General features: G+C 46.8%; 1 protein-coding gene and 1 non-coding gene across 9 annotated transcripts; one reads left to right on the top strand and one right to left on the bottom strand.

Annotated features, from left to right (window-relative positions):
- Positions 1-26,396: 26,396 nt before the first annotated feature.
- Bcl9 (BCL9 transcription coactivator) lies at positions 26,397-132,765 on the bottom strand. 8 transcript variants are annotated; one of them, XM_045138129.1, is made up of 11 exons: positions 132,639-132,720; positions 56,546-56,808; positions 47,644-47,778; positions 45,350-45,431; positions 39,155-39,467; positions 37,892-38,208; positions 36,355-36,544; positions 35,206-35,305; positions 31,198-33,439; positions 29,899-30,159; positions 26,397-28,701 (listed from the first exon to the last, which is right to left on the bottom strand). In XM_045138129.1, exons 5-11 carry the CDS (start codon positions 39,205-39,207, stop codon positions 27,587-27,589), a joined length of 4,278 nt encoding a protein of 1,425 aa, XP_044994064.1. In that variant the 5' UTR covers positions 39,208-39,467; positions 45,350-45,431; positions 47,644-47,778; positions 56,546-56,808; positions 132,639-132,720; the 3' UTR covers positions 26,397-27,586. The 8 variants fall into 8 exon arrangements, with proteins under 8 accessions (XP_044994064.1, XP_044994068.1, XP_044994063.1 ...); XM_045138133.1 differs by lacking the exon at positions 56,546-56,808 and having other exon boundaries at positions 26,397-28,665; positions 132,639-132,765; XM_045138128.1 differs by lacking the exon at positions 56,546-56,808 and having other exon boundaries at positions 132,639-132,764.
- On the top strand, positions 86,004-86,110 carry LOC123456096. Its single transcript, XR_006634317.1, has one exon. It is a non-coding gene; the product is annotated as a U6 spliceosomal RNA (small nuclear RNA).
- Positions 132,766-136,327: the final 3,562 nt, after the last annotated feature.

Below are 136,327 nucleotides of genomic sequence, written 5' to 3'. Positions count from 1 at the left end.
GCCAGGGAAGAGTGCCATGCCTTCCTGGAACCGCTTCGTATCAAGGCTGCCATGGGCAAGGTTGCCCGCTCCAGAAGAGAGTCTTCCCTCCTTCCTTCCAGTTAATCCTTCCCGCAAGTACCCTGGCAGAACTGCCTTACTTGAACCCAGATTCCCATCAAGTTGATACTAGGAATTCACTATTGCAAAATGCTAATAAAACTCAGAAAAGCAAACCTACAAGTCGACCTTCCGGGGTACAGCTGTATCCTGCTGAGTATAGGGCTGAAGGAACCCGTGTCCGCATCCCGCACAGATAGATACCTAGACGTCCCTGTGTAGTGTGGCACCATTCACGCTCACCCAGAAACGGTGCCAGCCTAGACGTCTACCAGAAAACGTGGCACACATACACAATGAGGTTTAGTTAGCCATAAAAAAAGAACAAAATTCGGCTGTAGAGATGGCTTAGCAGTTAAGCGCTTGCCTGTGAAGCCTAAGGACCCCAGTTCGAGGCTTGATTCCCCAGGACCCACGTTAGCCAGATGCACAAGGGGGCGCACGTGTCTGGAGTTTGTTTGCAGTGGCTGGTGGCCCTGGCGCGCCCATTCTGTGTCTATCTGCCTCTTTCTCTTTCTGTCTGTCGCTCTCAAATAAATAAAAATAAACAAACAAAAAAAAGAACAAAATTGTGTTTTCAGGAAATTTATCCAAAACAAGCCAAATAATACATTTTCTCTTGAATGTGTTCCTAGATTATATCTTTATATATAGGTAGATATAGAGATAAAATGGAAGTAGAAAGGGAATTCATGGGGCTGAAGAGATGACTTAGCACTTAAGGTGCTTGCCTGCAAAGCCAAAGGACCCCAGGTTTGATTTCCCAGGACTCACTTAAGCCAGATGCACAAGGTGGTGCATGCATTTACAGTGGCTGTATGCCCTGGCATGCCCATTTTCTCTCTCTCTCTTTCTCCCCTCTCCTTTGCTTTGCCTCTTTCTCTCTTTCAAATAAATGATTTTTTTTAAAAAAGAAAGGGGATTCATGGGAGGGTGGGAGGATAGGAGAGTTAATGAGGGGAAAATATAATGAAATTTCACAGTATCATTGAATGAAAATAACTTTACGGAACCTATTATTTTACCATGAATATACATGAACACGTGTGTGTTTGTGTGTAGGTCAGAAGATAATTTCAGGTGCCTCCACCCTTTTTGAGAAAGGTCTCTCATTTGACTAGAACTCATCAAATTAGGCTAGATTGGTTGGGCATTGAGCCTCAGAGATCCACCTTTCTGACACTCCAGCAGTGGGAATCAAAGACATGCCACATGGTTGGCTTTTAAAAGAAAACTTTACTGACAATATTTATACATGCATAGTAATATTTTGATCATCTTCTCTTGTCCCCCCACAACACCTCCACATTAAATCCTCTCTTCCCTCCAACCAGTCCTTCTACCATTTTGATTTTTTTTTTCTCCCTCCTTCACCATCAACGATGACATGGACGGGCCCAGCATAGTACAGTTAGCAACGGCCACTATGAGGTCATGAATGCAGTGTCCACTTCATGTCCAGGAGACAGCATTCCAGAACACTCCTCCCCAAACTGTGGCTCTTACCTTCTTTCTTCCCTATGATCCATAATGTTCCCTGAGCTTTGTAGGGTGTGACAGCCATGTCTCATTTAGTTATGAACACTCAACTGTAACTTCCTTTCAGCACTTTCACAAGTTTTGAGTCTCCCCAGTAGTTAACCAACATCAGAAGAAAAAAGAAATCTTCTCTGAGCTGGGCATGGTGGTGCACACCTTTAATCCCAGCACTCGGGAGGAGGCAGGAGGATCGCCATGAGTTCAAGGCCACCCTGAGACTACATAGTGAAACTCAGCTTGAGCTAGAGTGAGACCCCACCTCGAAAAACAAAACAAAACAAAACAAAATGAATCTTCTCTGACTAAAGGAGAAAGCAGCACCAATCTGTGGACCTCAACAGAAATATTTAGAGGACACCTTGATGGAGACAGCAAACGTATCTACTTAGCCAGATGATAACAGTAGCTTCTCACTTAGGGTCTATGACCTAACCGGCCACCTTGTGCATCTGGCTAGGCTTTCAGTACCAGGCATGCACAGACGCCCGCTCATGGAGCAGACAGACCTTAAATCCAAGCAGGAAGCAGTTGGTTACCTCGTAACAAACGTGCCACTACTGCACCGGTTTGCACCTCTTGCCTGGCTGGCGGGTTGTGTAGCTCTTAGGACCCCCTCTCTACTGGTTAAAACTGTCAATGGCTTTTCTCTCCCCGCAGCCCGCAAAGCACTCTCGAGCACTGGGACAGCTAGCCAGCAGGGAGGCGGCTGCCAGCCTGATTTCTCAGCGTCCCACAACTAAAGCTCACCCAGCCGCTTATTTCTTCAGTCTGTTTACACCTCTCCCTCCTCCGGTTTCAGCGTCTTCCTGCCTGCCTTCTACTCAGATGGTTGCTGTGTTTAGTTCACTAAGAAGCTAAGACAGATGAAAACTTCCACATCCATCTGGCATCAAATCTGACCAAGTGGTATCACAGGCTCTTCCTGCCCCCTCCCCTCTTCCTTCCCTCCCTCTTCTCCTTCTTCCTTCCTTCCTCTAAGAATGCGCCAGTCCTAATTATGTTCGAGGCCGACTTTCCAGCTTTCCGTGATTTCCACACTTGTGTTTCTGCTGTGCGAGTTTCCCGTTCCATCGATTCCCGTCGTTGACATACAAGTCTGCTGTAAAGTCTCCTGTCTTCAATTTTCTCCACAGCTTTCAACTGTGCCATTTTTGTCTTCTCTTTGCAACAAAATTCCACAAAAAAGGTTGCCATGTCTGAAGCTCCCCTTTCTTGCTCTTTCTTTCTTTTTTAAGTATACTTTATTGGGGCTAGAGAGATGGCTGGGTGGCTAAGCGCTTACCTGTGAAGCCTAAGGACCCCCGTTTGAGGCTCCTTTCCCCAGGACCCATATAAGCCCAGATGCACAAGGGGGCGCATGTGTCTGGAGTTCATTTGCAGTGGCTGGAGGCCCTGGTGCACCCATTCTCTCTCTGTGACTCTCTCTCTCTGTCTGTCTGTTGCTCTCATAAATAAATAAAACTAAGCAAACAAAAAAGATTAAAATATACACACAAACACACACAAACACATACATATACTTTATTTATTTAAGAGAGAGAGAGAGAATGGACACACCAGGGCCTCCAGCCACTGCAAACAAACTCCAGATACATGTACCTTGTGCATCTGGCTTACATGGGATCTGAAGAATTGAACCTGGGTCCTTAAGCTTCACAGGCCAGTGCCTTAACTGCTAAGCCATCTTTCCAGCTCTTTAATGATTCTCTTTCTTTCTTTCTTTTCTTTTTTTTTTTTTTTTTGGTTTTTCTGAGGTAGGGTCTCACTCCAGCCCAGGCTGACCTGGAATTCACTCTGCAGTCTCACGGTGGCCTCGAACTCACGGCGCTCCTCCTACCTCTGCCTCCCGAGTGCTGGGATTAAAGGCATGCGCCATCACGCCTGGCTCTCTAAGGATTCTTAAGAGCGCTGTTAATAAGAGGGGGAGGGCTAACCTAAAGCTAATTATGTGTATTAATAAAGAATTTTTAATGTAGAAAACGATGTCTAGAGGGCACCTCTCCTCCTTCCCCTCTGATAGCTGTAGAAGGGCAGAGCAGGTAGGTGACTCATCCAGGCCTCGTGGCTTGCCTTACAGAGTCCTTGGCTCCGCAGTCAGTGGAATGAAATGGCTGTCATTAGACAAGACCAGTGACAAGTTGTTTTCCTGGAGAGTTTAAAGGGACAGCAAGGAGACAGAAATCCAACTTGGAGAAGGAGGAAGAGGAGAGTTCCCAGCTCACCCACTCCAGTCCTCCAAGCACAGGACCAGCCACGCAGACCCGTTGGCATCCTTGCGAGAAGCCCTTTCCTCATCTGGGGTCCTCTCAGGCATGGCCAGACAGCTCCAGAGCCACACTGGAAGTTGCGAGGGAGGAAGGGCAAGCTGGCCAGTGCTGGGGAAGGATCGTTCTTCTGCTGGAGCCGGAGCTGCGGAGCCCCGTGCAAGTCCCTTCAGCTGCCCTGGGGAGCCCGCTGTGTTCAGACCCTGCCCTCTAGTGGCCAAGGGACCTTGCAGGCCTGACCCTCCCAGTCACCCAGGAACCTGGTCCCTGTCTAAGGCTAGCTGCAGAGAGCTGAGAAAAGGTCTTCATTAAAAGGCGGTTTTCCAGGCTGGGCATGGTGATGCATGTCTTTAATCCCAGAGGCAGAGGTCTGAGGATTGCTGTGAGTTCGAGGCCACCCTGAGACTATATAATGAATCCCAGGTCAGCCTGGGATAGAGCGAGACCCTGTCTCAAAAAACCAACCAACTCAACAAACAAACAAACAAACAAACAAACAAACAAACAAACAAAAGGACTGGAGGGATGGCTTAGCGGTTAAGGCACTTGCCTGCAAAGCCAAAGGACCCAGGCTCAACTTCCCAGGATCCATGTAAGCCAGACGCACAAGGTGGTGCACGTGTCTGAAGTTCATTTGCAGCGGTTGGAGGCCCTAGTGTGCCCATTCTCATTCTCTCCCCCACTCCTTCCTTGCTCTCAAATAAATAAATAAAAATAGAATATTTAAAAGGCAGTTTCCTCCTTTCTCTACCTGACTTCTGACTTGTGTACTGTCTTCTGGAGAAAAGGGCAGGGGTGGGGGATAGTTTCACTGTGTCTGAGGCAAAGGTACAAAGTAACCCTTGAAGACCTGAACTTGAGAGGGACGGGCATCACATCAAGCTGTGAACTTGAGAGGGACGGGCATCACATCAAGCTGTGAACTTGAGAGGGACGGGCATCACATCAAGCTGTGAACTTGAGAGGGACGGGCATCACATCAAGCTGTGAACTTGAGAGGGACGGGCATCACATCAAGCTGGGCCCAAGGCCTGCCACTGTAGGTTCCGTCTGCATAACTCTGGACAAGTCTGCTAACTTCCTGTTAATAAATATGTATAGGGCTGGGGCATAACTCAGTAGTGGAGCATGCACTGAGCACACGCAAGGCCTAGGGCTTGATGCCTAACATGATAGTGCTGCAGAGATAGCTTAGCGGTTAAGCCCTTGCCTGTGAAGCCTAAGGACCCCGGTTCGAGGCTCGGTTCCCCAGGACCCACGTTGGCCAGATGCACAAGGGGGCGCACGCGTCTGGAGTTCGTTTGCAGTGGCCGGAGGCCCTGGTGCACCCATTTTCCCTGCCTCTTTCTCTCTGTCTGTTGCTCTCAAATAAAAAAAGAAAAATTGGAAAAAAAATACGTATGTTGTGCTTGTCTGTATTCGTAAATTGGGACTCTAATACAACATCTCCCTCTCAGAATAGCCCTAGGAGTTGCATGGTTAGGATAGTTAGGGTGTATAAAGCTCTCCCTATATGACAAGTGCTAAGTAAGGAAGTCCCAGAGGAGCTTCTAACATCAACCTCCCTGAGCTCTTCAGGGTCTTGGTGACCAGTGCGTGGTGACCGAAGGTTACACTGTCCTAGGATCGCTTGTGCCACGTGAGGTGGTTCAAGAAGCACCTGCCGGGCTGGAGAGATGGCTTAGCGGTTAAGCGCTTGCCTGTGAAGCCTAACGACCCGGGTTCAAGGCTCGATTCCCCAGGACCCATGTTAGCCAGTTGCACAAGGGGGCGCACGCATCTGGAGTTCTTTTGCAGTGGCTGGAGGCCCTGGTGCGCCCACTCTCTCTTTCTCTCTCTCCGCCTCTTTCTCTCTCTGTCGCTCTCAAATAAATAAAAAATAAAATAAAGGGCTGGAGAGATGGCTTAGCGGTTAAGCGCTTGCCGAAGAAGTCTAAGGACCCCAGTTCAAGGCTCGATTCCCCAGGACCCGCGTTAGCCAGATGCACAAGGGGGCGCACGCGTCTGGAGTTCGTTTGCAGTGGCTGGAAGCCCTGGCGCGCCCATTCTCTCTCTCTCCCTCTATCTGTCTTTCTCTCTGTGCCTGTCGCTCTCAAATAAATAAATAATTAATTAAAATAAAATAAAATAAAATAAAATAAAATAAAATAAAATAAAATAAAATAAAATAAGCCTTGCTTGGGCTTAAAACCCAGGAATCTGACTTCCGGGCTTCCTACTTTTCTCTGGCTCCTTGAGCAACTCTTCTGGTGTCGCAGAGTATCTAACGTGTTGCAGGCAGTGATGCTATTGGCTGGGGTTGGGGGGTGGGTAGGTGTTGAGCAAAGCAACTGTGAAAGTGTCTGGAAATAAATAAATCTGGGATCCGTCACTTCTTGAAGTTAGGGCTGAGAGAAAGTAGAGCCATGTGCCCAGAGCTTGAGTTGTTCCTTATAACAACAGAGTTTTAATTTATTTTAATTTTAATTTAATTTATTTTTAATTATTTTATTTTTGTTTTTTGAGGTAGGGTCTCACCCTAGCTCAGGCTGACCTGGAATTCACTATGTAGTCTCGGGGTGGCCTCAAACTCATGGTGATCCTCCTACCTCTGCCTCCAGAGTGCTGGGATTAAAGGCATGTGCCATCACGCCTGGCTTAATTTTTTAAATTATTTTTATTTCTTTTTAAAAATATTTTATTTTTGGGCTGGAGAGATGGCTTAGCGGTTAAGCGCTTGCCTGTGAAGCCTAAGGATCCCAGTTCGAGGCTCAGTTCCCCAGGTCCCACGTTAGCCAGATGCACAGGGGGGCGCACGCATCTGGAGTTCGTTTGCAGAGGCTGGAAGCCCTGGCGCACCCATTCTCTCTCTCTCTCTCTCTATCTGTCTTTCTCTCTGAGTCTGTCACTCTCAAATAAATAAATAAAAATTTAAAAAAACTAAAAATATTTTATTTTTATTTGAGAAATACAGAAATAGGCAGGTAGAGAGAGAGAATGAGCATGCCAGGGCCTCCAGCCACTGCTAAGAAACTCCAGACACATATGCCACCATGTTCATCTGGCTTACGTGGGTCCTGGGGAATCAAACCTGGGTCCTTTGGCATTTCAGACAAGTGCCTTAATTACTAAGCCATCTCTCCAGGCCAACAGCAGGAGAGTTTTAGAGAACACAAGTACATACTTTGACATCAGAGGTCTGGCTTCCGTGACCTGGCAACGGAAGTGTGCCAGGAAGTTGAACTGGGGTCTCCAAAGCTGTTTATATTGGCAAGCAAGAAGGGGTTTTTTCTCTAAGCAGTCTTTTCACCGAGGACAATCTGGATTTGAAGGTCTGGAAGGTAAGAGAAATACGTGAGGAAACAGCCTGGGATAACTGCAAAGGACAGTATTATTTATTCATCAGAGAATTAATTTGGAAGGAGGCAGACTGTGGAAAAAAAAAAACAGCAAAGCTTTCAACTCTGGGCACTGTGGCCTCTGAAACCCAGCAAGGTTTCCGAGGCTTGCCAAGGCCTGGCCTGGGAGCCGCCTATGGAAGGCGGCTGGGCATGCTCAGAGACCTGCTGCTGAGCTCAGGAGGAGCTGATTGAGTGTGTAATTAAGGGGAGGGTCGCTTGCCACGAGGAAGTAGAACTTGATGGGGTCAAACCAGCTGGGCTTGTGGGAAATGAGAGGGCAGCTCCCCCCACCCCCACTATTAGTAAGCGAAGCCAGATGGATCGAGGTAGATCAGAGGCCCTGTAGGGAGGACAGCATTGCAGGTCAAGAATCTGAAGGAGCGATCGCTCCTAGGTCCACTTAGAAAGGACCCCGCGGCTCAGCTACAGGGGTAAGGAAACTTTCCGGAGCAGTGGGGAGACCCCCGGGGACTGGAGATCAGAGAGGCTGCAGGATGGAGACGTGGTGGCTTCTGGAGGGTGGTTGAGGACATCCAGTGTGTCTTGCTGTGCCACCCTGACGGCGGGGACCGGGGGACAACCGCTCGGAGGGAAAGGGTCTTCTTGGAGCGTGTGGGGGAATTAGGAAAGCTTTCATCATATAGTCTTCCTCCATTGATCTGTGGACAAGATGAGTAATGGATAAGCTGGTTACTGAAGCAATTAGGTATGCCCTGAATTTGGTTGAATGATTGTAGCCCAGATGCCTCGTGTACGAGTCTGTTTCTCAGACACCTGGCTCTTTCTTGCCATTCAGATCTCAGATTCAAAAAGCTCTCTCTCTCTGTCTCCCTCTCTCTCTTTCTCTCTGGAGCATTTGCTTATGTGTCTATGTGCATGTTTAATTTAGTGTTTATTTATTTAGTTAGTTAGTTAGTTTTTTCGAGGTAGGGTCTCGCTCTATCCCAGGCTGACCTGGAATTCACTCTGTAGTCTCAGGGTGGCCTCGAACTCACGGCGATCCTCCTACCTCTGCCTCCCGAGTGCCGGCGTTGAAGGCATGCGCCGCCACGCCCGGCTAGTATTTATTTTTTACAGCTGTAGAATTCCACTGGTGAAGCACATGGACTCCAGACAGGCTACGTAGGCTGATGTTCCATCCCTAAGGATCTGTGTGACCCCGAGGAAGTGACATAACTTGCCTGCGCTTTAGTACACTTTATAAACAGGGATAATAACCGTGTCTACCACACAAGGCGTTGTGAGCGATTCCTGTCGTGTGGTAAGCAGTCAGTAAATATTTGCCATCAGTTATTTAATTTTTTTTTATTATACTACCTTCTCGGTAATAAGCAGAGCACGTCATGTCACTTGTTCATCTCTGTGTTGACTGTGTGTAGGTATAGATCATGACCTGGCACTGAGTAGGGGACTCAGCGTGTATTTATAGGGTGAACTTGATGAATAACAGTAGTTAGGTTAGTGGCCCATTGGTCTTCAGGGAGGAGTTCCACATCGTCTCAAAGGTCTCCTCCCTGTTGCACATGTTTTTCTCAGTATTTACATAAAATATAATTTAATAAAGATACAGAATGGAGACTGACCACATTTGCTCTAGACATAAAACTGGGAGAGGGCTGGAGAGATGGCTCAGCAGTTGAGGTGCTTGCCTGCAAAGCCTAACAACCGGGGTCCAATTTGCTAGTGCCCATGTAAGCCAGATGCGCAAGGTGGCACATGCATCTGGAGTTCATTTGCAGTGGCTACAGACCCTGGCATGCCCCTTTTCTCTCCCTGTCTTTCCCTACCTCTGTCTGCTTGCAAATATAAATAAATAAATATTTTAAAAACTGGGAGAGCTCTTTTCCTAGAAGACAGGATGAGTGAGTTCATCTGTAATACATGTATTCGACATGCCAGTTTGGGAGCCTGGTCTAGAAAATAAAACAACAAAGATTAACGTAGGGTTTTCAGGTTAGGTCCACACAGTCAGCTGCCCAGGAATTTTGGCAAGCAGTTCGTGTGGTATGAACCGACGTGATGACACGGGTCTCATAGTTCTAATTCTCATAAATGCACTACGGCGGTCCTGGTACCCAGAGTGGAGGATATGACGGTCCTATCTCACCCTGTACACCCGAGCTCACCCGCAGAGAGCCGTGCTCAGATGTGAGGCCAGGTTTGCTGGGCGAGCTGCCCAAGAGAAGCCCATCATCTAGAGCCGGGGATCAAAGGGACCGAGGGCCAACCAAACCTATCAGATGTTTGATTTATGTGGGCCCCGAGGACCACACTCAGACAAGTGTCTACAAGTCACAGGGATGTAAAGACCTGAGATCAGAAGGGGAGCGTCTTTGAAATGATCAGAGCCCCGGTGCAGGTGAACTGGGCTGCCTCCGAGGGCTCATGTCACTGGGGGATTGGGAACTGGCGCTGGCACCTAGCTAGGGGATGGCAAGGGGGGTGGCGTGTCACACCCTGGCCAGTTTCTGGTAGCCTGAGAATGTGGCTATGTGATCTCACAGCATCTCTTCATTCCCAGTGGACTGGCTGAGTCAGATGCCGCCTTCACTTTGCTTTTCATGTGGTCAGGGACAAGGTTTGGTCCTCTAATTTGATGATTCTGAACTTGAAAGGAAGGAGGAGGGTCGTGTTTGAGAATCTGGTGACCCTGCTTTGACCCAATTAAAAGTGCTGCGGGTGGCCCCGCCTGGGGCCGCAGAGGCTTAGGGACTAGAGGGAACGAATAGGAGCAAGGGGGGTGGCGGGGGGCAACACCTTCCCCCCTGTCTTGCCAACCTATCTGAGAATTTCTGCTGAAGTTTCTTTCTTTCTTGGAAGGCTTTACAGTGTTACGTCTCAGCAGCCAGGAGAGCAACAAGAGAGTTTCTCTGTCTCTCTCTTTTCAAGGTAGGGTCTCTCTCTCTCTCTCTAGCTCAGGCTGACCTGGAGTTCACTATGTAGTCTCAGGCTGGCCTCGAACTCATAGTGATGCTCCTACCTTTGCCTCCTGAATGCTGGGATTAACGGCATGTGCCACCATGCTCAGCTGTGTTCCTAATTTGAAAGAAGGAACTTTTGGGTCTAGCTAGAACCTTTAAGGACTTCCCAGCCAGGGCATCTTATGGATTTTTGATTTTACTCTCTCCCCCAGTGCAGCCATGTTAGAGCTGGATTTTTTTTTTTTTTCATTGCAAGCTCTGAGGTGATGTTCAAAAATGCACTCAACAAGCCAAGCCTGGTGGTGCATGCCTTTAATCTCAGCACTCAGAAGGCAGAGGTAGGAGGATGCTCGGGAGGCAGAGGAAGGAGGATCACTGTGAGTTCAAGGCCACACGGAGACTACAGAGTGAATTTCAGGTCAGCCTGAGCTAGAGTGAGACCCTACCTCAAAAAAACAAAACAAAACAAAAAACACACTCAACAGCTCGCACGGAGCATATGCACTGGTGTTACCTGACTTCAGCTGCTGAGCCCAGCTTCATTCAGCATTGCTACCAGCTATTTGACAATGACAGAACCCAACTAGGCGCAATTCAAGTTGACGCATCTTGCCTTCCGTGGGAAGGACAGCAGCTCTGGGGGAAGGCTGCCATTGTGGAGAAGTTGTCTAGCCTTCGGTTCCAGAAAATTCAGCACAGCATCACAGTGCAGGACCTGCAGCCCACAGCAGGCAGCCGTGCCCTCGGCGCGGTCGGCCAGCTCGACGCCGATGAAGATCCCATCACGGGTTCCCGCCAGATGCGCCTATTGAAGACCATCCGTGATGCTGGGGTCTGCGCCAACGACGTGTTCAGGCTTGCCCTCCCCTTAGCCAGTTCCTCACACTGTTTCCTCCTCCCTCCTCTTTCCAGTAGCATCGCACTCCTCCAGATGCTCCAAAAACCATACGCAAATGAGCAAGGCCAAGGCAGGCATGGGTGCGGTGCCCTCCTGCTTCTGAGCTGTTGTGCGTGATGTCTGGATGCTAGGCTAGCCGCATCTGACCGGAGAAGTTTGTGCTGCACCAATGCATGCGTTGGAAAAACACGTCATGCAAAAGGCTGTCATTTTCTTTTCTTTCTTTTTTTTTTTTTAATCTACTGACAAGTTGCTCTCGTAACCCAAAGGAGTGAGGGAGAAAGCAAGCTGCCTCACCGCCCCGATATTAATTTGTTCAGATGTTTCATATGCCTCACGGTACAATAAAACCACGAAAATTTTCTTAACAACAAAACAACTTACAGTTGTCATGTCAGATAATAATCGGTGAGAAATTAGGAGACCTTTATATTTCTAGTCTCGAACCAAAATTCTGAGGCAAATATGACCCCAGTTTCCCCAGTGGGAGCTGGGGAAAGATGGCTCAGTGGCTATAGAGGCCTGCTTTCAAAGCCTGCCGGCCCAGGTTTTATTCCCCAGTATCCCTGTAAAGCCAGATGCACACAAAAACAGTCAGTCTAGAGTTACTAGCAGTGCTGAGAGGCCCTAGCATGACCATACACACACACCTTCTCTCTAATAAAAATATTAAAAGAAAGAAAAAAAACTTGGGTTGGAGAGATGGCTTAGTGGTTAACGTGTTTGCCTGCAAAGCCAAAGGATCCCAGTTCAATTCTCCAAGACCCACATACGCCAGATGCACAAGGGGGCGCATGCATCTGGAGTTCATTTGCAGTGGCTAGAGGCCCTAGCATGCCTATTCTTTCTCTCTACCTCTTTCTCGCTCAATAAATAAATAAATAAAATATCTTTAAAGACAAGGTGATTTCAGGAGCAAGGGCTTGCAAAATTTATAATTAACAGTTAACAATTGAGTTAACTTCCAATTACCTATAAAAGAAATCTGAAACAAATTTTCCTACTACAAAGTACAGATCAGTGAAGCCTATTGTGTGTGTGTATGTGTGTGTGTGTGTATTTCGAGGTAGGGTCTCACTCTAGCTCAGGCTGACCTGAAATTCACTATGTGGTCTCAGGCTGGCCTTGAACTCACAGTGATCCTCCTACCTCTGCCTCCCCAGTGTTGGGATGAAAGGTATGCATGTGGCAAACTTACAATATTTTAACTACTTTGAAGACAGTTCCTTGCACACACTGAGTTGAATACTAACACTAAGTAGCCAAAGCTCAGCAGAAATACTGCAGACATTATCTATGGCATCAAAGTACTATTTTTTTCAGTTTCTTAAAAGTACAAGTATGAACGAAAGGAAATTGTATACCTGTCCCAGTGCTTAATTGATCAGTGATCAGTGACTACTTTAAAAATTTTTGTTTATTTTAATTTATTTATTTGAGAGCGACAGAGAGAGAAAGAGGGAGAGAGAGAGAATGGGTGCACCAGGGCCTCCAGCCACTGCAAATGAACTCCAGATGCATGTGCGCCCTTGTGCATCTGGCTAACGTGGGTCCTGGGGAATCAAGCCTCAAACCGGGGTCCTTAGGTTTCACAGGCAAGCGCTTAACAGCTAAGCCATCTCTCTAGCCCCAGTGACTACTTTAGAGTAAACATGAAGGATAAATAAATTATGTATTCAGACCCAACACAGGAAAAAAGTTACCTGTAGAGGGATTAATTAATGAGGAAATGGATACTTTGAGCTAGATAATAGGTAGACAAATAAGTGATTACATAGGTACATGTAAATATTTAATAAATTACTGAATTGATGTCAATTGCTGATTGGCTCTAAGCATAACAGTCTTAGAAGAAAACATAAGCAGAAGCCATGACATTTTGGTAATGATTTGGTAATGGTATTTGGTAATGATTTCTTGGATTGACACCAAAAGTACAGGCAAGAGAATTTAAAAAAAAAAAAAAAGTGGGCTGGAGAGATGGCGTAGCGGTTAAGCGCTTGCCTGTGAAGCCTAAGGACCCCGGTTCGAGGCTCGGTTCCCTAGGTCCCACGTTAGCCAGATGCATAAGGGGGCACACGCGTCTGGAGTTCGTTTGCAGAGGCTGGAGGCCCTGGCGCGCCCATTCGTGCACTCTCTCTCTCTCTCACTCTCTTGCTCTCTCTGTCACTCTCAAATAAAAACAAACAAACAAACAAACAAAAAGACATTAAAAAAAAGCGTTTGTTAGACTTCATTGAAAAAAAGGAAAACTTGGGCTGAAGAGATGGCCTAGCAGTTAAGGCACTTGTGGGCGAAGCCAAAGGACCCAGATTCAATTCCCCATTACCCACATAAGCCAGATGCACAAGGTGACCCATGCATCTGGAGTTTGTTCACAGTGATTGGAGGTGCTGGTGCGCCCATTCTCTCTCTTTCTCTCTCTCTCTCTGTCTCTTAAATAAATAAATAAAGTACTCAGAAACATTAAAAAAAAAAAAACTTTCTTGCATCAAAGATAAAGTCAGCACAGTGAAAAGGTGCCATGAAATATGAGAAGATATTTGCAAGTCGCACGTCCGATAAGAGACCGAGTTGAGAGTACGTAATAAACTCCTGCAGCCCGGCGATAACAAATCTCGTTATCAGAGAAATGCAAACTGGGGTGACAGGGAGAATCCATCTCAGGCCCTTAGGATGAAGGAAAAGTGACACATTTCATTGGGATGGATTGTTAAACAAAACCAACTGAATATAAAATGAAATAAAAATAAGTGCTGACGAGGGTGTGGAGAAACTATGCCTTTGTATATTTCTTTGGGAATGTAAAACGTTGCAGCCACCATGGGAAAACAGTATGTGGCATGGCAATTCTTCCACAAGCTAAGCACAGAATTCTCATGACACTCACTCATCCTACTTCTGGGCATATGCACAAAAGAAGTAAAAGCAGGGACCCGAACCTATGTTTTTTTTAAAAAAATATTTATTTATTTATTTATTTGATAGAGAAAGAGGGAGGGAGAGAGAGGGAGAATGAATGGGTATACCAGGGCGACCAGCCACTGCAAATGAACTCCAGACGCGTGCACCCCTTGTGCATCCTGGGGAATCGAACCTGGGTCCTTTGGCTTTGCAAGCAAACGCCTTAACCACTAAGCCATCCCTCCAGGCCCCTCATTTCTATTTTGATGTTATCACTTTTTTCCTCCTATGATGTTGATCTTTTTCTTTTTTTTTATTTTTATTTTTATTTTTATTTATTTATTTGAGAGCAACAGACAGAGAAGGAGGCAGAGAGAGAGAGAGAGAGAGAATGGGCGCGCCAGGGCTACCAGCCACTGCAAATGAACTCCAGACACGTGTGCCCCCTTGTGCATCTGGCTAACGTGGGACCTGGGGAACCGAGCCTCGAACCGGGGTCCTTAGGCTTCACAGGCAAGCGCTTAACCGCTAAGCCATCTCTCCAGCCCGATCTTTTTCTTTTTTGATTTGTTTATTTTTATTTATTTGAGAGTGACAGACAGAGGGAGAAAGAGGAAGAGAGAGAGAGAGAGAGGAGAGTGGGTGCGCCAGGGCTTCCAGCCACTGCAAAGAAACTGCAGATGTGTGTGCCCCCTTGTGCATCTGGCTAACGTGGGTCCTGGGGAATTGAGCCTTGAACTGGGATCCTTAGGCTTCACAGGCAAGCGCTTAACCGCTAAGCCACCTCTCCAGCCCTTTTTTTATTTTTATTTTTATTTATTTATTTGAGAGCGACAGAGGGAGAAAGAGGCAGAGAGAGAGAGAGGCTATGATGTAGATCTTGTATAGGTAGTGTCAGCCACTGTGAGGTCATGAATACGAATACCAAGGTCACTTTCAAACACATATTTTTAAAAATTTCATATTTATTTATTTATTATTTATTTGAGAGTGAGAAAGAGGGAGAGAGAGAGAGATTGAGGGGATGGGTGCACCAGGGCCTCTGGCTGTTGCAACTGAAATCCAAACATATGATCCACCTTGTGCATCTAGCTTACGTGGATCCTGGGGAATCAAACTTGGATCCTTTGGCTTCACAGGCAACTGCCTTAAGCATTAAACCATCTCTCCAGCCCATCAAACATATTTTCATACCCATGTTTATAGCAGCATTATTCATAGTAGCCGAAAGGAAGAAAAAAACATAAGCATTTGTTAACATTGAATGGATATTCAAGTATATATCATATAATAAAGTATTATTTTGCCTTAAATATGGAATATAATTGTAGGGCTGGAGAGATGGCTTAGCAGTTAAGGTGCTTGCCTGTGAAGCCTAAGGACGCAGGTTCAATTCCCCAGTACCCATCTATACCAGATGCACATGGTGGCACGTGCATCTGGAGTTTGTTTGCCCTGAGGTGCCCATTCTGTCTCTCTCTCTCCCTCACTCTCACTCAATTAAATATATAAAATATTTTTTTTTAAAAGGAATATAATTGTGACACGTCTTCAACACAAACGAACCCTCAAATTGCTGAGTGAAACAGGCCACTCGCAAAAGGACAAATGTTACACAATCGCATTTGGAGAAGTTCCTAGAATATCAGAGTAACGGAGACAAGGTAGAAAGGCCGTGTGCCGGGGGTGGGGACGAGGAACGGCTGCTGTGGATGGACATGGAGGGTCGGGTTCGCATCCAGGGAAAGCCCTAGAGACAGCAATGACAGCTGCACAGCACTGTGGAGGTTCTGAGTGCACGTCTCCCCACGCACACGCCTCCAACATGGGTGAGGTGCTCAGTACTTGTCTCCCACGCACATGCCTCCAACACGGGTGAGGTGCTCAGTACTTGTCTCCCACGCACATGCCTCCAACACGGGTGAGGTGCTCAGTACTTGTCTCCCCACGCACACGCCTCCAACATGGGTGAGGTGCTCAGTACATGTCTCCCCACGCACACACCTCCAACACGGGTGAGGTGCTCAGTACTTGTCTCCCCACGCACACACCTCCAACACGGGTGAGGTGCTCAGTACAGGGTGTCTCTACACACACACTCCTCCAACACGGGTGAGGTGCTCAGTAAATGTCTCCCCATGCACATGCCTCCAACACGGGTGAGGTGTTCAGTACACGGCGTCTCCCCACGCACATGCCTCCAACACGGGTGAAGTGCTTAGTACACATCTCCACACGCACACGCCTCCAACACGGGTGAGGTGCTCAGTATAGGGCGTCTCCACATGCACACACCTCCAACACGGGTGAGGTGTTTAGTACATGTCTCCCCATGCACATGCCTCCAACACGGGTGAAGTGTTCAGTACATGTCTCCACACACACACGCCTCCAACACGGGTGAGGCGTTCAGTACACGGCGTCTCCACACACACACGCCTCCAAAACAGGTAAAGTGATAGATTTTATGTCATGAAACTTTTCTTTTTAAGCACAAAGCCAACAAGTGGTTGAAAAAAATGCTGCCTCCAGTGACATTATTCTGGGTCTTTTTGTCACCTGAATGAAAATTGTAATTTTAAAATTTAAAAATTTTATTTATTTGTTTGATTGATTTATTTTTGGCTTTCTGAGGTAATGTCTCGCTCTAGCCCAGGCAGACCTGGAATTCACTATGTAGTCTCAAAGAGGCCTTGAACTCACGGTGATTCTCCCACCTCTGTCTTCCAAGTGCTGGAATTAAAGGTGTGCGCCACCACACCTGGCTATAGCTTTGCTTTTGATACACACATTGCAGAAACTGTTAGAACAAGTTACAGAGGGCATTAAGATTATGAAACAATAGATCAAAATGGACATTGAGATGAAACAGGTCTAACAAGAATTCTGAATACCTTCTGAAAAAAAAAAGAAGATTACATAATTAGGACTAATGCTTTCTCTTCATGAAAAAGATCTTGGTGTACCCTTGGGTGCAATAGTGGCATGTCAGTTATGGGGGTAACCAACTGCTGTCTGATTTACATGAGGTATGCTCAGTGGGAGGGAATTCATGAGAACCAAGTCAGAAGCCTATGGCTTGGAAGGTCATAGACCTTCAAGGGAAGCTTCCACTGTTTGGCTAAATGGAGATGGTAGGCCAGAAGCTTTCTAAGCCCACTGATTACTGGTGCTCTCAATTTTGGTTCTAGAAGCTTCTTTTTACAAATGGTGACAAATACCAGGGAGACCCAAGATTCATCAAAGCGATGAAGAAGAGAACGCCCTGGGCTTGGCACTGAATGAGCATCTGTCACACCCACCAGCACCCAGGGAACGTTGCAGACAAAGTTGTGGACAAAATGCAAATGCTATTCTCCCGGCTAGCCAGAGAATCATCTCTATGGAAATGGCAGCAGACACTGAGGAGACTCAAAAGTCATCAAAGTAGGGCTGGGGAAATGGCTTAGCAGTTTAGGCGTTTACCTGCAAAGCCTAAGGACCCTGGTTCAATTCCCCAGGACCCACATAAGCCAGATGCACAAGGTGGCACATGCGTCTGAAGTTAGTTTGCAGTGGCTAGAGGCCCTGGCACGCCCATATTCTCTTTCTGTCTATCTGCCTCTTCCTCTCTCTCTCGGTCTCTCAAATAAATAAATAAATACATAAATTTTTTTTTTAAATTTTATTTATTTATTTATTTGAGAGTGACAGACACAGAGAGAAAGACAGATAGAGGGAGAGAGAGAATGGACGCGCCAGGGCTTCCAGCCTCTGCAAACGAACTCCAGACGCGTGCGCCCCCTTGTGCATCTGGCTAACGTGGGACCTGGGGAACCGAGCCTCGAACCGGGGTCCTTAGGCTTCACAGGCAAGCGCTTAACCGCTAAGCCATCTCTCCAGCCCCATAAAATATTTTTTTAAAAAAAGAGCCAAAGCAGAAAATAAGAGACTGTTGAGAGATCAACATTAAAGGAGACTCTACTACACCCTCTAAAGCTCAGGAAACCTGGCAGAAGAGGGGGTGGGAAGAATCTAAGAGCCACAGCATACGTAGGCATATTCTGGGGCACTGTTCTTCCCCACACGAATGGACTGGCATACTCATGAGCACTGTTCTGAACCCATCAACATTTTGACATGGGGGACTGAGGAGGTATCTGAGGAGATGAGGTGGGGAAGAAGGGGCATAAAGAAAAAAACAGATAAAAGGATGGGAACATGATCAAATTAGTAGATGCTCCTATATTAAAGTTCTCAATAAAAATAATAATTAAGCCAGGCTTGGCGACACACACCTTTAAAACTTGGGAGGCAGAGGTAGGAGGATCACTGTGAGTTGGAGGCCCCCCCTGAGCCTACATAGTGAATTCCAGGTTAGCCTGCACTAGAGTGAAACCTTACCTCAAGAAACCAAAATAAATAAATAAAATAATAATAATAATAAAATAATTAAGCCAGGCATGGCGATGCACGCCTTTAATCCCAGCACTCGGGACGCAGAGGTAGGAGGACTGCCGAGAGTTCAAGGCCACCCTGAGACTCCATAGTGAATTCCAAGTCAGCCTGAGATCGAGTGAGACCCTACCACAAAAAAAAAAAAAAAATCCTTTTCTTAGCTTAGCCTTTGGGACTCTTACTTTCCCCCACCCCTCCCTTTTCAATTTCAGATTCTGTTCTTAGTTGGTCATCGGTTTACCTGTCTCGACCTGTGCTCATTCCCACGTCCATTTCCGTATTCGCGTCACTTCACGGCATGTCTTTTACCCATGGCTTTATTACAGGATCCGCTCCACGCACCACGATCACCATGAAATCTTCTTTGGCAACCCAAGCTCACGCTGGTCCTTTCTTTTCTCTCACCCCCTTAATAAATAGTTACCGATCTTTCCCAGGCGCCGACACTGTGCTCGATGCTGGTGAACACGTGGGAAGCAACGCTGGGCTCCTGACTCAAAGAGAGGGCAGGGCGTGCCACCCGCCGGGTGGGCACAAACAGATCCTGGGGTGCAGACGATGGCGATGGGGGTGTGTGCTGGGAATAGGTGTTTTGTGGGGGAACCAGAGAAGGCCTCTTTGAGGGGGTGTCGCATAGCGCTTTCCTCTGAGCTGGAACATTCCCTCTAGCAGGGAGGAGGAGGAAGGAGGCTCAGGAGGGCAACGAGTCTGGAGGAACCGAAGTTTAGGTCACTGGAGCTCTCCCCAAGGCCATGAAAGCAGAAACGATCACAGGGGGAGAGGCTCTGACCAGCTGAGCTGCCCACAAAACAGGCAGTTTCGAGCTGGAGAGATGGCTTAGCGGTTAAGCGCTCGCCTGTGAAGCCTAAGGACCCCGGTTCGAGGCTCGGTTCCCCAGGTCCCACGTTAGCCAGATGCACAAGGGGGCGCACGTGTCTGGAGTTCGTTTGCAGAGGCTGGAAGCCCTGGCGCGCCCATTCTCTCTCTCTCTCTCTCCCTCTATCTGTCTTTCTCTCTGTGTCTGTTGCTCTCAAGTAAATAAATAAAAAAATGAACAAAAATATTTAAAAAAATAACAAAAAAACAGGCAGTTTCCCTAACTCCTCTATGCTGGCATGGGCTTTTCCACGACGCAACTGCCTTTGAGTCACCCCAAAGAGAACAAACTAATCTTCATAGCAGTGGTTGACGTTTCCAGAGTGGCATTTAATTATTTATCCACTGCAATGTGTTAAAAGTACATATAGAGCTGTATAAATAAATATGTGTTTGTAAAAAAAAAAAAAAAAAAGCACTAATGGCTCAACTACTGACAGCTATAGTCTAGGGAACTTTACCAAAGCCTAAGAGACCTGCTGCAGTGCAGAATGCAAAATAATTCATGGCAATCCAGTCTCGTGCCACCAATGCATCTTGGCTGAATGCAACGTGATGATTCAATCTCTAGCAAGGTACTGGGCCTAGCCTGACTGCATTGGACCAAGAATGGAAGAGCCCGGAGCCAGTGCTCTGGAGCCCTTGTAACATGGCAGAACACAGTTTTTGCATCACTGATTGATCGTATAGGGATGGACAGGAGTCTCCAGGGGAAAGGGCGCCCTGGGGAGCTGTAGAGTTTCTATGTGGTATGAAGAAAACGAAAGCTTGGGCTGGGGAAATGGCTTAGCAGTTAAGGTGTTTGCCTGTGAAGCCTGAGGACCACGGTTCGATTCCCCAGGACTCATGTAAGCCAGGTGCACAAGAGGGCGCAGGCATCTGGAGTTTGTTTGCAGTGGCTGGAGGCCCTGGCACGCCCATTCTCTCTCTCTCTCTGCCTCTTTCTCTCTCTCTCTCTCAGATAAATAAATAAAATACATTAAAGAAAAAGAAAAAGAAAGCTCCTGGAAGCTTGGTAAAGATGAGAAATAAACATAGGCTCCCAGGAGAATTTAACAGAAAGAACTTTTGCTGTAGAAAGTAAATAAATAAAATCTTGAGAACTTGAATGTACTGTTCACACTTACTGTATTTATCTAACGTCGAGTATTGTGAGTCCTCCCTATCCTCTCCCTGCGCTTCAGCCTTTCAAGAAAGCAAGAGGGCAGCTAGTGCCCAGCTGTGGGCAGGAGGCTGCTTCCCAAGTACGTTTTCCCTCCCTAAAGAACCTTTTGTAAAATATAGAGGATCAGGACTGGAGAGATGGCTTAGTGGTTAAGGCACTTTCCCACAAAGCCTAAGGACCCAGGTTCGATTCCCCAGTGCCCACATAAGCCAGATGCACAAGGGGGCACATGCATCTGGAGTTTGTTTACAGTGGCTAGCAGCCCTGGTGTACCCATTCTCTCTCCCTCTTTATGGGCCCCCCAACTCTCTCTCTCTCTCAAATAAATAAAAATTTTAAAAATATACCAGGCGTGGTGGCGCACACCTTTAATCCCAGCACTCGGGTGGCAGAGGTAGGAGATTGTCATGAGTTCAAGGCCACCCAGATACATGGTTAAGTCCAGGTCAGCCTGGGCCAGAGTGCGCCTCTACCTTGAAAAACAAAACAAAACAAAAAAATAAAAATAAAAAAATATATATAAAGGACTAAATCTTGTAGAGTTTCTCATAAAAGCATGCAGTCAGTTGCCCAGATCCTCAACAGTACCATTGAGCCCAGCCTGCAGGCAAAGATTTGTACTTTTGTAATGGGGCTGGGTTTCTCCAACCCATTCTTTGGAATCTTATGGCCCCTCATAAGTGCTTGGGCTCTGAAGAGGCATCTTGCAAGGGAAAGCCTAGTTCTTTTGTGTTTGGTGTGAATAAATAATAAACTTCCATGCTTGTACTATGCACAGGGAAATGATCTCTGGACCTTTGCTGTCTTCTTATGATCACACACACTCGCCTTCCTGCTCCGGTAGCATGGTTGCCAAGCACAATTAAGCATCAAGCCAGGAAGCTGACCGCTGAAGTGTGGTCACTCACCTATAGGCAGAAAACAGAGTCAGGTCTGTTTAATAGTAACCCAGCTAAACCGTGTCAGACAGAGAAGACAATCTTTCTTACGGTCATCATAGTGTGACTCCCTTTTAACGTAATTTTCTTGTTTAACTCCTTCACATATGAAATGTCTACAAACTTGGTTTTGTGCCTTATAAACTATTTGTTTTAAATGTGTTATTAAAAGTTGATCAACAGCCGGGCGTGGCGGCACACGCCTTTAATCCCAGCACTCAGGAGGTAGAGGTAGGAGGACCGCCATGAGTTCGAGGTCACCCTGAGACTCCATAGTGAATTCCAGGTCAGCCTGAGCTAGAGTGAGGAGACATTACCTTGGAAAACCAAAAAAAAAAAAAAAAAAAAAAGAAAAGAAAAGAAAAAAGAAAGAAAGAAAGAAAAGAAGATTCTATGAGCTTAAAGCAAGAGTTTGTGACTATGAAAAATTATTTTTAAAAATTAGAGAAATGAAAATAGCAGTAAAGGTTCAAGTTGTCTGAAGAAATAAGCAATAGGAGCCAGAGAGATTGCTTAGTGGTTAAATGCTTGCAAAGTTTGATGGCCCAGGTTTGATTCTCCAGTACCCATATAAAGCCAGATGCAGAAAGTGGCATAAGCATCTGGAGTTCGTTTGCAGTGGTAAGAGGCCCTTGGAGTGCCAATTCTTTCTCTCTCTCTGTGCTTGCAAATAAATAATAAATAACATTAAAAAAAGAAATAAGAAGTAGGATGCTTTGAAAATCAGAAGAGATGAGCTTAAGGATTTTGTCAAATAATCAAGTGTTTACAAGCAAGTTCTCTGAGGTTTCCTGACCCTACCTCCAGCCTGTCTCCACCGTAGCACTCATCTTTCTAAAAAGCCATCTGGATCGCTTTATTTATTATTTATGTGTTTGATTTTTGTGATACTAGGGATCAGACCGAGGGTCTTGATCATCTAGGCAAGTGACTGTTCTACCATTGGGTAAACATCCTCGACCCTTAAAACTTGGAAACTCCATCTCCTCAGAGGGCCACATCGGGTTCTATAGGTGATCTGACATGCTTTTTAAGTGTGCCTTTTCCACTTTGGCCTCCCTTCACAGCTGATCTTGTTCTCCAGGTCCTTGATCTTCCCACTTTGCTTTACCACTGTGTTCCAGGAAACTCCCCTCCTCCAAGAGTTCATTCAAAGACTACCTGCTTCTGAAATCTCTCTGAAACTTCCTTCTTGATGGCTTGTTTCCAGTTCTGTTTGCACTTGTACTGCAGTAACCATTCCATTGCGTTGTAATAGATCTAGCCACCTGTCCCTTCATCCCAGGCTGAGCACAGCCCTTGACACACACTAGGTGCTCTGTCAATGTTGACACACAGTAGGAACGCTACCAGTACTGGCTGAGTAAACGGGCCTTTGGGTTATGTACAGCCTTCATCTTTCAGCACTTTGAAAGTCCTCAGGAAAGGAGGAAAGAATTGACTAAAGCATACGCAGTTGACCCGACACAGAGGCTGCTGTCCCCAGCCTGCCCCAGCAGCCGGTAGGGAGAAAGTGATGTAGAGAGCAGGATCCTGCACCCCTCGGCAGCTACTGTGAATTTCTCTTGGTCAAAACAGCCAGAATCACGTAATTAATCTGTGGACCTCAGTGAAAACAAAATATAAAGATGGATACCCACAGCCAAAAAATTAAGAATTTCTTTTAAAATGTGTCAATGTGCATGTGTGTATGAGTATTCCTTATGCCCGGGCCTGTAGCTGCTACAAATGAATAGCTTGACGTGGGTGGCTGGAGAATTTAACCCAGGCCATGAGGCTTAGCAAGCAAGGTCCTCTATCCACAGAGCTATCTTCCCAGCTCCCCTCCCCTAATTAAGGGCTTCTACCAGTGACAGCAGACCTGAACTATACCAGAGTCCTGTCTGACTGTACATGCGGTATATCCCCAAAGACAGCCCTGACAAAGTTACAACCAGAGAAGTAGGGGAGAGTAGGAGTGGTGTATCAAGTTAAAAAAAAATCAAAATTTTAATTTTTATTTATTTATTTATTTGAGACAGAGAGAAGGAAAGAGAGAGAAGAGAGAGAATGGGCACACCAGGGCCTCTAGCCACTGCAAACAACCTCCATCTGCATGTGCCACCATGTGCATCTGGCTTATGTGGGACCTGGAGAATCGAACCTGGGTCCTTAGTTTTCACAGTCAAGTACCTTAACTGCTAAGCCACTCCTCTAGCCCTGGACCAAGTTTTTTAAAAGTAGTTTTACAACATTGAAGTTGTTTGAAAATTTACCTTGGTGGGTGGGCTCAGGGGTAGATCACCTGCCTAGCAAGCGTGAGGATTTGGTCCCTAGCTCTGTAGATGATGACAATAGTCATAATAATAGTTAACAAAATAATATTTAATTTTCCTCATGCCACACCCTATATAAATGACTAAAATTACATATATTCCATTTATTACTGCAGATTGCCTTGTTTGATTTCACATTGTTTCAGAGAAAAATGCACATACTCCAACACACTCCTTAAGGAATAGTTCTCTGCAGCGGGGCGTGGTGGCGCACGCCTTTAATTCCAGCACTTGGGAGGCACAGGTAGGAGAATTGCCATGAGTTCGAGGCCTCTCTGAGACTACATAGTGAATTCCAGGTCAGCCTAAGCTAGAGTGAGACCCTACCTTGAAAAACAAAAAAACAAAAACCAAAAAAAAAAAAAGAGTTCTCTGGCCCTGTCCACACCACTTGCCCCTGAACTGAATGCAGTAGCAGTCCTCATTTCATTTTCTACATTCAATCCCAAATCATGCTAGCGTGTGTGTATGTGGGGGGGGGGGTATTGAAAACTGCCTTAGCATTTACAGGATCAAATGACTGTGACATATCTTTGTCATGGGTATTTAAAACAAAATCTTGCATCATTAGTTCTCCGTATCATCACATTCAGCGAAGTCCAAGTCTCAAAACGTGATTTTATAATGAGCCTAATAAATTAGAAATCATTATAGTTCAACCCCAAATAAACTTGGCTTATTAGAGATCATTCTGATGAAATGCTGCTGGCGTATTCTGATATATGGAATGTTTATGACGCGTCCTTTTTAAAAATATATATATAATTTATTTGCAAGCATAGACTGAGAACAGGTACGCCAGGGCCTCTTGACACTGCCAACAAACTCAGGATGCGTTGTGCCACTTGGTGCATCTGGTTTTACGTCGAATCTGGGCTGTCAGGCTTTGCAAGCAAGCGCCCTCAACCGCTGAGCCATCTTTCCAGCCTTATGACAGGTCTTTTTTAAAAAATCTGCATTTGAAGCTGGGCATGGTGGCACACGTCTTTAATCTCAGCACTCAGGAGGCAGAGGTGGAAGGATCACCGTGAGTTCGAGGCCACCCTCAGACTACATAGTGAATTCCAGGTCAGCCTGAGCTAGAGTGAGACCCTACTTCAAGAAACCAAACAAAAAAAACCCCTCCTTTTGAAATGGGAATGCCGACATGCACCGCTGCAAGTTATCCAGCAGGGGTCGCTGGAGAGGAGTGCCACATCCCAGGCACCTGCCTAGCAGGCATGACTGCCTCCCTAAGGGGCACCCATCTCTCACTGGCCCTCCAGGTGGGTATCTGCTTCCATTCCCTGCCTGGGAGAGTTAGCAGTGACACCACACCATTAGTCCTACAGGGAGTCAGCAGCCCCACAAGCCAGACAGATGCCAATTTTCTTAAGGCTTTCATCTCATGCTCCCCAAACTTGCCTGTTACTCCATTCTCGTCTATATAATTCAAAGTCAGACACACAGAAAACCAAGGAAGATGGCTAATTCTATGAAACACAGACATTTTGCCAGGCTGATTTACGTACGACGTAAAATTTTCACCACTCAGCAGCAATACAACAGACCTGATTAAGCCACTCCTTAAAACTTGTGAGTTTTGCCATCTCATTTATAAGATACAATCGCCACATAGGTCATAGGGCCGCCCAAACACGACAGGGCACACAGCATCTGAGGCGACTGAGAGAGTGAACACACTAGGGCTCATTTACACCTCTCTGTTGCCCGAGGCTCCCGCGTTACTGAGAAGCAGGACCCAAGGATGAAGATGGCCAGCCGGGCAGCTCTCCGCGGCACTTGGGGGACAGTGCAATGGGCAGCGCTGCCGTGGGTGTCCGCAGATGACAGGCACCTGAAGTTCCAGCCCGGGCTGTCCCCTGAGGACCATCCTGCCAAGGCCACCCACTGAGCTCAAAGGGTCTCCACCTCAACAAGCACATTTTACAACAGGAAAAACACTGCAGCCAGTCCCTCAGATGCGTGACATGCGTGTCACACGCTGATGTGCTGAGAGGCATGTGCAGTGGGAAAGGAACTGATCAGACTGAGCAGGGCCAGCAGAGGTGACAGAGGGCAGGCCAGGGAAGACAGAGAGGCACTGGGGATCAGTAGAAACTCGGCCTCGTAGCTGTAATATTTTTACTGTAGTGAGATCTAGGAACACTTCATAGCTTATTTGAATGGCTTTAAAAATCTATGCACCTTGGCTTTTATGATTACTTTTAACAAAAGTTCCTAATGAGTGAGGCTGGAGAGATTGCTCAGCAATTAATGAGCTTGCCTGCAAAGCCTGAGGACCCAGGTCCGATTCCCCAGTACTCACGTAAAGCCAGATGTACAAGATGGTGCATGCATCTGAAGTTCATTTGCAGTGGCTAGAGGCCCCGGAGCACCCATTCTTCCTCTCAAATAATTTTTTCAAGTTCCTAATGAAGACCATTAATTGCTCTAGAGGTCAAGGTCAGCAATGGGACTACAGCTGCTGTTCTGCTCCTGACTCCAACACTTAGGGTGCCCTCCAGAAGGGGCAGTGCTACAGGGCAAGAAAGATGCTCATTTGAAAAGGCCTGTAGCTCTCCTTGCCCCTCAGGGGACTCCAACGCTGGGTCACATGGCAACCAGTAGATGCAATACTAAAAGAACAGGAATCCCAATGAACAAAAATGGCAAGGCAATTTTGTAAGAAACAATATATTTTATTTTTCTGACACCACAGCTCTGGTGAGTGGTTTTGTACCAAATTTAATGAAGGTTACACAGAACGTCTTACGCATGGGAGAGGGAGGAAGGGGAAGGAACCACAGAATTTAAAACAAAACAAGATCCTGGGTAGCTTTTAGCATCTGTTCCATTCCCACATGGTAAAACTCACTTGGGAATTCCTAAGAAAAGGAGAACAGAAAACAAGGGGTGCAGAAAGAGTACACCAGGAAAGGACAGGGTTGAGGGACAGGACTCTGCGCTCAGGAGAGGTTTTGCCTTTGAGCGTGTCCCCCCAGGGGACACCGGGTATTGCAGCTGCCAAAGGGAAGGGAGGAGAGGGAAGCAGAGGTCACCAGTGAGGGTCACAAGGGAGAGGACCACACTTAACTAAGGGGACTAGAAGAGGGGAAGGAGAGAAAACCGTGGTGATGGGTTTGTATACTGGGAGACAGACCGTGCTGAAGAGCACTTGAACTGGGGGCGGGGAAAAAAAAAAAGTCCTAAACTTCAGTATTTTTAAAAGAAAAATTTCCCCCCTCCCCCCACCCCTCGCTGAACTTAGTTCCTTTTTTTGTGCTTTTCATTAATACTCTGCTCTGAGGTCGTAGTTTGGTTTTTCTATACACTGGAGTTGAAAGAAAATAGTCCAAAGGTCTGAAGATGGATTTTCCACCTGAAGTAAACAGCCCAGCCTTCCTGTTCTCCTCTTGCCCCAAAGACTAGAGTCTCTGCTAAAATCCCTTTTACAATATAGTACAGTACACACGGAGAAATAAAGCCCAACTCAAGAACAAAACCGAAAAGAATCCTGGGAGAAGCCAGTCCAAGGACGTAAACATACAGAGAACGGTGCAACACGTGACAGATGGCAATTTCAAAACACGGCTACGGATTCCCAAAAGTAGGTGCCATCATGGGATACTCAAGTCCACAAAAATAATTTTTAAAAAATAAATCTTAAAAAAAACACACCTGTTGATTAAATGGGTAATTTGTGTTCTGGTAAATCCATACATTCTCGAGTTCCCTCCTCCCCCAAGCAGCCCTCCGGCCTGTTCTCCTATTGCATGTCCAACAGTGAGGACTCAGGCAGCGCCCCAAAGCAGCCCTCAGGACCTAGAATCTCATCTTGACGAGGATCGGCACATCCAGTCTTAGCAGCTTAAAACATCATGTTTCCTGGGTTGCCAGGTCCTTGGCTGAATCCCCCCATGCCCACGTCAGCAGCCATGCCCCGGGGCCTCATCTGTGGGGGGATCATGATGTTCTGTTGGGGTCCCATCATGCCCTGCATGGACATCATCATGCCTGGAGAGCCTACCGGCCCAGGATGGGTATAGAGCCCAGCTGGCCCTCGATCCTTGCCAGGAATCATGCCCACGGCAGCAGCTGGATTGGTCATCAGGGTGGGCTGCCCGGGCATTGTAGATTGTGCTGGTGACATCATCCGATGGTGAGGTCCCATCATGCCTTGCTGGAGAAAGGCTGGTGGTCTCATTGGGCTGTGACCTGGCATGGATGGGGCTGTACCAAGAGGGATGTCTGGAGTTCCTACTGGCCCTGGACCTCCCATGCCAGGTAATGCCAGTCCCATCCTGGGCGCTTGATCGCTCATCATGCCCTGCATGTGGGAAAAGCCGGGTCCAGGACCCTGTGGCTGTTTCCGGCCTGGGACCTCGCCTCGAGGGAAATACTGCAGCGTCTGGCTGGGCTTCTCTGACGGGATAATGCGGGAGAGGTCGAACTCGGGTATTCCTGTGGCTCCAGGTCGGATGACCTCCTGCAGGTCGGGGTCTGTAAACACTGAAGGCATGCTGTTCCCCAGGACGGTGAAGGAGTCAGGCGCCCCAGGGCCTCCAGGCTTGCAAAGTGCTGCATCTGCTGAACTTTGGGGCAGGTTGCTGGGGCGGCCAAGGGGGCCTTCTGGGAAACCCATTCCTCCTGGGAAATTGCCTTGTCCCCCACTGGGGCCATTGTGAGGGAATGGCACCTGCTGGGGAGGAGACTGCACTGGAGGGAAACCCTGGGGGAAGCCCATCCGTCCTTGAGGTGCCATCGGGGGCTCCTGGGATGCATGCCCCATGATAGGATTGTGTGACATCAGGCCGGGCCCCATCGGGACCCCGTGAGGAGGTATGTTGGGTCCCATGGCATTCGGAGAGGGCATCTGGTTGGAGTGAGAAAGTGGCTGGGTCATTCCCATTGGGCTGAGGGTTGGCATCGGAACCACGGGGTTTGGACCTGAAATTCGAGGATTCTGTGTATTAATGCCCATTCCTAGAAAAAATAAAGATATCAAAGAGATCAACTCAACCAACATCAACTCACAAAGCAATAATAAATTAACTTAACAGAAAATTATTAGGCGTCAAATATATGCTAAGCTGGGAAGACATACAATACACTGGTCCTGTCACCGGAAAGACTGTCCCACACTGAGGGGCATGTATGCCAAGGGCCGTGCAAGACACTGTGTCAGTGAACCTTCAAGCGTGTGACACACTGCTTGGAAGACAGCAAGAGGGAAATCTCTCTGAAAAGTTCTAAGTTAATTTGCAAATGGTAGTTGTCTTCACTGGAGACATTTAATATACAAGAAAAGAATTTGCCTAAATAACTCGAGTATGGTTCTTTTTGAGGGAGAGGGTTAATTGGTTCTGTAAGTCCAAATACCACAAATGTTAGCAATGAGAACAAACAGGTCTCCTTTTTAACAGGCAGCATTTTCTACTATCTTGTACAGGGAGCATTTGAAACTCCAGGGTACAGCAAACGCTAACTTTCAGTGGAAAGGGAAGGGGCCCGCACTGCAGCGTGCGTACAGGCGCACGCACATCTGTTCTCCCCACGGAGTCAAAATCAAGTCTGGTAGGGACGGGGCTGGCGGCTAATGCACATAACGCATTCCTAACGATCAAAAGAAAGGCGGAGCCAGACACCCAGGGCTGGAAGTCATGGTCTCTTGATGGCCACCAGCCTACATCATTGCTGCTAGTGGAGCGAGGTGGGCAGGACTGAGCTTAGGGCTGAAAGTGCACCCAAGTGGCAGTGAAGGGGAGAGATGTTTATTATCTCTCTAGTCCTGAAGAAAAGGCTCCTCTAGGAAAGGGGGGCTTGCTTCTGACTGACGTCCTGCAGCTACCTGTGGCCGGAGGCTGTCTTTCTAGGAAAACACTTGAGCAACTTGGAAGCGAGACACTGTCATCAGCACATTAGAAAGAAGTGGCATTAAGTACTACTAGAGGAGACCCAAAATAAAATAAACCTCTACAAGCCGCCACCACCAGACAAACCAGCCAACCAACAAAACCACGCTGCTCCCCACAGACACTCACTAGTAGAGGCCCGTCAATTCCACGGCAACTCGCTCACATTTCCGTTTCTTAACCTCCTACGGGCCCAGGTCTACAGCCACTGAGAAGTGCCCTCCCCGAAACCTTTCTGTCTTGTCCGGTTCCAGTCCCACCTTCTCACCTGGCATATTATTCATTGACGGCAAGTTGGGAGAGCGAGCTGGAGGGGAGTCGTCATCAGAGCTGGCCACAGTCTTGATGGCATCATGGTACAGTGGGGTTGAGCTGGGCATTGCAAACTTAGACATTCGAGACATCATAATGGACAGAGGGTTTTGGGAGAGGGTTGGCTCCGGAGGCATGGTGTACGGTGTGCTAGAGGGAAGACTTCCCGGAATATTCACAGAGGCAGGCTGGCTGGCTGCAGGAGGTGGGGGGCCACCTAAAAGAACAAAAGCAGGCAGGGAATTAGATGCCTTCGGAAGGCGACTGAGTCCCATGACTATGAAGGAACAAAGCAGGAACGAGATGGACGAGCAGGATGGTGCTATCAGTGCCGGGACAGGAGTCATCAATCTTGCAGTCGGGCCCTCGTGTGTGCAGAGAATGCACTGTGATAGCGACAGATCGGTAGACGTGAGGAAAAACACGCCAACGACACGTCATGGAAGGCACGGTTTGGAGACAAGCGTTTCGCTAGAGTGGGTAGTTAAGTGAACCTTTTCCCGCAGCCAATCATAACTTAGAATTCGACTTTTTAGCATGCTACCAAGTCAGCTCCAACCTGGGGTCGAATGGTATTGCTGCACACAAACTCTTAAATAATTTCCTCAACGAGACGTTTGAGCTAAAAAGCTAGAAAGGGACTTGCTACTGCACTCCACTGTGTTAGTGGCCACTATCCCATGGAGACAGACATTTTGGCCTGGCAGCATAAATCTGTCTGATTCCAGTCCTCAAATGGAGCTGACAGTAACCTCGTAGTTAAGACCTCAGTGACCACCTCTGGTCCCATTCAGAGCCTCCTGTCTCATCAGGAAACACTACAACAAACAGCAGTGGATGAGTAAGGATGGCACTCTACCAAGGAGGCTTGGTAACTGCCTCTGGCTGACATCTATTTATAGGAACACCCCAAGATAAGAGCAGGCTTCCCAGTGCTCTGCTTAGGTTATATTCAGAGTATTGTCACCAATTGAGGTCCTCTGAGCTGGGTGGGTCTGGTACTTTGGGAAGCCACGAGTGTCCACTGTTCCTTCCCAGCTTGGGCTCACTGTGCAAAAGGTAAATGACTCAGACCACGGCGCCATCTTTCCCATTTTCCCACCTTACAACAGTTCTGTTGAATCCATATTCTTTGCCGGGAAGGAAGACTTATGCGTAACTGTGGAAGTAATGGAAATTAAGACACCTTTCCACAAAAAGGCTCTCTGGTAGTCCTCTGCTCCAAGAGTGACCACAAGGAGGCAAGCACACTTACCCGACTCTACGCTCCCCAGCAGAGCTGGGGAGGCCATGGTGAGGGGCGCTTTATGGTTTGGAGGAATCCCAGGACTCTGCAGGGGAGGCTTGGGAGAGGAGGTCCAGCCGGGGGACGGGGCGGGGAGCGACGGAGACTTGAGGTGGACTGGCGAAGCAGCAGCAGAGCCCAGGACAGGAGGGGACTTAATGGACGCAGCAGCAGCTGGGCCCGCCAGCATGCCAGCCAGCTGCGACGGAGTCTGGGGGGACTTGAGGTTCCCGGAGGGTGAGCCCAGCATCGGGGACTGGACCTGGTGCATCGTGGGCGATTTCAGAGGGTTCATGCCTGGGGAGTGCACCTGGCTGCCGGTCACAGAGATATCCAGCGGCTTCCGCCCCAGGCCGCGCTGGACGGGGGGAGCCGTGTTGAGGCTAGTGGGGTTACTGGAGGGGTTGAGAGGTAGTGGTGGCATGTGGCTGAGCCGGCTGTTAGTCCTTTGGTCGGGCCCAATTGGTTCTCTGAGATTCCGCAAGCCACTGTTGCTGCCCGGACCCTGAGACGTGGGAAGGAACGGCCGGGGGCCCGCGCCGAGCTCCTGCTGCGGGTACTCCCCGAAGGGCAGGGGCACCATCTTCTGCTGGGCAGGCAGCATCTCGGAGCTCCCCGGGCGCAGCTTCATCATCTCCTCAGGGCCCGCCGCGGCCTCTCTCAGCTTTTGAGGTATCATCTGAGAGCTGGACCCCATGCTGACGTTGAGACTGACGTCTCCCTTCAGCCCACCCGGAACCATTCCGAACTCAAGCTCCCGACCAGGCCCTATCTGGGGAGGCATGCCTTTTGGGAAGTCACCCCTGGAAGGACTCAGAGGACCCTCAACTGGTATCCGAGGGAAGATGGGGTTACTCCCAGGCTCCATGTGGCGCTGGGAACCAGGGAGCATCCTGTTCATCTCCACGCCGGGCCGGACACCCTCCATGCTCATGCCCGGCGGGAGGCCCAGCTGCTTCTCCGCCAGCTGCTGCTGAAACATCTCTTCCGACAAGCCCTGCGGGTTTGGGAAGCGCTCCCCTCGGCCAGGGCCACTGAAGACGCCTTGACCAGGAGGGAAATTTCGACCATCGGGGATTTTTGGCACATCGTCTGGCCAACCGACTCCAGAAAGACCTGGTCTAGATGCTGGGTTGGGCACATTTGGCCCCTCCATTTCAGAGTTTATCATTCCTGCGAACCCAGGGAGGCGCATCTGGGTCCCTGGCATGTTGGGGTGGGGGGCCATTCCCCTCGGGGGCAGAGAATGTGAAAGGTTGATACCGTCAGAAAATGGTTCTGCAGCCCCGGGGGCCCAGCCTTCGCTAGGAGCCATCTGGTAGGGGGGCGGGGGCCCTCGGACCACTCCCCGTGGCCCGTGCTGATGGACCATCATCTCCTGCAGGGAGCACTGCTGGACCACCACCTGCTCCTGCTTCCTCCTCTTCTCTTCGTAAAACTCTTGCTGCAGCTTCAGCCAAGCTATCTGCTCGGGAGTCATGTGGTCCAGGTGGTCAGGGCCCATGGGCCCCGGCTGCGAGCTCATGTTGGGTGGAACCATCTCCTCGGGAGAAAAGGGCACGTCCCGATGCCCCTGAGGGCCAAATGGAGCTCCCACATCTGTCCGGGGCCCAGCTCCTTTACCTAGGCTTTGGGATTGAGCCATCATGGCCTGGATTGGCCCTTCTGCTTTCTTCTGAGGTCCATCTAACACCCCAGTATTTGGCTGGGGACCCCCCGTCTGTCCCGCTGTGAATTCCTTCTCGTCAGGGAAGAGCATGCGCTGGATGTCTCTGAGAGTTTGTAAGGAGCGCTCTCGGTGCTCCAGCTGCTCCTGAGACAGGCCATCGGGGTTCTCTCCCAGTGTGGGGGGCTCACCACTGGACACTGGTGGAGGTGGGGGGGCTTTGGGATCTGCTGAAGAGCTATTGCTCCCCTGGGAGACAGGAGTCACTGCTCGGTTGTTGGGCGTCGAGTTTGGCCCAGTACCATCTGGGGGCAGAGGTGTGGAGCTGGCAGGACTGCCCACGGAAGGGACCAGTTTATTTTCTACCCCAGGACTATCCTGGTCCAGGGGGCGCGGGGGTGCGGCAGGCTTGGGTGCTGGTGCCTGAATGGGTGGAGTTGGCTGCAGTCTGGTGTTCTGGGAAGGATTCTGGTCCTGGTTGGCTGGAGCCGGAGGCTGCTGTGGGAGAGGTTTCGGATCATTCCGAAGGGCAGATATCTGTGTGTTCTGAAAATAAACAAGATTTCTTTTTTAAAAAAAAATCACTGGCAAGTTGAGCAGAAGGGCAATTTAAAAAGCAAGATACGTTATAAAGGTCTCGTTCCAGCTCATAAATCCATACCAAACCTGTTTACATATAGTCCTTCTTTGGACATAAGAGACATTTTGAGTCTTTTTTTTTTTTTTTTTTTTTTTGTAACTCTTACTGTCAAAGAGCATCCTCTTTTCCTTGCTGCAGATTAGGGTTAGCTAACTCTACCAGCATGCCAGGCGACAGCCTCGCTGCCACAGTGAGTACACCTGAGAATCTACATCGAGGAACAGGGTTGATGTCACATGTCTACTGTGTGTTTTTGATTAAGGGAAAGATTCATTTCTTGGTAGGGGGGAGGTTATACCAAACACCTTTTCCTTATCCCTGGAAGTACCACTGGCTATGCAGACTTCTGTCAATCCAGAAGTCTGAGGGTTCCAGCTGAGAGACGAGGTACCGGGCCCTGGCAGCCTTTCACCCAACCAGCCGCAGGCAGTGCAAGGCTGCTGTCCCACGCTCCCTCTGGTATCTGTTTTGAGTCTACGATCACCAATTCCATATTTGACAAGTCTGTACGTTGAACTGTAGTACGATCGTCTGCAGGCAGGAGGCGTCCGTGGAGAAATCGGAGGCTATCGAGCTTGTGGTGCCTTTTGATCAGCTCTTTCCGACAGACAGCAGGCTGCCCTTTACTTTTTGCTTTTTGAGGTAGGATCTCACTCCAGCCCAGGCCAGGTTGCCTTTTTTAATAGGCTGGATGATTGCTAATTACTGTTTATTATGTACTCTGCTCCCCTATGTCCTCGGCAAGAGGACACTCACCTGCAGTAAGGCCATGTGGACACTGTGAGGATTTGGAAGAGTGCACACGCGTACCGAGTTTCAACCCTGGCACGGCTGAGTTTTTTTTTTAATTTATTTATTTGAGAGAGAAAGAGAAAGAGAGAGAGAGAGAGAGAGAATATATGAATGAATATGGGTGTGCCAGGGCTCTTGCCAATGAACTCCAGATGCACGTGCCACCTTGTGCATCTGGCTTCATGTGGGTACTGAGGAATTGAAGCTGGGTCCTTTGCCTTTGTTGGCAAGTGCCTTAACCGCTAAGCCATCTCTCCAGCCCACAGCTGAGACTTCAGATGTCACCTGTTTTCTCTCAATTTGTAATGTCAGTCACTTACTGTTGCTTAAAATCTCCCAGTGACCACCCATCCTGGTCTCTGAGTTCAGGTTCCCTGAGAGCAGCTGCTGCAAACAGCCCCGGATGCATGTGTCGCCCTGTGCACCTGGCTCAGGTACTGGGGAATTGAACCCAGGGGCGTCAGGCTTCAAACAAGTGCCTTTAACTGCTGAGCCACCTCTCTCTTCAGCCCTCTAGTGCAATTCATATCTTAGGTGCTGATAATCCAGGTAAGAATTAGGTAACTCCACTGTGATTTTGAAAGTATCGGGTGGGTCACAGCATCCAGCGTCCTCACGCTGAACTGAGCGGTCATCCTTTCCCCGTGTCCCCAGACACTGCAGTTCTGGTGTGGACCGTCCTGTGTTCTTCAGCTGCCCCAGTCACCCAGCACTCTGGAAGAAGAGCCTAGTGTGCTGTGACACACCCAAGACCCCACAATGCCAATGCCAGCAGTAGGTTAAATACCCAGATGGCTCCTGTCAACGTAATTGTTCACCTCCCCTCCTCTGCAGTCACCACAGAGCCCCGAGGCCACTGCCCCAGTTCTGAACAACGTACCAGAGGGGCTGTGCTTCTCTCTGTCTTGCTGTTGGAGATGTTCTGGATGTGGAAAGAGACGATTGTTTCAACCTGGCCCTTCAGTACGGCTTCTGCGGCTCTGCAAAGACAGAAGAGTCAGGACACACCGGGTCCCGTCCCGCCAGCCCCAGAACAGCCTTCTAAGGGAATGGAGGAGAATTAAAAAAAAAAAAACACCAGGAATGCTGAATGAGAAGAAATCAAAAGAAACACTTCATTATTTATGCTCATCATTTACTATCAAATGTCTGAAGTTAAAACAGCCATTAATAAATTTCCACAGAGGTGTTAAAAATATAAAAACCAGCTAGGTGTGGTGGCGCACACCTTTAATCTCAGCACTTGGGAGGCAGAGGTAGGAGGATCGCCATGAGTTCGAGGCCACCCTGAGACTCCATAGTGAATTACAGGTCAGCCTGGGCTAGAGTGTGACCCTACCTCAAAAAACAAAACAAAACAAAACAATAATAAATAAAAATAAAAATAAAAACCAGTCAGGTATGGTGGCTCACGCCTTTAATCCCAGCACTCAGTTGGCAGAGGTAGGAGGATCATTGTGAGTTCAAGGTCACCCTGAGACTACATAGCGAATTCTAGGTCAGCTTGGACTACAGTGAGACCTTACCTTAAAAACAAAAAACAAAACAAACACAAAAAAAAAGAAAGAAAGAAAAATAATCCAATTGAGTGTTAGATGTTTTATAGAAAATGCTTATCAAACTCCAAATGGGAAAGGCAAATATGAAATTTCAACAACACCTAGAGGCAGATCCATGGTTTTCCCTGTGAGAAGAGGAGCGTCAAGTAAAGTAAGGCACTTCTGATTCATCTATCCACTTGGCACAAAAGGCAAAATGCTCATAGCTATCTACATGAATTCTAAAGATTTTTTCATTTCAGTTCTATTTTCTCATTATTTTCATATTGACATTTACTACTTGTAGCATTTAAAAAGGAATACACACATTGCTATGTGCTTAAAAAGAGGTATCTATGTTTACTCGTGTAAGCACAGAGTTTGTCTGCAGAAAACCACGGGACATTCTCAGAAGCCGCTGTTTGGAATGAGAGCTTAGGTCCAAACACACACGATCCACACTCAAAGTGAAGACAGGGTAACCGACTTACTTATTGGCCATCTCAGTAGAAAACACATACACCACTTTGGCTGGAGTCTTCTGAGCAGGTATGGGATCTGGAGCAGTAGTCTGGCCATGAGAGGGGGTGGAAGACCGGGGGGCTGCAGCAGTGGATGGGGTCATGGAGTGTGGTGTGTGCTGGGCATCCTGGGACTTTATATGGTCTGCAGAATTACATTCTACAAGAATGAAAAGACTCATTGTCATAGAAAGAGTAAGATCCCCACCCTTTGTTTCTGCCAGTATTTATAGCAGCAACACAACACAAATCCATTGGAGAATTTCGTAGAGGAAGAGCCTTGCTAATAAGTTTCTTCTACTCATAAATTCCAAATACTTTATTTTCCCTTAACTACTTGTAATACAGTACTCCGGCCCGCTTCTTTTCTGCTTAGAATACATATCCTTTAGACATTATAGGTGTCCCTTCTTCCTGGCAACCTTCTGAAACCTGGACATCATGGGCTGGCCCAGCTGACTGATTTTATGCTTCTCTGAGTCTTCTATTTTGGCAGTTATCAAATATTTTGCGTATTGACCTGCTTTCTAGATGCACTCAAATTCTTTTTTTTTTGGTTTTCTGAGGTAGGGTCTCACACTAGCTCAGGCTGACCTGGAATTCACTCTGTACTCTCGGGGTGGCCTCGAACTCACGGCGAGCCTCCTACCTCTGCCTCCCAAGTGCTGGGATTAAAGGCGTGTGCCACCACACCTGGCCCAAGTTCTTAAGGATGAAAATTGCTTGTCTTTCACCCGACACCCCTGGAACCCAGCAGAGGGCTGCCATTCATGATGGGCCTCCCAGAAACAGCCGAGGAAGGCCGCAGGGAGGCTGGAGGGGAGCAAGCGTCCAGAGTCTCATTTCTACATGGGTGGGGGACCACCTTTTCACTCCTTGCATACTAGCTTCGCATTCTGGTCTACTCTTAGGACTTTCTTGCGGCGGGGTTAGAGGCTTATACTAGGAAGACGGCAGTCTAAAAGTCCATGCCATATCCCCTTTTCTGGCTCACACTATTTCTGTGCCTGCCAAATTTCTACCAAGTCTGCTGGCCAGTCACTCTTGCCATATTGAAATGAGCTGTGATACATGTAGACTAGTGTCTTGTGTCCACAAGTCTGGCCAATGGCAACCAGGCAACACAAAGCCCAAGCCTTGGAGGCCTGCTCAAGCGGTGCGAATACCAGCGAAACTGCACCCGTGTGCCATGGGCAGAGGTGAACTGAGGCTCCTGGCTTGACGCACAAACCTAAGGCAGGCATGCCTAAGAATGCGGCCAGGCCTGTCCAACATTCAACCGAAACACGCGCACACGCACGTTGAAGAGTGGGAATCCTCAACAAGGTGTTCCGGACACTCTTCAGGACCATGATGGACAGGAGCAGTCCATCATAAACTATGAGGTTCCTGAACGTGACACCTTCTCTCCCCACTTAGCTGAGGACAGCCTCTAAGCCTACCAATCAGAAGACTTCCCTAGGACACACCTATTTCCCTCTGAATCTCAAAGATTGGATAGACATACCTTTAATGTCAGAGTCATCGCTTGGAGTCCCGGGATCTCTCTGATCACAGGAGTCGGCGGAAACGCTTCGCTCCCTTCTCCCCTTGCCCTTGGCACCACTTCCTGCCCCATTCTTCAGCCCCATGCTCCCACCTGGGCCGGGGAGGGCTTTAGGGGTGGGGCCCCCACTCTTGGAGTCACAGGGGGATGGCTGGGATTGGCTGGCTGAGCCCCCCGGTTTACCCTGATTGGAGAATTTGGAGTCCAGCTGGGGGTTTCCAGATGGGGACATCACTGTAGGGGGACGGACCATCACCTCCTGCTTTGACTTAGGGCTACTAGAAGAAACAAGTAACAAAGGGCGATCAGGCACCAGATGGGGCTGGTCACTACAAATTAGCAGTTTCTATTATGGGTTCAAGGAGACCCTGCAGACTAAACAGCCTCCCCCACACGGCACTTCAGCCACTGGCTTCTCCCTCCACCCAGGAGCCCATCTCAGAGCTATCAACAGACAGGAAGATCAAGCAGAATGGCCTCCAGGTCTCAGGAACCCTAGAGTCACATGGGGACCTATCTCTAGGGCTTCTGTCAATAAAGGAGCCGGTTTCTATGTACACAGAGAAGTGACTCTCACACTAAGACTAGCTCCGAGTAAACAAACAGACATGTTAAGATCAAAATACTACCCACTCCCAGGCTGATGACAAGGAACAGCTGTAATGAAAGCCTCACTTCCCTGCTGGAAACTGCAAGCAGGCCCGAGTGAGCAGGAAAACCTGCTGGTGCCGGTCAGGTTGGAGAGGTCCTCCAGGACCCGAATCCCTCCCCGCCCGCTCGAAGCCTAACACCAAAGCTGGGCGGGCCACGCGCTGCCCCAGGGGAGCGGGAACATTAGTTGCACCTAACAGTCTGGGTCAAACAGGAAAAGCTTCATGTGGTTGTCAGGAGCAGGTGGGTTTAGTTCCAGGTCTGGGCCTCAGGCCTCAGCTACTGACCTGATTACCCAGCTGGGCAGACTGCATTGGTGGGTCTTTAAGGTCCTTTTGCTTGGGCTTTGCAAAGGAGGGGGGCAGTAAAGGCGGGCAGACAGGGAATGGTGGCTCCGAGAAACACCCAGGTAAGGTACAACGGGAGCTTTCACCCTCAGCCCCTCTTCCTTCCCCAGGTGCTCGGGTCTGCTTGCAAGTCCACAGCCTGTCCTGCAGCGAGCATGCGGTGTACCTGCGCTGTGGCACCTCCTCCCCCGGGGACATGGTGGGTGGGCGAGGCCCTGGCCCTTACCTCTGTGTGCTTCCTGACGGGGAGTTCCTCACTTTAGGGTTACTGGAATGCATTGATTGAAATCCTGAGCTTGCAGTCACAGACAGGGACAGGCTCACCGAGTTCCTCTCGGGCTGCAGCACGCGTTGCTGCTGGAGGCAGCGGCAGTGGCCCACTGCTCACTTGGCGCGCCCCTTAGCGCTGGCCGCCTGTATGTCTTTTTCCTCCTCGTTTTCCTCTGCTGTGGAAGTGGGTCCTTTCCCCTCGCAGCTCCCGCATTCTCTGGGTGTGTGCCTCCAGCTGCCAAAGGAAAATCTCGCATCTCCAGGGCACACTAGGGGGAAAAGGCCGTGCAAAATTAAATAAATAAACAAATAAGACAAAAAGTTGAGAGCAAAAGCAAAGACATGCAACAGCAGCGAGGTGAGAGCATTAGCTAACGCAACATGGTGACAGCCAGATCACCCCTCCACTTCCCTCAGGGTTAAAGGACACAGAAGACAAGGGAGACTCGGTGCACTGGCCACCGGCACTCAGACAGCCAAGGGGGACTTAACGCTTTCCGCCCGGCGTCGGAGCCTCCCGCCTGCAGCACGTTACTAGGACTCTGGGTGCAGAGAAAAGCAATTTCGTCTTCAACCCTCTATTCTTTCTCCCTTGAACTTTCTACTTCTGAATATGAAGTGCTCAAAACTGTGTGGGTTCCCCCATGAAAAACAATGCTTTTGATCTTTGGTGGTTAAGCTCTGGGGGCAAACAGCAACAATATAAATAAATAAATACTCCCCAACTTCAAACCATGAAGCAAATGATCTATGCTTGTATATGCTCAGGGTCTCAAGGGTGAGGGGGGTCAGAGAGATAATTTTGAAAACAAATACTGAACTAATACCAAATACAATCAGTTCTGCCCCTTCCTTGATTTCCACGATCTTTCTATTAAATTATACCGTTTCTGTCTGTGCTCTCACTGCTTATTGACAGGGACTGCAGGTGGGCAAGCATGGCAATGATTGGAATTTTGAAGGTAAAATAACAGCTTGGAAGGCTAAAGTATTTTTTTGAGTTAATCTGCAAGGCTGATTTGAAGCCAAAAGGTCAGGAAAAATATCCCTAAACCTTGTCAGAGAACAAATGAGGCAGCCTTTTATTTTGGGGAAGCCTAGCCTAGTTCCGGAAGAACCAAAGTATATCGAAGTCACTGCTTCCTCCCTGGGATTCCCGATTCCCAGACTCTTTTGTGTCTCCACCCCACCCCCTTTTTTTCTACCTTCGGGGCATCTCACTGACAAGGAACAGGGAGGAAGGAGAAGATGATTGGCTGGCAAGATTAGTAGGTATGGAAAGAGAACGTGGCTCCAGGGTTACAGTTACATTCGGAGAGCCTCGAGAGCTGGACTAACATTGGAAGGGCCAGTCAGTCATGTTCTAAGTTCTGGCAATGTGAAGCTAGCCCTGCTGAGTGTTAAGTGGCATTGTTAAGTGTTAAATCTCTCCATTCAGAAATGTGCAATAGTCCCAACTGAAAGGAATTTATGGAGCTTCTGAGTGCATATAATTACACTGTTTCCTTTTAATAAGGAAGACCAAAAAAACAAAAAAGAGTAAGAATGAAACTTTATAGAATGTTCTTAAGCTGACTTCAGGAGAAAGCATTCTAAAGAACATTTTGGGCTGGGAAGCTTGTAGTTTCACTCCCCTCCACCTTTTAGTATTTTTTTTCTTCATAGTTTCAACTGAAATGGATTGTGGTTATCACATTCAACATGGAAGACCATAGACTATTCTGTAACTTCTGTCTAAACACCAGGAATCACTGGTAAAATGAAAGCTGCAACTAAATCCCGCATGGATAAGCACTGGAAGCCAACTCTTCAGCGAGGAAACCAGCTGACACCTGTGCAGCCATCTTGCCCTCCCCCTGTGCTTTCTGTCTGCGTTATGCATTCAGTGCTCAACCACGGCTCAAGTGAGAGATCCTGCGTTTCCTTCCCTGCGAAGCCTGTTCTTTGAAGACAAGAGCCTTGTTTTCAGGCTCTCTGGAACACTCAGCATGACGTGCTAAGGAGAGTCAGGTCCTCCGTGACTCGCCAGCTTCTCAGAGAACGGAAACACCTGCCACGTGCCTGCTCTCCTTCCAAAGAAATGCAAAGCATATTACAAATATCAAAGTGCTGCATTAATCTGCCAGGCACTTATGATGCACTGGTAGCAAAGATTATTTCCAATAATAATGCTATGAACATAAAACACTTTTATTTTCTACTCATACTTTCTTACTCTCATTACTTGCCTGACCTTGATGGACAGGTATTTTCCACACGAATGAACAGAGCACACAGGGCACAAATGGCTTCTCCGGCCAATCAGAACGCTCAGACCCCCAGCTCTTTTCCCTAAGTCCCCTCCCCCCCACCCCTCATGTTGCAGATGGAGACACAGCCCAGAAGTTGAAAGGAGAGTGAGGCCTCACCCAGGGACTGGGAATAAAATCCAGGCTTTCAAGGTCTAATCCCAGAGAGGTGTTGAAGAGATCACGAGATCACACCTTGTGTACCTGGCTTTACACAGGTACTAGGGAATTGAACCTGGGTCCTTAGGCTTTGCAGGCAAGTGCCTTAACCAGTACATCATCTCTCCAGCACAGTAATAAGTTTTTAAAATTATTAAATCCGGCTTTTAGCTTTCCTGAGACTGAGAACCAGGCAAAAACCCTGTCAAGTGTCTGGTGGTAGTTCCAAAGAACCAGCCCTGGCACTTCCGCAGGTGTACCTGGAAGCTTGCCCTGGAGGACATGGAAAGAGCTTCCTCCCAACAGAACAAGGTTTCGCGACTCTACATCTCCTTGCATGCTTTGTCTTCTCAAGTAAAGCTTGGCGTGTTCGCTGAGTGCTGGGCAGGCGCTGTTCTAAGCACTGTGCACACGTGGTAACACGTCCACAGCAACCTCACAAGGCGCCTAGGACCGGCCCTACGCCAGGGATGAGGAAACCCAGGCCAGGCTCCGGCAGCAGGAGGGCTGGTGCCTGCCGACACCATGGACCCCAGGTCAGCACTCGCCACGCTGGCTGGTAGAGAAGGGAGTTAGTCCCTAGGCAGTGCGTGACAGGACACACTGGCGTCCCTTCCTGAGTGCTAACACGACTTCCCAGCAAGCTCCATGCTTTCTGCAGGGACCACGTCTGCCCTCCCTCTTCTTTGAGGTTTGTCTCTGTTTTATTTTGGGGGATAGGGTCTCACTATGTAGCCTTGGCTGGAGGGGAACTTGCTCTGTAAACCAAGGTGGGCTCACACTTGTGACTCTTCTAACTCTGCCTTCCACAGTGCTGGGATTCCAGTTTGAGGTCTTGTCTAGTACCAATGACAAGCATGGATCAAGTAGGCAGAATCGCCCCATCACTTAACCTGCAAACCTCTTTCCATCGGTACATCTTCTCTCCTGCTTTATTACTGCTGAAATAAACAACCCCCCAAAGTCCACTTTTGTCCAGAGTTCATGTCTTCCAGCCTGCTGAGGGCTCTCCTCTGCCCTCTATCTCCTTGTGTCTTATCAGATCTTGCCATTCAGCCTTCAGACCCACTGCAGTGTCTTCCAGCATTCAAAACAAAACTTAGCCTCCCACGTCCCCAGAGAGCCAAGTCTCTCTGGAGAGGCGCAAAGACGGTGCTCACCGCTTCGCCCGGCCCTGTGGAACCGCACCTCGCTCCATCCTCTAAATCCTGCCCACGCTCCCTTCCTTCCTGAAACGGCCCGCTTCTGGTTTTGGCTTATGTGTTTCCTCTGAGCTGCTTCTCGGCTCAATCTCGAACATTCTGACATCCTCAGGACCCTACCCTGGCTCTTCTTCTCTCCGCTTCAAATGACTCCCTCTGGGGCAGCAACTCCCAGATTCCCCTGCCTGGCTCCGCTTGGGCTCTGCAAGCCTGTATACACAACTGCAAGAAGCCACCTCCCTCGACGGCTCAAACCTGACAGGTTAGAACATGAATTTTCTTCTCAGTATAGACTGTCTCCCAAAAATGTTTTTTTTTTTTTTTTCCCTTCTCATTTTCCACATCTTAACAAATGCCTTTTATCCACTAGTGGCTCATGCCAAAGATTGGGGAGTCATTCTTGATGCTTCTTTCCCTAACTGCAGACCCTCCCTTGTCGAGTTTGAATATTTTTGTTGAAAGAAGTCACAGCTTAAGTATTTCTTCTTCTGAGGGGAAGGATCCCTTACTGCCACCAACCTACTCGAAATTCTCCATTACTCTCTTCAGAGCATCCTAGGTTTCTCCTCCATAATTTTTCTGTTTTCTGATTGTATGTATGAGTATATGATGATTTATCTGTGCAACACCCGTCTTTTTCACTGGACGATAATTTCCATGAAGGTAAGGAACAAGAATGACTTACCCATCCTTAAAGTCCTAGCTCTCACTACAGAACCTAGAACATAGTATTTGCACCAGAAGCAAATCTGTGACTAGCCAAAGAAAATGCAATCAGTAGGTTCAAGACATTCCCCCCCCCCCCACGCACACACTCTCATGATCATAACAAGAGTGAAGACAGGGAATCAACCTGAGCATGTATCCATGGCTGAATGGATGAAGAAATTGGCATGAATTACATGTAAAGAAAGAAAGAGAGCAGAGAGATGGCTCAGCAGTTAAAGGTGCTTGCGGGCAAACCCCCGATGACCCGGGTTTGAATCCCCCAGTATCCACGTGAAGCCAGATGCACAAGTGGTGCACAAATCTGGAGTCTATCTGCAGTGGCAAGAGGCCCTCATGTGCCCATTCTTTCTCTTCTCTCTCTGCTTGCAAATAATAATTTTTTTACATTTATTTATTTACGAGAGAGAGAAAGAGAGAGCGAGTGAGAGGGAGAATATGAGAACACCAAGGCCTTCTAACCACAATAAACAAATTCTAGATTCAAGTGCCACCTTGTATACCTGGCTTTACATAGTTATGAGGGAATTGAACCTGGTCCTTAGGCTTTGCAGGCAAGTGCCTTAACCACTACATCATCTTTCCAGCACAGTAATAATTTTTTAAATTTAATTTTATTTATCTATTTGAGAGAGTGAGGGAGAATGAGACAGAGAGAGAAGCAGCACACCAGGGCCTCCAGCCACTGCAAACGAACTCCAGATGCATGTACCACCTTGTGCATCTGGCTTACGTGGGTCCTGGGGAATCGAACCAAGGTCCTTTGGCTTTGCAGGCCAGTACCTTAACTGCTAAGCCATCTCTCCAGTCTGTAATAATTAAAAAAAAAAAAAAAAAAGCCTGAACCAGAGTGAGACCCTACCTCAAAAAAAAAAAAAAAAAAAAAAAAAAAAACAAAACAGGAAGGGCTCATGATGCCCACGGCTTCCTGAGGATCTCCTGGAAGTTACTTGTTGCTGGGGGACGCAGAGATTTTTTTTTCTTTTTTATCTGTTTTTGGAGGTAGGGTCTCACTCTAGCTCAGGCTAAGCTGGAACTCACGGCAATCCTCCTACCTCTGCCTCTCAAGTACTGGGACTCAAGGTGTGCACCACCACAGAGATATTTTCTTCCGTGGTGTAGCCACTGGTAAGTTGACAGTTCCCCACCCATGCACCTATCGGCAACTTTAAATAGACCCATTAGGTTCCTGCCCCTCCCCCAAAAATAAAGACATGAAAGTAAGAGAGGAAACGAGCTGGAAAGAGGAAGAAGATCAGCAGGAGTGGGAGAAGATATGAGAGGGTAAGGGGGAGGGGGTGTCCAGAAACAAAGAAACACACACACACATACTACTTAGCCTTAAAAAAGAACGAGGCTGGAGAGATGGCTTAGTAGCTAAGGCGCTTGCCTTTGAAGCCTAAGGACCCAGGTTTAGCTCCCAAGAGCCCGCACAAGGTGGGGTATGTGTCTGGAGCTCGTTTGCAGTGGCCACAGGCCCTGACATGCCCATTCTCTCTCTCTCTCATTACAAAAAACAAAAGAATGAAATTCTGTCACTTAAAAGCACAGATGAACCCGAAGGACATTCAATACAATAAGGTAGGCGCAGAAAGGGCAACCTCATAGGATCTCACTTTATGCGGAATGTTAAGCAGTTGAACTTTCAGCTGCAGGTAAGAGAACGGTGGACGGCAGGGGCGGGGACGGCGAGTCGAGTGACATGAGGAGAATCTAGAGCGAAAGCTTTTCTCCAAGCGCGGGGCCCGGAGCGCTGGCTTCCACGGTTCTACTCACCAGAACCCCAAGGGTCACGACACTGCAGTATTCATCCTGGAGCCGGGGAGTCCACGAGTCCCCTTCTCAAAGGTCACCTCACCTAGAAGAGGACAACGTGAGGGGAAACATCAACAGAATCCACTTGACAGTCACTGAGCTTCTTAAGAGAGAAGCTGGTCTCCCAGTCGCTCTCCAGTATCAGTTTAAGAAGGGGGTTGTCATCTCCCACGGAAATCGAAGCAGCTCCCAACTGTTAAAGGATAGACACGCAATCTGTAGATATTTCAAGGCCCTTGTGGTTTTCTTTCCTCCTCAAATGCACATTTTATTTTCAGAGGCTGGAGAAATAAATACTAAGTGCAAAATAAAATCAATTTCTCTACTTTTGAAATTTCTGGGCATTTAGGAGGAAAAATAAAAAACCCTCTCGTTTTTGCTTTTGCCCACTATGTAATACAGAGAACCAAGCGAGGCCTGTAAGGTGAAGATCATTCACAGCTCTTCCCTCCTCTTCACCATAAGGACATGACAACAACCAGCAAGAAAACTCATTCTCAACTACTCTTGCAGGAGCTTAGGGCTGAACAACCTGGCCAGGTATTAATGCCTACTGTGTGCAAAGTGACGTGTTGCGATGAGCGAGACGGGTCATAATGCCTACTGTGTGCAAAGTGACGTATTGCAATGAGCGAGACGGGTCAGGCAGAACTACTTCCAACATCAGTCCTAGCAAACACTGAGCATCCCCCTTTGCCCACAATCTCTACTTTTGCAATTAGGAAGAAGATCTAAGTTCCAGATTGTCTTAGGGCCAAATTACTACTTACAAGATTAACAAGGTTTGAAGTAAATTCAGAAATTAATTTGACCAAGCTCAGAACCAAAATTCCAAGTTAAACTCTTCCAGTGATGCTTGCCTACTTCCCTACTCTAAGAAGTCAAGTTTATTACAACGATGTCATGTTTAACAAATTTCATTTCTAGGCTGTGACCACTACTCCATAAAAGGCATAGTAGCAGACTTAGCATGTGGAACTAAAAAGCCTCCGGATTCCATTCCTAGCTCGTTCTAATGTCTGGCATGCCAACCACTGAGCGGCTCCTCCAAGTACACAACAGGGGGAAGCCGGTCATTCTCCAGCATGTGCAGAAAAACAAGCGATTCAATGGACGTGCACAGAAAACCTTGGTCCACACAATGTTAATGCCATAGTAACTCTCAGGGCACACCGTATCTACTGTCCTTCCATCACTGACAGACTTTAAGGTGACAAATAAAAATTCCTATCAAGCTAAAGAATTCTGACAAAATTCAAGCAAGCAAAAATTAATTTCAACTACCGTTACTTGGAATAATGGCTACCAAAGTGACGCTTCACACAAATGCCCCTTTCCCATCACCTTCTCCGTGACTGAATCACCTGCCACGCGTTGCAGGGTCCTCTAGCACAGTACTCTCAACACTGTTATACTGCTTACAAAATGGCAGCATTGTTTCTGTTGTTGTTTACTTTTATTTCTTTATTTGAGAGTGACAGACAGAGAGAGAAATAGGCAGATAGAGAGGGAGGGAGAATGGGCGCGCCAGGGCCTCCAGCCACTGCAAACGAACTCCAGAGGCGTGCGCCCCCTTGTGCATCTGGCTAACGTGGGACCTGGGGAACCAAGCCTTGAACCGGGGTTCTTAGGCTTCACAGGCAGGCGCTTAACCGCTAAGTTATCTCTCAGCATTGTTTCGAATAGGCAACTTCTTGAGGACAATGCCAATCATCTGAGCACCTGACACTAGGTAGAATCGGCAAATAGTTGAGCCACGATGATAATGACCTTGGGGCCGGGCGCACTGCTACCATTAATGGTGACATTAACAAATACCAGTTTAATTCTCACTATTTGCTTTTCTCCTCAGGCTTCTTTTTTGTTTGTTTGGGGTTTTTCTTTTTTTGGTTTTTCGAGGTAGGGTCTCCCTCTAGCCCAGGCTGACCTGGAATTCACTAGGTAGACTAGATAGTCTCAGGGTGGCCTTGGACTCATGGAGATCCTCCTACCTTTGCCTCCCAAGTGCTGGGATTAAAGGCGTGCGCCACCACGCCTAGCTTCTCCTTAGTCTTCTTAGGTGAGTTATGCTCATAGAAAAATATAGGTAACTGCACTTGTAGTTTTGACTTGCATTTGATTTGATGACTTTTATTTTGGGAACTGCTAGAATAATGCAGTTTTACCTTCCAATAAACTGTACAGAAACAATGATACAACACATTCAGGCCAGGCTTGAATCAGAAGTCATGGGCTTATCATGAAATTTTCTTTACCTTCCAAGATGTCCAATTTGCTTTCTCTTCTACATTGGGGCGCAGAAGAGCTTTCAGAGAATAATCACTGCTACCCAACCACAAGGGAATTTTTAAGCCAAAGTAGAGTGATGGCAGTTAGTCTCACATTCAGTCCTACAATGACAAGAAAGGAAAAGTTCATATGCAAATTCCATCTGGCTCAAAAGGAAAAATTAAAAAAAAAAACACCAAAAAACCATTCCCCACAATGCTCTGTAACCAAAGGAATATTTGGAAGAAGACATAACAAGAAAGCAGTTAGGTCAAAAATGGAGAAGGGGCTGCAGAGATGGCTTGGCAGTTGATGTGTTTGCCTGCAAAGCCAAAGGACCCAGTTCAATTCCCCAGGACCCATGTAAGCCAAACGCACAAGGTGGTACATGCATCTGGAGTTCGTCTGCAGCAGCTGGAAGCCCTGGTATACCCATTCTCCTTCCCTCCCTCCCTCCCTCTCTGCCTCTCTTGAATAAACAAATAAATAATTTTTTAAAAACGGAGTAGGCAAAATCTACAAAAACTTAAAAAGACCAAGTGGGTGTCAGGGGCCTTGCAACCCAAATCCACAGAGGAGTGTCCATGTCAACAGCCACTAGGGGACTCTGAAAAGCCAAACCCACCAGGCATAAACACCCCATGTGAGTGTTTGTTTTAAACTTTTTTCACGATCAAGAATTGCTATCCACAGGTCACAAAACGGACTTTTTGTTTCATTGTGGTCTCTATGCCCCAATTTTGAAAACAAATAAACAAACACTATAAGGCAAGTGGCCATAATTTCACTGTCAAAAAATAAAAGTCAACTGGTATAAAACAGTTAACCTGGGTAGTCCTAACTCCCGGAGTCAGTCTGTACACAGCCCTGGGGAGGAGGGGTGCCTATGAACCTTCAGGAGAGACCCGGATGATCACTGTGACTAATCTCTACGTACACATTAGCACAGCCCTCAGCTCTGGACGTGGCTGTAACAATTCAGGCTGGTATCAGCAATCCTGTGACTGCATCACCGACAGAGCCACCACACGTTTCCATGTCACGTTAGTTGTTAACGATTAATAGTGCCATGCGTTCACTCATCATGACTTCAAAATCCCCAAATCATCAGATCTACAGCTACTTAATTAGCGTTATACGGAAGCACACGCTGCGACGTCACAAGGAGCACTGTGATCACTGTTTCCATCTCATTGATAGATCTGTGTATTTTATTCTGTCTGAAAACATTCTCAGAAGAGACCTTGTGTTTCACGTGATTGCCAACGGAGTGCATGGGATATGGAAAACATTAAGAACCTCTGAGCTGGAGCAAGTGAAATTTCTAGAGACCCGACCATCATCGCATTCACCAAGACAGTCAGAGAAGTCATCCAGCCCAGAGTATTTCAAAGCTGAAGAAAGTGAAGCCGCCGGGAAACCAAGAAACACGTCCCAGACCCTCCACACGATGAAGGTTTGCGTCACAGCAACCTCCGCTTCCACATTTACAACTGTCACCACTATTAACGTCTTGTCACTAAATGGAGACAAAGACTTTCAAATTTAATATAAAATATCAACCAGACAACAGAACAAAACTGGTGTTACAAAGCACTCTTTCCCGTTCCTTGATTAAATGTTACTATAATTTTTTTTTTTTTTTTAAGAAAAAGCCGAATTTGGTTTGTTAGATAACAGAAATGCAAACGTTGGCTACCTGACCTCTCATCTCGGAGGTGTACAAAGCACTTTGCAGACAGGCATTGACTTGCTAGGGTAAAATGCAGTGATGAGCGGTTAGAGCTCAGAGCATTGCTTCACAGCCGGCGGGCTACGGAATCAGTAGGAGAGATTGGCTCCAAGTCACAAGTAAGCCAGTGGGAGAACCAGCATCTTGATTCCAAGTTCAAGGCTTTAACCACCGTACCAGGCCACCATGACCCAGTATGTAGCTGGTTTACGACGTTTGTGAAACCTCTGTATTTCCCCTACTTCAAACCAGAGAATATTTTCTTTACATGAACAGGGGCAGACATTTCTGAAGGCCATTAAGGAAATACCCCACAGGATAAAGTCCAATGTATAGAAGCACTTTTTGGCTTGAGCTGGTTTTTTTTATTTTTAATAACACCGGTCATCTCAAACACTGTCAGGACTCTTCCCCGGGAGCTTGTTCCACAGCACTTGCCTTATAAAAGAAAACTACATCGAAACTGTTCATCCTTGGGCCAATGACCTGTCTGTCTACCATATTGTTTGAAACTATATTACATTCAACACACTGATTACAAAATAATATATTAATGGCTCAATATCCAAATTCTAGGTCATAAATGTCACACACATCCTCCAGTTTTTTCAACTTATCCAAACCATCAATTAATGGAACCCTCGTTCTTCAAAGCATTTTTATGCCACACAATTAATTAACAGCTTCTCTTATTAACTCGCCTTTATCTTCAATAGTTTGGGTATTTTTTTTCAAAAGAGAAGTAAGAAGCCTTTGTTAAGTTTTCACCAAGGACTATCACACTATACACACAAACATTTCTTCCTTGTTGAACTTCCTACTCACTGGTGATATCCAGTCCAAAATTTAAAAAGAAACCACTTTTACAATCATCATAGAACCACTGGTTTTAAATACCTGTTTATATCCTCCAACATCCTTTGGCCGCCTTCTCCCACCTCTCAACTATTTTGCTATTATTATTACCTGCTATAGCTGATCCATCACTTTAGAGTTCCTGGCACAAGAGCCCAAACCTCTGCCCACCAAACAAGCATTTAATTCCTTAATACCTCCAATGTTAAGTCCATGACATGGTAACTAACTACCCAGCCATTCAATCATTTTCCCACTAAATCACTGTGTTTGCTTTACCCAAAATCTAACTTTGAATCACTTGTATCTTGCCTCAGCGACTATGTACAATAAAAGCACAATTAAGTCCATCTCTCTACCTTATCTAATAACTTTATTAAGCCCCCATCTGGACTACAATTTTAGCCCCGGGGATCACTCCTATCACTTAAGATCCATCCTTCCTTACCCTCCTGCAGACCAAGGTTTTCGGAAGATGGATTGCAGGCCGCCTCTTTCATGCTAGGTAGCTTTAACATGAGCACACACACACACACACACACACACACACCCGCCCCCAAACAATCTTTATTTCAGCCCTGGGTCGTTTTCTTTACTGATATCTCCATTTCACCAACTCACCCAAACACTAACCAGTGACATCTTCTTTAAGTCTTTGCAACTTTCAAAGGCCGGCGTCTAAGGGGCTCCACTTTGAAAGTCACCGGCGTGGACCCCCAGCCCTCCCGCAATGACTCAGTGACCTAGACCTTCCTAGCCAACTCACCTGCTGGAGCCCAGTTCCAAACTCAAGAGCCAATTCTCGGCTTTCCACCTCCCACCACCCTTCAACAAGTCACCGGCCTGCAGAGTCCTCCTTACCCATCCCCGTGGTTTCCCAGACCCCACCAAACTCAACCCGAATTCCCTTATCTAGCTAGCTCGCTCCTCCAGCATCCGTCCCCCCACCGCCCCCTGTCTCCCAGAAACCCCCCACCTCCAACCCCCGGGAAGAGGGGAAGGTCCTCTCTCTCCCCAGGTAACCTCCAAACACCGCTTGGGACAAAACCCGAGAGATGTCCCCCCACCACATCGTGGGGCGCCCCCACCTCCCCCAACAGGTTCCTCCACACTCAACTCTCTAAGCCCACGGCCCCACCCCCGCGACCCCGTACCCCGCGGCGGCGCTCCCCCTCCGGCCCCCCTGCCGGCGTGGGCTCGAACACGCGGACGGCGGCGACCCGGCCCCCCTCCGCGGCCGCGCGCCGGCCCTTCCCCTCCCCCTCCCCTCCCCGAGGTGCCGCTTACCCCGGGCGGAGCGGGGGAGGGGCGGGCGCAGCAGTGGGGAAGGGGGGGGGCACGGGGAAGAGGCTTCGATCCCGGGGCGGCTCTCAGCCCCGGGGGGCCGGGGCCCGGGCCAGCGGCAGCGGCGGCGGCGCAGCGTCTCCCCCCGGCGGTGGCGGTGGTGGCGGCGGCGGCGGCGGCGGCGGCGCCGTCCCACTCCCGCAGGCACACATAGGCTCCATTGTCCGCCGGCGCCTCCCCCTTTCCGGCTCCCCCCCACTCCCGGCGCCGCCCCTTTTCCCTCCCCCTCCCCACCCCCCCCTCCCCCGCCGCCCCCCCTCCCCTCCAACACACACGCACAGCCGCACCGCGCCACGAAAGGTACCGCGGGGGGCCCCCCGCCTCGGACGCGAGCGGAGCAGCGCCCCTCCCCGGGCCCGACGTCCCGCCCGGCGGGGGGAATGGGACCCGCCCCTCCCCGCCCCGCCTTGGGGCGCCGGCCCCGCCCCCTCCCTCCCGGGGAATGCGCGCCCCCTCCCCGAGCGCGCGCGATGGTACCAACCCCGCCGCGTCCAACCTCCCCTCCAGGCCACGCCCATCCACCACCGACCACGCCCCCTCGCAGGACGCGCCTTACTACGGGCCCCGCCCCGCCAGGCGCCGCCCCCTGCTTTGCATGACCACGCCCAGCGCGCTGTCTTAAAGCTGCAGAGCCCTGTTTCCTCCACTGAGCCGGGGAGGGATGCTCCCGGAGGGGCCCGCGGGGGTGGGAAGCGAAGGAGGCGCGGCCGCCGCGGCCGCTGTACCTCGTCGCCGCGCTCGCTCACCTGCACTCTCCACGGCCTCCCGCAGCATCCCCGAGGCCACGGGCAAAGGACCGGGGGGGAAAAGCGCCGAGAGGGAGAGAGGGAGGGAGGGTGGGGAAGGGCCGCGTGGAATTTGGCCATCTTTGACCGAAACTCACGGGGAACCCGCCGAAGGAGCCGGGCTTTCGCTCACTCCTGGGAAGCCTCCCACCCGGTTCCCGGGCCTAGAGCTCGCAGTCTGCATGCGATTCCGCGCCCGCTCCCTTCGCACTCCTTTCCCTTCCTTCACCCCTGTGGACGTGGACGGACCTCCAGCCCCGGCAGGCTCTCTTCCCTCCGGAGGGAACAGGGCCCCCCGCGGGATGTCGCCGGTGGATGCTCGCCGGGATGCTGCGGGGCTGGAGGCTGCAGCGGCGTCGGAGGGGAGGGAGGATGAGGGGAGGGCTTCCTTCCATCTCACTGCCCCGCGCCGCCGGGCATCGCTACCTCGTGCTCCCCCACCCCAGCGGTACCACCTTCTTGCCCAGACCCCCCAAATCTCTCCTGATTTTCGGAAGAGCTCTCTCCTCTAGTCCAGTGGGTGGGTCCGGCGCTGTCCCGGGTGACATGAGATGGTCATCCATTAGATTGCACAGCATCACGGTTAAGGCAGGTTGCAGAATCAAAGCTCAGGTTCCTGCTACTCCTAGGTTATTGGGGGGTGGGTGGCGGCGGGGGGTCGTTACTGCCCTGACCAGCCATGATCGTTTTCCCTGTGCCCCTAGTCCTCCCCAAGACACAACCACGCGTTGGCCCTCCAGCTCCTTCGCTCAGCTCTGAAAGTCTGCCTAGGTTAGCAAGGTAGGTGGGCACCACCTAGCTGAGACAGGTTACATACACTTTCTTCTGTTCTTATTTCCATCACCCACGTATTTAATCAGAACAACTACGTCCTCGTCAGTTTCCCTGTCTGTAAAATTGAAACTCACTCTTGTCATACCCTTTAAAGGGTGGTACAAGGGAACCTCTTTCCAAACCACTTAAAACTTTTTTTTGGGGGGGGCTGCCTTTCAAGGGAGAGTCTCGCTCTAGCCCAGGCTGCCCTGGAATTCACTAAGTAGTCTCAGGCTGGCCTTAAACTCACTGAGATCTTTCTACCTCAACCTTCTGAGTTTCTGGGATTAATCCCAGGCCACTTAAAACTCTTGACTGGTCATGGAAGTTACTATTTTGGCTTAGGCCTACTAAAAAAAAATGTGGCAAAGTGTTTTCCCTTTGTCCTTGGTTATGATCAAGGATATACATTTTAAGAGAGGCTGTAGTGGGTATAAACAATATAACTCTAATAGCAATTGAAAAAATTCCAAATAGAAAGTAATTAAAAGGGTTTCTTTTTGGTGGAGGGGGACCAACTTTGGTTTTAAAATACTTGACTCAACGTAGCTAAGAAACTCCATGGAAAGACATGTTAGGAAAAGTCAGATGAGGATATAAGACAGCTACGGCAAGAATACGCAAAATATTTTAGATTGCTAATGTAGGTGAGCAAGAAGGACTCTGGTGGTACAGACAGACTGCATTTCATAAGAGAAGCCTACTGCCATATAAGCCTGGGCTGAGATGCTCCGCCCAGGGCAGCTCTCATCCACCACGCAAGCTCAAAACAAACCTACTATGACAATGATATAGATTTTTTTTAAAAAAGATGAAATCTTATCGTTTTATTTTTTGGTTAGGTATTAGGTTCCCACACAACCATATATGTTAAAGTTCAAAATCATTTACTGAGTCAGAAAGGAATGTGAAAGGATATTACATGCACAACACTAAGGTAAAGAACAGTAACTAGTATTGAGAATTTAGGGGCTGAAGAGATGGCTCCGTGGCTAAAGGCTTACTTGCAATGCCTGCCGCCACAGGTTCAATTCCTTAGTTCCCATGTAAAGCCAGATGTACAAAGTGGTGGGCACATGCATCTGGAGTTTATTTGCTGCAGCAAGAGGCCCTGGCACATCCAAATACAGGCACATGTGCACACACATGCACACACACCTTCTCCCCCCCCTAACTAACTAACTAACTAACTAATATATTTTTTTAAGGTAGGGTCTCACTCAAGCTCAGGCAGACCTGGAATTCACTATGTAGTCTCAGGGTGGTCTCGAATTCACAGCAATCCTCCTACCTCTGCCTCCCAAGGGCTGGGATTAAAGGCGTGTGCCACCACATACGGCTAATAAAAATATTTTTTAAAATAAAACAACTTGGGCCAAGAAGATGGCTTAGTGACTATGGGCACTTGCTTACAAAGCTTACCACAACCCAGGTTCAATTTCCCCTATACCCGCATAAAGTCAGGTACACAAAGAGGTGCATGCATCTGTAGTTTGTGAGCAGTGGCAAAAGTTCCTGATATGCCCATTTTCTCCCCCCCTCTCGATTTACAAATAAAATTTTAAACTATTTTTTTTAAATATTTAAGGGCGCTGAAGAGATGGCTCAGCTGTTAAAGGCACTTGCTTATAGAGCCTGTCTGCCTGGGTTCAATTCTTTAGCCAGCTTCCAAAAGTGGGGAGGGATATATGTCTGATATTCATTTGCAGGTGCAAGACACCTTGGTGCACATAAATGAATTTTGAAAACAGAATTTAAGCATGTTAAACAATAATCACAAAGTCAGCTGGGCATGGTGGCACATGCCTTTAATTCCAGCACCAGGGAGGCTGAGGTAGGAGGTTCATTGTGAGTTCGAGGCCAACCTGAGACTACATAGTGAATTCCAGGTCAGCCTGGGCTTGAGTGAGAAGCTACCTCCAAAAACCAAAAGAAATATCACAAAATCTAAAGGTTAGAATCTCCATAGTAATGTTAGCTTAGCTACATTACACATGGGATAGGATTTTGTTTAAACTATTATTTGTTCTATTCAGCAGTTTATTTTACTAAAATATTTGCCCTCTGAGTTCTCCTTTTAATTTTTTTTGATTTGAGACAGAATGGATAGCCAAGGGCTTCTTGCCACTGCAAATGAACTCCAGATGCATGTGCCACTTTATGTATTTGGCTTTGTGTGGGAACTGGAGAATTGGATCCTAGCTAGCACACTTTGCAACCAAACACCTTTAAGTGCTGAGCAATCTCCCCAGTCTGTCCTCTGAGTTTTCTAACATCCATGCATCTCAACTCACTTGAACAAGAATTCTATTTTAGTGTATAAAAGTTCTAACACTTTATAAATACATAAGCACTGATAGATAATGGTAAAGTCAGTTTTAAAAGCCTCCAATAAGATGTTTCTCCAAGGTGTTTCTGCGACTAGAAACTCAAGATAAGAAATCTTTTTTACACTAATGGCCAAATTGTCAAAGGTTGAAGATACTAGAGAAACCTGGTTTTGATTCTCTTACTGAAATTTTTCTCATAACGATGATAAACAGCGCACTGCAAGCTTGGGATCATTGCGTTGTGGTATTGCTTGTTTGTCTTCAATCTTTCCTATCTGAACAGTCCATTTTCAAGTGAAACTGAACAAGTACTCTTGTTTACTCAATTCTTGATAAACATACCTAAATATCAGAATTGTATGGGAAACTCCATCTTCTTTCTCAGATGACAATTTTGATGGGGAACTTTTTGGTTTGTTTGTTTGTTCTTTCAAGGTAGGGTCTCTCTCTACTCCAGGCTGACCTGGCATTCACTATGTAGTCTCAGGGGGGTCTTGAACTCATGTGATCCTCCTACCTCTACCTCCCGAGGGCTGGGATTAAAAGCATGCACCACCACACCTGGCTCAAAATGTGTGGGTTACTTATTTATTTATTTGCAAGGGGGGAGAGAGAGAGAGGGACAGAGAGGCACACCAGGGCCTCCAGCCACTGCAAACTAACTCCAGATGCATGCACCACTTCGTGTATCTATCTGGCTTTACTGGGGACTTGAACTCGGATTGCTAGCCTTTGTAGGCAAGCGCCTTAACCACTAAGCCATCTCTCCAGTCCTTTCATGGGGAAATTTACTGGTTTGCCAACATTATGCACATTGTGTGGGATTAGAATTTGAGTCCAGTGCTCTGCAACACGATTCCACCTTCCAGGAAGTGCTGATTCCGAGCAGTACCTACTATTTATTGTAGGCGAGAACATGAAATTCTACCCTAGGAACATTAAGACTAAGTTAGGGCTGTGTTCACTCAGCCAGTGGGTGTTAGGGTTACAAGAGGCTCTAACCAATTCTTGCCATGGTCAAAACTCTCACCTTGTCCATGGGTTCCTGTTGTTTGCCAGTTGGTTAGCAGTTCATCTACTTTGTAGTTCAAACCAAAGCAGGTAAATGTCAGTGCTAAAGGGAAGCCACCAAGAGCCATGCTGACCGAAGATGAAGTGTTAGAATGGAACGGCATCTCTTGACCCTCACAGCACTTTCATAGGTAGTCAGGAAATTATTTGTGTGCTAGGTTGTCCATGAAGGAGAACTCTCTACAGTCTGGCTTTCGTTAGTCCATGGAATCTCTTCTCTGCCTGGAAAGAAGAGGGCTAATTGACCTTTTGTTTTATTTTATTTAGAGAAAGAGAGAGAGAGAGAATGAATTGGCACACCAGGGCCTCATCCACTGCAAATGAGCTCCAGACGCTTGCGCCACCTAGTGGGCATGTGCGACCTTGTGCTTGCCTCACCTTTGTGCATCTGGCTAACCTGGGATCTGGAGGGTAGAACATGGGTCCTTAGACTTCACAGGCAAGCGCCTTAACCGCTAAGCCATCTCTCCAGCCCTAATTGACTCTTATAAAATAGAAATCAGTATTCCCATCTCCTTCAACTTCACCTGCAGTCTCTGGTACTCTGAGGCGCTGTAACAGATCCGTGAGGTGACACTGAGATCCATTTAGAAGGCACCACACCATGTTTCTTCCTGCTTCAGCCTATATGGTTACTCAACATTCTACATTCTTATTTTTCAAATATTTTAGTTATTGATTATTTACTAGGGAGAAAGAGAGGAAGGGGCAGAGAGAGATAATGGGTATGCCAGGGCCTCCTGCCACTGCAGATGCATGTGCCACCTTGTGCATCTGGCTTCTGTGGGTACTAGGGAATTGAATCTGGGTCCTTAGGCTTCACAGGCAAGTCCCTTAGCTGTTAAGCCATCTCTCCACCCCGTATGTTTTTTATTCTTATTTTTGGTTTTTGAGGTAGGGTTTCACTCTGTCTAGCCCAGGCTGACCTGGAAATCACTATGTAGTCTCAGGTTGTCCTCAAATTCACAGCAATTCCCCTACTTCGGCCTCCCAAGTGCTGGGATTAAAGGTGTGTCCCACCACGCCCAGCCTCAACATTCAACTTTCTAAAATTCACCTTTGTAGCATTCAGGCTGTCATTGTCCTAAGGTCTAAGTACCTACATACCAGTGCTGATGTCATTCTGTCTCAATCCATCTACTTCTTTGTCTTTTTTTTCTCTCTCTCTAATAAATAAATAAAATTAAAATTAAAAAAAATCCAGGCCGGAGAGATGCCTTAGCGGTTAAGTGCTTGCCTGTGAAGCCTAAGGACCCCGGTTCGAGGCTCGATTCTCCAGGACCCATGTTAGCCAGATGCACAAGGGGGCACACACATCCGGAGTTCGTTTGCAGTGGCTGGAAGCCCTGGCATGCCCATTCTCTCTCTCTCTCTCTCTCTGCCTCTTTCTCTGTCACTTTCAAATAAATAAATAAACATAAAACAAAAAAAATTAAGAAAAAATCCTTAGCCAGGCATGGTGGCACACGCCTTTAATCCCAGCACTCGGGAGGCAGAGGTAGGAGGATCGCTGTGGGTTTGAGGCCACCCTGAGACTACATAGTGAATTCCAGGTCAGCCTGGACTAGAGTGAGACCCTACCTCAAACAAACAAACAAACAAACAAACAAATCCTTGGTTCTTTGATCTTTTCTCTCCAGTTTTTTCTAGGGTCTCTCTCGCACTTTCCCAATTCTAGCCATCACCGCGTTATAAATACCAACACACCAGCAGGTGTAGTTGAGGCTCCACTTGAACTCAGTCCTGCATCTTTAGCTACTCGGCTTGCTCATCGCGACAAGCTTTACACGTCAACAATAAATTCACCAAGCCATCCAGGGAGGCTTTAATCCCAGCGCACAGGAGGCTGAGATAGGAAGATCACCATGAGTCTCAGGCTAGCCTAGGCTACCAAATGAGTTCCAGGTCAGTCTGAGCTAGAGTGAGACCCTATCTCAAAAAAAAAAAAAAGTATAAAATAAACTAAATTCACCATCTTTTAAAACTAAGTTTCACTTCCGCACTCTCTGTTCTTTTCATTAGGCTCTCCTCTTGTCAGCTAGCCCTACATACTCTTTCCAGAAAGTTCTTCCTAAAAGGCCTGTTTACACATGGTAGGTTTCATAGCGTGCCTTTTCAAGTTACCGAAGCGACGCTGCTTCTTCTTGACCCACCTGCCCAAGAGCCTAGCGGTATAATGCAACGGCAATTGTACCCGTGTCAGACTCACGTGGATCTGGGCTGGATCTTGGACTTCAGGTGTTAGCCAAGTCACTTCAAGCCAAATTTATTTTTTTCTATCATCACTCATTTCAGTAGCAGTTATTCATGTAGTCACTTTGAAAACAGCCGGAATACACACACTTTAATTTCCTCTACTGCTTATGTGGTCCTCTTTCTTCCCCCACTTAATGCCTGTTTAGCTTTTGAATCATTTAGTATTACTATAGTTATCAAGCATCTACTAAAAGCAAGACATCCTGGGTGTCTTAAAAAAAAAAAAGAAAGAAATAGGCACACAATTCTGTTTTAGAGGTTCAATCAAATTGGATGGATGATCTGTTCATTAAAAAAAAAAGAAAGTTAAATAAATTCCTGATGTGTGCCAGGTGAAAAGTACTGAATATTCAAGGTATAATTTAAAAAGGGGGGGCTGGAGAGATGGCTCAGCGGTTAAGTGCTTGCCTGTGAAGCCTAAGGACCCCTGTTCAAGGCTCAATTCCCCAGGATCCACGTTAGCCAGATGCACAAGGGGGCGCATGCGTCTGGAGTTCGTTTGCAGTGGCTGGAGGACCTGGTGCACCCATTCTCTCTCTCTCTTCCCCTCCCTCCTTCTCTCTTTCTGTCACTCTCAAATAAATAAAAATAAACAAAAGAAATTAAAAATTAAATAAAATAAGAAAGGGGGAGGGGAACAGAGGACATTTTCCCTGGTGTTGCGATCTGGGATCTATGTAGTTACACAGACTGATAAGTAAACATTTGAAATCAATATTAAGTGATAACACGTAAAATCTAGGTGTTGAGGGCATGTAAAGGGTGAAATCTGAGCCTGGCGTGGTGGCACACGCCTTTAATCCCAGCACCTAGGAGGCAGAGGTAGGAGGATCGCTGTGAGAGTTCGAGGCTACCCTGAGACTCCATAGTGAATTCCAAGTCATCCTGAGCTAGAGTGAGACCCTACCTCAAACAAACAAACAAACAAAAAAAACACATAAAAAATTAAAATAAGAGTGGAATCTATGCAGGCAAGAGCCTTTTACAGAATACAAATAGACCTGAGCAGAATCTTAAAGAACTTGCAGGAGTTAGCTGTGTGTAAAGGCTCAGCTGTGTGACAAGGTATATAAATAACCGAAAGGCAAGAGAGAGGTGATAAATAAGTGGCAGGGCAGAGGCAAAAAGTAAAGCAGGGGCTGGAGAGATGGCTTAGCGGTTAAGCGCTTGCCGAAGAAGCCTAAGGACCCCAGTTCAAGGCTCGATTCCCCAGGACCCGCGTTAGCCAGATGCACAAGGGGGCGCACGCGTCTGGAGTTCGTTTGCAGTGGCTGGAAGCCCTGGGGCACCCATTCTCTCTCTTTCTCTTTCCCTTTTTCTCTGTCACTCTCAAATAAATAAATAATAAACAACAACAACAAAAAAGTAAAACAGCAATCAGAGGAGATACGGTGTGTGTGTGGGGGGGGAGGGGTCGCAAACACCGCTTCATGGGGGTGGAGGCAAAACTGAGGTCAGACATGCTGTGGGGTCGAATCCTTCTCAGCACTCTGGGCTGTGCCCTATGCAGGACAGGGGCAGCACTTTGTCTGTGGACGATGACGGTCATATCTAGGTTTTCCTAGAATATTTATTAGAGGGGAGTCAAGATTCCGCAGAGCCTTTCTGGGAGAAGGGCTCTCAGCAGGATGGCCGCCTCGCATCTACTTTCACTCACTGTCTTCTCTCCTTGGTGCTCCCAGACACTGTTTTAAACCCTGGCGTTAGAAACCCACACCTTTGGGTTTAAGATATCATTTCCCCAAGCCCTTGGCAGGGAAAAACACAAATCAAGGGTTAGCTCTGCTTTATTCTAGGAAGCTGTCTGGCACACCTCTATCCTCCTTAGCTGCTCGCTGCCCTGGAGGAAAAAGCGAATTCTGAAGTGTGTTGGTTCTTCCCCAGAAATTCCAGCCAGGCAGAGAGGAACGCAGGGGGCTTTCTGAGGGCAGCCCTGCTGGGATTGGAGGAAGAGGTCGAAATTGGAGAGAGATGCCAAGAAGTGATGGATCACAACAAGAATAGGCCCGCGTGGTGGCGCCCACGTTTGATCTCAGCACTTGGGAGGTAGAGGTAGGAGGATCGCCAAGAGTTTGAGGGCAGCCTGAGAAGGCATAGTGAATTCCAGGTCAGCCTGGGCTAGAGCGAGACCCTACCTTGAAAAACAAAAACAGAAAACCAGACAATTTGTGCCAATAAAGACAGGTTTAGCCAGCATAAGCAGTGTCCATCAACCGCTCCCTTCTCTGCTCTGTGATGTCATAGATGGCTTTGCTCAGGATGAGTCTTCACTCAGTCACTGAGGGCACTGCAGATGTTCAACGAGCCCATTTTAAGTTGTTCTAACATGGGCTGGAGGGACAGCTTAGCGGTTAAGGCGTTTGCCTGCAAAGCCAAAGTTCCCAGGTTCGATTCTCCAGGACCCACGTTTGCCAGATGCACAACGGGGTGCACGCGTCTGGAGTTCGTTTGGAGTGGCTGGAGGCCCTGGCGCACCCATTCTCTCTCTCTCTCTCTCTCTCTCTCCCTCTTTCTCTGTCAAATAAATAAATAAAAATAAAGAGTGTTTGCTTAAAAGAAATTGTTCTAACATTACAGGTTTTCTTTTGTATTAGTTAGCACTTGCGTTGAATTAAGTAAGGTGATCGTTACTGAAGAGCTCTTACAGTCCAGTTGAAGGAACAAAAAAATGTTCAATAACAATTAAGTCCTCCACTGAAGTACAGATGTGATGCAAACCAGAGACTTCCAGAGTGGTGGCGTGGGGGGGGGGAAGCAAGCATCACGTTAAGAGTCCGGAGCGAGGAGTGACAGTTTTCATGTAGGAGCAGAAGCTGCCTGGCCCTGTGAGAGGATGCTTTTGTGACTCGAGGACCAAGAGGGACAGACCCTGAGGGAGCATTCTGTGTGGGGCTGTGCATCAGAACCCAGGCAGGGGCCAAGAGGACAGGAAGTGGTCATGACGACGGCTTTCTGTGTATGTATGGACTAGTAGACACGAGCCTAAGGCCTCCTTTTTAAAAAATATTTTTGTTCTTTATTTTTTAGTTATTTGAGAGCGACAGACACAGAGAGAAAGGCAGAGAGAGAGAGAGAGAGAAAGAGAGAGAGAATGGGCACACCAGGGCCTCCAGCCACTGCAAACGAACTCCAGATGTGTGCGCCCCTTGTGCATCTGGCTAACGTGGGTCCTGGGGAATCAGCCTTGAACCGGCGTCCTTAGGCTTCACAGGCAAGCGCTTAACTGCTAAGCCATCTCTCCATCCCCGAGCCTAAGGCCTTTTACAGATACTTAATACAGAGAACAACCCCACAAGGAGGTATAACTGCTATTCACCTTATACTTGAGGGACCTTATTTGGAAGGGTCAATGACTGTCCTGCGTCCTGGAACTGGAGTGTGATGGAGATGTGGCCTGCAAAGCCAAAGGACCCAGGTTCAATTCCTCACCACCCACCGTGAGCCAGATGCACAGGGTGCTGCATGCATCTGGAGTTCAGTTGCAGTGGCTAGAGGCCCTGGCGTGCCCAGCCTATCTGCCCCTCTCTCTTACAAATGAATAAGTAAAAATAAAAAAGAACGAAAGAAAGAAAGAGATGTGTTTAAAGCCAACGTAGGTCTGAGGTGGCTAGGGTCAGAGGGGAGCCCAGGTGGATATGTGAGACAGAGATTAGTTGTGAAGAAATGGTTTAGAGAAAGTATATGAGAAGGATGTGCTATAATTTCTTTTTTAAAAAATTTTTTTGTTCATTTTTATTTATTTATTTGAGAGGGACAGAGAGAGAAAGAGGCAGAGAGAGAGAGAGAGAGAGAGAGAGAGAGAGAGAGAGAGGGAGAGAGAATGGGCACGCCAGGGCTTCCAGCGACTGCAAACGAACTCCAGATGCATGTGCCCCATTGTGCATCTGGCTAATGTGGGTCCTGGAGAATCAAGCCCTGAACCAGGGTCCTTAGGCTTCACAGGCAAGAGCTTAACCACTAAGCCATCTCTCCAGCCCATAACTTCTTAAAAGAAGGGAATGGGAAGGCCACAGCCTGTGAAACAGGCACCTTCTGTACTGTGTCCTCTTGGCTGGGACTTAATACTATCCCCATCTCACGATGAGAAAAACCAAAATGTAGACGGCAAATGGCTTACACGAGCCTCACCGCTGTCCATAGCACATGGTTCCAGAGGTGAATGCCACATCTAAGCCAGTGTCCCGCACACTCTCTCCTCAAGCATGGGAAACCCGCTTAAAAATAACACTGTTGCAATCTGCATGGTGGTGTCGTCCCCTTCTTGATGGTGGCACAAAGCACTTGGCCAAAAGCAGCTGGTGGAGGAAAAATCGTTGATCTTGGCTTACAGTCTCGAGGGGAAACTGCAGGATGGCACGGAAAAGGATGGCATGAGCAAAGACTGGACACCACCTCGGCTGTGGCGGGCGGAGCACTTAAATCCAAATGCAATATGCACTTAAATGCAAATGCAATAGCAAACAACGGGAGAGGTGATGCATCAAAACCAAGGTGGAATTGCTGAGAAGATCGCTTAGCAGTTAAGGCGTTTGCCTGTGAAGCCTAAGGACCAGGCTGAGAGTGAGCCGAACTGACGCTGGCAAGCCGCGGCTGATACGCGGCGAGGTCCTCCCCCGGCCGCACACCTCCTCCGCAAAGCCCCACCTCCCAAGTCACGGTCAGCTGCGTCCAAGCATTCACAACCCGCGAGTCGATGAGGGGACGCCCCGTTCAAGCCACTGCACGTGGCGTTCTTGAACACAGGTTCACATTCACGGCCCCAGCTGATCCTTGGGAAAGCTATGCGCCAGGGTCCAGGCGCTTTCCCATCACAATCGACAATAACAATCATCACAACAATCATTAGAATAACAACTTAAACCAGAAGGGATTTAAGTGCTCGCCATATAGCTGGGCTAAGGGCTTTATGAGATAGATTATATTATAGAAGAAACCCTATCACTCACATGCTGTTATGAACTCGCTTTGCGCACAAGGGACGGAGGGCTTGGAGAGGCTTAAGTAGCTTCATGAAGGAGCTGGACTCAAGTCAGTTATGAGACTAAGTACGAGGTTAGGTGACACGGAGTGGGGATTCTTGAACTAGCCCAGAGCTCCCTGGTCCTACACCCAATTCATCCTTCCCTTTGCCATGTTGGCATTCAATCAGCTTGCAGCTGCAGGAAAGAACGTTGGAGGAGAGAAGAACCGGCGACGAGACCGCCGGGAGAGCACAGAACCGTGGGTGTCATGATGCAGATGGGGGAGGGGGAAGGGGAGTGAAGCGCATGCTGGGGGCTGATTAGAGGACTTGACGGCAGCAGAAGCTCGCTTTTGCAGCGCGTGAACAGAAGAGGGGGTAGGAGAGCGCAGAATTTTTTTATTTTTGTAGCCTCAAAACTCCTGGAAAGGGGCATTTCAGCCAGAAATGGGAAGGGTCAAAAAATGACACCAGCGGGATAGAGAGATGGCTCAGCGGTTATGGCGCTTGCCTGCGAAGCCTAAGGACCCATGTTTGACTCTCCAGATCCCACGTTAGCCAGACGCACGGAGGTGAGGCAAATGCAAGGTCGCACATGCCCACTAGGTGGCGCAAGCGCCTGGAGTTCGAGCGCAGTGGCTGAGGCCCTAGCGCTCCAGTTCTCTCTGTTAAAAAAAAATTGACATCGAGAGTGTGGCCGCGCACCCCTTTAATCCCCACACTCGGGAGGCAGAGGTAGGATCGCCATGAGTTCGAGGCCACCCTGAGACTACATAGTGAATTCCAGGTCAGCCTGGGCTAGAGTGAGACCCTACCTCGAAAAGAAGGAGAGAGAGAAAGAGAGGGAGGAAGGGAGGGAGAGAGGGAGGGAGGAAGGAAGGAAGGAAGGAAGGAAGGAAGGAAGGAAGGAAGGAAGGAAGGAAGGAAGGAAGGAGGGAAGGAAGGAAGGAGAAAAGAAGGAAGGGAAGGAAGAAGGAGGAAAGAAGGAAGGAGGGAAGGAAGCAAGGAAGGAAGGAGGAAAGAAGGAAGGAAGACACTGAGGGCTGGGGAGATGGATACTCAGATGGCAAAGTGCTAGCTGCACCAGCCTGACTGCGCGTTGGGTCACCAGAGTCCACGTCAAGCTGTACGCACAGCACAAGCCCTAAGTCCCAGCGCACCTGCTGTTTGAAGGGAGAAGGAAGATCCCCAAAGCCCACGGGCCGCCTAGCCTGGCAAATGCAATAGCAAACAACGGGAGAGGTGCTGCATCAAAACCAAGGTGGAACTGCTGAGAAGATGGCTTAGCAGTTAAGGCGTTTGCCTGTGAAGCCTAAGTTCCAGGGTTCGATTCCCCAGGACTCACGTAAGCCAGATGCACAATGTGGTGCACGTGTCTGGAGTTTGTTTGCAGTGGCTGGAGGTCCTGGTGTGCCTGTTCTCTGTCTGCCTCTCTCTTTCTCTCTCTCTGTAATCAATGAACTAAAGATAAAAATTTGAAAGCAGCCGGGCGTGGTGGTGCACGTCTTTAATCCCAGCACTGGGGAGGCACAGGTACAAGGATCACTGTGAGTTCGAGGCCACCCTGAGACTCCATAGTGAATTCCAGGTCAGCCTGGGCTAGAGTGAGACCCTACCTCAAAAAAAAAAAAAAAAAAAAGAAAAAAAAAAAGAAAAGAAAGCAAAACTATACCAAGGTGGAAGGTGAGAATTGACACTGACATTTGAGGTTGTCCTCTGATCCCCGCCCTGTGCCGTGTTGCAGGCACACCTGCATCACGCACACGCTAAAGAAATGTCACTAGTCTTCAATGAGCTGCCACTATGTGCCAACTAAGGGTGGCTACAGTGAAAAGAAGCCGAGAACACCAAGTGTTGGTGAGAGGAGAGACAAGTCTCGTATATTGTCGTATGAGGACACAGGATGGCATATCCACCCTCAAATAGAGTTCAGCAGTTTCTTTAAAATTATCTATGTGTTGGGCTGGAGAGATGGCTTAGTGGTTAAAGCACTTGCCTGAAAAGCCAAAGGACCGAGGCTTCAATTCCCCAGGACCCACATAAGCCAGATGCACAAGGGGGCACATGCATTTGGAGTTCGTTGGAGGCCCTAGCACACCCATTGTTTCTCTCTTATTCTATCTGTCTGTGTCTCTCTCTCTCTCTCCCTCTCTCAAATAAATAAAAATAAAATATTTTAAAAGTATCTATGTGGTCCAGAAATTCAACTTCTAGGTTTATTTCTAGGAGAAATAAAAACATATGTCTATGTAAACACTGGTATGTATAAATAAAATGTGGTATATCTACACCATGGAATCTTATTCAGCAATAGGAAATGAGCACTGACATGTTACAATATGAATATAATATCCAAATACCATGGTAAGGGCTGGAGAGGTGATGTCGCGGTTAAGGCACTTGCCTGCAAAGTCTGGGGACCCAGGTTCGATTCCCCAGTACCCAGGTAAGCCAGATGCACTTGGTGGCGCATGCATCTGGAGTTTGTTTGCAGTGGTTAGAGGCCCTGGCACCCTCATTCTCTCTCTCTCTTAAGTAAATAAATAAAAACTTAAAAAATACCATGGTAAGTGAGAGACGTAAGATGTGAAGCAACTTGCTGTGTGATGTCATTTACATCAAATGTGGAGGAAAGGTAGGGCTGTATCAGTCGAAAGTAATTGGTATGAGCGGGAACAAAGTCTGACAGCAAATGGGTAAGCATCTGTTTAGGGCAGTGCAGGGGATTGAACCCAGGGCCTATGAGTGCTAGTTAAGTGCTCATTTACTGAGCTGCACCCACACCCGACAGGGAATACAGAATGCATGAAACAAGTGTTCTAAAACCAGATGATGAACAATGGGTGCACATTTTCTGTCATGTTTGAATCATATACTTAACGTGTCTGAATTTTGTAGCATGTAAATTATACCACGATAAACTCTCGTTTTATTTTAAGGATGGCAGAGATGCCCTATCAGGTGAGGGGCGAGAGAGGAAATTTGAGAAGGAATGAGCTCACCGGTAAAGGTATGCAAGAGAACAGATTGGTGCCAAAGGCACACCCTCCAGTGGCACCCCGTCAGGGCAAATATGAAGCTCACCCTGGAAACAACATGCCTGGGCTAATATTAAAATTTACTGAGTGGGCTGGAGAGATGGCTTAGAGGTTAAGCGCTTGCCTGTGAAGCCTAAGGACCCCGGTTCAAGGCTCGATTCCCCAGGACCCACATTAGCCAGATGCACAAGGGGGCGCACTCATCTGGAGTTCATTTGCAGTGGCTGGAGGCCCTGGCGTGCCCATTCTCTCTCTCTCTCTCTCTGCCTCTTTCTCTGTCTATCGCTCTAAAATAAATAAAATAAAATAACGACAAAAAAAATTTAAAAAAAATTTACTGAGCTGGAGAGATGGGTCAGTGGTTAAGGCACTTGCCTCCAAAGCCTAGTGACCCCAGTTCGATTCCCCAGGACCCATGTTAGCCAGATGCACAAAGTGGCGCATGCGTCTGGAGTTCGTTTGCAGTGCCTAGAGGCCCTGGCACGCCCATTTGCTTTCTCTCCCTCTCTTTTGGTCTCTCCTCTCCCTGTGTCAAATAAATAGGTAAAAGTATTTTTTCAATTTACTTATATCTTGTAAGTCCCAGCTACTTAGAATTGTGGGTCACAGCACCCGCCTCCCATGCCTTAACTGACTGTGGGGGTCTTGAAAACTTTGGCAACAGTAAGAGGTTTCTGAACACACAAGGGTGAAAACTTAATTCAAAACCAAATCAGAATGAATCTGACAGCGTCCACCCGCACTGCGTGTGCCCTCCAGTGCAGCTTTGGGTTCTGGACCCACGACACGAGCCCTTTTCCCTATGCTGGCCAGCGAGCCACGCGGCTCCGCCTCTGCTCCCGAAACACCCAGCTCCGGGTCGAGAGCCTCGGTCGGTATGAAGAATAGCATTTTTACTGTATGTACAAAGTTGTCTGCTCTCAAGAAAATGTGATGTTTTCCAGAAATAGAAGACTTATAATATTTCTTATTGTCACTTCTCAATGTGTATCAAATTAACATATATTTGGACTATATTATTAGAATGCTTGATTTTAAAAAAGTATTTATTTATGAGAGAGAGAGAAAGAGAGAGAGAGAGAATGGGTGCATCAGGCCCTCCTACCACTGCAAAGAAAACTCCAGACACATGTGCCACTTTTGGTGTCTGGCTTTACATAAGTACTAGGGAATCAAATCCAGGCCATCAAGCTTTGTAAACAAGTACGTTTAACTACCGAGCCATCTCCCCAGCCCAGAATGTTTGATTTTTTAAAAATTTTTTATTTATTTTCACATGTCACTTTACATCCATTTTTACATGGATGGCTGGGGAATCGAACCCAGGTCAGCTGTCTTTGCAAGCAAGCACATTTAACCACTGACCCACCTTCCCCACCCAGCATGTTTGATTTTAAAAATTGCTATTTGAGTTCTGACTTGAGTTTCAGTAAAACATTTTTGTCTTAGGATTAGGACAAAATTTTCAACAATTTATTAAATGGCCCTAATTTACTTCACCCACTTTTTTTTTTTTTACTGTGTATTTATATGAAGTGGTATTCTCAGCATTGAAGATCATAAAATCAAAATACCGATCAATTCTGAAAAACAATGAAGATGCTTTGTATCCTGAAAAAAATCAAACTTTCAGCCAAGATTTAATTCTTTATGTAAAAATAAACAAGTGCATTCGTATAAAATTTGCTTTCTTCTTTAGTAAATGGTAAAATGACATGTCTACTGAAGAACTGTTTTTGAAATAAAATTCTTTATGATTTATTTTTAGTCAATGTTTATGTACTCATCTTATGTGCCTATATACTGGGACTTGGATAAAAGCTTTTCAGGTGAAAGGGGGTCATGAATTTTAAAAGTTTTAGGAGCTCTAGCCTGAGTCCTCAGCCATCCAGAGCAGAGGAACCCTCTAACAACAGATTTATGTCTGCTTGGGAAAAAATCGCCCCTAAGTTTCTGAATTCCAGGTTACAGGTAAAAGGGTAACTGCAATGGACTGAAAACATTCCCTGTATTTTGCCATTAAACAAGGGAACAACAGGGCTAGAGGGATGGTTTAGCGGTTAAGGTGCTTGCCTGCAAAGCCAAAGGACCCAGGTTCAATTCCCCAGGATCCACGTAAGCCAGATGCATCAGGTGGCGCAAGCGTCTAGTGTTTGTTTGCAAGTGGCTGGAGGCCCTGGTGCACCCATTCTCTCTCTCTCTGTTTCTCTCTTTCAAATACCTACATTAATTAAAAACAAATTCAAAATAAAAGAGACCTGCACAGACACTTTTACCCATGCGAGAAGTCACATCAGTGCCATGGAGAGCAGTGTTTCGAGAGCCGTGAAAGTTAATTCACTTACTCGCCCACCACCAAGACGCCTGCGATGCCGGGTCCACCCTTTGGCTCCAAAAGTGACTTCTGACATCCGAAGGAGTTTGCAGAGACTTTGGGTGGGGGTGGGGGGTGAATTCTGCACTCATTCTGTCACTTCTGAATTTGAGACAACTCCTCCTCTTGGTGGACTTTGGAGAGGGGACCCTCCCAGGCTGGGGAACTAGAGCTGCCTTTTTTTTTTTTTTTTTTTCCCTCCAAGGCCTGACTTTAGTGGCCGACGGAAGGGAAACTCAAACAATCATTAGGTTTCTCCTTATTCTATAGATCTGGAGTAAATGAAGCAAACCGGAACTGCGATCCCTAGCTTTGACGTATAGGGAAAACGTCAGAGCTCGGCTGCTGTAGGCAGAGGCCCAGAGAGAGGCAGCCAAGGAAGCGCCGCGCTTGGAGCACTGGCCTTAGGGGCGTCCCTAAGCCGGGCTTCTTGGCACCTTCTGTCCGTGGTGGAGGTTACAACTTGGATGACGTGCTACGTGCACGAACTTCTAACTGAGTGTCATCATTTCCTTCAGGCACGGGTACATGACATGGCTGTGCTCTGTAGGACAGCACTTGACTGTCATGCATGAGGTCCTGGGTCCTGTTCCCAGAAAAACACACATGTGCACACACACATACACACACGAATACAGGCAATAGGCAACATGCTAAGGTGGTATGAGCAGTCTGTGAACATTTTTTAACCAATTAGATCAAAGATATTCCAAATATCACGAACAATCACGACTATGATCAAACCTCAGGAGTTATTAGACCTGTCTGTAGACCTTATTAGTTTTAATAAAGGCACACACGTAGTACTAGATATCAAATTTTGCTTTTAGCATTTAGATCACAGTATTTCCTTATAACCAGTTTTTAGTTCTGTGTGCTTAATTTTATGTATTTAGAAATCATTATTCCGGGGCTGGAGAGATGGCTTAGTGGTTAAGGCGCTTGCCTGCAAAACCAAAGGACGCAGGTTCGATTCCCCAGGACCCACATAAGCCAGTTACACAAGGTGACGCATGCACCTGGAGTTCATTTGCAGCAGCCAGAGGCCCTGGAGTGCCCATTCTCTATCTGCCTCTCTCTCTCTCTCTTTCTCTCTCTCTCTCTCAAGTAATAGATAATTTAAAAAAAATCATTCTGTCTGCAGGCTTCACCACCCCAGGAGGTCATGGCCCCAGGATTAGAAGCCTCAGGCTGGAGGAGCTTTTCCTAGTCCCCCATCCAGTACCAAGACAGTAAGGGAGGGAGGAGCCTCCTTACCATGCCTGAAATTCCACCATTAGAGAACATTTCCTTTGGGTTTTTAAGATTCCCATTAAAATGCAAATGTCCCCAAAGGAGAAGAACATCTCCAGTGTTATTAGTTAACCCCTGGAATGGGGTTGTTTAGCAGCTAGCTGAGCACAACATCCTACAATTCAATTAAAGAAACATGTACTGACCACCCACCACGGGGAAGAGCCAGGTGTGGGGAGAGGACGCCAGCCCCCAATGGTCTTCCCTCACGAGTGTTCGCAGTAGGCGAATGGAACACGCACGTGAGAGGCAGCGGAGGAAATCTGCTTCCCAGAAGTACAAAGAGGGCTGGAGAGATGGCTCAGCTGTTAAGGCGTTTGCCTGCAAAGCCCAGCAACCCAGGTTCAATTCCCCGGCACCCACATAAAGACAGACAGACGCACAAGATGGTGCATGCGTTTGGAGCTCGTTTGCAGGGGCTGGAAGCCCTGGCATGCCCATTCTGTCTGTCTGTCTTTCTTCTCTCCTATCTCTCTCTGCTTGCAAATAAATAAATGATTTTTTTTTTTTTAAGTACAAAGAACAATGATGGCCCTGAGGAGAAGAAAGGAATGCTTTCTTGCAACGTTCAAGAAGGACTCGGTGCTAGACCTGTGCTAGGTCTTTTAGAATGCAAACTTTTCAAATCACTAACGGGGCTGAAAATGAACAGCTAAGCTCTCTATTACTCTTCTCTATTAGTCTCTAAAGGTCTGTGGAAGTGCGGGAGGGAATGACACAGAGCCCACGGAGACAGAGAATTTAGAATGGTGATGAATGTGTCACAGACAGTGACTTATGAGCGGAGTCCAGTTAGATAAGTTTAGAGAGGGGAAAAGAGATGGGGAAGGGAAGGAGGGAAGACCCAGCACAGTGGGAGGTACATGATGTGTCCTGGGGGAGGGGAGGAACCAGGTGGGAGATGTTAGGGTGCTCTGCACTCTGACAGGACTTCACTTCAGTGTTAAGGGCGCCGGACCCTGTCCTCCGAAACAATCAGGAGCCATTTCATGAAGGAGGAGATGTTTGGACTGGCCTTAAATTTAGCATGAGGATAAAAAAAATGTCAACAGTTGGAAATGGAGTCTAGAGAAGGCAGATCAGGCTCAAAGAACCAACCGCACAACCAGGCACAGGCTGAGAACTCGTGGCTTCATAAGATTGGGAAGAATGCCACCAGAGCAGTGGGCGGTCCTGAAAGCCCTGAGCAGGTGGGTCGCCTGGAGGGGGAGACTGCTGGTCACAGACCAGTGTGTGAGTGGCTTTCTTGGTGGGGCTCGAGAAAGACTACAGAGACAGAAGATTTTGGGGGGATGGAAAATAGGGGACCCAGCGCAGGGCTTATTCCGGGAGCCCAGGCAGGGGTAAGGAGGGCTGGGCTGTGGCAGTGACCGGAGAAGAGGTGGGAAGAGACAGATGTTGAAGAGATTTGGGAGGCACACTGGACATGGCTCACTGGGTAACTGAAGTGGGTGGGAGGGCGGAGTCACAGATGACTTCAGAGCCCTACACGGGTGATGGGAAAACAACAGGGTCTTCAAGCAAAAAGCCGAGGAAGGCTGGTGGGATGGTTCAGTGGTTAGGGCGCTTGCCTGCGAAGCCCTAAGGACCCAGGTTCGATTCCCCAGTACCCAAGTAAAGCCAGATGCGCAGGGTGGTGCATGAGTCTGGAGTTGGTTTGCAATCGCTTAGAGGCCCTGGCGTGCCCATTCCCGCGCCCCCCCCCCCCGCCCCAGTCTCTCAAATAAATACATACATAAAGAAATAAACACAAAGTGGAGGAATAAGATGGTTTGGGGATGAAAGTGATGTGTTTAGATGAAACGTGTCTGGCGCAGTACATGGTAGTTTCAATTTGGGGTGAAAATCCCACTGTGGTTAGAGGGTCACAGGATTGGGTATAGGTGATTCACCGGGGCTGAGCGCAGGTTGAATTTATCACCATTTTTGCTGGGGGGGGGGGGTCTCCGAAGAAGGTAGAAGGTGACAAGAGCTTTGGGCTATAAACCCAGGGAAGTCCTCTCTCAGGAGCTGCCTTTCTCTTCCTTATTGGAAAAGCAGACGATAATAAAACTTATCACCCACTCATCTCTTGGGAGTGCTACAAAGAGCAACCGATGTACGTACATCAATAAGTTTAAAGCTCTCCGCAAGAACGAAGTGTGCTGGCAATGAGAAACAACAGTGAGATCAGCCACACCGTGGTGGGAGCAAACAGGGTGTCTTTTTCAGAAGCAGGCGCGGTTAACCAGGTACTAACTTTGAGATTGCCTCTATGGCCTCTGACAACAGGGAATTAACATCTAAACTCTTGAATTTCAAGAGAGTCTCACAGTGACCTTAAGGCCCTCATCAAAGCCAGGCCCAGACTTACAGCAATTAATTAACATGAAAATTACCTTATCATCCCTTCCCGTTCTTAGCGTCCTGTGTGCCACTAATATCAAGACCACATTAAGGTCGCCATTCCCCTCCCCTGAGCTGTCACACCCCTGGGCCCATCTCTTGGCAGAAAGGTGCCAGGTAACATATTCAGATCCTAGGTAGGACTACGCAAGCACATGGGAAGAAGGTTGTCAGCCAGAAACACTGAAAGGGAGGGGGGGAAAATCCGCTCCTAAAATGACAAAGATGGCTAATCCAGTTTTCAGGAAACACATCTCTAATTATATGCTCCTTGCATAGCAAATCTCAGCTAATAGACCCCATCACCATCTCCAACTCCCCTGAAGAGCAAAACTGGTAGGTAATAACTCCCCTCCTCTGTGGTAAAAATCCAATTTTCACACCTGGTAAATGAAATAACTCCACTGTGAACTGAGGGCAGGTTGGGGTGAGCTATTAACAGAAGGTTCGGGGCTCTGCATCATGTAACAGCTCTTCTGGGAACCCATTCTGGAAAACTGCTATTTTTTTTTTCTTTTTTTTATAATGCGGTTGATGCTACTCAGCGGCCGGCAAACCTCCGACCTCTGAGGTTACAAAGCTTAAGTCTCTGTCACCTGCAAGGGTTATGAATGAGCGCCAAGGCTCGTGGTTCACACAAGTGCAAGGCCTTGCCCTGGCTCTCACCTCCTGTTTGGTAGGAGTTTATAGCTTGTGTATTTATTTATTTATTTCGAGGTAGGGTCTCACTCTAGCCCAGGCTGACCTGGAATTCACTTTGTAGACTCAGGGTAGCCTCGAACTCACAGCGATCCTCCTACCTCTGCCTCCCGAGTGCTGGGATTAAAGCGTGCTCCACCATGCCCAGTGGTTTGTCTGTTTTTAATAGATGAGCTTATAGAACATTCTTGACTTATTGACCTGAAGAAAGGATGATGCTGACTTAAATTCACAATCATAAAAGGTACAATACGTAAGCACACACATTTACTGAAATAAGAGGAATGTGACCTAGAACACATTTCAGGACACCCAAGACTTTTTAGCAAAGGTGACATATGAGTGTACAAAAAAAAAAAAAAAAATCATTGCTCAACAAATAATTGTTATACTATTTGGAAGAAAATTTAAGATTTTCATCTCATTCCAAACACTAAAAAAAAATCCCAGAGATTAGGGCTGGAGGGACGGCTTAGCAGTTAAGGCATTGCCTGCAAAGTTTCGATTCCCCAGGACCCATGTTAGCCAGATGCACAAGGGGGCACATGCATCTGGAGTTCATTTGCAGTGGCTGGAGGGTCTGGCACACCCATTCTCTCTCTTTCTCCCTCTTTCTCTGTCAAACAAATAAATAAATAAAACTAAAATATTAAAAATAAAATAAAGAAAAAATACAGAGATTAAAGATATAAGTATAAAAATGAATCCATCAAAAGAAATAGGGGAGGGGGAGCTGGAGAGGTGGCTTAGTGGCTAATGTGCCTGCTTGCCTGCAAAGCCTAAGGACCCAGGATCAATTCCCCAGTACCCATGTAAAGCCAGACGCAAAAGGTGGCACATGTGTTGGAGTTGGTTTGCAGTGGCAGGAGGTTCTGGCTTGCCCATTCTCTCTCCTTCTCTTTCTCTCTCTCTGTCTCTGTCTCACACATAAATAAATAAATAAAAATAAAGAAATAGAAGAGGGGTTGGGGAAATGACTCAGTGGTTAAAAACTTTTATTTGCAAAGCCTGCTGACGCAGGTTCAATTCCCCAGCCACCCACATAAAACTGGATGGGCACACAAACATGCAAATAAAATAAAATAAATAGAAGAAAATATGAGTGAATATTTATGTAAACTTGATGCCATGAAAAAATATGCTTAGAGTGAGCTCAATGAAAATATATTTTAAAAATATTTCTATTTATTTATTATTACAGAAAGAGAAGGAGAGAGAAAGAATGGGTGTGCCAGGGTCTCTAGCCACTTCAAATAAGTAGATTTGATTCCATACAAATGTAAACTTCTATATGTTAAAGCATCATAAAATTGAAGGGTAGACAACCTAATGGGAATGAAGTATTTCTAACAAATGTGACTAACATTTGAGTGTGAATAGAACTCATAAAAACATGAAAAATAAGCCGGGTGTGGTGGCGCACATCTTTAGTCCCAGCACTCAGGAAGCAGAGGTAGGAGGATTGCTGTGAGTTTAAGGCCAGCCTGAGAATACAGAGTGAATTCCAGGTCAGCTTGAGCCAGAGTGAGACCCTACCTCAAAAAAACCAAAAAAACAAAACTAGTGTCTTAGTTAAAACATTTCATACGGAATACTAATAGAAAAAGTTCCCTGGAACTTATGAACTGTCCTCATAATTAATAATGAAATGCGAGTTTTAGTTCCCATGAGAGCTTGGCACGTGACAAGCACTTGGTAAATATTCATTGTTGGTTTGAGACAGGGTCTCATGTAGCCCAGGCTGGCCTTGAACTTACTATGTAGCCAAGGATGATCTTGAACTCTTGATTTACGACCTGAGTGCTGGGATCACAGAAATGTACCACCATGCCTGGTTTTTGATATGCTAGGCATGAAATCTAGGGTTTCATACAAGTTTTATAAGCACTCTACCATTGGAGTTACGTCCCTAGCCCATAAAGACTTGTTGACTTATCTAAATTAACACAAAATGTGAAAATTCCAATGTTTGGTGTTAATGTGTGTGGGATCAAATGGACATTCTCATATGCAGTTTGGAGGATTACATACTAAAACATGAATCCATAAATTGTTTCTGTAAAGGGCAGATAAGTAAAGATTTTTAGGTGTATAGGCCATACAGTCTCTTTAGCAAGAAATGATATGAAAATGGAGAAGTATGTCTGTGCTTCCAATATACTTCATTTATGAACACTTAAATCTGAATTTCACACAATATTCATGAAATATTATTTTCCCTTGAAGTTTTGCTAAGCATTTAGACATGTAAAAACCATTATCGGCTCATGGGCTCAGCAAAAACAGGCCACAAGACAGATTTTTACCCATTCGCCTTAGTTTGAAGGCCTCGGGCCCTGAGTTAAAGCAATATTTGCAGCATAGAGAATTTGATGTTATGGACTAAGAGGCCATATACAGGCTTGTCAGCATTAAAACAATCAGGTACAAGAACTTTTTAAAATAAAAAGTGAAAAGTTCATACTCTGTTGTAATTGCCCTAATAATTCCTTTTCTAGGAATAATTTTTTATAAAGCAAAGGGAAATGAAGAAACCCAGAAATTTATACACAGAAGCATGCAGACAGCTGGTAGAATATGAATGAATATATTAAACCTTGGAATATTCATATGAGGAAATAACACGCAGACAAATCTGTTGCAAGGAATATTTGATGATATGCAAGAAAATTCTTGTGACATAACATTAATGAAGGAAATCAGGATACAAACATACATATATTTTTCTATCATAATTTTGCAAACATGTATGTATGCAACCATACATGGATAAGATTATATATGTATGTATATATATATATACATATATATGAGAGAGAAGATGGAGAATAAGAAATAACAAATAAGTGGAAAATATAAGTCTGTATGTTGTGTTTATGAGTGATTTTTTTTCTCTATTCTTTTGTTCTAATTCTTTATCATGAATGTTTATTACTTTTGTAATCAGGAAAATCTACAAATAGTTTATATAAAAAAGAAAACTAGGGGGAAAAAAAAAAACCCAGATTTGAAAGTTTGCACAAAATACTCAAGAGTGGGGGAAAAAATCAAGACAAGCTTTTTCAAATGTAACCTAGATGTAAGATCCGGACAAAGCTGCAATGAGAAACAGACCCAAGCAAGCGAAAGTCACCGGGGTCTGAAATTCATGCAAAATCACTATAGAAGAAAAAAAAAAAAAAGTTCTGATCAAAAGCAGCTGAGACCTGGAATCTACAATTGGCCTGGGAGGGAAGGAATCCAGAAAAGGCGTGAGATCCGAGTTTGTGTAGATAAGTTCTTGTGTGCAGAATGGCTAGACGTCTTGGAAGCATTTCTCTTTTCCCAGCACCAACCACTCCTCAACCAAATAATAAATCCCAAATAACACCTCCCCCCTGCTAATTTCAGAAGAATGAATTCTACAACTACCCTGGACTTTAGTTTCGTTGTTAAAAGAGGCACAGCTTTCCCTCTTCCATGGGCTGATGGGCCTTTTTCTGAAGGGAGAGGGGCAGGAGTTAGGGAGGCCAGTTTAAGAGAATGGAAGGGGGGCTGGAGAGATGGCGTGGTGGTTAAGTGCTTGCCTGTGAAGCCTAAGGACCCCGGTTCGAGGCTCGATTCCCCAGGACCCACATTAGCCAGATGTACAAGGGGGCACATGCGTCTGGAGTTCCTTTGCAGTGGCTGGTAGCCCTGGCGCGCCCATTCTCTCTCTCGCTCTGTATCTGCCTCTTTCTCTCTCTGTCACTCTCAAATAAATCAATAAAAATCTTAAAAAAAAAAAAAAAAAAGAGAACGGAAGGGGCCTGGACAGATGGCTTAGCCGTTAAGGCGATTGCCTGCAAAGGCAAAGGACCCAGGTTTGATTCCCCAGGACCCCGTATAAACCCAGATGCACAATGTGGCATGTGGGTTGGAGCTCATTTGCAGTGTCTAGAGGCCCTGGTGCATCCATTCTCTCTCTCTATGTGCCTCTTTCTCTCTGTCTCCAATAAATAAATTATTTATACACACACATATATATATGAAAATAGAAGGTTCACCTAACCTAAGCAGCTTCATATTTGGGAGAGTTCACTGTGTGTTATGCAACGTGCAATGTCTGTATTTTGGTTGTCTCATTTCATTCTAAGAGAAGCCGGCAAGAAGGCCTTAGCAATTGCCATACCAGACATAACACACCATGTAAGGCTTAGAGGAGTCGAAAAATTTGCCCAGGGTCATCTTTGTAATTAGCTACACTGGAAATCTGAATTTTACATATGAGGCGGTGGTGACTGACTTATTTCTAAAGCTAGACTTTAAGGTGGCAATGCTTCCAACAAATAACCTAAGTACAGAGTTCATCAAAACATGACCACACTTAATTTTTCAGCTTCAAGTTCTCACTTACAAAACAAGGGGGGAACAGGGCTGGAGAGGTGACTTAGCAGTTAAGGTGATTGCCTGCAAAGCCTCAGGACCCAGGTTGGATTCTCTAGCTCCCATGTAAGCCAGATGCACAAGGGGGCGCATGTGTCTGGAGTTCATTTGCAGTGGCTTAGAGGCCCTGGTGTGCCAATTCTCTCTCTCTCTCTCTCTCTCTCTCTCTCTGTGTGTGTGTGTGTGTGTGTGTGTGTGTGTGTGTCTTTCTCTCTCTCCCTGTCTCTTTCTCAAATAAAAATAAAATAACAATAAAAAATATAAAAGGGGGAACAATAATAAAACCTTTCTAAATAACACAAGGAAAATATCCAGCACACCGTAGGCTCTCAACAAAAGGTGGCTGCTTATAAGGACCAATAATCTCCTTTAAAGAGCAACAGTCACTCTACTAGGAAAACAGAGAGAGAGGGAAGGAGGGAGAGAGGGAGGGAGGGAGGGAGGGAGGGAGCACAAGAGCGAGAGATGACAGGAAGAAAGGAAATTGTGTAGGTAACTCAGGAAAAGGACTTTTCTTTCCTCTTCATCTCCCAGTCAACGTTAATTTCTCCTTTCTTCCTTCCTTTCTCCTTTTTTTTTTTTTTTCCTGAAGCATGTTGGGGGACAACAGGTTTTGGAAACTGAAATGCCTCATCACATGTTTGTGCTTTAAAAATCAAGCCTGGGGCTGAAGAGATGGCTTAGCATTTAAGGCTCTTGCCGGGGAAACCCAAGGACCCATGTTCCATTCCCCAATACCCACATAAACCAGATGCACAAGGTGGCACATGCATCTGGAGCTCCTTTGCAGTGGCTGGAGGTCCTTCCTTCCTTCCTTCCTTCCTTCCTTCCTTCCTTCCTTCCTTCCTTCCTTCCTTCCTTCCTTCCTTCCTTCCTTCCTTCTTCCTGTCTATGTATGTATGTATGTATGTATGTATGCATCTATCTGTCTGTCTGTCTGTCTGTCTGTCTGTCTGTCTGTCTGTCTATCTATCTATCTATCTATCTATCTATCTATCTACCTACCTACCTACCTACCTACCTACCTACCCACCCACCCACCCATCCTTATTTCCCTCCCAAATAAAATATTTTTTTTTAAAAATGAGCTCTAGCCGGGCGTGGTGGCGCACGCCTTTAATCCCAGCACTCGGGAGGCAGAGGTAGGAGGATCGCCGTGAGTTCGAGGCCACCCTGAGACTCCATAGTGACTTCCAGGTCAGCCTGAGCTAGAGGGAGACCCTACCTCGAACACCCGGAGAGAGAACAGAGAAAAACATCAACTTTACAGTCTTCGCCCACCAGCCAGTGCGCGTGGAGCTGGGCAGGAGCACGCGGCATCCTGCGGGAGGAAGACACCCCCCCCCTCCGCCGTGGGTCTCACCAAGGCCCCCCGAGATGCGCCGAAGGAGAATCTCTCAGCCACAAGAGGGGAAAGTGGTAGTCCTTCGCTTCCTCTGTGGTCTGAACCCCAAACCACAACTCCTCCCCGTGTTTGCTTTACATGCATTCCTTCCCTCTCGCGCCCTCCCTCCTCTCTGTCTTGCACACCGAGGCTCCTCTTCCTCCAACAGAAAGCTCGGGCCGCCGCGGGGGGCTACCTAGACGCACCCTCCAACCTCTCCCCAAGCCCCTCTATCCCTGCCCACTGCGGCCTGCACCGGGCCTCGGGGGACCCACCCCCTCCCCAAAGCACCAGCGCGCCCGGAGGCGGGAAGACGGGCGAGCGCGCCCCGCCTGTCAATCAACACCTTCGGGGTCCCTCCCTCCCTCCCTCCCGCCCCCCCGGGAGCACCCCAGGGTTCCCCAGCTCCAGACCCGATGGGAGAAAAGGGGCGCTCTCTGGCCTTGGGGCTCTATAGGAGACGACGGAGAACTTAAACGCAGCATGCTCAAAGCCCAGGAAAGGGACGATCGGAAACGACAACCCCCCCCAAAAAAAAGGGGGGGGTTGGCTTTCTGCAAGGTGGGCCGACTGCCGTCTGCGGCTCCCCAGAGTTAATTTCTGCCAGACTTGGCATTCCTGGGATAATGGGCCCCGCGCCGGCGTCACGTGAGCTCTCCATCTCAGCCCAAGTTGTGGGGGGGGGGGTCTGCATTTCAGCCCCATCACACGCACCCCAGCGATCGCGCTCGCTCCCGTTACCGGGGAGCAGGCGATCTTACCGCGGAGGAGAGCGGCGCAAACCGCGAGCACGTTGCCTTAAAAAGGCGAAGCTTGTTAGGGGCGCCCAGGGCTCGTGACTCCCTCCCTCGCCAGATAAGATTGGCTTCGCTGCCTGCCCGAGGGCAGCCCTTTTGCAGGGGACCCCCAAACCGAGGATGCCTTTGGGAGCCTGGGAAAGGGACACCACCCTAGGGTGGAACTTTCCTTTTTTTCAATTTTTTTTTTTTTTTTTTTTTTTTTGTGGAAGGGTGGAGAGTGGCTACCTTCTTCTGAAGAGGAATTTACTGAGCGTTCCTCTTTCATGTAGCAGGGAAAAAAAAAAAAAAAAACAGAAACAGAAAAAGGGAAAAGAAAATGCTCTGCCTTGGTTAACCAATAGGCCACAAATCAAATCAGAACTTCTCCCAACCCCTCCTCCACCACCCCCCCCCCCGCCACCCCCTCTCCCGTTCGACCTTCTCTCTGGGGATTGAACCCCAAATCATAATTATTTTATTTATTTATTTATTTATTTATTTATTTATTTGTCAAGGTAGGGTCTCGCTCTAGCCCAGGCTGACCTGGAATTCACTACATAGTCTCAGGCTGGCCTTGAATTCATAGTGATCCTTCTACCTCTTCTTCCCCTCTGGGATTAAAGGCCAGCGCCACCAATCCAGGCTTTAAAAAAAAAAATCAGAATTGGAAGGCTAGAAAGGACCCAAGATATCTTGATCCATTTCAGCCCCATTCCGTCTTTCAAATTCACATTTCAAAGATTGAAATCTAAGAGAATTGAATGACTGCCTTGTTCAACTAGGAATTCAGCAGGGCTAGAACCAAGTATCCTGACTCCAAGTCTGCCTTCCTTTTCCCTCATTCTAGAACACACAACCATAGGGTCCACATGACACAAACATGTGGTGGCATGTAAACTCTTAAACCCAGGAAGGTGTCCTAGGTGGACAGTGTGAAAGAGGTGATGTGTAGGAATTGTTAGGAATCCACTTAAACTCAATAGCCACTTTCTGGATGCCTGATAATATGCAAAGCCTTTAACGACGAGATGGCCAGTAAACTGAGTATCATGCAATCCCTGCCCTAAAAGAAAACTGCACTCAATTTCTTTTCTTTTCTTTTCTTTTCTTTTCTTTTCTTTTCTTTTCTTTTCTTTTCTTTTCTTTTCTTTTCTTTTCTTTTCTTTCTTTCTTTTTTTTTTAGTTTTAGTTAGTTTTAAAGTAGGATTTCACTGCAGCTCAGACTGACCTGGAATTCACTATGGAGTCTCAGGGTGGCCTCGAACTCACAGCCATCCTCCTACCTCTGCCTGCCGAGCGCTGGGATTAAAGGCGTGCGCCACCACGCCCGGCTTTTTAAAACTGTGCTCAATTTCTTAGTTGGAGGATTAAATGGAGTTCTATCAGTTGGCAAAAGGAAAAAGGCTGACCCTTAGAAATATTTTTACAACAAAGAAAAGTTGCCCAAGAACCTTGTGGGGATGGATTTATCTTGAGAGAGAATTCAAATTGTATTAAGGCTTCAGAAGGCTTTAAGCTGGGTAAGAGGGGTCAAGTCATTTAATTTTTATTTTTAAAATATTTGGGTTTGCCAACATGGTGGTGTACCCCTTTGGTCCCAGATCTTGATAGCAAGAGATAGGAGGATCACTGTGAGTTTGAGGACAGCCTGAGACTACATAGTGAATTTCATGTCAGCCTGAGCCAGAGGGAGACCCTACCTCAAAAAAAAAAAAAAAAAACAAAAAAGTGAGTTTGTCCTTACAGATGTAATATTGATTCACCACACTGATCATAGTCATGTTTACTCAGGACTTGAGTCATGAAGACGTTCCTCACATGCCTGCACTCTTTCTCTTTTGCATGCATGTGTGTGTCTCTGTATGTGTGTGTGCGCGCGCACACACACACACACGGACACACACTATTGGTACAAAGATTTGAAGCACCGCTCCAAAAACTCACATAATAGAGAATTCCCAAAGTGTCATCAGAAATCAATTGATCCACTATAGCATTACAAATTGAAAAATCAAACTCTAGGGAAGCAAAGCAAAAACTCACCTTTATAAAGCTTTAACAAAAGCAGAAAGAAGGTGCTGGAGAGATGGCTTAGCTGTTAAGGCACTTGTCTGTAAAGCCTAAGGACCCAGGCCCTGGTGCACTCATTTTCCCCCTTCTCAAGTAAATAAGTAAATAAATAATATTTTTTTAAAAAAGCAAAAAGATTTAATAAAATTATTGAGCCTAAAACTAATACCAGTTTCTAGAAGCTATATTTTCTAAGCCAAAAATTAGAACACAGAATATGCTTGCACAAATGGACCAAAGACTTAAAGATTAAAAAGTTACTGTGCTAAAAGACTTCCAGGGGCTGGAGGGATGGCTTAGCAGTTAAGGCATTTGCCTGTAAAGCTGAAGGACCCAGGTTCGACTCCCCAGGACCCATGTTAGCCAGATGCACAAGGGGGCGCACACGTCTGGGGTTGGTTTGCAGTGGCTGGAGGCCCTGGCGCGCTCGTTCTCTTCCCTTCTCTCCCTCTCTCTCTGTCAAATAAATAAATAAGAAAATATTTTTAAAAGACTTCCAGAACATTCTGTGACCTTCGTCCTTTTGTTTGTCAAGTGACCTTTCCAAGAGAATCACATTCTTCTGAACAGGAGAATCCAGAGTCAGCTCGGTCATGGTGCGCCCTTGGGGACAGAACAGCCACAGAGCTGCAGACAAGTCACTGGTAAGTAAAATGAGATAATTTATGACTGCCAGTTCACAGGCCACCAACTTTCCTACAAAGCCTAGCATGTGCAGAGCTCAATAAACTCTAAATAGAATTTATAATAATATGATGGTGACCTTGGTTCTGTGCTCATTGGTGTCATAAGAAACTCATACTGCAAATTTTTTCTTTTGTTTTTTTTTTGAGGTAGGGTCACTCAAGCCCAGGCTGACCTGGAATTCACTGTGTAGTGTCAGGATGGCCTCAAACTCATTGATTCTCCTACTTCTGCCTCCCAAGTTCTGGGATTAAAGTTGTGCGCCATCATGCCCGGCTCATACTGCAACAATTTTAACCCACTTTGTTACTTGTCCAAATGAAAATTCAGTTATTTTAAGTATTGTGGTTAGGTCAGTTTGGGTTATTCAAGAGTCCAAAAAAAAAAAAAAAAATCCCAAATTTTCATGTAGTCTTTGTGAAAAGCGTTGTGGGTTTTCTTGCACTAAGACAGTTCTCAGACGGCTTCATCAAGGGAATGGGGGTGGGGTGGGGGGGGTGCCCTGGGAAGGAGCAGGCACCCCTGTGTGGCGGGAGCGGATTTGCATGCATCTGTCTCCACTTTCTCACCTTGCTCCTCAGCACAAGTCGCCAGTAGCACGTAAGGCCACCGTGATCATATCCTGCAGCCTCATTATTGCTGGTATTGAGAGAACTTAGGAACACCAGTTCAAAAGTTAGTCAAGAGGCTGGAGAGATGGCTTAGCGGTTAAGGCACTTGCCTGCGAAGCCTAAGGACCCAGGTTCGATTTTCCAGGACCCACATAAGCCAGATGCACAAGGTGGCGCATACATCTGGAGTTCGCTTGCAGTGGCTGGAGGCCCTGGGAGTGCTCATTCTCACTCACTCACTCACTATCTCTCCCTCTCTGTCTCTAATAAATTAATAAATAAAATTAAAAAAATTAAAAGTTAGTCAAGGGCTGAGAGATGACTTAGTGGTTGAAGTGCTTGCCTGCAAAGACAAAGGACCCAGGTTCAATCCCCTGGTTCCCACATAAGCCAGCTGCACAGGAGTGGAGCATGTGTCTGGAGTTCATTTGCAGTGGCTAGAGGCCCTGGCATGCCTATTCTCTCTCTCTCAAGTAAATAATTTAAAAATATTTAATTTTTTTTGAAAAGTTAATCAAGGGCTGGAGAGATTGCTTAGTAGTTATGGTGTTTGCCTGCAAAGGCAAACAACCCAGGCTCATACGTAAGCCAGATGCACAAAGTGGTGCATGTATCTGGAGTTCATTTGCAATGGCTAGAGACCCTGGCGTGCCTATTTTCTCTCTCTTTCTCTCAAGTAGATAATTAAATTTTTTTTGAAAAGTCAGTCAAGGGCTGGAGAGACGGCTTGGTAGTGAAGTCGCTTGCATGCAAAGACACAGGACTTGGGTTCAATTCCCAATACCTACGTAACGTCAGCAGCACAAGGTGGTACATGCATCTGGAGTTCATTTGCAGTGGCTAGAGGTCCTGGTGTGCCCACTCTCTCTGTGTGTGTCTCTCAAATAAGTAAATAAATAAAAAATATTTAAAGTATTTTAAAAGGGCAAAACAGAAAACTCAGAACAATCCAGAGCTCACACTGTATATGATTATTGTCACATGCAAAGCAGCACCTCCCATTCATTAGCCCCATGTTTAAACTTATCCCTACATTCAATGGCTCATCAACCATTGCTTGTGATAGCTCTACAAGAAAATTTACAGAGCTTTTGTGCTTTTGGTTTCGACGTAATGATGTTCTCATTCTCACTTCTGCTTTTGCCTAGACTAGAATGTGAATCAATTTACCTTTAAGAGTTCAGTGTGGGGGCTGGAGAAATGGCTTAGTGGTTAAGCGTTTGCCTGTGAAGAAGCCTAAGGACCCTGGTTCAAGGCTTGATTCCCCAGGACCCGCGTTAGCCAGATGCACAAGGGGGCGCACGTGTCTGGAGTTCATTTGCAGTGGCTGGAGGCCCTGGCACACCCATTCTCTAGCTCTCTCCCTCTTTCTCTCTCTGTCTGTCGCTCTTAAATAAATAAATAAAAATAAACAAAGAGTTCAGTGTGGGGCTGGAGAGGTATCTCAGTGGTTAAGGTACTTGCCTGCAAAACCTTATGACCTGGATTCAATTCCCCAGTGCCCACGTAAAGCCAGATGCACAAAGTGGTAGATGTGTCTGGAGTTCATTTGCAGTGGCTAGAGGCCCTGGTGTGCCCATTCTCTCTCTCTGCTTGCAAGCAAATAAATAGATAAAAACATTTTCTTTTTAAGTTCAATGAACTATGGTGTTCCATCAAAATCTGGGGGATTTGGCTCAGTGATAATGTGGTTTCCAAATGTGCATGAGGTTCCGGGTTTCATCCAGACTTTCTCCAGCAAAGCCAGTACCTTCAAAAAAGGTTGGGGAGGGCTGGAGAGATGGCTTAGTGGTTAAGGCACTTTTCCTGTGAAGCCTAAATTAAACCAGGTTTGATTCCCTACATAAGCCAGATCCACAAGGTGGCACATGTGTCTGGAGTTAGTTTACAGTGGCTGGAGGTCCTGGCATGCCCATTCTCTATTTCTCTACCTGCCTCTTTCTCTCTCCCTCCTTCCCTTTCAAATAAATAAATAAAATATTGAAAAACATTTAACTAGGCTGAGGATAAAATTAGCTCAGTGGCACAGTGTTCTTCTGTGCAAGACCCAGGCTTTCATCCCCAGAACTGCCCCAGTGCAAGGTACATATTTGCATAAGCAAAACTGCTTATTTTGGGGAGTAGTGGAGGAGGAGCCTCCCTCTCCCCAGTTCAACTACCGGCACTACGAAAAAAAAGATATCACATGAATTTTATACTTCATGCAAGAAATAAGAGACAGATATCTACTCAATTAAAAATATATATTTAATTAATTTATTTGAAAGAGAGAGGAAGAGGCAGATAGGCAATAAGCATGCCAGAGCCTCCAGCCACTGCTAAAGAAATCCAGACACATGCACCACCTTGTGCATCTGGCTTACGTGGGTCCTGGGAAATCGAACCTGGGTCCTTTGGCTTCACAGGCAAGCTCCTTAACTGCTAAGTCACCTATCTCTCGAACTTTATGTCTACTAAATTTTTAAAAAATGGTTTTGTTTGTGCTCGCTTCAGCAGCACATATACTAAAATTGGAATGATACAGAGAAGATTAGCGTGGCCTCTGTGCAAGGGTGACATGCAAATTCGTGAAGCGTTCCTGTGTTTTTCGTCAGGGCCAAGGCCTCAGGACCTCACCAGCCCTTAACACTCCCACCTGTCAAGAGAGGCATTGTGGGTTCAGATCCTCGTCAGATGAACACTGATACATTTGACCCAGACTCATGAAGTAGCGGACAATACACTCTGGTGGCTAAATGATCAGCCAGCCAGGGTCTGAGATGGTCAGAAGTCAATTACCTTTGCATTGCCATTAAAAATCATGGGAATTGGGCTGGAGAGATGGCTTAGCGGTTAAGTGCTTGCCTGTGAAGCTGAAAGACCCTGCTTCAAGGCATGATTCCCCAGGACCCGTGTTAGCCAGATGCACAAGGGGGCACACGCGTCTGGAGTTCAATTGCAGTGGCTGGTGTGCCCATTCTCTCTCTCTCTCTGCCTCTTTCTCTCTCTGTCTGTCACTCTCAAATAAATAAATAAATAAAAATAAACAAAAAATATTTTTAAAAATCATGGGAATTTTTTTTTTGCTGTTGTTATTGTTGTTTTGAGGTAGTCCAGGCTAACCTCACTATGTAGTCTCAGGGTGTCCTGAAACTCATGGTGATCCTCCTACTTCTGCCTCTTGGGTGCTGGAATTGAAGCATGTGTCACCATGCCCAGATTTAAAAAAATGCATTTTTATCTGGGCAGAATGAAGTACACCCGTAGTTCCAGTTACTTGGGAGGCCGAAGCAGTAATGCTGGAGGCCAGGAGTTTGGGGCCATCCTGGGCAACACAAGGGTAGCTTGAAACTCACATTTTTTCTAAAGATTTTATTTTTATTTATTTATTAGAGAGAGGGAGAGAGAGAGAGAATGGGCACACCAGGACCTCCAGCCACTGCAAATGAACTCCAGATGCATGTGCCACCATGTGCGTCTGGCTTACGTGGGTCCTGGAGAATCGAACCTGGGTCCCCAGGCTTCGCAGGTATGAGCCTTAACTGCTAAGTCGTGTCTCCATCCCAGTAACTGGACATTCTTGAAGTGTGCCAAAGCCGTAGCTGGAGATCACTAAAAGACAGACCCTGGGACTGTCAGGTCTGTTCAAAAAAATTGCAGAATCCACTGAGCTGAAAATGCACATAAATTCTATCTGATTTACTCCAGTTCTCTCAGGATTATTAAATTCAATTACCAATTATTAGAGCATGAGTAAAAACTTCTAAATTGCAACACAAGATTGAAGTATTAAGTAAATAAATATTAATGAGTAGTTAAGGAATCTACTGGAAAACTGTAAGTTTTTTAAATATGTATTTATTATATTTGTATTACCTAGAAACTTCATGCTAGGGTTTTGTTGTTGTTGGGTTTCTTTTTTGTTTTATTTAATTTTTAAATTTTTTGTTTATTTTTATTTATTTATTTGAAAGTGACAGAGAAAGAGACAGATATATATATTTATATATAGAGAGAGAATGGGCACACCAGGGCCTCCAGCCACTGCAAATGAACTCCAGACATGTGTGCCCACTTGTGCATCTGTCCAACATGGGTCCTGGAGAATAGAGCCTTGAACAGGGTCCTTCGGCTTCACAGGCAAGCGCTTAACCACTAAGCCATCTCTCCAGCCCTTGTTTTATTTTTTGTTGTTTTGATTTTTGAGGTAGGGTCTTGCTCTAGACCAGGCTGACCTGGAATCCACTATGTAGTCTCAGGGTGGCCTGGAACTCACAGCAATCCTCCTACCTCTGTTTCCCAAGTGCTGGGATTAAAGGCGTGCGCCACCACGCCCAGCGAGATGGTTTTTTTTATGCGTAAGAATGGTAGCATGACAAATGTAAAACACAGACTAGGACTGGAGAGATTGCTTCGTGGTTAGGGCATTTGCCTGTAAAGCCTCAGGGACCAGGTTTAATTCCCCAGAACCCACATAGGCCAGATGCACTAGGTGGCACATGTGTCTGGAGTTGGACTGCAGTGACCTGGCCCTCCCATTCTCTCTCTCTCTCCCTATCTCTCGCAAATAAATAAATAAATTAATTAATTAATAAAATATTTAAAAAAAAAACACCAACTAGAGCATAGCACAGACCTGGGTTCGATTAAACCTAGTTTATAGCCAGGTGTGGTGGCACACGCCTTTAATCCCAGCATCCGTGAGGCAGAGGTAGGAGGATCACTGTGAGTTCGAGGCCACCCTGAGACTACAGAGTGAATCCAGTTCAGCCTGGGTTAGAGTGAGACCCTACCTTGAAAAACCAAAATAATAATAATAATAATAATGATAAATTTATAATAAAGTGGGGAAAATTATAAGAAGCTACTCGGGGGGCTGGAGAGATGGCTTGGCGGTTAAGCGCTTGCCTGTGAAGCCTAAGGACCGCTGGTTTGAGGCTCGGTTCCCCAGGACCCACGTTAGCCAGATGCACAAGGGGGCGCAGGCATCTGGAGTTCGTTTGCAGCGGCTGGAAGCCCTGGCGCGCCCATTCTCTCTCTCTCTCTCTGTCTCTCTTGCTCTCAAATAAATAAACAAATTTTTTTTTTAAAAAAAGTGCCCTTGGCTCCATAAGAGACACTCACCTTGAGCACAGAGACAGGTCCTCAAATCTCTTTTGTCACAGCGTTAATATGTTACATCAGTCAGATATAAAATTCTGGCCCCCTCAGAAGCTTCTGGTTCTCCCTGTTTAATCAGACATGAAACAAATCGCGTGCTGCGGCAGAGGCGTACAAACACGCTTTAATTACAATATTGTAACACCAATTAGAGATCTATCTAATCGAGGACTCGGCACTTCCTGCTCGGATATTACTCCCATGTTGGGATAATTACTGCTAATTAAGCTTGGAACTAATTAGGCTAAATGATCTCATTTATACCAACAAAGATGACTTCCAGGAGTTCATAAGAAAAACTAGGGTGATTTTATCATTCCTGGACTATTTGGCATTTCACACTGGAAAGAAAACACCTTTCCCTGTCATCAAGGTGCACACGGAGACTGTTCCTCTGGATTCTGGTGAAAATGATACTAAGTTCTTCATTTCTCTGTGGAGTGTCCTATGCAGTGAAACAAGCACTGGCCACTCCAGTGACACCCTGCTATTCCCAAGGGACCGTCGTGGTCTCGGGAAAGGGCCGCCACAGAGGAAACTGACAGTGGTGGCCGGTGATGACCCCACAGCCTGGGTCTGCAACCTGGTAGTCTTGTGGGTCTTCTTACGTTACCCCAGTATTCCTGACACACTCACCCCGGGGGAGAGTGAGGAATGGGCTTGGGGATACCTCAGTGTTTCTGCCACGCACACTGCAGGGTAGCATAGGGCGCAGGCACAGACAGGAGCCACTTCTTACTCTCTCTACACTTCTGGTTCCTTCTCCAGGATGGTGACGGTGACGCCATCGTGGGTGCTTCTGTGAGCACAAGTGAGATCACCCATACGGAATGCAGCTTCGCGCTGGCATATGGCGGCTATTAATAAAGCAATAGGGAGCCGGGCGCGGTGGCGCACGCCTTTCATCCCAGCACTCTCGGGAGGCAGAGGTAGGAGGGTCACCGTGAGTTCGAGGCCACCCTGAGACTCCATAGTGAATTCCAGGTCAGCCTGGGCTAGAGTGAGAGCTTACCTCGAAAAGCCACTAGTAATGATAATAATAAAATAAATTCATTGACAACCTGTATACATATACACAGGGTACCCTAAACTGGCACTACAAGCGTGCCTCCATGCCCGCATTCTTCCTTGGGCTCTGAGACTCTAAGCTTTTCTGGCATAGAGCAGTGGTAGTGGGCAGAAGGCGCGTGGCATGGAGTTAGGAAACCTAGTTACTTTCAGGTTTATCTCCAATTAAGCATGCGACTCCAGAAATTCACTTCTCCTTCCTGGAAGTTAACAGCACCCGCTACATGTACTGAGCCAGGCACTCCACTGAGCGCTTTACACGAACTCTGTGACTTTTCACCTTCACAGCGCTGCTCCCTATTCAGAGACAAGATCACCCAGGTCTTGGGAAATCGGGAATTTTAAAATCAAAGCAGTCTTCACCGAGGAACTGAACTCCGCTCCAGAGCATATTCTGGTCACTGTTATATTGAACTGACCCTCACCCCCATTGTCTTTTTTTTTGTTTGTTTTCGAAGTAGGTTCTCACCCTAGCTCAGGCTGACCTGGAATTCACTATGGAGTCTCAGGGTGGCCTCGAACTCACGGCCATCCTCCACCCTCTGCCTCCCGAGTGCTGGGATTAAAGGCGTGCACCACCACACCTGGCATTTTCCTCACCCCCATTTGTAAGTTAAAAAAAAAAAAGGTCTTCACTGTGTTTTCAGCCCGCAGCATTCATCAATTATGAAGCCTTTATTGTGTATGCAATACATGCTCCTTTCTATAGGGCAAACTATACTTCACCCAACACAAACACGCTGCCGGGCTGGTCTAGTGAGACGTCCCACTAAAGGCACAAGGCCCCATCTTTCCCTGAGGCGTTACTGGTTGTTAGGGAAGGGGAGACATTTCTTCAGTGGTTTACAGCCGCTGGCTAAGTTTCCCATGCTTCAGTAAATAAGCCCCTACCTAAACTCATGCAAGTAACCCCAATGAAACTCAGTGAGAAAGGAAGAGTAAGAAAGAGAGACCAGGGGAGAACGGAAGTCATCCCAGGAGAAGGAGAACTAGTCTGGAAGGAGTTCGGTGGGTGGAGAAGGGGACAAGAGAAGGTAATAGTGGAGAGAATAATATACACGTAGTATAAAAGTGTCAATCAAACCAAGAGCTGAGAGTGGAGGTAAGCAATTATAGTCCCAGCACTTAGGGGACTGAGGTTGGAGGAGCACTTCCGTGAGGTTGAGGCCAGCCTGGGGCTAGAGTGAGTTCTAGGTCCGCTCAAGTGAGTGCACACCTGGCCTCACATTTCTGTGGGCACTGAGCTGGGCATGTATTTGGGCTGGGGACATGGCTCAGTGCGGGAAGCACTCTCTACTCAAGCCTGAGTAACCAAGTTCGATCCCCAGATTCCATTTTTTTAAAAAATATTTTTTTTGTTTATTTTTATTTATTTATTTGAGAGCGACAGACAGAGAGAGAAAGAGGGAGAGACAATGGACACGCCAGGGCCTCCATCCACTGCAAACGAACTCCAGACGCGTGCTTCCCCATGTGCATCTGGCTAACGTGGGTCCTGGGGAATCGAGCCTCGAACCAGTGTCTTTGGGCTTCACAGGCAAGCGCTTAACCACTAAGCCATCTCTCCAGCCCCCATTTTAAAAAATAGTTTGTATTTATTTAGTCATGAGAGAGAGAGAGACAGAGGATGGGTATGTAAAGTCTCTAGCCACTGTAAACGAACTCCAGATGCATGTGCTATCATGTGCATCTGACTTACATGGGTTCTAGGGAATTGAACCCGGGTCCCTGCGCTTTGCAGGCAAATGCCTTAACCACTTAACCATCTCTCCAGCCTGCCAGCCTCCATTTAACAAGTCAGACACAAGCCGGGCATGGTGGTGCACGCCTTTAATCCCAGCACTCGGGAGGCAGAGGTAGGAGGATCACCATGAGCTCGAGGCCACCTTGAAATTCCAGGTTAGCCTACCTCCAAAAACAAAACAAAAAATAAATAAATAATTAAATAAGTAAAAAGTCAGATGCTGAGCCAGGTGTGGAGGTGCACGGCTTCAATCCCAGGGAAGCAGAGGTAGGAGGATTGCTGTGAGTGAGTTTGAGGCCAGCCTGAACTCCAGGTCAGCTGGGCTACAATGAGACCCTACCTTGGAAAAACAAAAAAACAAAACCAAAAAACCCAAACAACAAACAAACAAACAAAAAAAGCCAGAAGCTTTGGTGGGCTTATGTAATTGCAGCACTCTGGTGATGAGATGAGAGGCAGAGGCAGGGAACTTTCTGGTGAGTGCAGCAGAGGCGGTCCAGACAGAGAAACCCTGCCTCAAATGCGATAGAAAGGTGAGGCCCAATGCAAAGTGATCCTCTGGTCTCCACATGTGCACCCTGGCACTTGGGTGATGCCTGCACACACACACACACACACACACACACACAAATACACACGCAATTCATTCATTCATTAATTTTAAAAATCTGTGCATATGTGCATCTGCATACATGTACCACACAGACTATTTTTGCTGGTTTGTTCCATGAGGGGATAACAAAAAACCAATAAACAGGGCTGGAGGGATGGCTTAGCAGTTAAGGCACTTGCCTGCAAAGCCTAAGGACCCAGGTTCGATTCTCCAGTACCTATTTAAGCCAGAAGCACAAGGTGGTGCACGCTTCTGGAGTTCATTTGCAGTGGCTGGAGGCCCTGGTGAACCCAATCTCTCTCTCTGTCTCTTTCTCTACCTCTTAATTTGTCTCTCAAATAAATGAAATATTTAAAAAGAAAACACAATAGCTGGGTGTGGTGGTGCCTGCCTTTAATAACAGTACTTGGGAGGCAGGGGTAGGAGGATTGCCCTGAGTTTAAGGCTACCTTGAGACTACATAGTGAATTCCAGGTCAGCCTGAGCTAGAGTGAGAGCCTACTTCAAAAAAAAAAAAAAATGTACACACAATAAACAAAACCACAGTTTCTGTTCTTAAATATTGTGTGCACCGTTCCTTCTAAAGAGGATGAAGAGAGTCAGAATACAACATTGCCTGGTCACCTTTGGCCAGCTCATGTCAAGAGTTTCCTCAACCACCAGCAAGTAGCAAGTGATTCTATTGGTGCCAGAGAAGCTGGAGTGGAAACACACCCGTCACTTGGCTCTTGAGAAGACCACGACAGAACATCGGCTCTGGGAAGTCGGCATTGTTTTGCCTAAGTGTTGGAGCCCTGCTTCTCACTGCAGAACCTGCCAGATAGTATATGCTAATATACTAATACATGTTATAGGATTGGGGTAAGTGATCTGATAAAAGAATAGAACACTGGGGCTGGAGAGATGGCTTAGCGGTTAAGCGCTTGCCTGTGAAGCCTAAGGACCCCGGTTCGAGGCTCGGTTCCCCAGAACCCACGTTAGCCAGATGCACAAGGGGGCGCACGCGTCTGGAGTTCGTTTGCAGAGGCTGGAAGCCCTGGCGCACCCATTCTCTCTCTCCCTCTATCTGTCTTTCTCTCTGTGTCTGTCGCTCTCAAATAAATAAATAAAAAATTTAAAAAATAAAAAAAATAAAAAAAAAGAATAGAACACTGAATCCCAGGCATTGGGACAAAATCAAGGAAGCTTATGCATCTCTTCAGACATGTGGTGGTCTGGGACGGGGCACCTTCCTTCCGCCTTAGCTGTGATCCACTTAGGAGGAAGCCCTCGGCAATCTGGACTGTTCTTTGATGCTCAGGTCCGGTGGGTTGCCTACAGCCAGACGCTGTGGTTAAAAAAAAAAAAAAAAAAAAAAGCCAGCTCTAGACTCTGATTCTCACCATTCTGGGGGTCACTGTGGAGGAAGATGGGGGTGGTCTGTAGGAAGGAGAGGGTGCTTTTGCTCGCGTTGTGCAAGAATCCAGGGATTTCACCCTAAGCCGGGGGGAGGCTGAGGAAACGGTCCATGCTCAGCAGGCTGAGCGCGCCCCAGTGCAGGGCCTTTGCTGGAACAGCAAGAGGGTCTTGACCGATCGCCAGCCGACTCTGCAGGCGAAAACGCACCGAGAAACTGTGCGCTCTGCCCAGCGTGGGGCCCGGCTGTCCCTCACCTGCAGGTGGGGGCATCAGTGACGGTTGGCCACAAAGGTCAAGGCCAGGGAAGGAAGGTTTGTAATTAGAAGACTCAGGTCTCAGATCGGGTGGCCTTTTTTCTGTCTTGCCTTTCCTTCCTTCCTTCCTTCCTTTCATTTATTTATTTTTTATTTTGTTTTGGTTTTTTGAGGTAGGGTCTCCCTCTAGCTCAGGCTGACCTGGAATTCACTATGTCGTCTCAGGGTGGCCTCGAATTCACAGCGATCCTCCTACCCCTGCCTCCCGAGTGCTGGGATTAAAGGCATGTGCCACCACACCCGGTTCCCTTTCTTTCATCTATCCATCTATCTATCTATCTATCTATCTATCTATCTATCTATCTACCTACCTACCTACCTATCTATCTATCTAAAACATGAATAAAAAAGGCAATCTGGGCTGGAGAAATAGCTTAGCAGTTAAGGTGCATGCCTGTGAAGCCTAAGGGCCCCAGGATCAACTCCCCAGTACCCACATAAGCCAGGTGCAAAAGGTGGAGCGTGTGTCTGGAGTTTTTTTTTGCACTGGCTAGAGGCCCTGGCATGTCCATTCTCTCTCTCAAGTAAATAATAAATTACATATATATGTGACAATCCTACTCACCTTGGAATTGGGAGAACCAAATAGGATAACCAATGCCACAATGGATTACCCACTGCAAATGTTTTCTGATCGTGAATTATTATAACGTCTTGGTTATCAATTGTGTTTAGTGATGGACCTAGGAGTGGTACCAATTTGCCTAAGAGTGGTAGCAATAGTGGTCAGCCTGTTGGACAGCAGATGCACAATCAGGACCTCTGATAACAAGCAGGACAGTGTCTCTACCAAGACCTGGTTCTGGCTGCCCAATTCAAGAGCTTTAGACACAAATGGCAGTTAACACGATTCAGGTCTTTCTGGACTCTAAACTCTTCTTTCTGGGGATAGAGCTGTACAAGTGAAGACCAAGGAGGCTCATGATTTCCCCCCTCATTTTTTGCTGCTTATAAGGGTTGGCTGCTCACTCTCCCCACAAATATGAGCAGCCGTCGTGAGCGGGGAACTTGGAATGACCCTTTGGGTACAGGCACTCGCTTTGACTTATTAGAAGAGTACGCCTTTGCCCAGGTGTGGTGGCGCACACCTTTAATCCCAGTACTTGAGAGGCAGAGGTAGGAGGATCGCTGTGAGATTGAGGCCACCCTGAGCCCACATAGTGAATTCCAGGTCAGCCTGGGAGAGAGCAAGACCCTACCTCAAACAAGTCAAAAGATGGGGGCTAGAGAGATGGCTTAGCCTTTAAGGCGTTTGCCTGTGAAGCCTAAGGACCCAGGTTCTACTCTCCACATCCCGCATAAGCCAGACCCACAAAGATGAGGCAATAGCAAGGTCGTGCATACCCACTAGGTGGCGCAAGTGTCTGGAGTTCGATTACAGTGGCTGTGCCAATTCTCTCTCTCTCTCCCTCCCTCTCTCTCTCTCTCAAAAAATATACTTTTAAAGAGTGAACCAGTGAAGATACTCAACAGTGGACTCTGCAAGCCTTATAATTGGCCAGCCAGACCAAATGAGCCAACAGGTGCAATAGTGGCACGTCTATCATGGTGGAAACCAACTGCCCTCCAATTGGACTGGAGGCCCACTCCATGGGAGGGAATACATCTCTGATACTGAAAACTTTAAAACAGGGGTAGTCATGAGCCCTAGAGGTGTAACATCTGCTGATGTCTGGCTAAATGTATATACTATGCTTATCAAACTGCCCAGTAAGCACTTCTCTTAATGCTCATACCCTTATATTAACACTACTCTCACTTTGGGTAGAGATTCTTCTCTTTTCAGATGGCAGTGACTTTGAGATGACTTAGAAGGTATCATAGTGCTGGAAAGAAGTGACTGGAGTACTGAGTGACATTTCGATCACACCTTCCAAGGCTCAGGGTCTAATGTGGAAGATGTGGCGGAAAGAATGTAAGAGCCAAAGGGAAGGGTAGGACTCCTTACAACGTGCTCCCCCAGACACAAAATGGCCTGGATATCCATGACCTCACAGTGCCTGACACTACCTACACAAGACCATCATAAGAGGAGGAAAAGATGATGACATCAAAATAAAAAAGAGGCTGATTGAGATGGGAAGGGGATATGATGGAGAATGGAATTTCAAAGGGGAAAATGGGGGGAGAGAGGGTATTGCCATGGGATATTTTTTATAATCATGGAAAATGTTAATAAAAACTGAGAAAAATTTAAAAAATATTCTTTTCAGGAATCCTACATGAGGACAGGAACCTGTTTCTAGAATAGTCTTAAAACAGATGACTAATTAAGAGGATCAAAAATAACTAAATAGAGCCGGGCATGGTGACGTACGCCTTTAATTCCAGTACTTGAGGAGGCAGAAGTGGGAGGATTGCTGTGAGTTCCAGGCCACCCTGAGACTACATAGTGAATTCCAGGTCAGCCTGAGCTAGAGTGAGACCCTACTTCAAAAAGCCAAAAACCAAAAACAAACAAACAAACAAAAACAGCCCCTAAGCAAATGCTTTGGCAAATTAGGAAATCCTTTATAAGGTGAATCATCAAGCCTTTCTCCCAGTTCTCATTTCTCTTATGTGTATTCAGAGCCTTAGCACATCACTGTTGCTTTCTTAGTACAGCTAAGCCCTTTGGCTCCCTGTGCTGCAGAGACATGGCAGACATTGAGCCTCTGTAGTGAGGCAACGATCCTGAACCCAAATCACAGCACAGCATGTCTAAGGAGAACGTGGTTAAATCAACCAACTCCTTCATTTGGCATGTGAACATTTCTTTTTTAGAAAAATTATTATTTGGCCGGGCATGGTGGTGTATGCTTTTAATTCCAGCACTTGGGAGGCAGAGGTAGGAGGATTGTGTGAGTTCAAGGCCACCCTGAGACTGCATAGTGAATTCCAGGTCAGCCTGGCATAGAGTGAGACCCTACCTCAAATATATATGTGAATATATATATGTATGTATGTATGTATATATATATCTATCTATATATGTATGTATGTATGTGTGTGGGGGGGGAAAGCTTCATCTAAAGGCTTGACCTTGAACTGGGACTTCCCAAGCAGACTTTAACATGCCCTCCCTGTCAGCTGAGACCGGTTACTGGACTCAGGGGATCCGATTCACATTGTTTCCTGCATTGAAGCTCTTGCCTATGCATTTGTTCAGCTGACAGTGGATTCCTATTCTGAACTGCGTCTGGACGAACCTTGGGAAGGTTGTATGTTTGCCAGGAAGGAGTAATTGCTCTTTGTTAATTACCCCTTACTTCCCCCATGAAGACCAGTTATGTATCATTCCTCTTTTTTTTAAAAAAAATTTAAGCTGGGCCTGGTGGTGCATGCCTTTAATCCCAGCACTCGGAAGGCAGAGGTTCAGGAGGATCGCCATGAGTTCAAAGCCACCCTGAGACATATAGTGAATTCCAGGTCAACCTGGGCTAGAGTGAAACCCTACTTTGAAAACCCCCCAAAATTTTAATTTTAATTTTAGAGAGAGCAAGAGAGACACAGAAAGAGAGAGAGAAAGAGAGGGTAAGAGGGGGAGAGAGAGAGAGAGAATTGGTGCGCCAGGGCCTCAACCATGCAATCAAACGCCAGACGCTTGCGCCTCCTAGTGGACATGTGAGACCTTGTGCTGGCCTCACCTTTGCGCGAGTCAAACATGCGTCTTTAGGCTCCACAGGCAAGTGCTTTAACCGCTAAGCCATCTCTCCATTCCTCATTCTTCTTATCTGAGAAGGATTTGCCTCTATTGCGGCGGGGGGGGGGGGGGGGACAGAAAGGGAAAGGGTCTAAACCATCAATCTTCTTTAGGCAAAAGTCACACGTCACCAAACTGTGGTCAAGTGAAGGAAGTAGGTAAGCAGGCCAGGGGAGGGCAGAAGTGAAGCAGAGGGACGATTGTTAAGTTTCCAGGTAGTTAAAAGAATGTCAAAGATGAAAAGGTTTTGTCATTCATTCTACAGATATGTGATGAACACTTGCCAAACCCTGGACAGGGCACCAGGGTTATAAGATCAGAAAAGGAATTGGTTTGTTCTCAAAAATCTCAAAAAGACACGCACATGCTCAAAATTAAGGTGAAAGCCAGGCATGTTGATGCATGCCTTCAATCCCAGCATTCGGGAGACAGAGGTAGGAGAATCGCCGTGAGTTCGAGGTCAGCCTGAGACTCCATAGTGAATTCCAGCTCTGCCTGAGCTACAGTGAGACCCATCCTTGAAAAACAAAAACAAAAACAAAAACAAACAAACAAACAAACAAAAAAGATGAACCAAGTCCTTCAAAAAAGTATCTACGCTATGCTACATGGACAAGGAAAGTGAATTTGGAGACATTTTTAAAGGTAAATTCAAATACAAAACTATTTGGATAAAGAAATTAAGAAGTAAAAGGTATTTACTTAAATATAAGTTGTTGTTTTTTTTTTTACCTTCAAGGAACTAGATGAGAGGTGGTGATTTTTAGTTGAGAAAGGGGATGCAAGAGGAGATTCGGGCTTTCCAGAAGAAAGTAAATATGGGGGCCAGAGAGATGGGTCAGTGGCTAAGACTCAGGTTCAATTCCCCAGTGCCCATGTTAGCCAGATGCACAGGGCGGTGCATGCATCTTGAGCTTGTTTGCAGTGGCTAGAGGCCCTGGTGTGCCCATTCTATCTGCCTTTTTTTCTCTCTCTCATTCTCTATCTCAAATAAATAAATAAATAAACAAGCCATTCTAAAATAAAAAGAGTTAATTTTTTTTGGCAGTTTCTTGTTTGTTTTTATTTTGTTCAATGTGCCTGTGGAAGATCATGGTTAAGGTGTCCACAGGTAACTGCACTGTGTCTGAAGAGATATAAAGGGCTGACGGAACTCAAATATATAGGTGTGGAAACTCTGGAAAACTTCAGTGAATGAGGCAAACTGATGGGATGAGGAACAGGTGCAGAAGATAGAGGGCTGGAGAGATGGCTTAGCGGTTAAGGCACTCACTGGCAAAGCTGAAGAACCCAGGTTCGATTCCTCAGTGCCCATGTAAAGCTGGATGCACAAGGTGGCCCACACATCAGGAGTTTGTCTGTAGTGGCCAGATACTCTGGTTCTCTTTCTCTCTCAAACAAATAAATAAATTAAATGTTTTTTAAGAGGGCGGCTAGAGAGATGGCTCAGGTTAAGGAAGTTGCCTACAAAGCCAGAGGACCCAGGTTCGATTCCCCAGTACCCACATAAAGCCAGATGCACAAGGTGGCGCATGCGTCTGGAGTTCATTTGCAGTGGCTGGAGGCCCTGGTGTGCCCATTCTCTCTCTCTCTCTCAAATAATAAATACATATATATATTTTTTAAAGTAGAGAATACTCATGGATAAGAAATCTGGAGACATAACTCCTGCACCCTGGAAGATGATGTTGCAAAACTTTTGCCCACTCCACACCTTAGCAACTGCTTTCACTGAAGTCACAGAGGGCGTCAGGTGGTTGGATCTAGAAGGTACTTCCCTGCCCACATCCTTCCAGCCTTCCTCCATGTGCCCTATCGACGCCTTGGTGCTGCTGCCTTGGCATTGGCCGCAGGGACACCATCTTCCTACTTCGGCTCATCACTTTCCAGTGACCGTCGGGAAGAGTCCCAGAGGACCGTCCTAAGACTCTTTGCTCCACGTGCTTGCCATACGTGATTTCGCGAAGTTTCCGCTGCTGCTCAGCAACGGGCGGCCCTCGAACCCTGTGTCTCCCGTTAAGCACAGCATCTGACACAAGCGGTTAAGAGTTAGTAAGCGAGCGGTTAACAGAGAGCTAGGCAGTTAAGGTCTGCGGATGGGGAGTTCTAGCGGGGCTTTCCCGGCCATGCGCTCCCCTAGCCAGCAGCAATATGGTGTTCCATGGAGTCTTTATATTCAAAAGCAGGAATTATCTCTTATGCCTCTTCTCTTTCCCTCTCTCTCTCTCTCTCTCTCTCTGTGTGTGTAGTGTGTGTGGTGTGTGAGTGTATGTGCAAAGGCACACGTCCTAGTACACCTGTGCAGAGGCCTGAGGAAGACGATGGTATTCCTCCTCTCACCCTCTTTCGCCTTATTTGCCCGCTTGCCCAGCCCCAGCCTCTGAACCTTCTTAATTCCATTTTCCCCCTTGGAAAACCATGGTGATCGGGAAGAACTCACTCTTGCATTCTTAAAGCCTCTCAAGACGGTTGGTGCTACGTTTCTGAGCAGATGATTTGACCACAATGCTTTGCGTGTACAAGCACTTCCATCCCATTGAGAGAAGTAACCAGACTCTAAAGGGATAGCTTGGACTCTTGTGGGCAGGGCGCCTGCCCAGAGAAGGAGCTGGCCTGCGAAGGTGGACTCATTAGCATGTCTAAAGCTTAATATGCAAAAAAAAAAAAGAGGAGCTGCCAGGCCCGGTGGGGAGGGAGCGGCCGCAGGCAGTATTTAATGGTCCCGCGTTTGTGAGTGGCAGCGCATTACACTTTGAGAGTGACTGTTGGGCCCCGCGGTGAAATGTTCAATTCGAAGCCGACAGCCAGCGGCGGAGCAGAAAGGCAGTCAGACCCGCGGGGGTCACTTAGCAATGCCACCTTCTAGGGCAGATAAGAGAGCTCCGTGCCAGGAGGAGGGAGAGATCGGTTCCTGAAGTTGGAGGGAGATCCCGGGACAAGAAGGGGTTCAGCCTTCTCCGTGCAGGGGCACGATTTGCTCTCTCATCTCCGAGTCTCATTAGATTCCCTGCGCTTCCACGGAATTGGGCGTTATTCTCCCCGAGGGTCAAGTTCGATGGGATGTCGTTGGACGCTTAAAACAATGTTGACTCTTGTGTCATTAATTGTTGAACCTTTTCTTTCTTTCTTTCTTTTTGTTTTAAATAAGTAAAATATTTTCCCCTGGCTTTCACTTGGCCCAGAAATTAATGAATGGCTTCCATTTTGTCTCCCCCTCTTACATTTCCCTTAGGCATATTCCCAAGTATGTGTGAAATGTCATCTCCCCGGGTATATTTTGGTGGTAAGTTATCTATGCCTTCGAAAAGCAGGCCGGAGTAGAATTCTCTTCTCGAATTTACTGACGACATTCCCGTTGCAATAGTAGCAATCATCTCTTGCTAAGGAGAATGAGCGACAAGCAAAGTTTTCTGAAAAACTTAACTCTTTCCTGAATTCTGTACAGTCCATGAATTTACCTGAGAGGAAATCACCACTGTGGGCCAATGGGTTTGTAAAATCTACTTATTCCACTTGTATGTCTCTGTGGAGGCAGGGTGAAGGTATCGGGAGAGTGAGCGTGAGGAATGGGTCCCTTTTTTTTCCCTGCAGCAAACAATATGATATTCCTTCATTAAGTGAAATAAAATTTCAAACATATCAAATCAGTTCTGCAGCAGAGCTCATTCCTACATAACAAGAGGTTCTCGGCCATCCTCGAGGCTTACCAACCAGCCAGATTCTATTTCCCACAGGGCCCAATTTAATGTTATTTTTCTACCCCTTTGTACAAGATGAGGTAATAAAAGGCACAGGATGCAATCATCTCTGGTATCCAGACTCATTTTCTGCTTAGCTTCTACCTGAATCCCTCCCACCCCATCATGAGCATCTGAAACACAAAGTGACTCAAATTAGGCCTGTACAGGAGTGACCAAAAACCAGTGGCACTGGAGCCGGGCGCGGTGGCGCATGCCTTTAATCCCAGCACTGGGGAGGCAGAGGTAGGTGGATCGCGGTGAGTTTGAGGCCACCCTGAGACTACAGCGTGAATTCCAGGTCAGCCTGGGCTACAGCGATACCCTACCTTGGAAAACAAAAACAAAAACAAAAACAAAAAAAAATCAGTGTCACTTACGCTTCAATGTTGGTCACTCCTTTTGAAGTCCTGTATCTAAATAAGTTTGACTATTCTTTTTTCAGGAACAACCCTCCCCAGTCCCCCCAAATTAAATAAACTTCAGGCTCCCCAAACCTGAATTTAGCCCTGCCCTGCATACATTTTATACTTAAGGACCCAGCTAACCTCTTCCCAGTCAGGCTCTAACATTAATTTTACCCGAAGAATGGACCCTATACACTGTCAATCCAGACACACGTTGGAGGGATAAAGTAACCACAAAATGAAGGGTCTTGCATCCTTAACCACGTTTCATGTCATGCCGTGCTATCTTGTGATGTGTTTTTGTTTTGAATATTTTTATTTATTTGTTTTCAAGGAAAGAGAGAGAGAGAGCGAGAGCAAGTAACTCCAGACGCATGTGTCACTTTGTGCATCTGGCTTTATGTGGGTACTGGGGAATCAAATTCTGGTCATTAGGCATTGCACCTTAACCACTAAGCCATCTCTCCAGCCCACAGAAAGTCTTTTATATCCACATTGCATGTAATTTGGGGGGCTGGTGGGGGTAGACAACATTCCTCATTTCAAATTTCCTCCAAGTTTGCTTCAAGATCCACTATTTCATGATTTCAATCAGCACATAGAGAGGAAGCAAGGCCGGTCCCAAGGGATGGAGCTGGCTGTGGGGAATTTCTTCCCATACAGAGTTACTAAATACTCCAGTTCCCCAAGGGGTGATGATGCAAGGGTGTGTGGTCCAACTTTCAGCACCCTTCGCTGGGATGCAGGGCAGCTCGCTAGCAGCCCTTGGCCAGGCAAGAGGAAGACCATCCACCGGCAATAGCAGGTGACTTGTTAGTTCTGTCTCAGCCAGTTTTTCCTCGGAGATGGGTATTATCAGCAGTCCTGGGAGAGGAGCAGAACCCTCCTCTGTCACTCGCTTCACAGCGAACATAGCTGCGGGGAGCCACTGAGGAGCTGCACGGGTTTCAACGGGCAAGCTTAACATGATGGGTTTAAATTTGCTCATGGAAAAATGTGGAAGTTTGGAAGAGACGATGGCTAATGCCCTCTCAACCCTTGTTATTCTATGATTTAGTCATTAGAGAAGTTGTGATGGTTAATCTTTTTCTTTTTTTTAAATTAATTATTTATTTATTTGTTTGAGAGCGACAGACACAGAGAGAAAGACAGATAGAGGGAGAGAGAGAGAATGGGCGCACCAGGGCTTCCAGCCTCTGCAAACGAACTCCAGATGCGTGCGCCCCCTTGTGCATCTGGCTAACGTGGGTCCTGGGGAACCGAGCCTCGAACCGGGGTCCTTAGGCTTCACAGGCAAGCGCTTAACCGCTAAGCCACCTCTCCAGCCCTGGTTAATCTTTTTCAATATTTATTGAGAGAGAGAGAGAGGGAGAGAGAATGGGTGTGCCAGGTCCTCCAGCCACTGCAAACAAACTCCAGATGCATGTGCCAGCATGTGCATCTGACTTACGTGGGTAATGGGGAATCAAACTTGGGTCCTTGGGCTTTGCAGTCAAGCACCTTAACCACTAAGCCATCTCTCCAGCCCGTAATAATCTTCATAGTCACCGAGGATACGTGCCTCCTGGACATGCCGGTTAGGGTGTTTCCAGGGAGATTCGATGGGGAAGGCAGAAGACGGATGCTGAGTGTGGGTGGCCCCATTGCGTGGGCTAGGGTCTTGAACTGAGTGATACGGAGAAAGTGAGCTGAAAGCCAGCATTCACGTCACTTTGCTTCCTGAGTGTAGACATGATATGACCACACGCTCCTTCCCACTGGACTTTATCTCCTCAATCCAGGAGCCAAAAATAAACATTTCTTTCCTTAAATTGATTTTGTCAGGTATTTTGTCACACCATGAGAAAAGTAACTAATACAGAAGTAAATGCTCACTTATTAACTAAGAATGACTAGCTTGGTTTTATCCTGTGAGAAAGCATGAGAAAATGGAATGCAAGAAAATCAACAATGGTGTTGTCCAGTAGAATTTTCTCCAAATATGGAAGTAGTCTCTACAACTACTGTCCAGTATGGTAACCATAAGTATGTTTGGCTATTGAGTATTTAAAATGAAGCTAGGGGGTGGAGAGATGGCTTAGTGGTTAAGACGCTCATGTTCAAATCTCCAGGTCTCACATAAGGCAAGACCACAGTGACGCAAGTGCACAATGCCACAAATGCCCACAAGGGGGCGCACACATATGGACTTCATTTGCAGTGGCTGAAGGCCCTGGCCCACCCATTTTCTCTCTTTCTCTCTTTCAAATAAAAAAATAAAATAAAATGAAGGTAGTGTGACTAAAAGCCTAATTTTTTTGGCATTAAAAGCTTTTATTGAAGGATATACATAATAAGAAACTTGACTAATCCAATTTAACTTCTGCCACATATTTGGGCTACATTTTGCTGAGTTTAGTTTTTGGGTTTTTTTTTTTTTTTTTCAATTACTTATGGACACACTTTCCATACTTAGTATGGAGACAACACGTGTTGGTACCATCCTTTCCCTCATCCCTGCCCCTTTTCTAAAGGGACCCTCCTCATTGGGGTCGCAGGTTGTCCCCATGGGGATTGTGGGTTGGGCACTGTGGGAGAAGCAGTCACTGGGGAGAGGCAATGCCTCTGGTCATAATGTCCCAACTTGTTAAGAGCCTAATTTTTGAGTTTTATTTCATTCCAGTCATCTCAAATGCAGATGGCTATACGTGGGTAACGGTCTCCATGCCGAACAGGACAAGCATCAACTTTATTTAAGCCAGACACCAGGTATAAAGATCAAAGAATAAGGGAGAGGGTTGAGAATTGTTTTAATTAAAGAATAAAGGGAGGCATGGGTTTAATTTAGGCAATTTATAAACAGCACGCAATTATTGTTTCAGAACTTCTAAGAGGATAGATTCATTTTGTTAATGAAGGCAGTGATAATGGTACTTTGTAATTATATATAACTTTATGCTTTCCAAAGGTCTTTCAGTTTGATCCTTGAAACAACTTGGTGATATAGAAGACAAGAGATGTTCTCTCATTTTACAGATGGGGAAAAGGAAGCCTGGGTGGGATCTGCCTAAGGTTGCGGACTTCAGACATCAATGGAGCAGTCGTTTGAACCAATCTCTCCAGCTCCTGTCACAGTCAAGGCGACCTCCAACCTTGTCCCCCTGCATCGTGGAAGTGTTCCAAAGGACAAAACACTTGTACGAGTGAGAATGGAAACACGAGGAGAGGCAAGGGACTCAGTAGCCCACCAACCAGATCATCTAATCTCGAACAAACCAATATTCAGTAGTGTCTCTCCTTACGAAGAAAGAAGTGCAATGGAAATGGAATGTTCACAGAACCACCCAAAAGGCAACATTCTCTGCATCATTTTTTTTTTTTTCTGCTGTCAAGAAAATTACTAGTTTAAGGACACACACACAATCGTAGTCAGTTCCACATTGCTGGAATGAGCACCCCACCAGACATGGTTTATGGGAGGAAGGGGTTTATTTTAGCTTACAGATCCAGGGGAAGTGCCATCAATGGCAGAAGAAGCTGGCCCCCTTTCACAGATCCAAGCAGACAGACACCACCAAACAGCCAGCCAACACCAAAGAGCAGCAAGCAGGGAGCCTGTCAGCGCACACACTGCTCTCTCCACACCTCTGGGATGGAATTATATACCCACCCCAAACACACCTTTGGGCTGGAGCCCAGCACCAGCACCCAGTGAAAACGCCTCTAGCCAGGCGGCTGAAGACCCAAGTTACAGGCTTAATAAAAGACCTGAGATGCCGGGTGTGGTGGCGCACGCCTTCAATCCCAGCGCTCGGGAGGCAGAGGTAGGAGGATCACCGTGAGTTTGAGATGCAGTGAATTCCAGGTCAGCCTGAACTAAAGTGAGACCGTATTTTGAAAATAATAAATAAATAAATAAATAAAGTAGGGTTTGCAAAGTAACTTCAGACAAAGTAGCATTTTTACTAAAGTCTAAAAGGAGACGATCTCTGAGGACAAAGGACTGACTTGGACATGGAAGGTGAACATGGATGGAGGCTATGGCTTAGTCACTGGTGACCGAGACAGGAGCAGTGTGGTGATATCTTTGCTCAAAAGCACCCAGGGTCATCACACTTTCTCCTGACTTTTTACCTCCCGGTGAGGTCACTCCAAATCTTACCCTCTTGAGGATTTTTGTTTGTTTGTTTGAAAGAGAGAAAGGCAGATACAGAATGGGCACACCAGGGCCTCTAGCCACTGCAAATGAACTCCAGACATATAGGCCACTATGCGCCTCTCTGACTTACGTGAGTACTGGGGAATGGAACCTGGAGTTCGTCTTCAATGGCTGGAGGCCCTGCCAGGCCCATTCTCTCCCACCTCCCCGTCAAATAAATAAATAAAAATAAAATATTTTTAAAGTATTTTTTAATTTATTTATTAATTTATTTATTTATTTGAGAGCGACAGACACAGAGAGAAAGACAGAGGAAGAGAGAGAGAATGGGCGCGCCAGGGCATCCAGCCTCTGCAAATGAACTCCAGACGCGTGTGCCCCCCTGTGCATCTGGCTAATGTGGGACCTGGGGAACCGAGCCTCGAACCAGGGTCCTTAGGCTTCACAGGCAAGCGCTTAACCGCTAAGCCATCTCTCCATCCCTAAAGTATTTTATTTTTATTTACTTGAGAGCGATAGAGAGAGAGAAAGAGAAAGAGAGAGAGAGAGAGAGAGAATGGGTGCGGCAGGGCCACCAGCCGCTGCAAATGAACGCGAGATGTGTGTGCCCCCTTGTGCACCTGGCTAACGTGGGTCCTGGGGAATTGAACATGGGTCCTTTGACTTTGTAGGCAAACACCTTAACCGCTAAGCCATCTCTGCAGCCCATAAAACATTTAAAAAGAAAGGAAGAAAGGAAGAAAGGAAGGAGGGAGGGAGGGAAGGAAGGAAGGGAGAAAGAAAGAGAGAAAGGTCTAGCTACATGAAGACCCGAGGGCAGACAGCTCTGGTCCCGGAGTAACGCAGATGGCGGGGCCCTGAGGCAGCCATGAACTTGGTGCCTTTGAGGGACTGTGAAGACCGCAGTGATGTCAAAGCAGAAGGCGTTAAGGGATGAGGTCCCAGGAAAGCGGGGGCTGGGTCACGGAAGGTGCACGCTGGGCCGAGGGATGGAGTCTGGATTTTGTTATAAACGCAGTTGGAGGCCATTTGGAGATTGAGTGGGGGAGCAAATGAGACCTGCGTTGCCTTGTGAAAGGGTTATTTCTTTCAATAGCTCTCCAGACGCTCAAGAAACCAAACTGTAATTCCCTCATCCTCCACCACGAACCCTGAACTAACAGACCCACTTCTTTGGAGGCCTCCGGAACTATGGCCAACCCAAGCTACGTGGCTTTCTCGAACAAGGCTTCTCTGACTCACGCTGTTTCTTGGGTCCGAACTTTCTCCAGTTGTGTCTGTTGGCACCTTTTTTTAAAATAAAAGATTTATTTTTATTTTTTTTTTGAGACAGAAAGAGGGAGGGAAAGAGAGTGGGTGAGAATGGGTGTGCCAGGATCTCTACCAGCATGTGCATCTGGCTTATGTGGGACCTAGAGAATCAAACCTGAGTCCTTTGGCTTGACAGGCAAGCACCTTAACCACTAAGCCATCTCTCCAGCCCTCTGTTGACATACTGGAATTCAGTGAAGCCACCTCTCCTGGACACTTTTTTTTGTTTAATTTAATTTAATTAATTTTTATTTATTTAAGAGAGAAAGAAGTGGAGAGAGTGAGAGACAATGGTCATGCCAGGGCCTCTAGCTGCTGCAAATGAATTCGAGACGCATGCACCACCCTGTGCATCTGGCTTACCCAGATCCTGAGGACTCGAGAACTAGGTCCTTGGCTTTGAAGGCAAGAGCCTTGACCACTAAGCCATCTCTCCTGCACAAGCTCTACACTCTTCCTGTTCAGATGTGAGCCTCCCACAAGATTTTGTCTGAACTTCTTTTGGCTTTTCAAGGTAGGGTCTCACTCTGGCCCAGGCTGACCTGGAATTCACTATGTAGTCTCAAAGTGGCCTCGAACTCACTGCAATCCTCCTACCTCTGCCTCCTGAGTATTGGGATTAAACGTGTGTGCCAACATGCCCAGCTTTGCCTGAACCTTTTAAAAAACACTTGTTATATTCCTTTCCCCCCCCCCGATGATTATCTGTATCTTGCTCCTCTGCTAAACTATTGGCTTCTTGAGAATGGAGACTAAATCTTACTATTCCCCCACCCATCCCCCGCCTGTTAGAACGTAACAGAGAGGATGGCATGAGGGAAGTGCTTGATAAAAAATGTGTTGAATGTTGGGCATGATGGCTCATTCTATAATCCCACCACTAGGGAGGCGGATGCAAGAGGATCACTATGAGTTTGAGGCCAGGTGAGTGAGTTCTAGGTCAGTCTGGGCCTCAAAACAAAACAAGCAAACAAACAAACAACATGTTGAATGAATGAACAAATGAATAAGACCACAAATGAGACCCTTAAATTCATCTTTGGGCTGCAGTGACTGCGCGTGATGATGTTGGAGGTTTTGAAGGATCTAAGAGGCAATAGCAGGGGGCTGCCTTTCATCTTCTCAGTAGCACAGTGGGGGCTCCGGGGAAACAGAAGCCTGGAAATAGTTTTCCATGGAATAGATGTCAGAAAAAGTCGCTGGGGAGTTCGCAGAATTACAACTCACGCTGCTAACAATGCCCTAGGACACAAGCTCTGTATTGGTGGCTCCTTCCCCCTCAGTTCTTCAGTCCCCATGGTGGGTTTATGGGAAATAATGTAAAGACCATTTCCCTTAGCAATTAATTTTGAGTTAAGCAGTTCCTTTTAGGAACAACAACGACAACCAAAAAAAAAAAAAAAAAAGTATAAAAGTTTCTGCTAATTCCCTGATTCATCACCTCTTTGTTAACCTTCTAGAAAGACAAAATTAGTGTGTTGAGGTTTACCTCAGGAGCTTCCTCACGGAGCAGAGACCTCGGGCACACGACATTTGCTCTGATAGTAACAAGTAACCTTTCCTCACTCACCAACTTTTGCTCCATGCGCACACCATGACTCTTTTCACAAACGTATCATAATTCCTTGTCCCTGTTGTTGAATTACACATAGTATTTAGCACACTTTGGTTTTAAGCCATCTGTTATTAATTATGTCTAAGAATCATAGAGGACCAGTGAACTAGGAGTCCCTTGTTTTTATTTCTTTTTTAATAATCTAAAAGATTCTCAGCTGGAATGATGGCTTAGTGGTTAAGGAGCGTACCTGCAAAGCCAAAGACCCAGGTTCGATTCCCCAATACCCATGTAAGCCAGCTGCACATGGTAGCTTGTTATGCCCAGTTCTCGGCACCCCCAGTGACCACCAAGGAGAACCAAACACAAATGAAATGCAAGGGCAAGGAGCTTTATTTCGGGCTTAAGCTGGGTCTCTTGACTTCACCAATGCAGTGGATCTGCGCTAGAGCCTCAAGTAGCAGGAGAGTAGAGTTTTTATAGGGATTTGAACAAAGAAGTGGGGATGGGCACATGATTGATTTAAACAGGAACTGCACGTGTACTCTTCTGATTGGCTTAGGATATTGGCGGGGAAAGTTGGCGGTCTGGGGCTAGGGGAATTGAATATATCTCTGACTACAGGAATGTATGGCATAGTCAGTTTCTAGTAACTGTTCAACCCACCCTTACCGGAAAATAAAAGCTTGCCGGGAAACAGAAACTTAGGCCTACTGAGGACTCTGAAGCCTGTCATGGCGTCCATCTGGTTCCTGAGTCCTTCAGCTCACGTGTCTGGAGTTCATTTGCAGGAGTTAAAGGCCCTGGTATGCCCATTCTCTCTATCTGCCTCTTTCTTGCTCTTTCAAATAAATAATGCAAAAGAGATTTCTCCCAGAAGATGCAGGAGTTCACCCCCAAATAAGTCCCTTTAATGAGAAAGAAACCTGACCGTTGATACTTTCTGGTTGTAAGGCATCTCAAACCCTTGGCTCTCCCTGATGCCAGCGCACTTTCTTGTCTACCAAAAAGCTAGTACTGGGTGGTTGAATGGTAAGGGTGGATCCCTGACCAGTTAGGCTCTTTTTTTTTTTTTTTCTTTGCCTTCCTAGACATGACTTAGTGTGGCCTATGCAGGCAATATTGCCTCACCCTGAGTTCTAAAGGGTGACACTAAGTATGTATGTGACCTTTATTTTCAAGGCTTTAGATAATCAGCTTTCTACCAGGTTCTTTATTTACTTACTTATTTAATTTGGTTTTCCAAGGTAGGATCTCACTCTAGCCTAGGCTGACCTGGAATTCACTCGGTAGGTTCAGGATGACCTTGAACTCATGGCGATCCTCCTACCTCTGCCTCCCAAGTGCTGGGATTAAAGGCATGAACCACGACACCTGGCTGCTTTATTTTTATTTGAGACAGAAAGAGGGGGAGAGAGAAAGAAAGAAAGAGAGAGAGAGAGGGAGAGACAGAGAGAGAGAGAGAGGGAGAGAGAGAGGGAGAATGGAATTGTCAGGGCCTCTAGCCACTGCAAATGATCTCCAGACACATGCATCCCCTTATGCATCTGGCTTATGTGGGACCTGGAGAATGGAACATGACTCCTTAGGCTCCACAGACAAGTGCCTTAACCAGTAAGCCAGCTCTCCAGCCCGTCTACCAGGTTCTTAGCATCTTTTTCTCTGGGACCTCATTCCTGGTCTTAGAAAATCAACAGCTGTTTCACTGCCCAGATGGTCCAGAAAAAGAATCTTCTTTCTCAATAACTTTTTTTTTTTTTTTTTTTGTATCAAAGAGAGGTCAACAGGAATGTAAAGGTGTGAGTCCTGTCCTTGGAGAGGAGTGAGGTGTCCACTTTCTTACCCATGGCCCTCTGAGGGAAGGTAGAAGAGCGTGCCTCACTATTACAACATTTGGCTCCTGAGGTCAGAGCTGCTTTTCTGTAATTCAGGAAAATGAGAGGATTCCCAACAAGCAACTTCAAGTAGTTAAGATTTAGTTTGCCTAATGGCAAACCAGGAAAATCTAGCTAGGGCATACAGACTTGGTGGAGGTTCAGGTAGAACAGAGTATGTAAAACATCTGCTATTCTGTTTTGTTTTGTTTTGTTTTAATCTGGAATTCACTATGTAGTCTCAGGGTGGCCTCAAACTCCTCCTACCTCTGCCTCCAAGAAGCACCTACTACTCTTATAGAACATATGAAGAAATATGGGGGATGGCAAGTGAATCTGACAGGCTGATCACTTAGCATTGAAAAGATTTCTTATGCCTTCCCGTGCCTGTCCTTCTCAACGTGTTCAGCAATGACTTGGCTAAAGCTATAGAAGATGTGTTTTTTTTTTTCTTTCTGAAACCTCATTTGACAGAGGATTGAACATAAGAAATGATCTATTGCTAAGCAGCGTATCACCATGCTGACACTTAAATTGCTCGCAGAATAAAAGTCTAATTTAAGCATGTTATGAAATGGGAAGAAATGGCTATCAGAAGCGAGCGAGCAAGCAAACAAACAAAACCAAACCAAGCCACTCAAAATGTCAATTCTAACAAAATGAATTTCAAAAGTGATAAGAGCAGAAGCAACTTGAATCCAACATATAAATTACGGAAGCCCAAGCTGTCCATATAGCAGCAGAGATGACAACAGAAGAAGGGGATGGAAGGTAAGGAAGAAGGAAATGAGGGAAGAAGGACAAGAGAGAGAGAGAGAGGGAGGGAGGGAGGGAGGGAGGGAGGGAAGAGGGGACGTGGGGGGGGGAAACTTGGGCTTTGGGATAAGGTGCTAGGAAAACCAAGCAAACCAAATGTGTTCTCAGGTTGTACCGAGAGAAGGAAGGTACTAAAGGAATGGACCAAGGGATGGAGCCTCTCTTTACAAGGAATACCGAAGAGCAGCTAGAAAGAGATATTTTCATGTGATCTCCTTGAGGGACCCAGAGGGACATACTTGTAGAAAAGGCCTCATAAATGAGGGGACCCTCATACCTATTTCCAAATGTGGGGAGGGCCAGACAGTGTTCAGATGGGTGAAAGTGACTGTCCATAGAGAGAAGCCGAACCGAGACCCAGGCAAAGCAAAGCTCATTACAGGGGACTGGGGCTACTTTGACAGCCTGGTCTGTCTTCCTTAGGTTCTGTGGGGGAAGGAGGTGTGGTTATAATTGGGGGTACAGGCACTAGCAGGAGACCAGACCATAGCAACTCAGAGTAGCCCTCTGCCCTCAGCAAGCTCCGGCTGTCAGACACCTGTGCACCTCCAAGGAAAGGTTCTGGGAGATAGGTTCAAAGATAAATGCTTTTAGTGAAAGATTATGAACTTATTTCTATACTTTTAAAAAAAAAAATCTCTGAGTCCTGGGCAAGTACTTGTTGGATGGGTTGATTTGGGTCATACCTGACACCTGCTATTTGATGCTCTGGACCCCAGCTTCCTCTGCCCATATTACCTGGTTTGGGCTGTCAGGAGGATTAACTGAGACATTGTATTTCATTGATTCAAAAATTCACGTTGTTTTTTTTTTTTGAAATAAAGCTCTTAAACACCATACTATTGACAATCTATATAGCATACATACAACTTAACTGGGATTTTTTTTTTTTTGTCAAAAGTGACACACAAAATGTTTTTTTTTTTAAATATTTTCTTTTTTAATTTTTAATTTATTTATTTGAGAGCGACAGACACAGAGAGAAAGACAGATAGAGGAAGAGAGAGAGAATGGGCGCGCCAGGGCTTCCAGCCTCTGCAAACGAACTCCAGACGCGTGCGCCCCCTTGTGCATCTGGCTAACGTGGGACCTGGGGAACCAAGCCTCGAACCGGGGTCCTTAGGCTTCACAGGCAAGCGCTTAACCGCTAAGCCATCTCTCCAGCCCACAAAATGGTTTTTATAAAAGTCAGTGGCAAGCTGGAGTGATGGCTTAGCAGTTAAAGTGCTTGCCTACAAAGCTAAAGGACCTGGGTTCCATTCCCCGGGACTCACTTAAGTCAAATGCACAAGGTGGCACATGCCTCTGAATTTGTTTGCAGTGGCTGAAGGCCCTGGCATAGCCATTTTTTCTCTCTCTCTTTTTCTCTCCCTCCCTTTCTCTCTTAAGTATAAATAAAATGTAAAAAAGTCAATGGCAAGTTATATTCAAAGGAATATGTTATCATATATTAAACACTTAGCATAAAGATGGGCACCCAAGGAGTGCTCAGTACAGTCTAATTCCATTCTTCTTTTCTTTGTTAAAAATCATATACATATAATTTGGTTTTGAAAGATGGGGTCACACTCTAGTCCAGGCTGATCTGGAATTCTCTATGTACTCCGGGTGGCTTCAAACTCATGATCCTCCTACCTCTGCCTCCCAAGTGATGGGATTAAAGGTGCATGTCACCACACCTGGCTCTTTAAAAAAAAATAAATTATTATATTTTATTGATTTATTTATTTGAGAGAGAACGGATGCACCAAGGCCTCCAGCCATTGCAAGTGAACTCCAGACACGTGCTCCACCTTGTGCAGCTGGCTTACGTGGGTCCTGGGGACTCGAACCTGGGTCCTTAGGCTTCACAGATAAACACCTTAATTGCTAAGCCATCTCTTTAGTCCTGTTCTCCTAGAAACTATTTTACACTGTCTTGAAAAGCAGAATGGTTCAAAGTCAATGCCTGTCACTGGCCCACAGATGTCCCGTATGGAAAATTCATGAGGACATTTATACCTGCCTGGTCTTACACGGGGTTCCTTTTAGTTTGTGCACACTCACGTGAGTGCACACACACTTATACATTATATACATATTCTCTCCCAGTGTGGTGGCGCATGCCTTTAATCCCAGCACTCGGGAGGCAGAGGTAGGAGGTTCGCCGTGAGCTCGAGGCCGCCCTGAGACTACAAAGTGAATTCCAGGTCAGCCTAGGCTAAAGTGAGACCCTGACTCGAAAACCCAATAATAATCATAATAACATACATATTCTCTCATCTCATTTTTTCCCTATGGCTGTGCAAACATCCTGGAACTTTCCAGCTGCGCTTGTTCAATGTATTTTGGTCCCAACTGAAATTCACTTGTTGAACACAGCCTAAACATTTTGCCAGGCTTTATTTTAGAAAGAGGCTATTCCCACCATCACCAACACTCTCCCCTCCCCTGCCCCCTTTGCCAAACCAATTTTCTACCACAGAATGTCTTTGTCAAGTTTAATATCCATAGATTTGACATCTTGTCTTTCCTATGCTCAGGATCCTTCACTTTGTCACAAGAAGCATAAAATAAACTCAATGCTGCAAGGATTTATCAGTGAGGGCGCACTTTTTCCTTGAGTGGCTGGCCCTAAACTTGATCGTTAGAGAGGTGTTTTTGTAGTCAGGTACCGTGAATATAAGTACAGATTTCTTTTTTTTTTTTTCAAGGTAGGGTCTCACTCTAGCCCAGCCTGACCTGGAATTTCCTATGTGGTCTCAGGGTGGCCTCGAACTCACAGCGATCCTCCTTCCAAGTGCTGGGATTAAAGGCGTGTGCCACCATGCCCGGCTTCTTTTTTTTTTTAATGCAAGAACATACCTAATCCTTTATAAAACGTAAGCGAGCATCGCCTCACTGTTATTTTATGTTAGTAAGTCACCCAGGTTAATTACATATTATATCAAATCCACTTCTTAATAGCTTCCTTACATGTTTGACTATTTAATGGCATACTGCCTTGTAGCTATATTAGAAGTTGACTGGCCAGCTCTGTGCATCTTTCCCCAGTCTGTTGTCTAGACAGTGGCTTGCTGCTTGGCATCCCCTCTAGATGGCACTCCATGGTCCAGTTGAATTTTGGTTTGGTCAGTTAGCTAGATGGTTAGTCGGTGTTCCCTAAGAGCACACTACGTGCCCACCATTGTGGCAGGCTCTGGCAATAACTAGCATGATGAAAGCTGCACCTCAAGGATGCTCATCTAGGACAGAAGCATGACACAGAAGTCGCGGTGAGCCGAGGCGCTCTCAAGACCTAACGTGTAACTGACTCATCTGTGGTCGCCGCTGCCTCTTCCAATGCGCAGTCGCAAAAGCCCACGGCATGCTGGGCCACCTCTGCTTGGAGTCGGTGGCCATGGTGAGATGCCTGCGCTCCACCACGGCTGTCCACTCATCAGCAGCCAGTTTATTCCCAAGCACCTTGCGCTGGCTCTTCCTATCACTACAATGACACTATGTAATGAAACTTACTTAGAGTAATGAAATAGAGGTGCAAAAGAGAATTACTTCTATGAGCTCTATGTATGAGAACAGCCATTAAAAGTGAGTTACTAAGGGCTGGAGAGATGGCTTAGTGGTTAAGGCATTTGCCTGCAGAGCCAAAGGACCCAGGTTTGATTCCCCAGGACCCACGTGAGCCAGGTGCACAGGCGGTGCACGTGTCTGGAGTTTGTTTGCAGTGGCTAGAGGACCTGGCATGCCCATTCTCTCTCTCTCTCTCTTTCTCTGTCAAATAAATAAATAAAAATAAAATATTAAAAATATTTTTTAAAAAGCGAGTTACTAAAACAGTGTGCTATCAACTTAGGTGTGGGAGACCCTTCTGCAAAACATCATCCACTCTGTGAAAATCTGATTGCTTCACAAATGTTGTCAAGATCTTATTCCACTTTAAAGAAACCAAGACGAAAAAAAGAAAAAAAAAAAATTGAGAAGTCATACTTTAAATGAAAATCAAAGGTCAAGAAATGGCCCCATCGTCGATGACTCTTGCTTTAACTAACTTGTTCAACTAAATCGCTGATGAACCTGACTTAGGGGTTTTTACTACATCAAGGGTGCTGAGGCAGGCAAGGTGGCATCTTACGGGGACGACAGCCCTGTCTAGCCTCGTGGGGACAGGTGAGTCCTGCACTGGGTGCCGAGGGAGCAAGCAGGAGTTCCAAAGAAAAACAGTCCACTCTCCAGGGGAGGAATCCACGTAGCCTCAGCACTTTTGCCCACCTTTGTACAGCAACCCTGAGGCTGGCAGCATGCGGTTGTCTCTTCCTCTACTGCCTCGTGCCATGAACAAAGTCATCGCCACCTCGCTGCCCACCTTTGGAAAATCAAGAGTGTAGCAGACGGACCTCAGTGCACTATTTACAAAGGTGGTGTGAGATGATCTCCAAACAAGATGCGCTGATGGAAATGAACAGGGATGCTGAGGAGAAGGCTAGAGATGAAGGTTAAAACCCGCTGCCAAGGATGTGAGAAATAAGAGGGGTGGAGAGAAGGGAAGATGGACATGAGGCCCCCAGGATCTGGGGGCCATGCGAGCTGAGGCAGAAGAAAGCGGCTAATGTCTCGGCGTCCGCCACCAGTGCTGACTTCTTCCTCGGGCAAACGCATGAATGGCATAAGTATTACCGTGACAAGCATGGGGAAGGGGTGTCCTAGAACCTAAGTGCTGGGGGCTAGAGCTCAGGCCACCCGACGACATAGTGCATGCAACCCGATGCCCCCCCCCCCCCGACTGCCTTTCTTACGGGCCACTCAGTCCACAAACCCTGGGCTCTTGGCTCTTGCATTTTATTCATCACTTAAAACTTTGGTAGGACAGGATGCTGCAGCGAACAGCTAAAACGAGGGCAGGGGATTATCGGGGATTTCAATTATCCTGCCTATCTCTGACCTCCATTACCAAGGATAATCAGAAGCTAGCTCTAGCAATTTTCTGAAACTTTCATTAAATTTAAATAAATTCATACAATGTCATCCTCCCCCCCCCCACCACTTTACTCAAATTAAAATGTCCTTGTCTTTTTAGTTTCTCATTATGGGCAAATCCCTTGCATGTCTTTGAGATTGTTTTTTTTTTTTCTTCTCCCCTCTGGATCCTTTTGTAATTCCACTGTGTTTTCTTTGAAACGAAGAGACCTGATGCCGAATTCTGATTTTTTTTTTTTAAGGTGAAGTCATAACATCAATGTGTATCATTAAGATGTTTTGTTGTAATTACGGAAATAGTCAATGCCAAAATTGTATGCGCTGTATTATTTTCTGCATTATTCTTTATCCCAGCCTCAAAGTTAATGCAGGCCCTATTATCTCCCATTCATTCTTCTGACTGCCGCTGCGCAGCGAGCAGATGTCTCCATTGAGCAATCTACAGCGAATCCGAGATCTTTCTCCCGAGTCCTTACAAGTAGAGCAATTCAGAGCCCATTGGCGATGGACGAGCTTCTTCCATTGTGCCTTCCAGTGTGCGTCAGCTGGCACTTGTCTACATCAAATCTCAGAGGTATTAAAAAGGGAAGAGGGGCTGGAGAGGTGGCTTAGCAGTTAAGCACTTGCCTGTGAAGCCTAAGGACTCGGGTTCGAGGCTCGGTTCCCCAGGTCCCACGTTAGCCAGATGCACAAGGGGGCGCACGCGTCTGGAGTTCGTTTGCAGTGGCTGGAAGCCCTGGCGTGTCCATTCTCTCCCTCCCTTCCTCTCTCTTCTCCTTCTCTCTGCCTCTTTCCCTCTCTCAAATAAATAAATAAAAGCACAATATGTTAAAAAAAAAAAAAAAAGAATTCAAATTGTGCTCACTAAGCACCGGTGGGCATCACTTGTTAGGCAGGAATACTGGGGATCCGTCAAGGCAAGCACAGTTACACCCCTCGTCCGTCCTGTGCACGCCACCCGCCTCTTCCTCTGTGTCTGCTGCTCTCAAAGCTCACACGGCCAGCTGTGACGGCCACCCTGAGGGGAGTACAGGTGACATGGACACTCTGGGACTGGAGCTCCTCTGGTTCTAGACACTGAGAGAAACTTCACGAGGAACGCGACATTTGAGCCAGTTCTTCAAGGAACAAAGAACACGACGTCCATCCACAGAAGTTTGAAAGAACCAACCAACATGACCAAGGATCTTCATTGGGTTTCTGCCTTGTGGTGTAAACATGAATCCGTCCTTTCTCGCTGCAAGAGGGCAAATCCCACCGGCAGGACAGATCTACTTGGTTTCTCTTTTCTTTTCTTTTCTTTTCTTTTCTTTTCTTTTCTTTTCTTTTCTTTTCTTTTCTTTTCTTTTCTTTTCTTTTTTCTTTTCTTTTTTCTTTTCCTTTCCTTCCCTTCCCTTCCTTTCCTTTCCTTTTCCTTTTTCTCCCCTTCCTTCCTTCTTTCCTTCCTTCCTTCCTTCCTTCCTTCCTTCCTTCCTTCCTTCCTTCCTTCCTTCTTTCCTTCCTTCCTTCCTTCCTCCCTCCCTCCCCCACGCCCTCCCTCCCTCTCTCCCTCCTTCCTTCCTTCCTTCCTCCCTCCCTCCCCCACGCCCTCCCTCCCTCTCTCCCTCCCCCACGCCCTCCCTCCCTCTCTCCCTCCTTCCTTCCTTCCTTCCTTCCTTCCTTCCTTCCTTCCTTCCTTCCTTCCTTCCTTTCAGCAAGCCTAACAGACTGGCCTTTTTTTCATGAGAGAGAGAGAGAGAATGGGTGCACCAGGGCCTCCAGCCACTGAAACTGAACTCCAGCTGCCCCCTTGTACACATGTGCAACATTGTGTGTTGGCATCACTGTGAGCCTGGCTTATGTGGGGCCTGGAGATTCTAACATGAGTTCTTAGTCTTCACAGGCAAGCGCCTTAACCATTAAGCCATCTTTCCAGCCCTCACCTGGTTCCTTTAAGTCAGACTAGAGAACAACTCCATGTAGTCAACATTGTGAAACAACGAGCAGAACGCAGACAGTCAAGCACAAATGTACCCATGATGACAAGACAGAATACTTTGAAATCAGAGCTATCTTCAAAAGGATAGTCCAGGGCTGGAGAGCTGGCTTAGCGGTTAAGCGCTTGCCTGTGAAGCCTAAGGACCCCGGTTCGAGGCTCGGTTCCCCAGGTCCCACGTTAGCCAGATGCACAAGGGGACGCACGCGTCTGGAGTTCGTTTGCAGTGGCCGGAGGCTCTGACACGCCCATTCTCTTTCTTTCTCTCTCCCTCCCTCTCTCTCTCTCTCTCTCTCTCTGCCTCTTTCTCTCTCTGTCTGTCTCTCTCAAATAAATAAATAAAAATAAATGAAAAAAAAAAGGAAAGTTCAGAAAACCTGGTATTACATGTAAGGGAAATTGGAAATTTCCAACTATAGACTAAAATCTCCAATCAAAGAATAGGTGGATATATGAGTTGCCTGCCAATGCCTTCATTTTACCGAGCACCATCAGGAACAGCCTCACGTATCCATTGAGCCTGGTTGACTGCTACATGGACCAGGAATCATAGAACCAACAATCCCATTGTCTGAGTCCATGAACAGATAACTACAGTGCAGGAAAAAAACCAATTTTTCCTTACGATTATTAAGTCTTATGATTATTAAGAGCAGATATTTCTCCACTTTCACACCAAGAACCTAATGTTTGAAAATGTGATCTGGATACACACCTGTTTACCATATCATTTTATTATAAAGTTAGCTATTTGAAACCACCCGTTATAAAGTCGCTAGTGTGACAGAGAAACTGGTGAGATGAGCAAGAGTGCTGCTCCCACGGACAGCCTGACAACCTGCGCCGGGGCGATGGAGACAGACACTGAGGAGACTCGAAACGCACCAAAGCCAAACTGCAGGAGCTGCTGAGAGCTCACCACTAAGGCAGGCTTACAGAACACCCACCACGGCTCAGGGAATTCTGTGGAAGGAAGGGGCTGAAAGATTGTAAGAGCCACAGGGTGGGAGGGAACTAGCCAGAGGCATGGCCCCTCCCCACCCCCACAATGGCTGACTGCTGTTCCCACAGCTCAGAACCCACAATCCCACGGTGAATACCAGCAACCCCACTGAGGAAGGCCCTCAGTGGAGTGGGCCAGGGAGGAGGAGGGAGATGATGGCACCAACACATGATGTGCCCCTACAAAGATTCTACTTAATAAAAATAAACTTGCTAACGTGAAGGAAAAGGAAACTATAGCCAGAAGGCTTCTGGGGCTACAGAGATGGCTTAGTGGTTAAGCTCTTGCCTGTGAAGCCTGAGGACCCCGGTTCGAGGCTCGGTTCCCCAGGTCCCACGTTAGCCAGATGCACAAGGGGGTGCACGCGTCTGGAGTTCGTTTGCAGTGGCTGGAGGCCCTGGCGTGCCCATTCTGTCTCTCTGCCTCTCTCTCCCTCTCTGCCTGTCACTCTCAAATAAATAAAAATAAACAATTATTTAGAAGGCTTCTGATGCTTCCACATGTGTCTTGAAGAGTTTGTTGCAAATGCCATCTCTTGCGTGAAGTCGTCCCCAGTCCCACTGCTGCTACGCTCTCTGCTCTCCCAGATGAATCATTTTCTCCCCTGATTGCTGGCATGCTTTGATCCATTGCTTTATGGATTACAATTAGTCGTGTGATTATCTGTTTCTCTCCACCAAGATGAAAAAGCATCTTCGAGCTACTTAAGCCTACTCCTCCTGAATTCCCTCAACGCCACGCTTATCTTTTAAATTTTTACTAGTGAGCACGCACACGCCAAAGTCTCCTGCCACTGCAAGTGAATTCCAGATGCGTGTGTCACTTTATGCATCTGCCTTTAGTTAGGTGCCTAGGAATTGAACCCAGGCTTTGCAAGCAAGTATATTTAACTGTTGAGCTAGCTCTCCAGCCCCCACACTTATTTTTCATTGCCTGCCACACAATAGCTATTTGTTAAATCATCAGCGTTGAATCACACAATGCCTGTTGGTTGTTAACTCATCTCTTCAGGTCTCAGAGGTCTAACTTTGACATAGACAAACTATTTTTTTTTAATTTTTAATTTTTATTTATTTATTTGAGAGTGACAGACAGAGAGAGAAAGAGGCAGAGAGACAGAGAGAGAGAGAGAGGAGAAAGAGAAAGAGACAGAGAGAGAGAGAAAGAGAGAGAGAGAGAGAGAGAGAGAGAGAGAGAGAGAGAGAGAACGCGTCAGGGCCTCCAGCTGCTGCAAACGAATTCCAGATGTGTGCCCCCTTGTGCATCTGGCTGACGTGGGTCCTGAGGAATCAAGCCTCGCTTAACTGCAAGCATTCTCTCCAGCCCCAAACTTTTTTTTTTTTTTTTTTTGGTTTTTCGAGGTAGGGTCTCACTCTGGTCCAGGCTGACCTGGAATTAACTCTGTAGTCTCAGGGTGGCCTTGAACTCATGGCGATCCTCCTACCTCTGCCTCCCGAGTGCTGGGATTAAAGGCATGCGCCACCACGCCCGGCTCCAAACTTATTTTTTTTAATTGCCTGCATCCCTGCAAGAATTTACCCTTGTCTATTAAGTGATAGTGCTCTCAAGTTCAGATGCAAGATTTTTATGCTGTGCGCCCACCAGGGCCCTTTATGTATTTGTCTGAGCCCTTGGTAGTGAACCAAAGGAATCCCTCAGCCTGGACCCGGTGAGACGTAACATGGGCAAGCCCTTGAAGCCACACTAAGCTGTGTCTGAGTGGACTTTCAGGGATGTTGCGATTGTCATGTACTAGTTGTACGTCCTTGGGCCAGTCACACCCTCTGCACCTCAGTGTCCTCAACTATGACATGCAGAAATTAACTGTCCCTCTCTTAGTGTAAATGAGGCAATGTGTGAAAGAGTTTAGCTCAGTCCTTGGCACGTGGTCAATGCTCAATTATTATTATTATTAGTAGTAGTAGTAGTAGTAGTATTGTTATCTGCTTTTCTCATCCTTAGCGTTGTTACTGTTGGTGTGTATGCATGTGGGTGTGTTTCCGAGACTCGAACCCAAGGCCTGGTACCTGACAAGCGCTCTACTCATGAGCTATATCCCCAATCCTATTATTACCATTTTCCTTATTCATAAAGTGGAAATACAAGTTCCTCAGGATTGTATGATGCAACCCGTTGAAATTTTACTCAGAATATTATCTCATCAACATTTCCTTCCTTTTTGTGTATTAGAATAATTGCTATAATTGAGTGAGGACTTATTATGCACTGGGTAATAGTCATGTTAAGTATATGGTTCCATCTAATTTAATTCTTAAACCAAGTCATTGAGACAATAATTATCATCCCTTATTACAGAGGACTGAAGTGAGTTCGAGAGAGAATAAACAGTCGAAGGTCAAATAACCGACTTAGTTCACACTGTTCTAGAAGCTAAATGTGAGAACAGACTAGGAAAGAAAACACAGAAAGAGGGCTGGAGAGATGGCTTAGCGGTTAAGCGCTTGCCTGTGAAGCCTAAGGACCCCGGTTCGAGGCTCGATTCCCCAGGACCCAGGTTAGCCAGATGCACAAGGGAGCACACGCGTCTGGAGTTCATTTGCAGTGGCTGGAGGCCCTGGTGCATCTATTCTCTCTCCTTCTCTCTGCCTCTTTCTCTCTCTGTCTGTAGCTCTCAAATAAATAAATAAATAAATAATAAAAATAATACAGAAAGAAAGTCCAGGCCAAAGGTCCTACAATGTTCAATATTTAGTTATTTTAATATTTTTTTAAACTTATTTATTTAAGACTTAGAAAGGCAGAGAGAGTCGCGGCAGGGGGTGGAATAGGCACCCCAGGGCCTCCAGCCACTGCAAACCAACTCCGGACGCATGTGCCACCTTGTGCATCTGGCTCACGTGGGTCCTGGGAAATCAAACCAGGGTCCTCTGGCTTTGCAGGCAAGTGCCTTTAACCATTTAAGCCAGCTCTGCAGCGCAAGAATTCAATATTTCTATCTTCCCTCTTCTCGGTCCTCAGTTCCAGGATGCTATTGTTTTGTGGACTGGCCTCCGGGATCTATGTCAGTGCAGACTGGTTCCCACCATTCACCCGCCCTTGCTTGGTGACAAATACAGGATAGGATGGCACTCATTGCAGCACCAGAATGCTTCCCTCTTCCAATCTGCCATTTGCCTTTTGTTCCCATGACCTCCTTAGCTCAGCAATACTAACTAATTACCAGTGATGAAACATTGTAATTTTTAATAACTTGGCTATCCTTAATTTCCCCGGACTTTCATAGTGGGCTGTGTTAGACGTATCAAGGGCATTGTTGCTGCACAGGCAAGAAGGTGGTACTACCATGGCTCCTGCCGCCCCTGTCCTCCTGCCACCCCTGTCCTCCTGTTTGGACTGTAGGGGAGCTCCAAACTCTCGGACGAGTCCACGGGTAGACTGGCTAAGGACTTCAAAGCATACCAAGGGAAAGACGAATGGGTTAAGGAATTCTGCGAGAATAGGGTGGTTAGTTATCAAGAAAGCTACGACGGAAAGAATATAAGCAATGAAACCACGGGAAGGGTAGTGTTGACTTCTGGGTATGAGAGTCTTGGCAAGGTGCAGAAGCAACAGTACGTGTAAGTAAAAAGCCATGAGATTGAGCACGGCGTGGTGGCGCACGCCTTCAGTCCCAGCACTGAGGCAGCAGAGGAAGGAGGATCGCCATGAGTTTGAGGCCTCCCTGAGACTACATAGTGAATTCCAGACAGCCTGGGCTAGAGACTGTACCTCAAAAAAACAAAACAAAACAAACGAACAACAAAAAAAAAAAGGGCTGGATAGACGGCTTAGTGGTTAAACGCTTGCCTGTGAAGCCTGAGGACCCTGGTTCAAGGCTCGATTCCCCAGTACCCACATTAACCAGATGCACAAGGGGGCGCACGCATCTGGAGTTCATTCGCAGTGGCTGGAGGCCCTGGAGTGCCCATTCTCTCTGCCTCTTTCTGTCTCTGTCTGTCACTCTCAAATACATAAATAATAATAAACCAAAAAACAAGCCATGAGATTAAGAAAGATTCTCCAGAGTAAAACAAAAAGACTAGTTTAGCAGGAAGACAAAGGAGACTGAGAAAAGACGCAGAGGAGAGCCTGAGATTGGCTGGAGGAGAAGGATCTCCCTGGAGTTGGCACATCCCTGGCAGACCTGACAGTTCCATCTCCCGTGAACTTTGCCTGTTAGCGTCCTGACCAGGCATGGCCCTGTGCTTGAAAGAACTCGAGTGACTCAGCTCTGTGCAACTGAAAGCCTCTTCCTGGAGGGTTCAGCACTTAAAGCCTTGTTCAGCCAGGTGTGGTGGTGCCCATTTTTGATCCCACACTCTCGTGAAGAGGCAGAGGTAGGAGGATCGCCATGAGTTCGAGGCCACACTGAGACTACATAGTGAATTCCAGGTCGGCCTGAGCCACCGTGAGACCCTACCTCGAAAAAAAAAAAAAAAAAAAAAAAAAAAAAAAAAAAAAAGAAAAGAAAAGCACATGACTCTCTTCTTCAGTTTTGCTGGTTGCAGTGTCTATTTCTGGAAAGCCTGCCTATTCACCTTACTGTTTGTTTAGTGGTTGTACAGACTTTCTCAGGAAACATCTCCTTTCCAGCTCTTCTCACCCTAAACAACAATAAATGATTCAACTAGGGGTCAGGCCAGCAAAGGTAACCAATTAGTGAGCATTGGTGAGAATTTAACGTTAAAGGAAACTTTTGGTAGGAAATAAGACTCAAGAATGGGAAGCAGAAAAAAAAAAAAAAAAAACAGAAAAAAAGAAAAAGCCTAGCATGAGTCAAGGGGGCATCTGCAGAGGGGGTCTATAAAATGCTTTAGGATTAATGAGCAATTCATTCATTGTAACAAGAGAAAAGAATGAAAACCCTATGAGAAATTTCCTTTTTTACATGTGAAATCTAAGGTTGCATCATTTCATCTTTTTTGGGGGGGGGTATTAATAGGCTATTTTTCAATGTGAATTGTGTATTCATTCAAAAGTACCAATTGACTGACTGCTCTGTGTCACCCTGTCCTGGACACTAGGAGTACAAAGAATAAAATGAGTCTGATTCCTTGAGGTGGGGGTCACAGCCCGGAAGGGTTGCCAGATGACTCCAATACAGGGCTACATAAATGCACACCCAGCTTAGGTGGGGGGGGTGTTTGGGTCCAGGAAGTTTTCCATAAGAAATGTCAGGATAAGAGCTGGAGAGATGGCTCATCAGTTAAGGCATTTGCCTGCAAAGCCAAAGGACCCAGGTTCAATTCCCCAGGACCCATAAAAGGGCCGATGCACAAGGTGGCACATGTATCTGGAGTGCGTTTGCAGTGGCTAGAGGCCCTGGTGCACCCATTCTCTCTCTCTGTCCCTCTCTGCTTGTAAATAAATATTTATTTATTTGAGAGAGAGAGAGAATGAGCATGCCAGGGCCTCCAGACACTGCAAATGAACTCCAGGCACATATGTGCCTCTGGCTTATGTGGGTCCTGGGGAAGCAAACCTTGGTCCTTTGGCTTTGCAGGCAAATGCCTTAACCACTAAGCCTTAAAAAGAATTTCAGGAGAAGCTGACAGGGTATCAGGTATTGGTTTGGAAAATACAGAACCGACACAGTGCAGGCAGAGGGAGCAGACTGGGCCCTGGCACACAAGTTAAAGTCCTAATGAGAGGCCATGTCGCCTTAAACACTTCTGTCCAGTAAGTCACCAAACAGCCATTCTGAGAGTAAACATGTCCTTGAACCTCCCTCAGAATGTCCCTTGTCCACAGATTCCCCAGTGAAACCTCTCTCCCTTGAAGCAGATACTAACTGCACAAGCCAAACGATAATAAAAAGTCCAACATATCTAGTTAACAAGATGAAGTTACCTCAAGGTCTGCACCCTTTGGCCCTAAACTCATGATGCTACGGCTTCTTTCAATGCCTTTAATGGCAGTTTGAGTCTGTTATGTATTTTTTAGGAAAAAGAGTGACTATGGTTTTGTGGAATTATAAAACCTCTCCAGAGCTTTTGACTAAAGTAATTTTAAATCATGAAGTGAATGATAATAACATTTGATAACTACTTAGATTATTAAAATGAGCTTGGCAACAGTAACATATAGACTATGTTTTTCTTTTCTTTCATAGTATTTAACACTCATCAGTAACTAAACATTTGACACATTTCTACAGAGAACATTTCATATTGTCTGAAAAGCTTGTGGATAAATCCAGTCCTGTTTTCCCATCTTTTAAAATATTTTTCTTACATGTGAATGTTTTTAGGATAGTTATGAAATAAGAAGGAGATCCAATGTTGGGAATTTTAAGCAACCCAGAATAAAGGAATACGTCAAAAAATAATTATGTATGGTCTTCATTATTCTCCCTTTCAGAAATGGAAAGTAATTATATCTTACACATTGTATTGTTTTCGGATGGAAAAAAAATTAAGACCAATTAAAAGAGTCATTGGCTTGCTTACCAACCATCAAAGCAGGCTTGAAATGGTCTTCCTTGCTATAAGCAAGATGATATTCCTAAAACACGGCAGAAGAATAGACTCTGGGGTTGGTTCTAAAAATCGCATTAAGAACTGTCGTGTAAAAATTTTAAATTATATCTTTTCAAAGGTTTTGCCAATCCTAAGTGAATAATGCTTAAAATTACTCATAGAGGTGACATGATTAATGAAAACATCATTTATTCTCCATCCTTCCCGTCTCAACCTCCGTCGCATGTCAGAAGCAGTTTATTACTCACGCTGTAAGATACGTGTATAATATGCATAGATTCCCACATAATATACATGTAGCATATCAGCAAGTCTTCAATAATATCCTTCGTGAGGTACATATCATAAAGACTGTCAACAGCCCTGTCATCCCCAAAGCACGGTGTTAAACAGCGGGTCTCATCAGCTCCACGGTGGCTTAAACTGGTGCTTTGCATCCTCAAAACAACATGTGAGCAAAATACAAAAAGAAACAGCACGGTTTCTATGAAGAAAGCATGTGAGACTGGTGAAGTACAGAGATGTGCTCATCCATTTTAAATTCATAGTTATTCTAGAGGAAGACATGCAAAACAAGTGGGTCCCCTGAAGATATCTCTTTAGACTCTTGCACATGCGCCCGCATGCTGACCGGCAAATTCTCTTACAATCCACATATTTAAAAATCCCACTTTTTGAGGGGGGGCTGGAGAGATAGCTTCTCTGTGAAAGTGTTTGCCTGTGAAGCCAAAGGACCCAGGTTTGATCGCCCAGGACCCATGTAAGCTAGATGTACAAGGTGACGCATGCGTCTGGAGTTTGTTTACAGTGGCTGATGGCCCCAGAGCTCCCGTTCTCTCTCCCCCCCCCCTCATCTGTCTCTTTCTTTTTTTTTAAAATATATTTTTTTAATTATTTATTTATTTATTTGAGAGCGACAGACACGCAGAAAAAGACAGATAGAGGGAGAGAGAGAGAATGGGCACGCCAGGGCTTCCAGCCTCTGCAAACGAACTCCAGACGCGTGCGCCCCCTTGTGCATCTGGCTAACGTGGGTCCTGGGGAACCGAGCCTCGAACCGGGGTCCTTAGGCTTCACAGGCAAGCGCTTAACCGCTAAGCCATCTCTCCATCCCTCATCTGTCTCTTTCTATCTCTCTCAAATAAATAAAAATAAAAACTACAATAAAATCCCACTTTTTGCTAATGTGCTTTTCACTTCAAATTGTCCATGTAGTTTGTACAGTAGATATACATGAATAAATCCTACCCGTCCACCCATCCTACATTTCACTCTGGGCAACCATAGATTTTTGAATTGAACTTTGTATGAATGAGGTGACCAAGAGACTAGACTCGTGGAGTATCCTATTCACAGAATCAGAAAAAAACTGAGTAGCAGCTGGAAATGGTGCATTTCCCTCGACCTAGGACGGGCAGATCCACAGTGGGAGAACCGGGATTCTGTCAGAGCCAAAACCAGAGGATGGTGCAATGCACTTTACAGAAAACATGTCATTGTTAAGTCAGAACAGCGGACCTCTTGTCTAAAATTATCTTTAAAATAATCCTAGTCTTTAAAAGGGCCCAAATTAAAACAACTATATTAATGTCATGCCAATATAGAACCTTTGACCTGAAGAGTATGACCACACCTCAGTTTTCTGATCTCATCTCTTGGAGAGATGAACTAACAGCGGCATCTCATTGGCTCATCATGTCACCCCAGATTTTCTTGTGTCCCTGGGTGAGTCACAGGAGCGTAGTCGAATATAACACAAGGATACAGTACTACTTAATTTAGAGGCCGTTACAAGAGAAGTCTAAGCAGATATTTTAGTGTGCATTAAAATGGCAAAGCTTAAAAGGAGTGGAGAAAAATTCCATTTTGCATTTTATATTTATGTTTCGGGGGTGGGGGAGAGAAAACTGCAGACTTCCTTCCATAAAACTAGATATGAAAATAGCATTTGTGACTAATGAGTTTGGGGAATGTCCTCCACATTGTGTTGGTTTTGCATTCAGCGGTCCTGGAGACTCCAGCATTTTTATTTACACACATTCCTATATGCTGCACCTTCTTAAATATCCTAGGAAACTTCATTTGTATCCTGAGGTTCGTATGCCTGGTATCTGAGCTATCTGGCTCCCAGTAAAATCTTTCTTTTAGCCAGGTCCTTGATTTATTCACTTCTCAACTCCTGGCTATTTGGGGGCTATTTTTCCAGTGTCACTTAGATCTGCCTCTCCCCACATACCCACCTGCCCTGTGCCTCCTCAGACAGAACCACATGGGTGGGGACATCCGATGCGATCAGAGACTTGTGAATAGGGTGCGCCCAGCTCAGAGACCCTGACAAGCTGCTGATCAGCGTGGGCCAAGTGACGTCACTGAGTGCGTAGAAACGACCCCCATCCTGCTTGTGGCATGACTTAGACACACAATGCGTGTGGGTTCCCGGAGTATAGGCTCCAACCCTGTGATTTATGTGTGGGTGGGCATGTCTGTCTTCTTTTGAAAGTATTAAATTAATCTAGAAAGAAGAGGATTCACAACAGCACTGAAGACAGCACTGCCCTGAGCACTGAAGAAAGAAATCAAGTAGAAAGTTGGAAATCACTGGCTTCTCAGCCGTGGGTCTCTCCACGGCAGACCTTAAACAGGAAGTGGGGAGAAGGTGATCCTACCATTTTAGAAAATTTTTTTTATTTTATATTTATTGATTTATTTATTTGACAGAGAAAGAGGAGGGGAGAGAGAGAAAGAGAGAGAGAGAGAGAGAGAGAGAGAGAGAGAGAGAGAGAGAGAGAGAGAGAATGAGCGTGCCAGGGCCTCCAGCCACTGCAAACCAACTCCAGATGTGTGCGCCCCCTTGTGCATCTGGCTAACGTGGGTCCTGGGGGAACGAACCTGGGTCCTTTGGCTTTGCAGGCAAACGCCTTAACTGCTAAGCCATTCCTCTAGCCTAATGATCCTACTTTTGATATTACAAAACTAGTATTTTTTTTTTTTTTTTTTTTTTTTTTTTGGTATTTCCAGGTAGGATCTCACTCTAGCTCAGGCTGACCTGGAATTCACTCTGTATTGTCAGGGTGACCTTGAACTCACAGCGATCCTCCTACTTCTGCCTCCCAAGTAAAAAAGATAAAAGGCGTGCGCCACCACACCCCACAAAACTAGTAATATTTTAATAACTTGACCAAACTGGGATCTCCTGAAGAGTTTGTATGTGTGTGTGTGTGTGTGTTAGGGTCTCACTCTGGTCCAGGCTGACCTGGAATTCACTATGGAGTCTCAGGGTGGCCTTGAACTCATAGCGATCCTCCTACCTCCTACCTCCCGAGCGCTGGGATTAAAGGCAAGAGCCACCAATGCCTGGCTCTGAAGATGGTTTTTATAAATCTTTTTCCTTGACACACAGGTACTGTCTCCACTGGGCTGGTGGGAAAGGCCATTTCACTGCACTTACTGTCTTTGGAATTCCTGGATGAGAAGTAATAGTGTTGCAGCTTCCTGCAATTGCATTTAACATCAGTCCACGAACTACCGGGATAAGGAAAGGGAGACAAGAGCCTCGCTAACCACAGCTCTTCAATACCTGTTAGGACTTAACAGCAGGTAGAGGCTACAGCTAACATGAACCACCCAGATAATGACTGTTGTGTGAGCTAGCTCACAAGAGTGAAGTTATTTTGTTGTTGTTTATTTTTATTTATTTATTTGAGAGCGACCGATAGAGAGAGAGAAAGAGGCAGAGAGAGAGAGAGAGAATGGGCGCACCAGGGCCTCCAGCCATTGCAAAGGAACTCCAGACACGTGCGCCCCCTTGTGCATCTGGCTGACGTGGGTCCTGGGGAATCAAACCTCGAACCGAGGTCCTTAGGCTTCACAGGCAAGCGCTTAACCGCTAAGCCATCTCTCCAGCCTAAGAGTGAAGTTATTTAACAATGCATGCATAAAGGTTAGCAGATATGATTTGTGTCTTTGCTACACTATGTGCTGGGGGGGTGGGGATGATAAAGAAGCAAGAGAGGACAGAAAAAGAGAGGAAGGGGAGAGGAGAGAGAGAGAGATTTCTTCAGTTGCTGAAATCCCTGGTTCTGCGTGAGTAGGATCTAGGACCACCACCAGCTCAATAGGGGCTGGCTGGGACAAGGGGATCTTAGCCCCACCGAGAAAAGGACAGTTAGCTTGGGTCTCGTTACAGAGTTTATGTCAGTAGCTTACACAACTTCAGGTTGCATTATAATATCTGCACGCTGTTCAATATATATGATCAGTGTTGGAACTATTCATCGGTGTAACTTTGTAGAGAATGTTCATCCGATCAAGATGAGTCTTCCTGAGGCCAGGGGCATATCTACCTATCTCTTTCCTACATCATCAATGCCCAACATGATGTCTGATGTACACAATACAGGCTCCTCCGAACATCAGCTGAGTAAACAAATGAAAACATGAGTGAATCCATGCAAACTGATGTTGTGACATGTCTGTGCTGTGTTGTGACACGAGCCGGGCACAGTATGCTGCTACGAGCCAGCTGGGAAAGGTACCTGTGCTGGTTGCCCAAGGGCTCGCAGTGTGAGAGGGAACGTGGAGGTGAGGCCAGGGGGCTGGCACGGTGACGTGCGTGCCACTTGGAAGCCCACGGTGTGGTCTGGATGCCTCTGTAGCTTCACTCAGTCCCCTTCATAGCGCTCCTCACTTTTCTTGGATTTAACATCCTTGTCTTCAATACAACCAGTAACCTTTCTTTTTCTCTCACAGCTCTGAAATGCTAACATTTCAGGAAGGAATCTGGACCCAGAAAGCTTTGCCAGGGAGAAGTCATGGCGAGATCTTCAGCCTTCACGGGAGATTAAACAAGCTGAAGATGTAAAGACATTCAAAAAATGTCCTGGGACTTCTGACCAGATGGGGGCCCTTTCCTGCATCCTCTTCCCATACCCAGTGGCCCAGTTTTGCAGGCCTCTAACGGGGCAGGCATACAGATTCTCAGTCAGAGATGGTCCTCCGTTTCCATCTCAGGCTATCACAGGCAACCAGTTTGGTAGACATGTGCCGTTCTAGAAGGACAGAGTTGCAGGCTCCCAGACCTCTGCATATTATTTGCAGAGATAGCTAGTGGGCAGAGTCACAAAAATACACACACATACACACCTAGAATCAGGTTTAAAAAAAAAAAAAAAAAAACCAGCAAAATTCCCCCAGAGAATTTTAAGAGAACTACAACCGAAAGCCTCCAAGCGATCCCGAGAGCAGAAGGAGAACCGCAGTTCAAAAAACATAGCAGACATATTTTTTCCCCTTCCAAACAAACGTGCTAAAGATGAATATTAGGTTCTGATTTTAGTCCTCACCTCCCATCTCTCAAGATGTCACTTCAAAAAGCAAGAGGTTTCATCCACAAAACCACCAGCGAATAAACACTCCCCACATTCTTACCCTCCGTACACACACACACACACACACACACACACACACAAAGTAACATATTTACTCTCTGATAAATGGCAATTGTAAATAAATAGCATTTAATCTCTAAAGGCCACAATAAAAAATCTTTAAACCTCCAAGGTAGAGTTTACAGATTTAAGTGTACGCCCTGCCATAAACTGCTCTCACAGGAGACACATTTTCTCTCTAGAGAATCTTACAATGACCTTTAAAAAATGTATATGCATACGTACATATATATGAAGGAGAAGAAGAGGAAAGCCAGCCCCTCCCACCCCATTCTCTGTACAAATCAGCCAGTAAATCTAACGAAAAGACACAGAGGAAAGGACAGAGCCAACAGGTGGAAAAGGGCTTTTTGTTTCCTTAGAAATGCTCAGAGACACTTGATCTGTGTTCCTCGGTGTGTTTGTCTCGGGGTGTCTTTAATGATGGTTTTATTATCATGAGGGCGACGATGGGTGGAATGAAGATAACACGTCTACTTTGTGATTCCACGGCAATTCCACTAGCTTGGACATTTCCCCACGCCTTTTCGGTGGAATTGGGTCTGCTGTGTGGGTTAACCCCAGGAAGGCATGGGTACTAGCATCCCCAAATCAGCAATCTGGGGTGTGTGTGTTGGGGGGGGAGAGGAAGCTGAGGCACAGGGCACCCTCCAACTCCTTTCAATAGTGTCTCCAAGCAAAGAATTCCCCGAGACTGGAAAAGTTTCCAGATTGCCTTGGGGCAGTTGGTCTTGCCCAGCCTTCTAGCCTGCAGATGCTGTTGCCCGTCTAGGAGTGTCTGGGCTGCGGCGATCAGGATTTCGGGGTACCTCCCCTTCACTCTAAGGCACTGCCAGGGCAGTGTGTGGGAAGTACACACACACACACACACACACACACACCCAGACCCACGGGCACACTCGCCCGCACAAAGCTCCGAGCAATCGCGGTGGCCGGTCAGCAAGCCCCCCCCCCAACCAGGGAAGGGGTGCTGGGGGGGGGGGCAGGTGGGCAGCCCTTGCCCAGTCTGTGAATTGCACGGAGCTCAGCCTGCAAGGCCTCCCGGAGCTCAGGGGCTGGGGCTCCTTGGAAGCAGGGATCAGCCCTCCTCTTCCTCTCTTTCAAGCTTTTTTTTTTCTCCTCCTCTCTCTCTCTCTCTCTCTCTCTCTCTCTCTCTCTCTCTCTCTTTTTTCCCTCCCACCTTCCACCCTCCCACCCCTCTTTCCACCCCTTCTCCCCCCCCCCACCAGCAACCCAGAGGCACAGATCGTGTTACTGGGGTTCCCTGGAAAGAGGGGCCATCCCCAGCCAGGGCGCCTCGCAGAGACTTTCAAGGGTGGGGGGAAAAGAAGCAAGAGCTCCAATCGCAGGACCCAACGCTCGCTCGTCCTCCTGATGAGCGCAGGAATGAGACCCCCCACTTGCAGGGCACAGGCGAACACGAGCCTGCCACAGAAGAAGGAATTGTTAAAAAGGCTCTTACCTTTTTTATGAGGAGAAAATTCTGGAGAATCATTTCAGAAACTGGGAGGGGGAGGGAAGTGAATGGAGACCGAAGGGGGAGAAAAAAAAAAAAAAGACCCTTTTCCTGCAATCCCCCCTGGCCTCCCGGTATCAAGACACCAGGACAACATCAAAGCAACTTAGGGGGAACACTTTAGGGGCCTATTGTCTGCTCGGGTCTGATCTGTGTTTTCTTCTGACTCCCCCTCTTGCCGCGGCGACACTTGGTACGGCCCAGGCATTCATGCCAAGTAGCTTTCACACATGGAAGCTTGTCTCAAGCAATTGCTGACAAGCCACAAACAAGACATTCTCCCTCCCTTCTCCGCGCACCCCCACCCCACTCCTCCTCGCCCCCCACCTTTGCCTCCCCCCCACCCCGTCTCCCCTCCTCCTCCTCCTCCTTCCTTCTGAATGCAAACTCAAACTCTCCAGTGACAGACGGGCTTGGCCTAGCTGCGCACTTTCCCTCTCTCTCTCCCTCTCTCTCTCTCTCTCTCTCCCTCTCTCCCTCTCTCTCTCTCTCTCTCTCTCTCTTGCTCACATACAAGCAGCTCGGCTACTTGCTGCCGCACTGGTGGAGTTAAGAGACAGGGGGGAAAAAAAAATTCCATGCTAAAGCCGGGGGCAGGGAGGGAGGGAGAGCCACCTCCCATGTCCTAGTAAAATGGTAGAAGCGAGGTGAGCCCTAGCCGTGGTAGTAGCAAAGGCTGGCTGCACACGTGTGTGCACGCACACACACACACACACACATACACACACACCCGGGGGCTGCGGGGAGAGTGAAAGCAACGACCCAGCCAAAAGCAAAAAAAAAAAAAAAAAGCAAAGTGTCCTCCTGAGTCTGAGATTGGTGTGTGTGTGTGGGGGGGTCGTGGGGAGATAAGAAGGTGGGTGGACGTCCCCCACCCCACCCCACCCCGGGGGTCGCAGTTTCTGTGCAACAGTTAAGGTGGCAAGCAATTTCTACTTCTTTCCTGTTAATAATCCCTTTCTTGAAGGATCTATCTAGGCGTCCTTCGCTGCAGAATTGGGATAGAAACTGAGCCACTGGTTAAAAAAAAAAAAAAAAAAAAAATCAAAACCACACGAGATGTGTAAATGTGTGAGTAAACTTAACTGGAGGTTCAACTTTATACCCAGGATATTTTTTAAAGTGAAGGCATTTTTTTTTCTCCTACTACCCCCTCCCACACCTCCCCGCCCCCCCCCCCCACCACCACCAGAAAAACCCTGGAGAGCAGCAGCAAGGAGAATAGTAAGGAGTAACTCCGAGAGCTGTGAAGTGTGAGGTTAAAGTTACTGATTGCCAGGCTGCTGGAATTTATGGGGGGTGGGCCAGCAAGCCGGCGGGGGGAGGGAGAGTCTCACTGAGCTGTTTTCTAGGAATGAGAGGTGGGGGGGGGGAGAGACGGCGGGCGGAGAGCGAGGTAGGATATTGAATATGGCAAGAAGCAAGCAGGAATTTGATTGGTGAGGAGGGAGGAGGTGGGCAGCGGGAAGGAGGAAGAGAGAGGGGAAGAGAAACACAAGGCTGCATTAAAAAGGAAGAAATATGGAAGCTCAAGAGATTGAAATATGCAGAGCGAGTGAGATCGCTAAGGAAGGCATGGACTGTGGGCCCACGGAGGGGGCGGGGGTGGGGGGCACAAAGGCTGCTCGAATTTGCAGATGGCCTGAGGACAGGAGAGGGCCCGTGGAGAGCAGGAAGAAGGGACGTGATGATTACAAGACACTCATATTTTTAGCACGCTGTGGAGTCAGACAGAGGGAGGCCTCCTCTGCTCAGGCCAGAATGGTCCCTGCCTGTGTGCCAGGATGTGAATGGATGCCCAGCCCCTCTCATTGGTGCTTAGCCAGATCTCTTTATTTCTGCCTGAGGGTTGCTTACGCTCCATTCCGCAGAATTTTCCTCTACAACATGGAAATCGTGTGAGTGCACATCACTTCATAGCCACACAATCAGGAAGAAACCATGACTTTTAAAACACTTAATGCCAGGGCTGCAGAGATGGCTTTGCCGTTAAGGCGCATGCCTGCAAAGGCTAACCACCCCGGTACCCACGTAAAGCCAGATGCACAAAGTGGTGCATGCATCTGGAGTTCATCTGCAGTAGCTGGAGGCCCTTGCACGCCCATTCTCTCTACCTGTCTGTCTTCTCCCAACCTCTCTCTGCTTGCAAATAAAATTGAATTAAATTTTAACAAATACTTAATGCCAGCTCTATCGCTTATTCCTACCTAAAACTCACCATGTCAAAGACTCTTGGTCTGATGACTTCTCCCTTAGTCTGGTCCCTATCATTACTGATTCTAGAACTGTCTTTCTGTGCTCCAATTCTCAGTCATGATGGAGCCATGGGGATAATAATTGATAATTACTTTTTACTTGATGCTCAATATTTTTCTGGAGCACTTAGGCTATGGAGTGGTTTACAGATACCTGACACACCAAAAAAAAAAAAAAAAAAAAAAAAAAAAAAAAAAAAAAAAAAAGAGAGAGAGAGAGAGAGAGAGAGAGAGAGAAGGCTCAGAGAAGTTGAGGAAATTGCCTGATGTCACAGAGCAAGGTTAAAGTGCAGCTGAAACAGGCTGAGACCTGCATGACTCCAAAGCCTTCAAGCTCACCTACCGCACCGCGTCCTCCCGGGTCCTCCTCAGCACCCCGAATCCACCCCAGTGTGCCCGCTCCTTGCTGCTCCCCTGGGTGGTGTTTGAGTTTTTTCCCTTGGACACAGGGGTACTTCTGACCTCCCTAAGCAGGCTCCTGAGTCACCCTGCGCTTCTGAGAGGTTGTGATTCACTGCACACAATGAGGCCTCCCAGACAATAATCGCATAAAGGGTCACCTTAACCTTTAATGACCGTTGACAGACTTACCAGGCAAGAGAGAAAGGTCTCTGAGGCTTGGAAAGCTTCCCTTTTCAAAGCAGCCAATAAAATTTCAAAAATTCAAACATAGCAAACTGAGGGCTGGAGAAATGGCTTAGCAGTTAAGGCACTTGTCTGTGAAGCCTATGGACCCAGGTTTGATTTCTCGGTACCCAGTGTAAGCCAGATGCACAAGCCAGAATGTACAGGCGCATTGGTCTGGAGTTTGTTTGCAGTGGCTAGGGGGCCTGCACACCCATTCTCTGTCTCCCTCCCTCTCTCTCTCTCTCTCTCTCTCTCTCAAATTAATTAATTAATTGTTTTTAATAGATAAACGAGCTTGGTGTGGTGACGCACATCTTTTTTGAAAATTTTTAAAAATTTATTATTTATTTGAGAGAGAGAGAGGGAGAGAGAGAGAATGGGCACACCAGGGCCTCAAGCCCCTGCAAACGAACTCCAGATGTGTGCCCCACCTTATACATCGCTTACGTGGGTCCTGGAGAATCGAATGGGGATCTTTGGCTTTGCAGGCAACCGCCTTAACTGCTAAGCCATCTCTCCAGCCCTAATTAAATATTTTTAAAGATACAAAGACTATTTTTAAAAAAAAAGCAAATTGAAAACACTCACAGCGTGTGGCTGATGATCATAAGAACAGCAAACAAGTACACACACACACACACATACGGGCCCAGGCGCACACCTTTGCACGCACACCAACTCCATAGGGCACGGGCGTCACTGTTTGCACTTTCCAGGTGAGGAAGCCGAGATACTGTGGGTACACGACGATGA

This window comes from Jaculus jaculus, chromosome 19 (genome assembly GCF_020740685.1).
Source record: "Jaculus jaculus isolate mJacJac1 chromosome 19, mJacJac1.mat.Y.cur, whole genome shotgun sequence".
Classification (NCBI taxonomy): Eukaryota; Metazoa; Chordata; class Mammalia; order Rodentia; family Dipodidae; genus Jaculus; species Jaculus jaculus.
The sequence above is the reverse complement of the archived record's forward strand: the minus strand, read 5'-3'. Positions and strand labels throughout refer to the sequence as shown.

Coding starts and splice junctions, on each gene's coding strand:
- Bcl9 (XM_045138128.1), bottom strand. CDS start 39,207: ATGCATTCCAGTAACCCTAAAGTGAGGAACTCCCCGTCAGGAAGCACA. Junction 38,209..39,154: donor CCGTCAGGAAGCACACAGAG/GTAAGGGCCAGG, acceptor TGTTTCTTCTAG/TAGCCCTAAGTCAAAGCAGG. Junction 35,306..36,354: donor TCTACTGAGATGGCCAATAA/GTAAGTCGGTTA, acceptor CTGTCTTTGCAG/AGCCGCAGAAGCCGTACTGA.